This window comes from Anabrus simplex, chromosome 11 (assembly GCF_040414725.1).
Source record: "Anabrus simplex isolate iqAnaSimp1 chromosome 11, ASM4041472v1, whole genome shotgun sequence".
In the NCBI taxonomy this organism is placed as follows: Eukaryota; Metazoa; Arthropoda; class Insecta; order Orthoptera; family Tettigoniidae; genus Anabrus; species Anabrus simplex.
The window spans coordinates 111386438-111491374 of NC_090275.1; the positions used below are offsets into that span (position 1 = coordinate 111386438).

General features: G+C 39.4%; 1 protein-coding gene across 1 annotated transcript; it reads left to right on the forward strand.

Moving 5' to 3' along the window:
- The first annotated feature begins 527 nt into the window (after window positions 1-527).
- Window positions 528-65913, forward strand: LOC136883168 (uncharacterized). Its single transcript, XM_067155347.2, has 9 exons — window positions 528-651; window positions 10112-10339; window positions 17088-17155; window positions 23845-23934; window positions 24764-24859; window positions 28080-28169; window positions 29429-29518; window positions 47388-47440; window positions 65348-65913. The coding sequence occupies exons 1-9, from the start codon at window positions 528-530 to the stop codon at window positions 65481-65483; spliced, it is 975 nt and encodes a 324-aa protein (XP_067011448.2). The 3' UTR covers window positions 65484-65913.
- Window positions 65914-104937: the final 39024 nt, after the last annotated feature.

Consider the following 104937-nt stretch of genomic DNA (forward strand, 5'->3'; position numbering starts at 1 on the left):
AGACCTTGTGATCAGTGGCTGTGCATGTGACAGATGTAACATGGAACGTCGTCGTGAGCTGACACCGTTCGAACGGGGTATAGTGGTCTGTGTCCGACGGATGGGAAGTGCGATTTCGGAAGTGGTGAGGGAATTCGGCTTCACACGATCAACCGTGTCCTGGATGTATCGTGAATGACTGAATGCGGGTGTCTCCGTCCACAACAGACGGACGACCGGCCGTCCAGCCACCCTCGATGTCCGTGACCGGCGACATCGGAGACGGATTGTCACTAGTGACAGACGGGCAACCGTGCAACAAATCACGGCTCAATTCAACACAGGCCGTGGTAAACACGTCTCCCAGTGGACAATCTGTAGGAACATGGGTTCTATGGGGTTGGGGAGCCGGCGCCGCATACGGGTGCCACTGTTAACCCAACGTCATCGGGCACAACGACGCGCATTTATCGCCAGTCACCAGGAATGGACACTGGAACAATGGCGTAACGTGATATGGTCGGACGAATCACGATTTCAACTGCACCATGCCGATGGATCCCGCCTGCCTCGAAGGTGTGGTCCAGGACGCTGGTGCCTCTGTTATGGACTGGGGTGCATTTTCCTGGTATGGAATTGGCCCCCTAGTTGTTCTGGTAGAGACTTTGAATGGTACGCGGTATGTTGAACTGCTCGGAGACCATCTCCACCCATTTTTGTCCTTCCAGCACCCAGACGGTTCTGCGGTGTTTCAAGATGATAACGCGCCGATACATCGCTCCCACGTCGCCCGGGAATGGTTCCAGGAACATGCAGCGGTGGTCAAATGACTGCCATGGCCACCCAGGAGGCCCGACATGAACCCTATCGAGCATATCTATCCTGGGAAGCAGGCTCCGTGCCATGGATCCTGCACCCACGAACAGACCAGCATTGGCGGCCGCTCTGCAAAGGATTTGGTATCAGCTGCGTCCAGAGGACTACCAGGCACTTGTCGACTGACTTCCACGGCGTCTCACTGCAGTTCGCAGGGCCACAAGAGGCCCCACACGCTATTAGGTGACTATCCCATGACATTTGCTAAGTCAGTGTATAACACTCGTTTGGAGGTTTATGAAGGAGGTATTCCATATTTTTTAAATCTTAATTATTATGGTTGTTCAATTATCTTAACAAATATTTCCAATGTGTGTAGGCGTATTTCTCTCAACTTTAGCGTTGCCTCGAGATAAGTAAAGGTCTCTGCTTGCGTGGTTTTTCAAGTACTCAATTGATAGAGTAGCAGCAGTTCAAATAGCACCGCTGGAAGTCAGGTTGTCCCTCCATTCCTCAGCACGATTCCAATTGCCATTACGAGAATAACTTGCACATGAAAGCACGTTACGAAGATAAAACATTGCATTTTGAGTAGAAAATTGATATTTCTAAGACGTTTAATAAAGAAAAGAAGTAAAGAAAGAGGATCAACCGGTTATTAACATCACACTCAGTGTCTTCCTATGACTTTTGGCCACTCAGTGTATTTCATCAATGTACTTTTCGTGTGGCAAATGTATCATCTGCCTAGCATATTCTTAGATTTTGGCGATGCCCTCTGCCACAAGACAGATTTTTTTATAACATCTGCTCTATACTGTACCGTTTTCTTGCCAAATGCCTTAATTGCACGAGTAAAAATGCAGCATTCTAGTTCTACACTTCAGTAGAAACCTGCAGTGTATCATACAGTTCATCTGCATACGATCTTGTGACTATTCTTGCACCTCAAGTACGTTATGATAAGGTTTATACTTTCGAGAGTATGTGATGCAGTTATCTTGGTTGTGGGATTTGAGTTCACTTTATACTGGTTCATGTAAACTTGGACTGAACGTGAGATAGAATTTGTCTTCTCCTCGCTCTAATTGTACGTCGTCTGAAACATTTGTACGCAGTACCTTAGTTAAAATTTGAAATGAACAAGAGGTAGCAATTGTACGTCGTCTGAAACATTTGTACGCAGTACCTTAGTTTAAATTTGAAATGAACAAGAGGTAGCAAAAATAAAGAAAGGAGTTAGACAAGTTTATCCTTTGTCTCCATGTTTTAATGCCTATATCCAGGATGTATTGAATAAGGTTCGAGAGGATTTGAATATAGGAAATAAGGCTACTGGGTGAGCCAATAAATATGATTAGATTAGTAGTTGGCATTGCCATAGTTGCAGACAGTGAACAACATCTAAAACAGAAATAGTAAAAATGGAGGAAATCATAGGTAACTTATATTTATGAATTTAATTGGGTTCCGTATTGAAGTAGGATTACAGTAAATTAAATTAAAATTCTTCCAAGGTCCACCTATTCAATACAATGACGTTTTATTGTGATTCACTCACATGTCCAATAGTCAAATGGTACTAGTTTCGGCATCTATGTGCCATCATCAGCCTTAAGTATAAATTAAACAATTATATATATTCCTAAAACATCTAAAACACATTTTAACACATTATAACATACATTACTGAAATGATACATGAGATGAGATAAAATCAATTGATTGCTGTATTATAAAATTCTTAAAATTCCGGCTGTTCGTTGTATAGTTCAGTCTGTGTACATCCGGAATAAGTGAATTTGTGCTGTTGTATCCTGTCTATGTGTGTGACAGTTATTCACTTGATATTAGGTGGTTCCGGGGAAGTTTACTTTGATCATGTAAGATCGTGATATAAATAAAGATGCAATTCTACTTCAATTTAAACCTTGAGCAGCGTGTTGAATGTGTTGTAACACAGACGGAGCCGGTAAGTTAAGTTAACAACAGACAATATATGAATACATTTCCGGTCCCTCTCCCCTCCCTCTACTCAACACAGCTAAAATAAGATTAAACCAGTTTTCTTGTGACGAGAAGGCCAGCGCCGTCCAAGCCATTCGGCGTGACAGTGTAAGTACATACCATTCTGTGTGTAAATAATATCCTCTCCGCAGCGAGAGAACGCTGTTCATAGTTATTTTGATTGTCAGACAGAGACGTAAAACCTTTGTGATAACCTCATAGTACAAATCGATAGAAGAAGCGGTATGTGTTACTACCCTCTCCCGTATAACATCTCGCATTTAACATGTAAGTATTTCAGGTAATCAAAATTAAATACTAAAAATGTAATTGCTGTAACTATGAATGAAGTGTGCAGAGAAAGAAAACTCTTGTGTGTTTCCACGTTGCGATAAAATGTACGTGTGTAAGGACTATCTCACAGCACTTGCTTGTCCTTCAATCAATGCCGTAATTTTGCGTGTGTTCGGTTTTACGATAGAGAGTGTTGGGTGTGTATAACATCAAAGAAGAACAGCGTTTGTATGCCCGGTTTCTGGAATGGTGAGATATCTTTCCGATAGCTATTGCTTTGTTACAGCTGTCGACTCGATAAATCTTCGCTGCGTTGCACAGCGAAACAGCAGCTAACTTATCGAACTGTCAACTATTGGCTCGTTGATCAAGTTTCATAAATACACACTAGATGCCACCCCTCATACTGCTTTGTTTCAAGGTCTGTCTAGGGAGGTCTGGTCACGCTACCACAATCCTTTGCGGTGGCTGCCATATTGGGTCTTAAATATCGTATAACGGGATTATTAATGATGTAATGATGTGAGTTATTACTTGTATTTTGAAGGAAAATGGGATACTGTGCCGCACCAAACTGTCAAAATAAGACAACTGACGGAATTAGAGTGTTTTGTTTCCCGAGAGGTAAGCAAAGGAGAGCTCAGTGGGTACAAAACTGTAGGCGTGACAAATGGCAGTCTACAGATAATTCCGTCTTGTGCGCGGTTAGTGAAGTTATACATTCGTATCATTCCTGAATAATAATATGTTTATATGAACGATGTTTTATATTTATAGGTCTTATTATGTACTTTCTTCTAGCATAATTTTGAAGAACCGCAATTTGAACTAAAGGGGGCAGATGAACGTAAACTACTCAGGTGGAATTCCATTCCAAAAATTTTCAACGTCCCTAATCCACCCAAGTCTTTGACATATAATAGGAAACCTCCCAAAGAAAGAGAATTGTTTTTCAAAACAAGCAAGAAAAGTAACAGGAAAATAGTAGTACTGATGTTTATGAAAATTTCCTTTTCATGTGTCCGGCTCCAGGGCTAAATGGTTAGCGTGCTGGCCTTTGGTCACAGGGGTCCCGGGTTCGGTTCCCGGCAAGGTCAAGAATTTTAACCGTAATTGGTTAATTTCGCTGGCCTATCACTTCAAACCAACCATTTGTGTCCAGCTTGCCATCATTACAACAACAATTGTTAATAGCAGTCTTATACGGTACTGTAGTTATTATTTACAGCTATATTTCATTCATCTTAAATGCTCTATGGAGTACATTATATGGCTGGACAAATACTTAAAAGATTACAACACTCGCACTAACCAACTACTGTAATTTAACGTACCGTAGCCTAACATAATATCCTAATGTAATCCCTAAAATAGCCTAACCTAGGTTAACTCAACTTAATAGTGACTGAATTTCTATTTCTTATGGAATCTTGTCTACCAATGGCTTTAATTTTCTTAACTATTATTATTATTATTATTATTATTATTATTATTGTTTGCATGCATGTTAGGACTCAGTTAAGAGCCCCATGGTCGCCAACCCACGCTCCCTAGTTAGGAGCTCCTGACGCCCCTTTCAGTCATATCTTATGACAGGCAGGGGATACCGTGGGTGTTATTCTATTGCCCCCGCCCACAGGGGGAAATCAATTTGAGTTGTGACTACGAGGCCCTTAGCTGAGTCTTTACATTGCTTTCACTTACTTGTGTTAGGCTCTCACCTATTCTAGTCCACCGACCTCCCCTGGTCAACACTTGTTCTTTTCCGACCGCGACGGCATTAGCGCATTCGAGGCCTAGGAAGTTTTTCATTTCCACGCACTTTGTGGCCTTCATCTTTATTTTGCCGATACCTCCATTTTTCGAAGTGTTGGACCCCTTCCATTTGTTTTCTTCTGATTAGTGTTTATAGAGGATGGTTGCCCAGTTGTACTTCCTCTTAAAACAATAATCACCACCACCACTTTGTACTATATAGCTGCATGGGTTATCAATAAACTAGTTAAGAGTAGCTAAGAACATCACTCTTGTTGCATATGTGCAGAGTATTTTTGCCTTAGAACCCAAAGAAATACTACAAGAATGGATAACAACAGTTACCATACATAATTTAATGCACTCAACTCAAGAGGCATTCAGTGCTTGTCAACATACTGGAGTAACCTTTTAGAAACGCAGTATCGGTAATTACTTTCTTAATAAAGAAAACGCTGAAGGTAATTTATTACAACTGTCTTTTAGTACTTTAAGTACAGTAGGCCTACTTCAAGTTCAGTATTTCATGTACCGGCAATCAGATTTCTATGTTTATGTCAATAAGATTACGCATTTGACAGATGATATTAATAAGAAACACAGTAAGAGAAAGTTGTAAGGAAGTAAAAGAGTAGGACATGAGCTTTTCTGTTGATACTTGTTTCTCAAAAAAAAAAAAACAGGCTCTGTTAATTATCTGCCTATTCAAATAGCTGTGAATGTATTCATATCATTTGAGTGTTGTACAGTTATAGTTATATATACATGAACAATAGATGTCCAATTAAATTATTTATGAAAAATAGTTGGTATTTTGTTTTTATTTCAATGTACGGCACAGAAATCCTCTAAATTCGAATACACTTGCCTTTGGTTACTCTCGCTTAAAGACCCAATATGGCGGATCCATAAGAAGCATTCGTGACTTGACCTCCCTAGACAGACCTTGCTTTGTTTTGGTGCATTAGGTGTCTTCCCTAGATTGCCAGGCGCATGCGCACAAGTAATGCATCGCATTTGAGCTTTCTGTGCAGCTCCTGTTATCCCCTCTTTGCCACGCAGCAAGAAATGAGTATTATACTAGCTCTTGCAGACGTGGGTGTCAGTTTCGTGGTATTTAAGGGCTGTCAGGAGAATTTGACATTGTTTGAGGATTTCTAATGAAATATGCACACGAGTGGCACATGTCACGCACAATCCAGTTTGCACTGAGCCTTATAGGTATACCGTATTTCTTCCCTGCTATTACAAAATATGAACATTGTTTGATCACAGTATAACGATATATATCGGGTAATTAACATAATTGTGCGCGTAGAGGCACGCGGCTGTGAGCTTGCATCCGGGAGATAGTAGGTTCGAATCTCACTGTCGGCAGCCCTGAAGATAGTTTTCCGTGGTTTCCTATTTTCACTCCAGGCAAATGCTGGGGCTGTACCTTAATTAAGGTCACGGCCGCTTCCTTCCAACTCGTAGGCCTTTCCTATCCCATCGTCGCCATAGGACCTATCTGTGTCGGTGCGACGTAAAGCCCCTAGCAAAAAAATTAACATAGTTATATAACTTGTTAGTTCCATGTAATGTAATATCGTTAATTAAAAACAACTCCACGATAAAAGTATATGCTCACTGCCAATGCAAGTAGTCCTGCAGTAGGCCTACTACGATAATTGTGTAATTATCTGTTATTCTCAGTTAGTGGTACCAGTGCTTTTATGGGCACGAATGCAGTCACCGATACAAATATGATAAGACTCAGTAGTACCGAATCTTAAAGGGTATCCTAATTAATAATTGATCAACAGGGGACAATGGAAAATTATTAGTCACAGGACGCAAATTGTCGCCTGTAACCTCTACCAAACCTATGGCAGTATATTTGTTTAGCCTCAATCTGTCCTTGAATTCGTTTTCACTACTGTATACTTCATTAGAATATTAGGCCGTCGATGATATAATCGTGGTCGTTCTAGAATGTTGACCATTTCTACAATTTCTTTGTCGGAAGAAGATGAGAAAGCCATAGAAAATTTTATCAAACACAAGCTTAGCTGCCGATACTGAAGTACTGCGCACGCGCCCACCAAGTTAACAAATAGATATCTCCTGCTCAGGGCCCTCTAAGTTAGCAAGCGATTTGTCGAACCGATAGCTGTATCTTACGTTCGTGCAACGCCAAAACACAAGTTAACCATTCGATACCGCTATATGTTCGATATCTCACGTTCCAGAAACCGGGCATTTTATATAGTCTGTTATCTTACACATCAGAGAGTTTCAGTGCTCGATTCCATGCATGTAATTTTTTACGTTAACTGTGTTATGAATCATGTGTAGACAACATACGAAATAAGGAGTGAGGTATTTTTATTCTTGCATTAATCCAGTGAGAACTGGGTTGGATTGCATGTATTAGATATTTTTTTATTTTGACGGTGAACTGAGAGAACAGGGTTCGAAGCAATGATTTTCAGGGTTTGAAATCCAAGTAATGCATATATTAGGGATTTTTATTCTAATGCTGAACAGATAGAGATCTGAATTCAAAACCATGGTTTTTTATTCTGTTTACGGTAACTAATGTGTTTGCATCATAAAGTTGATGTTATATTCGCGAAATAAGGAGAGTGAGAGGGGTAGTTTATTCCATGCAATCATCATCTGCCTGCGTGTTAATTTCTTTTGCTTTTTTAAAAAATCAACAATACACCGCGCCCTACTTCTATCATATATTAATAATCAAGGTAATTTGTTCTCTGTTCAGAACACGATGGAGAATGTATGGTGACTATTCAAATTCTTACTGTGGGATAATAACAGACTATATATGTTTTAAAGACACACAAAATTTGATGCTCTTAGGCGAGGGCACAGCATGTCTGGTCCTCAGTTACAGGATTGATTAACAACATGCTTTATGTTGTTCAGGAGTGGAGGTCACGCGTCGGATACAGACATAAAGCCTTAGTGACGGTGTAGGTAATCTACCTCCAAAAAAGAGTAGAGGGGGAGGGCATCTGTCCGTAAAACTGAAAGAAGGAGGAGGAGGAGGGATTATTATGACCTCCGTAACGTTACGTCTCGGATACGCTCCAAGATGATGTCGGGGGGAAGGGGTATGTCGAGAAGAGCAACTAGCCTTAAAACTATAATCCTGTGAGGTTAGGCCCCTCTCTAGGATGGTGTTGGAAAGGGGTATGTCGGGAAGTGAATCTAACCATAAAACTATGGTCAAATCCACGTCAAAACAAGTGCATGCAGGTAGGACGTGACAAGATGACAGCTGTCTGATTAGCCACGTTCACTTCTTAAAATTCCGTGCCCCCCCCCCCACGAGCCCAAAATGTAATATTAGGACCTGTTAAGATGGTAGCAGTGAGGTTATCCGCGCCCACGCGCTTAAAAAAGTGTGGTTAGTGTCTGTGAAGAGCACATGGCTTTATATACAACCAATAGCACGTGGGCCGTCACGTGGACATGACGTCATGGGAAATGCTGACGAGGTGGTTTAGAACCCCTCTTGCTCTACTACTGATAGGGCATATTTGAGACACGAAAGCCTGTTGAAAACGGTATTGGTGTGAATGGTTGGAGGCAAAAGATGTCCAGAAGACCACGCCTACAATATCCACAGCAAATCATGTCTGATGTAGGATACAGAATCTAAGAAGGGGAAAGCTATGAATAGAGCCGACTGGAGAAATGCCTCAGACCAATCTATGTATTTAAGACTTAAGAAGAAGATATAGGCAATGACAAGATTATGCAGTGTTGTTCCTGAGCTTGTCACACCGAGATGTTAGATATCACTCATACTCGTTGGATATTCATGTCACTACCGTTCGTTGGTGTTCGCACTCCACTCAATGCTTTTGAGATAGAGCTGTCCGGGCAGGTTGGTTGACGGAGCAATAAGTAAAACAAAAAATGAGGTTGTGTTGTGTTGCTATGACAACAATTATCAGTTGTGACTAGTGGCAAGTTTTTTTTTTTTTTGTATTGTCATTTGTATACTGATTCTTTGGTAGCGAGGCTTAGAATGTTTGTTTTTTTTTTTTTTTTTTTTTTTTTTTTTTTTTGTGCCAGATAGTTTCAGGTGCAGAATGTGTTAATAATGATTTCGCATGTCATTAGGCTTGAACTAACACAATAATATGGCCCAAACATTCCCTTTTATGCCCCATTTTTCTAGATATGCCACAGAATATATCAGTGTTCGCATGTTCGCATTTACTTAAAAAATAGGTAGCTTAGTTATTTTGTTCTAAACTGTTTTAACAGTAGTAGAGTACTATGCTAGTATTATGATTCCCACCCAAAAATGAAAACTCATTCTTTACTTCCTTTCTTTTAAAACGGAACATTTGTTATGAATGAACATCATAAAATTACGACATCGATTCAATGTTTGACAGTCTGTGATAAGGCCACTGTTATTACCTGATTCATTTCTCCCTTTCTTTTGCTGTACAAGGATAGATGCATAATTCCAGGTTAGGCAATACTGCACCGAATTGCTGGCACCTGTTGTGGGTTTGTTGTCGGGATGAGTGAAGTGCGAATTATAGTGGCCTCGACATACTAATGTATAATATGTGGGTCGCCCATTCGGCGGTATAATCGCCCCCCCGGTGATTCATTCTGACAGTGAGCGATGTACAAGTTTCTTGTAAGTAAATTAATGAGTACGCGACTAACAAGATACAAGTGGAAAGATAATTATGTTGACATTTATTTACAATGCGAGCACTTCACGGAATTTAACATACCGGCATGACGAATATAAGTACCAAGTTTGAGGACTCGGACGTTATAGCATGGTAATTTGTGACCCCGCCACTGCAAGCACTGCAAGCGATTCTGTCCAACACGTGCTCCAGTAGTTCTCTTTCGCTATTCGCTCATTCTCTTTGAGTAGTTCCGACAAGTTCCGGAGACGTTACTGTGTGAGATATTTCAGTCAATAAGTTGAATTTTCTTTGCTTTAAGTTCCTAAACTCAGTTCATTGTGTGTTGTGTGTTGTGTACTCAAAGCATGCATCTTATGTGGCTTGATTAAATTAATAGTTCAACATGCCTTACTGTTTTGTGCCTGGCTGTAAGTCAGGCTATGGTAGAGTAGTTAATGGTATACGATTCTTTTCACCACCAAAGGATAGAAATAAATTTGATATATGGGCCAGAGCTATTTCACGAAAGGATACAGAGTTAACGCGTAATAGTAGAATTTGTCAAGTTCATTTCTCTGATGATTTGATAGTAAAATCAGATAATTTTATAGTGAATGGTGAGAAAGTGTCTCTCTCTCGTGCGAGATGGAAATTACATCCCGGAGCAGTGCCTCACATTTTCCCTAATTTACCAAAATACCTTTCAAGTGAGATTAAGTCCCGTAAATCTCCCAACAGGAGAAAGAACCTAGACACCACCAGGAAAAGAAGAAAGAACATTGAAGTCGGGAGTGCAGCAGCGAATGGAGAATTGAAAGGTCAGTCTAATGTTTATCATGTCGCCTGAAGATCTGCCCTATGAAACGTCACTCCCATAATTCAAGACAGCCAGGTATTGTTATTCTTATTTATTTCATATGCTTATTCTCTTACATTGCCTCATTCTCTTAGGTCTTTTCATCGCTTAAGTTTGTCATAACTTCTGGCTGTCTTGAATTATGGGAACGATGGTTCATTGGCGTAACCTTCAACCAATGGCAGAGTCCATTCACCACACATAAAGAGGGATATAGAAAAAAAAGGAATATTCATACCAACACTGAACGTACCTTAATGGAAGTCAGCAACTGCCAGAAAGAGACTTGTTGACTACCATATCAAGCAACGAAAAGAATAATTAAATATCACGTAACTTGTTGATTACCATAGCAATGAAAAGAATAAGTTAACATCACGCGCAATCAGTCCCCTCCCATTGAGGCATATGCTGACTGTTGGTCTAGTTCCTAAGTAGAGTGGTTGGTAGCATTGTGCTTCGCTCCATCACGTCGTCTGCAAGTTATCTGCGAGAAATAAACATACGACAGTCATACCACGCGTAGATATTGCCGATGCAAGCGGTAACCATGGTACAATTGTTGCATGACATGTACTGAACTTTTAATATCAAAATTAGGGTTAATCTAGTGTACTTTCTGATGCCGAAAAGACAATAATATCGCTCTAAAGGTGCCTAAAAGTGGTAATTGAAATTTAATTCGAGCTAGATCCAGTTTCAACTCAGCAAAATCGAGAATTAATTTTCTGGAGAAGCAGCTTAGCCCTTCAGTACTCGGGTTCTAGAACGTTGCGTAAGGACTCGGGTGGTGTGCCACACATCCCATGATGTAAATTAGTATTATCTTCATACAAAAATATGTTACTTTAAGGTTTTAACATTGTATAATGTTAATTCCACATATGGTTGTGTAATAAAGTTACAAAAATGCGATAGTGGCAGCGTGTATGTCGTGATTATCAAAGCTGTATTCCTTGAACTAGTTGTAGATGGTATATTGAGCTAAAGATACCCGTATATGTCACTGTTAAATCGCATCAGGCGGTAAGATTGAAATTACACAACTTGCATATTAAAATTGATACAAATAATGAAACTAAATCATGATTTCATTTTGTCCGAATTCTTCTTCTGCTCAGGTCGCGGGTTCGATTCCCGGTGGGATTGGAGATTTTAAGCGTTCTAATTAATTCTTCTGGTTCAGGGACTAGATGTTTATGTTTGTTTCAGCACATTCTCTTCATATTCAGACAACACATTATACTTCCAACAATCACAGAAATATGCAATAGTGATTACTGGACCTCTGATTTTAGGTGCTAAAATGTTATTTATGTGCCTAAAATAAGCTCTTAAATAGGTTCTAAAATACCGTATGTTTAGGCAGATTTAATTTTACCTGTTTTAATAGGCATCAGTTAAAATACCATGCTTATTTTGCTAAATTGATAATGACTCATTTAGGGGAAACATAAAACAGGTTTCACTCACCTTTTTGCTGCAAACGTCACAGAATATAATTTTATCATCTGAAGTGAAAAGGGGAATATCATGTAACTTTTTAACTAGAGGCGACTTGGAACCTGACACTTTCGGCATAATTCACACACTAAACAAATGGGAATACCGAAATGTTCTCACAGAATGAAATAAGAGTTTTTATTCCTGCAGGTCAGTGGGTACTGCCTCCAATCTCGTGACAGCCTATGAAAGCGTTAGCTGTGGAAGGTTTTTAAGGCTTTCTGGGGTGTGTAGTTTACAGCTTTCCGATTTGAATATTTTGTTTAAGATACTGAAATTGATTCGGCGAATATTGTATTTTCTCACAATATATATTAAAATAATTTAAACTGATTTAGGGATAAAAATAGGAATTGTTGTTTGTCCAACCCTTGTCCCTTTTCACTACGGGGTAGGGTATGAGGTGAGATGAATCTGTCGTGGGGGGTTTTTATGACTGGATGCCCTTCCTGACGTCAACCTCATCAGAGGAGTTAATGAGATGAAATGAATGACGTGATATAGGATAGTAGGGAGAGGGTGAAACCCGGTGCTGGCACATAGCCTACTCCTGTCGAAGAGCACCAAGGCGTCTGCTCAAGGCTTAACGTCTCCATCCGATGGACGAATCACCATCAACAGCGTCATATGCCCTCACTCCATATGAGCACTGTGGAGAGGTTTGGAATTTAATCCAGGCTTTTGGCACGCAATCTAGTGATTAGAAATTGTATACCACCACCTCCCCTACCCTGCTGGCCAACATTCTTAGGGTGAACATTTTGCGACCAACGGGACTCGAACCGGCTAACCTTGGTGTCAGACCGTTTAGACTTCAGCGCCTTAACGATCATGACCACCAGGAGGGCTGGATAAAAACCTTATAAGTACATGAAACATGTAAACACAACTTCATTTTAAGTTCTGTCGTCAAGAACAAAATAAGCTCTCCCCTAAAATCCGTGGTCTAGTAATTGCATCCCTCCATATAGGGTTGGTGTGAGGAAGGGCATCCAGCCATAAAATAGGGCCAAATCCACAGATCTGAGAAAAGCAGTAAAAAAAGAAGAATTTTTGTTTTATGTACTTTATTTTGTATTAATTTTCTTCTTGTAATTAATCTAACATAAGAATAATTGTTGACAACTAAATGTTAAACCTAATGTGATGTGTACACTATTATTTTACAATATTTGAATTTACTTAGTGTTTTATATCGAGGAAAGCAGAAGAAAGATTTCAATAGCTGAACAAGTTCAAAGCTACTGCAGCCAAAAACAGCACAAACTATACCAAACATGTTTCAGTGCTTGTAAGAATGTAATTCCAAAAACTTTTGTCACTGGATAATAAATTTTCACGAAAATATTCTTCTTAACGCAAATCCAAGATCAAAATTTCACACTGCATAAGCTTATAGCACCCTCTACTACATTCAGTTTTAAGGTCATCCCGCTCGGTGTGCTGGAGATCATGTCTTGTGATATCTCGTGAAGTGTCACATATTCTCTATAGTGCAATTTTAGAGCGTTTATTGTTGAGAATAAAATCACCGAAAGAATTCTGTCATTGTTGGCGACATAACCTCTTGCCTCTGCCCTCAGAAAGTCACTTGAGAAAACTTTGTAAAGGGGCTTAAGTGCCCTTATGGTGTTAATACACATAGCATAAATGCTATTTCAGATTTTCCCAAGGATGAAAAGAGTGATAATTCATGTTATGGTGGTGTTATTTTTGATGAAGTTAGGGCTGATGACCTCGATGTTAGGCCCCTATAACAACAAGCAAGCATGATGAAGTTAAGCTAAGAGAAGAAATTGAGTTCAATAGATTTTCCCATAAAGTAGATTAATTAGTTGATTTAGGTGAACACACACCAGACTTCCAGAAGAACTTGCTTGCAAATCACGCACTAGTGTTCATGTTAGTACCTTTTATGCATAATTGGTTGCAACCGGTTGCTGTTTATGCAAGCAGATTTGCTACTTCAGGAGACATCCTTGCAAAAATTCTAATAAAGGCGATTTTGCAGTTAGGAGAGACTGGGGCAATTGTGGTTGGATTTACTTGTGATGGTAGGCAGACAAATAAAAAGACCTGGAAATTGTTAGGAATCAGTGGCAAGACAAGTTCCCTACAAGCTCACATCATTAATCTTGCAGACGGTAAGAGAAAGATTTGGGCTTTCTCCGACTTCGTGCATGTATTGAAATGCATAAGAAACCTCTGTCATGATAAAGTAGAACTTCACTATAACAACAAAATGATTGATTTCAATTTTTATAGGGAACTGTTCAAAGAAGATCTGTCTGGGCAAGTTGGCCGTGCGGTCAGGGCGCGCTGCTCTGAGCTTGCATCTGGGAGATAGTGGGTTCGAATCTGATTGTCGGCAGCCCTGAATATGGTTTTCTGTGGTTTCCCATTTTGACACCAGGCAAATACTCGGGCTGTCCCTAAATTAAGGCCATGACCGCTTCCTTCCAACTCCTAGGCTTTTCCTATCCCCTCGTTGCCATAAGACCTATCTGTGTCGGTGCAACGTAAAACCACCAGAAAAAAAGAAAATCTGTTAGGATATGCTGGGCTTAGAGCCTGCCCCAAGCTGACAGTTGCTCATTTAGACCTTTTATCATTCCAGAGAATGAATACTAGCCTCGCCTTCCAACTTTTTAGTGATAGTATTGCCAAAGGTATGAAATTTTATCTAGAAAAGGAACTGGCAGGATTACAAGGTAGTGAGGACACTGAAACATTTTCCAGTGATATAAATATTGTTGCTGATACACTAAATGCATTCATCCCTTCTCAGGCTCTTCGTAGAGTTTCAAATTCTCATCCAGCTCTTGTTAATTTTCTTCAAACTGTGAGATCTACTAACACCTTTGGCTTCAACAGAACCTTGGAATCACTGATGGTAAGCCTACAGAGTACTTCAGAAATGTGTGAATGGCTTTGGGAAAGAGTTTATAAGTATATGTTAACAGGAAAACTCACCCAGGATCCCTTGGAACGACACTTAAGAATTATGCATTCTTTCAGTTCAGATGATCATCCATCGACAACAGATTTCCTTCATTTGCATCTACTTCAAAGTGTCTACATCCCCATAAAGCAGACTTTAAATGTAGGAGGAAATTGCAAACCTAAATTATCTGAAGTGCTGATTTTTCTTCAGAATGAAAGAAATCCACAATCACAAAGAATGGGTACTGTCCACCTAATCATTACTTTATGATGTCTTGATACCATGAAGTACCGGTTTCGACCTTCACAGAGGTCATCCTCAGCTGGTCATGAGATCTAAAGTTGGTATATAATTTTAAAACATTACTAAATCTAATGAAGAATGTCACATGATATGAGTGATAATATTAAAACATACATTGATATGATGTGTCTTCTGGTTTAAGAGACAAGCATCGATATTCTATCATATAATACCAATAGCTCTCATAGTGCATTGGCACTGCTGGTGGCTTCAAGTAGCCTATGCAGTGGCCTCCACGGTATGCACTAGCCTTGCGTCTTGGGAGGTGTGCTAAGTCCCAACTGACGAGCCCAACTTAGCACATGAGGGCGAAACGCAGGCGACCAAGAATGAGTTAGCTGGAAAATTTATAATGTCCAATAATGGACCATTATATTGGTATTATATACTCATTCACTATAAATATTTTAAGTTCCCGATGGGAATCAACATCTATATCATTCTATGACATGTTTATGTTACATAAAATTCTGGTGTACCGGTACTGTTCGTGAGTGATAGATAATTTGGTGAAATACAATTTCTACACTTAAAATGTTTATAGCATTCTTGAGGTACACTTTAAAGTTTAGTTCATATTGGTGAATCGTTGCATATGTTCATTGGTATGTTTGTACCAAGCATTCTAGAACATTCTAGGATATGGATGTGATAAAAACTAATAACATATAAAACATTAAAATGCGATAAAATGTACACTGTATTCTTGCGGTATGCTTTGAAGTTATATTAATGTTGGTAAAGCATTATGTACGTTCACAGGCATGTTTGTACCAAGCATTCTATAATGTTCAACGATGTGTATTGTTTATCTTGTAAGTTCATATAGTTAAGGATGTTGGATGATTTACATTTCCTTGATACTAATCTCGTTAAAAGATATTGAGTAGGTGCAGATGTTCCCTCTTTGTAGTTTTGTTGTTGGATATGCGATAATATAGTACTGTTAACTGGTCGAATGTGTACAGTTAGGGAGAAATCCAGCGGGATTTACAATCTCGAACATCTGCCAAATCTTGACGCAAGCTTTTGAAAGTCCAGTAACTGGCAAACTGAGTTGGTAAGTAGAATATTACCTTTAAATAGTTCATGGTTGTTTGTTTTAATATGCTGGTAGTTATGCATTATTTATCTGTATATGTAACTCGAGTAACCTGTGCTTTACACAACATGTGATCAAGGTCGTAGCTCTTATTTCCATGTATGATTTTTCCATTGTACCTTGCCATGGTATTGCAATTGTAATCTCTCATTGTTTTTAAAAGACAGTATATATACTTATCAGTTATGGAGTAATACGTTTCCTGTGGCACTGTTCCTAAGACGAGCTGATCGGTACTGTGGACATAGCCCATTCTAGCACTGCCTGGCGGGGCATGCTTGAACACGATGAGTCCTCACACTTATTCTTACATTCGTCATGATACCAGTGTAGGTTTGACATTTTAGCAGATCATTGACATTTTTGATTTTCCTTTTATATTTTTCCCCACAAAAAATTGCTTTTTTTGATCGCTACCTATATTTGCCTTTATGATATACTGTAAAACTGTGAACAATTTCAATCTTATTTGATAAGCCATTAGGAGGTGCATGAGTATTTTTTACCCATGGCAAAATTAATTATTAATAATTCAGTTTTGAATGGGTATTTTGACTTCTACCCCTTCCTAGGTTCCTAATGGACTTTAACACCCTATGACACCAGGAATGACATCATCATTACTCAGTTACCAAGTAAACAAGGTTGTCATGTGTTCTGCTAGTCATAATATAGTGTACTGTTCAATGTGCTATATGTCAGGTGTGCAAGTCTCTATAAGTTAACTATGCATCTGTACAGTCCTCTGTTTGCATCCAACACGATGGCCTCATTTAGTTGAAGACCAAGAGAGGTCTTCCTTAACTTCTTTTACCCTTCAGGTTGTCTACAGATAATATGTATTCCATTTTGTTTCAGTGGACTCGATGACGATGATGGAGCATGAATCTGAGCCTCTGTCCCAGGAGGATGATCATCTTGCTCAGGTGAGTACTGAACCAAGGAGAGCTATGTTCATTTGTTACAAACTCCTCTCCTTCCCTGCGATCCAACATTCTGATAGTGAATCTGGCTAACCACGGTGTCAACACCTTAACGGTCGTGGCCATCAGGTGGGCTAGTTAAAGCTGCCACTGTCCCATTACATTACAAGGTTCCAGCTAATGGTAAACATTCTTGGTAGAAACATTGTGCAATGTAACTTCAAAGCTTTTCAGGCTGTTGAACACTATAACATTCTTGTAAAAACAAAACTCACTACCATGCAAAGAATCAAGTGAGAGTGAAACAGGGAGGGGGTAAGAAAGGAACACGCAGGACAGGACGAACACAATGGCTTGTCGGTGTGGGAAGACAGAGCAACAGATGAGGACAAACATGGAAATACAACGGAACGAAGACAATATCTACATCATCGCACACTGCCGCCTTCTTCACATTCGTTCCAGTTCTTCTGCATCCATCTCTTCTCTCAGCCCCTAAAGAGCTTGTTTCTGCTTCCCATCTTCATCACGAGGTTGGGCTTCAACACTCACTGAGGGGCTATCTTGACAGATCTTCAGTCTTGATGTAAGATGTGGAAAAAGGCTGGACTGAGAAGACATAAATAGTGCCACTATTATGCACTACCAGTGGAAGTATACAACAAATTGGGACTTCAAAATTTATCAGGCACCTGTTTTTACTCCTGCTTCTTCCTTTGCATCTTCCACCTAAGTGTCTGAAAAGACCTGGAAGATCCTGCATTATTTGAAATTCATTGTGATACATTTTTGCAGAGAGTCATTATTCTTCCTTCGTTCTGCCCACTCAAAGAGCATATTTGAACTTGTTCATTGCCTTGATGGTTTTCGTCTTGTTATCCTCCCAAAATCTCTTTATGGATGCACTGTTTTGCATCTTGCATTCTTTGGACCACTTCCAGTTTTCTTTCCCAGTTTCTCAACTAATTTGTGCTTTCGTGTTGTTCCAAAGGCTCCACGATCTCCTATGATGTCGTCCCTAATATTCATCCCTTGGAGGTCCACCTTAGTCTCTTTTAGCCAGTTTTTCTTTGAGCTGATTACTTTAAATAATCTTTTGGCCAGTCTGTCGCTGTTCGTTCCATAGATATGGCCATAGGATTTCAGTCGTCTTTTGTACGCAGCTTCAGTAATTTTGTCTGTTATGTATAGAGGTCTGCTGTTCACCTCTCAATCCAAATTCCATTTTCTCTTGGGACCATATATTTTCTGGGGAATTCTCCTCTCTTACTTTTCAGTTTCTATAATTTGGAGTGACCTCCAAAGGAAATGGCTTCTGAGGCATATAAAGCTTCTGGCAAAATAACTGTCTTGAATTGTTGTAATTTTGCATTATGTAGCCGGTTTCCAGTGGTTACACAATGCACAGTTAAGAAAAGAGGAAAACAAATTGCATTACACATCACTTTAATACCTTAACACACCATAAACATCGGATGGACCATGCCAATACGCACAAATAAATATCAGGTTGGCCAAAGTTTCGACTATAATAAAGGCATGTGGAGCGGGGCTGGGAAACCTACCAGGGGCATTGGGATACGAAGCTTGTGGTTTTCCAGAAAAATCAACGGTGATCCCTTGATTTGAGATATTATTTTCCCAAAATAAACATTACAAGGTAGGTTTCGAACAATATTCATCTATCCAAACAATCCAGTTACAACATTTCCAAAATACAGGTTAGATATACTTTGCCAAGAGCTTTGCTATTAGGTCAAGAGGAACACTAGAGATATCTTCACATATTGCAACTTCTACAATACAGTTTGAGGGTAAGAGGAAACACAGGATATGTGTACAATATTAAATGAAAGTTAACACGCTTTCTAAGACATCTGAACCATATAATGGAAATAGGGGGAAATAAAAATATTTAAACTTGGAGCAGAGGCCATTTCAACTTGCTTCCACACCAAAATCACTTCTGATGCGGGGAGCTGAAAAACTGGCGTGCAGTAAGTGACACGGAGTTACCAGAGGCAAACCCTGAGGGAAATTAAGTTAATCTACAAATTACATGTTTAGGAAAACAAAGGAAAGGGGAATGCCTCAAAAGCAAACAGGCAGGACAAGCTGAAAAGCTAAAGCATATGAAGTAATTGAGTGGCGAGTCTTGGTGAGTAGGGTAAACTCCTATGTGAAAATACAAGCGAACATTAAATATAAATTAAAGTGGAACTGAGATCAACAGTGCTTACGCCAAGGTAGCCCATTCGCCGACGTGTGTCTAATCGCTGTACTGACGAGAGAACAAAAGACCATGAAATCTTGCCTCGCTCTCTTGAAAAGGCGAAGTTGGCCCCAGTGTGATTACTGAGTGACCAATCAGAACACAGGAGCCTCCCTATCGCCACCCAGATCCACCAATCAAAACTCTTTATCAAGTCGCAATATTTTCACAATATTCCAGAACATAGGCAGACATTAATCGCAAACTTTCCATCTTCCAGAATTAGTAAGGACATGCTTCTAGAATCGACAGGGGCCAACACACCCTGTTCCAAAAGTCTGTGTCACAACCTTTCTGGAATGTTACAGATGTCACCCAACAATAATAATTTACAATCTAGTGGTTACTTAACACATTGCTGTCCGGTCCATATGACATGTAACTGGTCTGTGGCTGGAAGGTTTTGGCAGAGACATTGAGTTGTTGCAGGGTATCATTCAAATTATTGCAGTTCCTAAATATGGAATGAGAATGCATTGAAACTTACAGTTTTTTGTGAGATTTTATATTTCGGTTCATTCTGGTAATAGTATCTGTTTGATTCCTCCACCATATACTCCAACAAATCATCACCAATGAACAACTTGACAACGTAACTTAGGCCTATATTTTCAGGTTCACTCGGCCAAAATTGTAATGCTAGGCTTCCCCGAGGAAGGCTCCAAAACCGGTATAATACACTGTTCAGACCACTCACTGCCAGAAATAGGGAGAATGTTATTAACTGTATTTTCATCTAGATCATCTTCACAATCTGAAGCAACAGATTGTTGCTCTGACTGCTTGCATGATGCAATAAACGTGTCATTAACCACATCACTTTCACATAAATGCACGGCACTAGCACTAGAATTATGATTAAACAACTCTCCTCACAATCACTGGGAACACCTGACAAATTATCAGCGTATAATTCACGTATAAAGTCACCGAGAGTCAATCCATTGTTTATCGCTGCTGCCATTTTTGTTTACTAGCATTAATGGATACATGGGAGATATTCAAAGGCGAAAACAAATGCCATTCACGCACTAAAATGGGGAAAACCAGTACTAAAAGAAGCATAGATTTTCTACCATTTAGGTACATCATCGATAATCTCCAAGCATTGAAATAATAACATTAAGTTATTTATTAGACCACCTAATCAATACAAAATCGTCTTGGATGATTTACATAAATTTGTTAGCTATGTAAATCATCCAAGACGATTTTGTATTGATTAGGTGGTCTAATAAATAACTTAATGTTATTATTTCAATCTAATATCATCAATACGGACCAAAAATGATATTTATTACATGTAATCTCCAAGCAGTTCATCAATAACCGTTAGATGGCATAAGAAGACAGAGCTGCACCAACATGTATTCGTACGTGATCGGCTGCAGCGCACCCTGCTCGGAAACACGTACTGCTACGTGAGCAGACAGCATTGTGTTAAGTAGATAAAGGGAATACAACAAAATATTCCAGAATAATATTCTACACCATACAGGGTAGGTAGGTAAAGGGAATACAACTGAAATATTCTACAACAACATTCCATACCATACAGTAAACAGTCCTTAAGAGATTCTGCACAGGTCTTACATTATTAGGTATGACTCTTTTGTTGTAGTACATCTGTACGCCTTATGCAGTTTGGTGGCTCTTTGTACTTTGACCCTACTGTCTAATCCCGATGGTGGTATGATTTCTCCGAGGTATTTGAAGGACACCTAATTTACAAAAAAAATTTACAATTTAAGAATTGGGTTTATTTTTTAATAGCGGCAACTATGCTGTAACAAAGCCATGAAACGTAGCCAGGCAATATAATGTATACCTGAGGTGGCTTACATACCCACCCTCCCTGAGCTTAAATGAACTTGCCCTCCACACGCCATGCACGGCGGCAGTGGCAACAACAAGAACGCAGTTTTGAACATGCGCTTGTGGAGTACACCTGTAATGATTTCGGAGCAAGATCAGAGGAGGTAGATGAATGTTGAATGCTCTAGAGTTCGGAATGCAAGTCAGTATTATGAAGGAAAGTGCATTACCGTACCCTACTGTAGCATGGATCACAAAATGTGACAGGCATGCCACAGCCTGATCATACTGAAGTAGGTGATGAAGATGTGCAGAATTTGAACGTATTAGTGCTGGCGGATCAGAACACCAGCATTTGTGAATTGACCAACGATACATGGCAGGCACCTTCGACTGTGGTGCAAATCCTAAAGAAGCAGCTGGGAATTGCAAAATTGCCTCCAAATAGACTCTACATGAATTGACTGAACATCAGGAATGGCTGAAATATGATGCAGCTCATACACACTTGGAGTGCTGTGAACGTGAAGGTGAGGCTTTCGTACGGCAGATATTCACTGTTGACGAGACCTGAGCTAGAGCTTATGAACCACAGCTGAAACGCCAATCAAATGTATGGCGGTATCACGGGTCACCGCAAAAAATAACGGTTTGGCCGACCGGAATGAGTGTGACGGTCATGCTGATTGCTGCCTACAACTGGGATGATGTTATCTTAAAGCATACTGTTCCCAGAGGACGTACTATTAATGAGGAGTATTACTGTGTATTTTTGCAAACAAATATGGTAGCAACTCTAAGAAGAACACGAAGATTCTTCCTGAATAACCCACACATCATTCTGCATGACAATGCAAGGCTGCATGCAGCAGGAGCTGTGAGTTAATTGTTCAGTCGCTGGGGCTGGGAAATCCTTTACCACCCCTCGTATTCTCCAGATCTCGACGACTGCGATCTCATCCCTAAAATGAAATCACCACTGCATTTACACAGTGGATGACATTGTCCAGGCCATTGACCACTCCGCCCGTGACCTCCAGAGATCAGGCACGCTCAACACCATCCAATGGCTTCCACGTCGCTGGTATCGACAGCTACACAATGGTGGTGATTACTTCGAAGGCCAGTAAAACATCTAACCTTGTAGGTATGCTATGTATGTAAATAAAAATTAGTTTGCCACAATTAAAAAATCAACCTGTGTTCAGTAATATTATTTAAAAAATTGATTATAGTGGTATACTTCTTATGTTAAAATGGTATTTTCATTATTCAACCATTTTTAGAGAGTTTGTGTGTGTGTGTGTGTGCGTGCATGCGTGCGTGTGCGCACATGCACCAATTGTGAATGGTGGTTGTTAGGTTGGCATTTATTGAGTTATAAGAGGGGCACCAGGGGTTCTCAGATTGAGAACATGGGTTGCTGCCCACAGTTTCCCTAGCCAAGTCTCGCGTCGCTTCTTCTTACTTGCACCGGGTTCCTCTGGTACATTTTTCTTCTCTGGGCTGCTCTTGTCCTCTTCCGACCTTTCAGACCGAGTTGGCTATGCGGTTACGATCGCGCAGCTATCAGCTCGCATTCTTGAGACAGTGGGTTAGAACTGCACTGTCGGCAGCCCTGAAGATTGTTTTCCACGCCAGGCAAATCCTGGGACTGTATATCAATTAAGTCCATGATGCTTCCTTTTCATATGGCCGCTGGCTTCTTCCCGACCCCTTAGTCACCATTAGGCCTATGTGTGTCCAGCAGTGTTAAGCAAATTGAAAACAAAAACAAAAATCTTCTGACTTCGGCATTATTATGGTAAGTTTGCAAGCTCAAGGGAGTCTTTCATTTTCACACTCTCTGTGGCTCTTCATTCTTTTTGGTTGCATCTTCCTTCTTTTGTCTCTGATTAGTGCTTATGACGGCATGTGGTCTTGGTAGAGGCATTGTGCAGGTCTTTCTAGCACATTGCCCTATGGGCGACCTGTGCGTATCTCAGAATGGAGATAAAATTAATTCTAATGATTAAGGAGGCACAAATACCCAGCCTCCGAGCCAGAGGAACCGTTGAAAGTTAAAATCCCCGACCTGGCCGAGAATCAAACATGGGATTTCCAAAACCAGTATGCTAACCATTTAGTCATTGAACCGGGCTGATTACTGTTGAGAGAGGATGTTTGCCCAGTCGTACTTCCTCGTATAGCAACAATGATCGCAACTTACTCCTCGTTATATTGGCCTGTTCTAGAATACGGATTTCGTTGTGCATTTCTAAGTATTCTTCTTTTGCCCAGACATCTTTAGTCCCGTTCATTGGTATTGCAAGTTTCAGATCCACTTTGAGATTGTAAACTTCTTGCTGTTAGACTGGGAGGGCTGCAAGTGTCCCCAACTGCTATGGTGTTGAAGCTTAGTGCATTGCCCGATTTTTCTTACTGGAAGGTCAGTTTCATCCTCAGTATTATCTGTGTGAAACTCTATTTGAACTGCTGATCGTGGTAAACACTCAGCTTGTTCAGTCCACTGAGGCTGAAGATCCTCTTCAAGATTGTATTACTGTATTTGAGTTCTTAGGGAGTAAATTTGTGGGATTGTTTGCAACTGATGGTGATGTTTCAGGAACTCTTGGACTCGGTTGGTGTGGAAGATACAGGCTTCATCAAATGTGAAGGCCCATGGCAGCCAGAGAATAGCGAACTGGCTTCGTTGGTGAGTGAGGAACTAGAATGTAATATTTAACTTTATTCATTAGACAGAGTGTAAATGCCAGATAAATTTCATATATAACATTTAAATTTGTAGCATTTCCAAACAAAACAAAACAAAAAAAAAAATCATTTGGAAGTTATGGAATGTTTTACTGAGACAGGAAATTGTACTGTATATCTAATGCCAAATTACACAAGTTTGTGTTTCTTCACAGGTGTGATTTTCTGATTCTGTTACAAAAGATAAATTATTAACTTTGGGTAGAAGGGTGGGTCTTTTTTTTTTGCTTGAGGCTCTTAACTCCAAGAGTGTCTGGGGTTATATTTGAATTGCTGGTTCTGTAGCTGCTTTTCCCTGTATACCCCTTGGGGTTGAGCTATGTGTGAGGGTGTTATCTTTGCATGTAGGTGTAATTATATGGGTTGGGATTGGAAAGGAAGTGACCGTGACCTTAAGATAGGTACAATCCTGGCATTTGCTTGGAGATGAAATGGTAAACTAATGAAAACCATTTTGAGGATGGCCAATGGGGAATTCAGATCCAACTTTCTACCAAGTCCAAAGCTAGCAACCATAACTGACTTTGCCTCAACAGGCTGAGCTAACTTGTTCACAGGTAGAAGAGATTATTTTGTGTTATAGTGTAAAGTTCCTTTTCCTTAACACAATTTATTTATTTAGAATCAGAAACAATGTAGTGCCAAATTACAAGGATCCATAATATTTACAATAGATATAGCAGTTAAGTCTTTCCTTTTAACATTATATTACTGTATTTGTGTTATTAGAGAGAATAAATTTGTGGGAATGTTTGCACAATGTGGTGAAGTTTCAGGAACTGCCGGACTCTGTTGGTGTGGAAGATACTGGCTTCATTAAGTGTGAAGCCGAATGGCTGTCAGAGAACAGCGAATCGGCCTCCCTGGTGAGTGAGGAACTAGAATATAATATTTTAGGTTATTCATTACACTGTGTTGTACAAACACCATATTATATTCATATATAAAGTTTTATATTAGTAACGTTTTCAAACAAAAAATAAAATCATTTTTAAGTTGTTACATGTTTTACTGCAACCAGAAATTGTACATCTAATGCCAAATTACACAAATGTGGACATCTTCACAGATATAATTTCCTGGAAAATTTCCAGTTATGGAAACTGGAATTATGATTTTACTCATTCAGGACAAATATTTGAAGTTTCTTATAGGAATCAAAATCTTTATTATCTGATGGCTTAGGAGGCATCATTCTTTTTTAAAGAGGTCAAGTCTTTCATGGTGCAGCTGCACTGTCTGAAGCTCCTGGTAGCATGTGCAGTGGCCTCCACTACGTGCACTAGCCATGTGTTTTGGTAGGTGTGCTATTTACCAACTGATAAGCCCAAATTAGCATGGTGGGGCAAGTTGCTGGCAACCAAGAATGAGTTAGCTGGAAAATTTATAATTTCCTGTAAGGGACCAATGGTATTGGAATTATAATTTCCTGGTTCAGTTACAAAAAAGAAATCATTAACTTTGGGTAAGTAGGGTTGGGTTTTCTTTAGCATAAGGCTTTTAATGCCAGAGTATCCTAGATTACCATATTTCACCGCATCATCGCCGCATCCATTATTTTCAATACAAAAATCTTTTTTAAAAATTTCATCATATAACCGTCGCATGTTCAAATTTTGTTCCTCAACCCACTTAAAAGGTAAATGGAACTGCAGTGTAAATTGCATATGAAAGCAAAGCAAAGCAATCTCCGTACAGGTCATGAAGGCCCTTGGAGGGGTGGAAGGTAAAGGTTTCCTGGTACTCATTTTGGGTGTAGGCTGAGTGAACCTCAGGACCATATGCACCTCCGGAAGTGGAAATCTTGTTTTTTAAATTTTTTTCGAGTTCCTGACGGGGAATCAAACCCATGTCCTTCTGGGTGAACCAAGTATACTTTTACTGCCTCGGCCAAGCATACTCTCTATGAAAGCACCATTTAAATACATGTGTGGCGTATGGGGAGTTTGGCAACAGAGTCAGTTTGTGGGATGTCGGTATAACTTTTGCCAAATACATCGTAATTGACAGTGCGGAGACTACTTCAGAGGAGTGGGATCCCGCCATCTCGAACAGCTATGATCAGATGACATCAGACAAAGCTGCTGCTCCAGCTGATGAACGCGTGTATGGAATAGTTTGTGTTTCTAAGCTCGTCATTTGGTTTCCGTCAGTCATACAGTTACACACCACCTTTTCACCCACAGAAAATTTTCTTTCCTCAGCTCTATTTCTGAACTTTTCAACGAAGACAGTTACATTTAGCTTGAAGTCCGCTGAATAGTTTCTGTAGTTACCCGTGATCACAAGTAAATGCTTCACAGCTTAGTGTGTTGCTATGTAAATTCCTGCTGGTAACTGTTCAGTATTATTGTATTAAAAAACAAAATACTTTCACAAACATGCCAAAAACAAAATAAAACTTACTTTCTCACACACACCTGTCTGTAGTGCAGTAATCACTTCACTCACAAAAAACACATGCATCTGTACAATCCAGATCAGTTGATACTTCCACAAGAGTAGGCCTAACTGATAAACAAGGAACGGGAAAAACCTACATCATACTGCCATGGCATGGAGAGGCCCAATTGTGAACTAAAGGAATTGCAAGCACCAATGTACCTGCTAATAAATTTCCCAACACCAGAATGTTCAATTATGTATTTTAGTAAACCACAACAATATGACCCAGGGCTGCTGATTACATGACAGTGTTAATGAAAAAAGGACAGATTCATTCGATGTTTACCAGTGACAAGAACAAGTGTTAACTTCTTTTTCGTGAAGTAGATTCTGAGTTCCTCTTTTTGTTGCCATTGGCCAGCACGTTATGATAGCAGTATACTCCTGTTTGCAAAGTATTGGAACCCGTATGGTTCTGGTATTTCCTGGCGACATTGCCGATAGGTGACAACTTACAGCATTTTACGTATTTCAAATGAGAAGTTGTGTCACTGGTGAATAAATTCTACATTGTCTCACAACCACGTTGTCCAACTACAAATTGTCCTGCTTTTCAATGTACTTTCTTCCAGTTCTCGAACCAAGTAATCCTAATGAGGGTCCCATACACTGTAACCATACTCTAATTGCCATGTGTTGTATGTATACTGGTATTATTTATATGTTTAATTTGGACTATTTTAATTATTTCAACATATGTATGCAAGTATTACGTGCACCCTAGACTTTTATCAAATGCAATTTAGTTATAATTTTTTTGAGCAATAAAAATATTGGTGCAAAAAATTCTTTGCTTAATGGTTACTTCGTACAATTTTTTGAAAATTTTGGTATAAAAAATGTGACAATTACGCAGTGAAATACAGTGTATTTGAATTGCCACTTCTGTTGCTGCTTTTCCCTATACACCCTGCAGGGGTGAGCTACTTGTAGCCCTGTATGAGGGTGTTTGTGGGTCTAATTATGGAAAGGGAGCATACAATACCTTGAGAAAAGTACCATCCCACCATTTGCCTGGAGTTTAAATGGAAAACTGTTTCCAGGATGGCTAATGGGGAATTTAAATCCAACTTTACCGAGCTCGATAGCTGCAGTCGCTTAAGTGCGGCCAGTATCCAGTATTCCGGAGATAGTAGGTTCGAACCCCACTGTCGCCAGCCCTGAAGATGGTTTTCTGTGGTATCCCATTTTCACACCAGGCAAATGTACCTTAATTAAGGCCCCGGCCGCTTCCTTCCCACTCCTAGGCCTTCCCTCTCCCATCGTCGGTATAAGACCTATCTGTGTCGGTGTGACGTAAAGCAAGTAGAAAAAAAACAAAAAAAAAAACTTTCTACCAAGTCCAGAGCTAATAAACTTTAACCGACCATGCCCCAACAGTTTGAGCTAACTTGTTCAGAGGTAGAAGAGGTTATTTTTGTTCTAGTGGTAATTTCCTTATAATTATTGATTATCTTTAAAGCACAAATTTAATTTCTTTTTGTAGAGTCAGAAAAGTTTAGCACTGTATTACAAAGAATTGTAATATATCTCTCGTGTAGACTGGTTACAACAATTAATCTGAAATATCCTCTTCATCATTATGTGTTGTTAGAGAGAATAAATTTATGGGAATGTTTGCACTGGATGGTGATGTTTCAGGAACCCTCTGTATCTGTTGGTGTGGAAGGTACAGACTTCATCAAGTGTGAAGCCCCGTGGCTGCCAGAGAATAGCGAACCGGCCTCCCTGGTGAGTGAGGAATTAGAATGTAGTATTTAAGTTTAATCTTTTGTCTGAGGGTGTGAACATTAGAGAAATTTCAAATATAATATTTAAAATTTATAACATTATTAAACAAAAAATTAAGTTATTTGAAAGTTAAGGATGTTTCTTTGCTACAGGAAATTGTACCTCTGATGCCAAATTAGGCAAGTTTAGACGTTTTCACAGATATCCTGGTTCATTTACAAAAGATAAATGATAAACTTTTTGTAGAAGAGGTGATTTTTTTAAAATTAGCATATGGCCCGGTATCATCTGGTAAGGGTTCCAGCTCAGGGTAATGAGTGAAGACCTCACCAGAGTGTACAGGGGAGGAGATGGAGTTCAGAATTTTGGAGTTTATGGAAGAGCAGCCCTCTGCTCAGGGATTAGTATTAGTATGCTATTCATGAGCAGCGTCTGTTTCCGATGTTAGGGGTGGCTGCAAGAGTGTTTGCTCCCCATGTAAGAGGCGGCTTGGATACTTGCAAGCAGTAACTCTAAAATGCCTTTGGGAATGCTGACCCCACTGAAACAATCGCTTAAAAACAAATGATGGTAAATATTACCCTTGGAAAAGGAGAGGCAACTGTGAAGTACCATCAATACCCCGACCTGGGAGGAGCTGGACATGGGGAAATGATAATGGTGATGATATGAAGGCTTTCAGTGCCGGGAGTGTATGAGGCTTGCCAGCTTGCCAGTTCTGTAGCTGCTTTTCCCAGAACACCTCATGGAATCAAAAGCAGCCTGTGTGGCTCAGGCAGTGGCATGCTGGCCTCTCACCATTGGGTTCTGTGGTTTAAATCCTGGTCAGGCCATGTGAGATTTGTGCTGGACAAAGCGGAAGTGGACAGGTTTTTCTCTGGGTACTCTGGTTTTGCCTGTCATCTTTTCATTCCAACAACGCTCTCCAATATCATTTCACCTTTCAGTCACTAATCTTTGCTCCAGAGGAGTGCGACGGGTTTCGGCAGCCAGCACAATTCTCATCCTCACCGCTAGATGTGGGCTTCATTCGTTTTATTCTTGACCCGGTTGAAACTGGATACAGGATGTGGATTTTCAATTTCTTTTAGAATCAGGAAAAGCATAGTGCCAAATTACAAAGAAATATAATATATCCCTCATGTAGAATGGTTACAGCAGTTAGTCTAAAAGATCCTCTTCAACATTATCTTACTGTATTTGCATTGTTAGAGAGAATAAATTTGTGGGAATGTTTGCAGTAGATGGTGATATTTCAGGAAGCCTTGGAGTCTGTAGGTGTGGAAGGTACAGGCTCTATCAAGTGTGAAGCCCCGTGGCTGCCAAGGAATAGCGAACCTGCCTCCCTGGTGAGTAAGGACCTAGACTGTAATATTTAAGATTATTCATTAGAGTGAGAGTGTAAACACCAGAGAGATTTCATATATAAAAATTTTGCATTTATAAAATTTAAAATAAATTAAAAACTAATTTAAAAGATATTGTATGTTTCACTGCAACAGGAGAAAGTACATTAATGAAAAATTACACAAGCTTGATTATGATGCTTGTTGTTTAAAGGAGCCTAACATCTATCAGCCTAAATTACACAAGTGTGGACATTTTCACAGATATAATTTCGTGGTATGCTTGCAGAAGATAAATGATTAACTTGGGGTAGAAGAGGTGTTTTTGATTTTTGTGGTACACCCCATCGTGGTGTGCTACATCCCGGAGTTGAAATAGTAAACCATGGAAAACCATTTTGAGGATGACGGATAAGTGATTTGAACCTACCTGTGTACCAAATGCAGAGGTAGCAGCCATATCTGATCATGCCTAGAGACTAGTACACTTCGAGGAGAGCTTTCCAAAGTATGCCGTATTAATTTTGGCCCTAGAACACAAGCATGTAACAAACTGTGCTTGTGTTTTAAGAAGTAGTACTTAAGAGAGGGTGTGTCTCTGTACAATGTTTGTTTTGACAACAGAAATCTTCACTTCCTGAGGAGGCTTGGAAAATACAATACTTAGTAGGTTTATGTAATATTCATTCACAACAATTATTTTAGTTTTATAGTAATAATAATGATATATAAATTGAAAAAAGTTAGTATAATTGTTTCACTTAGTACATTCAAAATTTATTCACAATTAAAAATTGTAAAAAGATAATATTAAAACAACAGAAATAACATTGGCTTAAATTTAATATATTGAAAATTGCAAAACATGAGTAAAATTTACATTCATATGATAAAGATGATATATATATGTGGACTTAGACATCATTAGATGAGAGAGTTGCTTGATGTGGTATGGTGAAGACAATGTTATTTCTAGACAGCTGAAGATTGTCTAATGAAGCTGAAACTTTTATTGTTGTTGTAATATGAGTTTTTACAATTTTAAATTGTGAATAAATTTTGAATGTATTGACTAGGTGGAACAATTAGACTAGCTTTTTCAACTTATGTAACATAATTGTCAGTATGGATCCAAAATGAAATTTATTTCATACTGATGATGATAACAGGTCTACCTACTTCTGAATTCATCGCCAGCTTAGCAATTTGGACTTTAAAAATGTTGTCATCCAGCAGTGATTGTTTCTAAGACTAAGTACTTATTTTTGTAGTGTGCACACCATGTGCAGTACAAAGGAGTTCAAGTGATATTCACTCAGTTACCATGTATAAAGAAAACAAGGAAAGTCACAGGAGGTAATCTCGTACTAAATAGGTGGCCAACAAGAAAAACTCAAAATGCAAGCATAAATTTAGAAAAGACTGAAGATCACAAGTTGCAAGGTAGGCCTATTCCAAAAACAGAAACCCCATAAAGATACATCAGATGTTGATATCCTATATCGGCAAAATGGTTCACTTAACGAAAGGCTAATCCCAACCTAAGTTGTGATTGATGGGAAGGGGAGCAAATTTCAGAAAAGGCAAATTTAGAAGACCCTAGGCACTGTGAATTAAAATATGAAGAGGATTCTAAGAGAAGCACGTTTGAAAATCCTTGCAACATAAGAGAAAAAATTATTCCTTTAAATAGAATCGAATAAGGAAGGAGAGGCTGCAGAAGACCACGATTGAAATGGAAGGACACAATCCAATGCAGTATTAGAGAAAGAAACCTGGACTGGGACACAGTGTTGGAGGAGGAGTGGTGGAAAAGCCGAAGAAAGTGGAGAGGAACCATATTTGCCCCTGCCTGGCTATAGGTGGATTATGGGAAATGGTGATGATGGGGATATATTTGCTACCATTCAGTACTTGGAAAAATATGAATACTACACTATATTTGAGAATGCCAGGAGAGAGAATACCAAAGAGAACATCCATGGATACAGTGACTGGAAAGAGGCCTAGGGGACGTCCTAGATTGAGATGGAGGAGCTTTGTTGTCGACTGTATTGAAAATAGAGGAGTCGACAGCAATAAAGTACTAATAGAGGAATGGTGGAAAGATCGATTAAGGTGGAGGGCTTTGGTACACTACCCTACCCAGAGAGAATCTGGAAAGGGAGTGGATGAAGAAGAAGAAACATATATTATTACCTCTTTATATGACCTTCATCTAATGACTTTATTATGTTTCATTAATAAACGTATTAACCCTATAACAGTACCCTTGTTATGATGGGGCTTATTACTTTCATTCGTGAATTTTATGAGCCGCTAGAGAATATTCCCTTACTCTCTTGTGTACAGAGCAATAACCTATTTTTTTAATTATCATGTTGAATTTCAGTTATACTTGGTTGTTTATAAAGCTTTACTATGTAACCAAGGCAGCTTTCTACTCATAGAATGAATATTTTGAAAAATGGAAAAACCTTTAAAAAGTTAGAATTTCTTCTTGTTTCAAAAATTAGTTTTCCTACTTCTCGTTTTGACTTTTCATGGGAGTTATTTCGGGCATGTGAGATATGGGCCCACAGTGCCTATAGGGCAGTGAGGGGGCTGTCCTCTTTTGGCCTCTGCCCCTGCCATGCTGCGAATTCAGGACTGATGGTGTTCTCATTCCAGATTTTCTTCCTTCAGGACCTAGAGCTGAAGGTCTGTCATTTAGTATGGCCCCTCATCCTCGACCTTACCGGCAAGGGTGACCCTGCCAGGAGCCGAAGCTCCCGCCGGCATCGCTCTCGGGATCACTGAGGCACGCAAGCCTCCGCACCACGTCAAGGTACCAGACCATGGGCAGGGCTGCAGTCTTAGCCCTCTTCTTTTCATCGTATACCTCGACCATATTATGAAGCTGTGTCATGAGAGAATCAAGAAATTGACGGTCGGAAATTATCTCATGTGACCAGTACTATTTTCTGACCTGGCATTTGCTGATGACCTGATTGTTGTTGCCTCCAGCGAACAAAACCTGCAGCACAACATCAATGTATGGGTGGAAGAGCTTAAGGAAAAAGGTATGGAGGTGAATGTGGACAAGACAAAAACTATGGTTATCAGCAGGAATGAGGAGAGACACTGTATCATGGTCAATAGTAAACCATTAGAGCAAGTCACCAAGTTCAAGTATCTTGGCTGAATCATCAGCTCAGATGGGAAGATGGAGGAGGAAATAACAGAAAGAATAGGAACAGCAGGGCGCTTGTTTAATGCCATCTGAACAAACTTCCTCAACAAGAAGGAGATCTCAAAGGGCACAAAATTAGCCGTTTACAAATCCACCTTTATTCCCACATTGACCTATGGCTGCGAATCCTGGGTGCTAACAGAAAGAACCAAGAGCAGAATCCAGGCGGCAGAGATGAGGTACCTCCGGAAAGTAGAGGACAAAACCAGGAGAGACAGGATCAGGAATACAGCCATCTGGAAAGTATTGAATATGAAGCCACTGGAGAAAACCATCCAAGAATATCAATTAAGATGGTTTGGCCATGTCCACCGAATGTCGACAGACCGCTTGCCGAGGTTAATGAGGGAGGTGAGAGTGGAAGGAAGGAAGGCTCGAGGAAGACCACGGAAGACATGGGAGGAGGGGATTAGAGAAGCACTGCAGGAGAGGGGACTCTCGGTACGAGAGGCCGTTGCCATTACCGGAGATAGGAGTAGATGGAGATCTCTCATATCCTCGACACCTCATGGTACAAGAGGACCGGATTAAGTAAGTAAGTAAGTTTTCCTACTTGAAAATTTTTTCAAAGGAAGTATTTAAAACATCATATCCTTTGCTAATGTTGTTAATTTACTATATTAACCATAGGTTGTAATAATAATTCATAATGGAAGATGTTGCAACACCACAAAAAAATAAATAAATATAGGTACTGTGTTACGTACTCACTTGTCTTGCAAGGTATTTTACTTTAAAAAATACAAATATAATGTTACTGTTACACTTGAAAACATCAGTTTGTTTCTATAAACAATCAATAATAATAATAATATGACAAAATAACGTTAACAATAACACTGAGGGAACATCATTCAAAATTGAATTTTAATTGAACATTCTAAGGATTTACAGAGTTATGATTACATACCACTTCATCCACGTGAATTTCCTGGGAAGAATGAACATCCTGGTCACAGCTAGCACAATCAAGGCAGGTCCTCCTGTGCTGCTCTCTGCAAATGACCTTCCCACATGCATAGTAAATAGTGGCCATCATTCTTTTATGCCTTCTGCAGTAGTGGCACATCTTCCTTGGTCCTTCTTGTTATTTAAGATCAACAGTGGCTTGTTCTTTTTCACCCAAGCTTGAAGATTAAGGTTTCCTGTTCAGCCTGTGAATTTGATGAGGCTGATGTTGCCATGGTTCAGTGAGTTGCTGTTGCAGCTTGAAATTTAATCTTGTCAATGCTTTTTGCTGCATTCTGTACATATTGTGAGCATAGACAATGAAGCAATTGATGCCCATAATATTTATCATGTTGTAGAAGTAGCATAGTGGACCTCTCTTGGTTTGCCTGGATGTATCTGTGTTGTTGATTCATATGATCTAGACCAGCGCTGTCCAACGCGGCGCCCGCGGGCACCTTGGCGCCCGAGGTGCCCTTTTATGGCGTCCTTCACAATTAATTTCCAAATTTTTAGTGTCATTATTTCTGTTATGAGAGTGGGATTAGAACTTTTGTTTATTTCCCTTACAAAAGCCGGGAGCTTCTTTTTAACTTCAAATCTGATGTCGTTTTGTATATCTGGTGTTAATTTATTCAAGTTTGATTCAACTTCTGCTACTACATTGATTACGTCTTCTACTTTTTGAGAGTTAGGCCAATTAAATTTTGAACCTTTATCTAATGACACTAAAAACAAAACTAAACAAAAATAATGTAGTTGTTACCAAAGCAGACAAAGGTGAAACCACAGTCCTCTTAAATAAAAATGACTACATTGAAAAAACAGAAGAATTCTTTTCAGACAAAACCTACACTGTCGTAAACCAGGATCCCATAAATAAGATTCAACGGAATCTAAAAATTATCCTCAAGAATTCTACTTTTTTATTTAATGAACAAGAACACCAAAAAATGATAAATATGAATCCAAAGTTACCAACAGCTAGGGCATTGCCCAAATTACATAAACCCAACGTACCCATACGTCCTATAATAAACAGTAGAAATAGTCCCACGTATAAAACATCCAAATTTTTACACTATTTCCTCAAAAGACATTACAAATTTAACAACGAATCAACAATCAAAAATTCAATAGAATTTTGTAATAAACTAGGAAGATTCAATTTACAACCACAACATAAAATGGTTTCATTCGACGTAACCAACATGTATCCAATTATACCGGTTAAAGAAACCATCAATATCATCAAACACAATCTCCTTACATACAGTAAATTAAGTAGATGTGAAATAGATGAATTCGTAAACCTACTGAAATTTGTATTAAACAATAATTACTTCACATTTAATAAAAAGATTTACCACCAAACATGCCTAGCAATGGGAGACCCCATGTCGGGCATACTGGCAGACATATATATGGATCATTTGGAGCAAAACAAAATAAACACAAAAATAAATGGACTTTGCGTTTGGATCAGGTATGTAGACGACACCTTTGTCATAATAGATAGCCAAAAAAATGATAGTGAAAAAATCCTAAGTTTCTTAAATAATATTGACCCAAATATAAAATTCACGAAAGATGAAACTAACAACTCAATAAACTTCCTGGATATTAATGTAACACGAATAAGAGATAGTTTTGAATTTCAAATATTTAGAAAACCATCATACACTCCTCTAACGATAAAAAATGATTCTCTTCACCCAAAATCACATAAACAGGCGGCTTTTTACAGTTTAGTTTATAGAGCTTTCAAAATCCCCCTTTCAGAGAGTAACTTAAAAAAGGAACTCAATTTTATAAATGATCTGGCCTCAATTAATGGATATAAAATAAATATAGTCAATCGGATCATCAATAAAGTAAAACAAAAGTTAGTAACTAATCTTACTCCCGAAAAAACTAAGCAGTCCAAATTCGCAACATTTACATTCACCAATCCAGCCATTTTTCAAATAACTAATCCTGTCAAAAAACGAGATGTGAATGTAGCATTCAAAACACAAAATACAAACAGAAACATTTTTTTCAACCACAATTGTATAAATTCCAACAAGAACCCTTATCTAAGTTCTGGCATCTATAGATTAACATGTGTAGAATGTAAATGTTCATACGTTGGCCAAACTGGCCGTAACTTTCTCACAAGATACTTAGAACTCGTTAATGCTACAAAGCACAACAAACATTCTGCGATGAGTGCTCACATGAGAGAGTCAGGCCACCAATTTACAACCATAGAGAAAGACCTAAAAATTATAAAGAAGATAGAAAAAGGTAAACTAATGACAGAATTAGAAAATATTTATATCCACTTAGACCAGTATTTCAAAAAGGAAAAAAATTTAAATGACGAAATTGAAATAAGAAATCCGTTACACGAACAATTATCAAAACTCTTAAAGACGCTTAATCTAGAAAAAAGTAATTTTGCCAAAGTTTTCATTCCCAAAATAATTAATAATCATCCAACATTAAAGAACTCAACCCCTCCCTGCGCTCCTACTAGACATTCCCCTTCCAAAACCACACCCACAAACATTTCTCCTCCTACCCCTACTCCCTCCCCTCAACCCCCACCACCTCACTCTTACAACACAAGAAGTAGACACAGAACAGACAGTCACCACATAACCTCGGACAACACCAAACCAACAAACAGCAATTGGAGGGGTAAGTGAAGTTTCTAGAAACACACTCTTAACTAGCAACACAAATTCCGATTACTTACAAGATTTCTTTACTTGTTACAGACATTCAACAAGATAAACCAAGCAGCAGCTTTCAATACAAACGTTGATTTACGTCCCTTTCAATCATCCGTATCAAATCCATTAGTTCAACGAACGGTCATTGACATCTATAAGAACATACCTTTTCAACAGCATTCGCCGAGGTCACATGACAAGCATTTAAATTTCTTGAAGACCAACATTTATCCTGTTATAAGTTCAATCATCAAATTGATGATAAATTTGAATCTTTATAGACTCTTATCCACAAGGGATAAATAACTTTTTTACCAGATCTCATTGCTAAGAAGATCCTCAAATTTGGCTCCTAAGATTGATCTTCACGTCTTTCTAGGATTTTGGACATGATATATATATTATTTATTTTATATTTTAGTACTCTCTCTTCCATAATTTTAATGTATGTTCCTATTAAGCACATGTAATTGAGCCATGTATACAAGGATTTTATATTTTATGATTTTCTAATAGAATAAGTTTTAAGTTTGTCAAAAGTGTTCTAATGGTTCTTAAGTCTTTGTTTACGTAAATAACAATTGTTTGAGATTCGGATTTGGCTGATGATGCTCTATAGGGGAGCGAAACATGTCCCATATATAACTTTTTAACTAATGAAGTTATTTTAATGTAACAACATTATTATGTATTGAACAGATGGATTCATAATAAAACTTCATTATTGTATATTAACAGATTTCAATACGGATTAAAACATGAGATTAGTCACTTGCAAGTTTATTACATCCTAGCTAAAAGGAAAAAAGCTTTCAGTGATGAGGAAGTAGTGAAAGGAGCTATGCTAAATGCCGCTGAATCTCTGTTCGAATCTCACAAAGATAAATCTGAATTGATATCTTCAATCAAAGGACTTCAGTTATCTCACCAAGCTGTTGCTAGGCGGGTTGAACAGATTTCTAATAATATGGAATCTTAATTACGTCAGGATTTGAAATCGTGTGAACATTTTTCACTCCAGTTTGATGAAAGTGCTGATATGTCTGACACTGCTGAGTTGTGTGTATTTGCTAGAATGGTTTTTAATGATTTTACAGTAAAAGAAAAATTTGTCAAGCTATTGCCACTTCATGGACGTACTAGGGAAGAAGACATTTAATGCTTTTGTTAAATTCACCAAAGAGAGTAACTTACCACTGTCAAAGCTTGTCGCTATAACAACAGATGGGGCACCGTCCATGACTGGTAGAAATAATGGATTTCTTTCTCTTTGCGCTAAGGACGAATCATTTCCGAAATTTCTTTCTTATTGTATTATTCACTAAGAAGTTTTATGCGCAAAGGTTTAAGTTCGATCATGTCATGAAAATTGTAACTCATGTCGTGAATTATATAAGATCGTCATCTACTCGTCATCGATTGTTCAGAAATATTTAAGTATGTCATATTCGGAGTGTGGTGACGTCATCCTTCATGCAGACGTAACGTGGCTTAGTAGGGGGAAAACACTCGAACGGTTTTGCTGCCTGTTGGATGAGATACGAGACCTTATGAAATCATCTCCTGGGAAATATTATCATAAACTTGATGATATATCTTGGCTAACTGAATTAGCATTCTTGGCAGACATCACCTCAAAATTAAATGAGTTAAATCTTGAATTGCAAGGAAAAGATCATAATATTTCAGGTATGATAAGTATTGTCAATGCATTTGAAAAGAAACTTAAGGTATGGATTGTCCATTTAAATAGAAATTCCCTTTCACACTTTCCAAATTTGAAATCTATGGCAGATACAGTAAATGGCAGCAAGCGTGATTTTTCATCTCTTGCTAAACATCTTGACACTCTTGGGTCTGAATTTGGTAGCAGATTTAGCCAGTTTTCAATGCTGATCATGTTTGTCAATAATCCCTTCGTTTCTGTTGACATTTGTGAGTTTGGAGGGAGGGTGTGTGAAATATTCGAAAATTATAATCCTTAAGAATTAGAAATGGAAATTTTAAGCCTTCAGTCAGACCTCTCCTTGAAATTCTCCTATGCAACATGTGGCAATTTCTGGACTCTGGTGGACGGTAAAAAATATCCCATTACCTGCAGTGTTGCTCTGAAGATGCAGTTTGGTTTTGGTTCAACCTATCTTTGTGAAGTCGCGTTTTCGACTATGAACATAATAAAAAACAAATACTGATCCTGCCTGCCAGGCTCACACCTGGATGACTCGTTACGAGCAGCCTGTTCCAATTACACACCAGACTTTCCCCAACTTGCAGCGAGCATGCAGTGCCAGATTTCACATTAATTATGTGAGTAAATATATTTTCTTATAATTTTTAATTCTAGATTTATTATTATTATTATATAGTCTTCGTAGTACCGATAACAGTTGTCGAATTAGTGGAATCGTACCTGGCGCCTGCATACCCTTAGTTATGTGAATGTGGTCGCGTAGAAACGAACGTTGGACAGCCCTGATCTAGACAGTTAACTCCACCTTTCATGTTGTTATATACTTCAACTATCTCTTGTTTCTTCATAGGGGGATCGATAGCAGTAGAATGGTACATTGAGGAAATGATGGTTACTATTTTATTATCCTTGTATAACTCCACTGTTTTATCTTCATTGAAGAGAAATAGGGATGATCATGTTTTTCAGCATTGAAACTTAAGTTCTGTTGCTTCTTTTGGCAGTTCTCTCTAATTTCCTTTCATGGTAGCTACTAAAGTCAGTTGCTTTTCCAATAGTATATTTTGAACTAAAGGAATACTGGCAAACCAGGTGTTCATTGTGATGTTCCTATACCTCCCCCTTACACAGTCAGTGAGTTCATTGACAAAACAATCATCAGCACTTCAATTTAATGGGATAGTTCCTTTTCCTATATCTGGTTGAGCATCCATCACGTACTTTGTTCCACTATCTTTTAATGTTACATTTGTTAGGTTTCGAAGGAATATACATTCTAAAAGGGCATTTTACCTGAATGCTTCCTAGGTGTTCATCTATTGTGAGGTACATGCCTGATTTGTAACTGCTTCTACAGTTTGTTATAAACATTTCCCAAAACTTAGAAATAGCTGCATGTTATTTGCTTGTATCTGTATGTCGTTATAATCAAATTTTAAATAGTTAATCAAGAAACAGAATCTTCTCTCAGACATTGTTGCGTTGTACCATTCACCAGAAAAGTTGTGCCAACATGCATTTTAGTTTCAGTTAGATGGTTATCCTGCAGAACTGCAGTTAATATCAGTAATCCGTGTAGAGCTCCAAGTTCTTTCACCTTGACATCTTGAAGATCAGCAAATTTCTTATACTTAACTTGCTGGCATGCAATTTCTACATTGGTACAAATCAAAATTTCTTCAAGCGGATCAAGTATGAAAAAAATTCTTGAAAATGTCCACTGGCTGTGTGAAACCACCTTAATTTGATGTGGGACCATGCCTCAAGTGAACATCATTTTAAAAAATAAATTTTTCATCTAATGGTTCGACTCACTTGTTTGCCACTTAACACAATGCTGTCCGCTCACGTATCAATACGTGTCTCCAAGCACGGTGCTCTGCAGCCGATCACGTATAAATACGTGTTTGTGCAAGTCTGTTTTCTGATGCCATCTAACGGTTATTGAGGAAATATTTGGAAATTATCGTTGATGTGCCTAAATGGTAGAAAAACTATGCTTCTTTTAGTACTGGTTTTGCCCGTTTTAGTGCGTCAGTTGCATTTGGTTTTGCCTTCGAATATCTTCCGTGTATCCATCAATGCTAGTAAACAAAAACAGTGGACTGACTCCTGGTGATATTATACATGAATTATACGCTGATAATTTGTCATATGTTTCCTGTGATTGTGAGGAGAGTGAAGATGAATTGTCTAATGATAATTCTAGTGCTAGTGTCATGCATTTATGTGGAAGTGATGCGTTGAATGACACGTTTATTGCACCATGTGAGCAATGACCTGATGCTTCAGATAGCAAAGATGGTCTAGATGTAAGTACTGTTGATAATATTCTCCCTATTTCTGGCAGTGAGTGGCCTAACAGGATATTATGCTGTTTTTGGAGTCTTTCTCGTCGACACCTGGCATTAAAATTTCGCCGAGTGAACCTCAAAATATAGGTTGTGATGTCAAGTTGTTCATTTGTAATGATTTGTTGGCATATATGGTGTAGGAATCAAACAGATGTCAATACCAGAATGACCCGAATTATAAAATCTCACCAAAAACTTTAAAGTGGACAGATATAACTGTGAATGAACCTGAAATTATTAAATTATGGTACCCTGCAATAACTCCACGTCTCTGCCAAAACCTTCCGGCCACAGGGGCCAGTTATACGTCAGATGGGCCGGACAGCAATGTGTTAAAACCATTTTTTCCAGCGATTTCTTTTGTATCATACATACATACATTATCATTATAAACCATTATGCCTTTCAGTGCTCAGTCTGTAAGCCTCTCTGAATTTACTACACGTTGCCACAGCCCTCTATTTGCAATTAGTGCACTATATTTTGTTCTGTATCTTTTATATTTAAATCGTTAGAAACTGAGTCTAGCCATCGTCGTCTTGGTCTCCCTCTACTCCTCTTACCCTCCGTAACAGAGTCCATTATTCTCCTAGGTAAACTATCCTCCATTCGTCTCACATGGCCCCACCACCGAAGCTGTTTTATGCATACAACTTCCTCCATTGAGTTCATTCGTAACTCATTCTTGCTACTTTCATGTCTGTTACTTCTAACTTATGAATAAGATATCCTGAGTCCACCCGGCTTTCGCTCCCGTAAAGCAAAGTTGGTCTGAAAACAGAGCGATCTAAAGATAGCATTGTCTGGGAGCTGACTTCCTTCTTACAGAATGCTGTTGATCGCAACTGCGAACGTACTGGATTGGCTTTACTATACCTTGATTCAGTCTCACAATATCCTGGGAGAATACACAATCTAAATACTTAAAATTATCTACCTGTTCCAGCTTTGTATCACCAATTTGACATTCAATTTTGTTGAATTTCTTACCTACTGACATCAATTTAGACTTCAAGAGGCTAATTTTCATACCATACTCATTGCACCTAATTTTAAGTTCCAAAATATTAGACTGCAGGCTTTTGCCACAATCTGCCATTATGACCAAGTCGTTAGCATAGGCCAGACTGCTTACTACATATCCACCTAACTGAATCCCTCTTTGCCACTTTATAACTTATCAGGAGATGATCCATGTAAACTACGAACAGCAAAGGTGAATGATCATAGTCTTGTCTAACCCCTGTAAGTACCCTGAAACAAGAACTCATTTTACCATCAATTCTCACTGCAGCCCAATTGTCAACATAAATGCCTTTGATTGATTTTAATAATCTACCTTTAATTCCATACTCCTCCAGTATGGCGAACATTTTTTCCCTCAGTACTCTGTCATATGCTTTCTCTAGATGTATGAAACATAAACACAGCTGTCTATTCCTTCCGTCACATTTTTCAGTTACCTGATGCATACTGAAAATCTTACCCTGACAGCCCCTGTGTGGTCTGAAACCACACTGGTTTTCATCCAATTTTCTCTCAACCATTGATTGCACAATCCCGTCCAAGATGCCAGTGAATACTTTGTCTGGTATACTAATCAGTGAGATACCTTGATAGTTGATACAATCCTTCCTGTTCCCTTGCTTTAGGTGCAATTACTGCTTTTGTCCAATATGAAGGTACCTTACCAACGCTCCATGCTAATCTTTCTATTCAATGAAGCCATTTCATCCCTGCCTTCCCACTATATTTCATTATTTCCGGTCCATTTTATCTATTCCTGCTGCTTTATGACAATGGATTTACTTACCATCCTTTCCACTTCCTCAGGCATAATTTCACCAACATAATTTCCTTTCTCCCCATGAGCTTGGTTGTTTGTGACACCACCAGGAAGATTTCTTTTTACGTTGAGAAGATTTTCAAAATCTTCCCTACACCTGTCCAGTGATTCCCTGGGATCTATCATGAGTTCACCTGAATTACCCAAAACACTGTTCATTTATTTCTTCCCTCCCTTCCGAAGATTCTTTATTACTGCCCAAAAAGGTTTCCCTGGTGCTTGGCCAAGCTTTCCCAGGTTATTACCAAAATCTTCCCATGACTTCTTTTTGGGTTCAACAACTATTTGTTTTGCTCAGTTTCTTTTATCTGCATACAATTCGCTGTCTGCATCAGCCCTTGTTTGCAGCCATTTCTGATAAGCCTTATTTTTACTTTTACAAACAGCTCTCGCTTCATCATTCCACCAAGATTTTTGCTTTTTCCCCATCTTTATACATAATTGTTCCTAGGCATTCCCTTGCTCTTTCTACTACAGCATCCCTGTATGCCACCCTTCTCTTTCTATATCCTAAACCTGCTTACTGTCCACTGTTCAAAACTTCTCACTAATCATATCCATGTACTTCTGTATAATTTCCTCTTCCTGGAGATTTTCTACCGTTATTCGTTTGCTGACAGATTTCACTTTCTCTACCCTAGGCCTAGAGATACTTAGTTCACTACAGATCAGATAGTGGTCTGCATAATCAAAAAATCCCCAAACAACCCGTACATTCTTAAGAGACTTCCTGAATTTGAAGTTGGTTAAGATATAGTCTGTTATGGATCTAGTACCCCAAGCCTCCCATATGTAGTGGTGAATAGCCTTATGCTTGAAGAATATATTTGTAACTGCTAAATCCATACTAGCACAGAAGTGTAGCAAATGCTTCCCATTCCCATTAGCATCCATATCTTCCCCACATTTACCAATCACCCTTTCGTATCCTTCAATTCTATTTCCAACTCTTGCATTGAAATCGCCCATTAGCACTACCCTATCCTTGCTGTTGACCCTGACTACAATGTCACTCAGTGCTTCCTAAAACTTGTCAACTTCATCCTCATCTGCACCCTCACATGTTGAATACACTGAGACAATTCACATCCTAATTCCTCCAACTGCCAAATCTACCCACACCATTCACTAATTTACGCACCTAACAAAAACTATGTTGCGTGCAATAGTATTCCTGATAAACAGTCCTACCCCATACTCTGCCCTTCCCTTTCTAACACCCGTCAAGTACAATTTATAATCTCCTATCTCTTCCTCGTTATCTCCCCTTACCCGAATATCACTTACTCCTAGTACATCCAGATGCATCCTCTTCGTTGACTCAGCCAGTCCTACTTTCTTTCTTCCATAAGCCCCATTAATATTGATAGCTCCCCATCGAATTCCATTTTGTTCGCCAAGTTGTTTCTAATGCCTATCAAATGAGAGTGGGACTCCGTTACTCCCATAGGTCCGAGGTTTGCTTAAAATGTTCTGAGCTCGGTAAATTCATGAAGCAGGATGCTACCCTACTTACACATAGTCCAAGTTAGGATCTCTCCTTTAACAGGTTATGGACCACCGGTGGCTTGTATAGTCCCACCCGCCTGAGCACAAGGAGGGCCACAACTCAGAATATGTCCGAGATGCCCACTCCCCTTCCATAGTAACTGGTATCCCGACTCTCAAGACCACTTACTTGGCCACTCAGCTGTTGCCCATGGTTCACGAACTAGGACGTGACTACAGTAACCCACACCATGAACCAATCTTTTGTATCTTGTAATTTACGTACATCCTTTATTATCTGCAGTTGGGCACACTTCTTCCATTCCAGTATCAGTCTTTCTTTCAGCTGAGAAATCGCCTCTGCTTTCTTGTGTGTTTCTTGTCTTATTTTCCCTATTTCTATGGAGAATTTGACTTGAAATAGAAAATCCATTTTGACTGTTTTCTTGATCACTTTCATTTTCATCTTGCTTTTTCCCTCTTTTCCTTTTAACTTCGTTCTCTTCACTGATCAGTGTCTCCTCTTTTTCATCACTGTCAGTGTCGGTTTTTGGACTTCCCATCATACATTTCAAGAGCTTTCTTGGCCTTCCTCTCTGTTTTTGCTTTTTCTTCCAATTCACAAAGACATACTAATATTCTCTCTTCCTCACAGTAACGATCAGGAATATGTTCTGTGTCATTATCGCTGTCATGTCCATCACTGCGACCAAAATCCGCATGGAGTACATAATTTTCTCCTTCGTCGTCAGGAGAAACATTTATTAATGTATGTATTTATATCTTTTTAAGTATTGTATGGTGGTTAATATGTCATATTCCATTTAAAGGAATACTTAATTTATTATCCAAAATATGATCCTCTGCAAGTGTCTGTTGGTTGATTGTTTTAATTTTTCACCTAAAAGAACAAAAGGAACAAAAAACTAAGTCCATGTAATGGTCTTGTTCAGTGAACTATAACCCAGTGTCAGTAAGATAGGCTTCGTGTAGAGAATGTGAAATAGCAGACAAAACCACTGACTGCATATCACTACTAATTTCTGCAAGAATTTATTGACCTTCCATAACTATTGTGGCAAACTTATCCAAGCAGCAGACTTCTCGTAATGGCTGCAGAACCACAACTGAACTGGAGCAGCATACCTGGAAGGAGATGTAGTCTAACGGCTCACAGGACGAAGGGGAGGGAAGTATCTGTCCGTGATTCCTATGATTTACAAATGCTACAAATGCTAGTGTTCTAAGGTTAAATTCATTAGCTGAAGGAAGTCACATAGATTGAAACATTTATTAATGTATGTATTTATATCTTTTTAAGTATTGTATGGTGGTTAATATGTCATATTCCATTTAAAGGAATACTTAATTTATTATTTCAAGTCAATACAGAACCAACGTTGTAACCGGTTGTACATATGAGAAATTCAAACAAGTTCAAGTGCCCCTGTTAATCTCACATGTTGATATAAGGAAAGGCAAAAATTCACAAAATTTTGGCTCAAAGAAAGACCATAAATTTCACCCACGTACTTGTTTAACAACAAAACAGAATAGAGTCAAATGTCCAAACTTAAAAGCTATATGCTGAGATATAACATTAAAATAACCATATCCCTCATCCAGAAGGATAACTAAAGTTAACTGAGGGCTGATGACCTTCGATGTTAGGCCCCTTAAAACAACAAGCATCTTCATCAAGTTAACTGATTTTAAAGGAGCATTTCACACTTTCCTCACCTACCGGCCTTGGAGCAGTCCTCCTGTCTCTCACAATCCAAATCACACACTGTGAATGACACATGTACAGTCACCAGCTGGCAACAAGGGAATCTGATCGGCAGCAGAGATACCTCACTAGATGTTTGGAGCCTAGCCAACTTTGTTCAAGTGAGCTACATTAGATGACAGAAGCAAAATGCAAAAGGTTTTGCCTAAGTTCAGGAGAGGCCAAAATTGCATTCCCCAAAAACAGTCTTCTACACTTGTAAATCACTGAAGGCAGACTATCAGAAATGAAATCAAAAAGGATCCAGAACTTAACAAAATTCTTGAGGACCAGAAAAACTGCAGTAACTGTTACCAATATTTGTTAAAGGATAAAAATGTCTTCCAGAATGATTATACTTTACTTCTTGGCAGTTTACGAGTTCTCGAGAGTTGTGGGAGAGGCTCGCGTTATGTGTAGTAGCAGAAAATTGACTGGCACATTGAAAGAATGGTAAAGAGACATGGCAGCTTTAGTATCTCGTAATGAGACCCTCCAAAAGTACCTGTGCAGACTTAGGACCCTCATTGGAAAAACTAAATTGACATAATAAATAATGGTTAATATCAACAGACAGTCAGAACCTTCTTCAAATGATCCTGAACCTCATTTACATCTGACATCCCCCAGTATGCTAAATTATTCCCTGCCTGATATGTTAACACTTTCAAACACTATGCCTGTACAGATTACGGGTGCACTGCTTTCCTGCTAGTGGATGGCGCCTGTATACTATACAGGCGTAATTTTCAGGCTAGTTTATAGGCAGCTGCTTTTATCCCATGCAGTTCCTGTCCCTTGCTTGGAGGTAGTATTCATCTAGTGTCCACTAGAATGCAGCAGTTATTGAGAAGTTCAAACCCAAATGATAAGAAGGGTAGTTTCTCCTTGCCATGACCTCTACCGAAGCACTCGATATGCCGGGTGCTGAGTGTGCCAAATATGTTGCGCTATCAGCTTTGTTACTGTACAAACATGTCCTCACGCCAGCTCAATGATAGTGATGTCTTGGATATTCCATCGGGAGAAGCAGGTTCAGGAATAGATGACTGTGATGAATACTCTGCTTATGAACCAGATAACATATTAAGTGATAGACTATTCCTAAATAGGTAAATTTTGTGTTTTGAATGCAGTTGTGTTTATTTGTGGCTTAAGTAGCCACAATAAATGATTCATTTTTATTGTTTGAGCAGGCTTCCATATTAAGGTATGGTACTGTTCAAAGTGTTATTATAATTTTCAATGTGAATATTCTATAGTACCATCATTAAGAACTTTTAATCGCACGCAAAAAAAAAAAGTCAAATTATTTAAAGAGCTTTCAAGTTGCAATGCACGAACAGCAAGATCTTATTATATAGCTAACTTCTCATTAAGACCAAGATCGAACTGCGTGCACTTGGAGCAACTTTTCTATAATAGCTCTGTTTATAAACTTTAGCTGCACAGGAGAAATTTTTGTACTGTCTAGATTGGTTCCATGATGATTATTATTATTATTATTATTATTATTATTATGCAATGAACAACATTATTGATTCAGTTAAAATAATGCAACTTTTGGGCATATTAATCGTTTCAGACCACAACATTAATTCGGCAGCATTTTTAGATCCAATGAATATCATATGTACAGTAAACTTATACAGTCCTTTACAATATGAGGAGGGAAGTATTGATCAGCATTCGTAGTAGATCACAAACAAGCCAAATAGAATATCCATATTAAAGAGATTTTTGCATGATCTTTCACATTTAAATTATATGTTCCCATAACATTTGTCACAGAATATAGTCACCATAAATGACTTTGTTTGTTCCAGCAAGAGACTGATGACAAGCTGGCTGCAGATGTGGTTGTCAGTGAAAATGAGAAGTAAGTAGACACTTGATTGTCCCTGTGTTGTCTATCACTACAAGGATAGTGACTGAATTACAAACTGAACCTTTTAGAGTGATGAAAAACATGTGAGTTTGGGTTGCCAGATTTCCATATGAAAGAAGGGACACTTTTTATTTCTTTACCTCATAGCATGAAAGTGAAAACACTGCAGTCATTTAATGAATGAAAAAAAGAGAATAAGGATATAATAACTAATACAATATACTGTATAAGTATAAAATATTTATTACAAAGAGAGAGTCCACTGCAGATATCTCCCCTAATTAGAGGGAAACCACACATTTTCAGCCTCTTGATGAATCTATGAACACGATCAAAATTAAAATACTTGTAATTAATTTTCATAGGACTTGAAAGAATGTTATTCATTACTTTTGGATGGCTATTACTGGATGGGATTCTGTTTATTTCAATAGTAATTATTTTAAATTAAACAGGGACACAGTTCTCAATGGATGTGACGTAAAGAGGACTGGCTTTGTTATTAGCAAAACTTGCTTACCTTTTGGACAAAGACACGATATGTGGTAAATAATAACTGGGAAAATACGTAGCCTTGTACAGTAAGTAGCAACATAGGAACAGTTACATGGGAAATGTGGAGAAAAATAGCCCATAAAATTTCCAAAAGGATAAAAAATAAGAAAGAGCAAGAAGATACAGGGTACTCAATAATTAGGAAAATTAAGGTCAATTTAAAGAATTAGCTGACCAACACTAATATTTAAGAATTCAGAAAGGGATTCAATCTTAACAATTTAAATATATATGCATGTGTGTGTCCAACCCTGGTTCTGTTTCTCTACAGGGTCAGGTATGAAGTGGGATGAATCTTTATAGTGAGTTTTTACAACCAAGTGCTGTTCGTGACATTAACCTCATCTTAGGAGGTAATGAGATAAAATGAATTACATGATATATGTTAGTAATAAGGGAGAGAGTGAAATAGTGAAATAATAAAAATAAATTTTATTAAAATAAATATGGAATCACAAAAAATAATAGAACCAGCTGTTGAAAACTACACAGAGGAACCTTCCATTACATGGGCAGAAACAGAATTAGCTCTTAACCCGCGAGTGGTTGCTAGCTGAATTGTAACATGTGTGTCGCACGTGAAACTTTTCTCTCACATTAAACTTGATTTAAAAGAAATATATCTTCTATAATTTTCCGAGGGGTAAGAGTGAAACGAATTATGAAAATGAGACGTAAAGACTGCATTATACAGTTTAGATAAAAAAATGATTATCTGAATATTACAGAAACAAATTACTCCTTAATGGAAATTAGTCAATAGTTCAGTTGCATGTAAGTATGTAATATTCACAAGAGTGACGGGCTGAATGGCTCAGACGGTTAAGGCGCTGGCTCTCTGAGCCCTAGTTGGCAGGTTCGATCCTGGCTCAGGGTGCTCAGATACGTCAGCTATAGCTTTACAGGCATATGAAAGAACTCTTGTCGGACAAAATTTTTGCATGTCGGCGTCTGCAAAATCGTAAAAGGTAGTTATTGGGACGTAAAACCAATAACATTGTTATTAATACAGAACTTTCTAACAGAGCAATACATAATCAAGAATAAAGTACAATAGGTCTTCTCTCTAACATATGAATTAGCTGGAGTTAGTAACAGAGTTTATTTTACAACATTCTTCCTCGACTCAATTTTTGAAGAGTTGTTTATCAGTAATTGCAAATTGAGAACATTACGTGCACAACTGAAGTCAAATACTAACGCGTACAACAGGAGAAAGTTTCCTCTCGACTTCAACATAACACCAAAGCCACTGGTTGCGTGATGAGAGAACCTTTCCCACACGGTGCATTAACTCGTACGAATCTTTGTTCCGACTAGCGGAGGGGATGCTTACCCTTCAATTTGAATTGCCTTTCTCATGACAGTTATAAACTCAGCTAGAAGAGGGAACAGTCACCTCCCTTGCATCGCTGAGAAGTAAACTCACAATACAAAATAATGTGAGAGAAAATCTCATATAGCGACCACTCGCGGGTTAAGGCAAGTCTTGTCATTGGATAAACCTCTTCCACTTTTTCCTGTCCATAGCCAAGTTTGTCATGTCTGAATATTTCCTTCCTTTGATGTTGTCCAGCATTTGATATTTTTTCCGTCCTCTTCTTCCTTTGCCGTTCACCACTCCTTCATTCAATAAACAGTCCCACCTCAGACAATGACCAATTCAGCTCTTTTTTTCCTTCTAATTATTTGCAACCTACATATTTAATTCTTCTCCAACTCTTAATTCCTTGCCTGGTCTTCCCATTTCACTTGTTCTATTATCCTCCATATCCATATCTCTAGTGCCTCCAATCTTCTTCCATACTGTCCAAGACTCTGCATCATACAGCGCAATGCTCCATATATAACATTTGTCAAGTTTTTTCCACAAATCTTTGTTTATTGTCCCACAAAGTAATTCTTTTCTCTTGAAACCTTCTTTTACCATTGCAGTTCTTTTCTTAATTTCTGTTGTGCAGAATCATACTTCCTAAATAATTAAAGTTATTGACTTGTTCTCTTACTTCACCCCTTATATTAATAAATTTTCTGCCTTCTTATGCACTTCAGTCTCTGACCCCAACACAAACTGCACCTTTTCTATTGAAATTTCCATTGATTATTTCCTCGAGATAGATGTTGAAAAAATATTGGAGATAAACAGCAGCCTTGTGTTATACCTCTTCCTAATTCAGTTTCTTCACTCATCTCCTATTCTTACTCTTGATCTCTGGTTTTATATCAATTTCTTTATTAGCCTCCCAGCTGGCTTTCTCAGTTTGATGCCACACTTTCCAGTGGATGGTTTCCTATGATGATGTTTGTTGGTCGTCCTTCTCTGTTTATTGCAATCATAACTGTTTTGGGTTCTCTTATCTTGAGATTGAATTCCTGGAACTTAACCTTCCATTCAATGAGTCTCAACTATACTTGTTCCTCAGTTTTTTTCCCAGATCATAACATCAGCAAAAGCATTGCATAGCAGTGGACTCTGATTAAACTCTTGATTTTCACTGTAATGAGATTAATATATATAAAGGAGTAGAAAAGGACGTTTTGATGTTGCAGCGTATTTGCTAACTGTGAAAGTAAGTACTGTAAAATTCAATTACAACTGCAAAAATATTTCCATTCAACGTGCTTTTTGTAGACAGATTATTTTGAGACCTGGATGGAACCTTCAGCTGTTCTAAATAGCCCAAGTATCACTGAATAGGCACTCTAGGGAAATGAGAAGCGAGTTTGTATCCTGTTCCTTTCTTCACTGAGCCAGAATTTTCTATTGCATATCAGTCTGCCAAGCCCACTGAAATCATAAACCAACTGACCATATGAGCAACATTTTCAAATGATTCTTAACATACTGGCTGCCTAAGGAATGCATTGCTAGCATTGCTCATACCTCGGTCACTTCTGTGTTGTCAAAGCCAAGGATGAGACTGAGACAGAGAAGTGAGAGTAACAAACTTAATCTAGCCCATACCAGAAACTGTATCTCACCAAAGATGGAGCTGGGCCATACTTAGATTATGTTCAGGTATTATTCTTAACGCTTGCTGCATTTTAAAAATTTATAGAGGTACAAGCAACATCAAAGACCGTATGCTACGAGGACGGCTTGAAAAGTTCTCGGAATCACCGTTAGATGTCAGTGCTAGAGGAACGAGGTTCCCGCGCAATAATCACACATCCTTTGTGAGTGAACACCTGGCGCGTCAGTGCTCTAGCTGCAGTAGTGTGGTAGTGATGACTCTTTGTTGTTGTTCCCGCGTAGTGATTTGTGACAATGGAAAAAACTGAGATTTGAGCAGTGATTAAATATTTTGTAAAGAGAGGTATGAAAGCAAAGGAAATTTATGCCGACTTTCAGAACACACTGGGGGAGTCTGCTCCTTCATTTTCAACTGTTGCCAAGTGGACCAGTGAGTTTAAATTTGGTCGGGAGAGCATGGATGATGATCCGCGTAGTGGATGGCCAAAAAGTGTTACAACCCCAGAATTTATCGCAAAAGTGCATAAAGGGTCATGGAGGATCGTCGACTGAAAGTGCGGGAGATTGCTGAAGCTGTAGGGATGTCTTCTAAACAGGTATATTATATTTTAACCGAAGAATTGGGTATGAAAAAATTATCCACAAGATGGGTGCCGCGCACCAGATTGGAAATGTCCGAACAAAGTCTGGCCTGTTTTCAGTGCAACCAACAAGATTTTTTTGCACCGGTTTGTGACTACAGATGAAACTTGGGTCCACTACTATACCCCAGAGACAAAACAGCAGTCAAAGCAGTGGAAACATGCTGATTCACCACCACCAAAGAAAGCAAAGGCAGTGCGTTCGGCCGGAAAGGTCATGGCCTCAGTTTTCTGGGATGCAAAAGGCATTCTGCTGATAGATTATCTTCCTACTGGCCAAACAATTACGGGGCAATACTATGCAAACCTCCTAGGCCAACTACAGGAAAAGATACATGAAACAAGTCCTGGTTTGGCAAGGAAAAAGGTCATCTTTCATCAGGACAACGCTCCGCCGCACACAAGTGTTATTGCCATGGCAAAACTTCATGAACTGGGGTACGAATTGTTACCACATCCACCTTGTTCACCTGCTTTGGCACCATCAGACTTTCATCTATTCCCCAAGCTGAAAATTTTCCTCGGTGGATGGAGATTTTCTACAAGGGAAGTACTGACAGCTGAATTGGAGAGGTATTTTGCAGGTCTGGAGGAATCTCATTTTCAAGATGGGATCAAGACATTGGAACATCGCTGGACCAAATGCATTAGTCTACAGGGAGACTATGTTGAAAAATAAAAGCAGTTCCACCAAGGTAAGATACTTAATTGTGGTACATGCCGAGAACTTTTCAAACCACCTACGTATATCTAATCACAAAGGATGTGAGCTGTGCTTAGACAACACAACTATTATATTGTAATTTTTAACAATGGAAGAGCAATAGAAAGTTTCACAGCAGAGGCAAAATGTCCACATTCCCTTCACGTTCACATTAGGAAAGTGTCAGCAAAAGTTATTTATTGGAATCATTATTGAACATTATCTCTGTCAAGACTGAGCAGTTTCTGTCGCCACAGGATATCACAACACCTTTACTGATGTAACTGTCTTTCCAGTATATTAAAATATGCCCAGTATAAATACCAGCTGGGCAGAATAAAACTGGCAGAAAATATTTACAATAGGACTAATGCAGGATTTACCCTTCTTAATTGACATTCATTGATATTGAAAAGGCATATGACAGTGTCCTTAGGACGAAAGTTTGGGACAGTCTGGTGCAAAAAGGAATTGGACAGGGATTAATAAAAATGATCATGGCATTGTATAAGGAATGTTGTAGTTGCGTGCAAACACAAGTTGGCAGGACAAGTTGGTTCAAAATAACTAGTGGGCTGAGACAGGGAAGTGTTCTATCACCAATCCTGTTTACAATAGTGGTGGATGACATCATGAGAACAGCAAAAGCAGCATATGGAGGAAGAGAAATGAACATGATGTTATTTGCAGATGATATTGTGATTTGGGGAGAAGACGACAGGAAGGTTCAAGAACAGTAGAATGTGGTGAATGGGAAGATTGAAGAATGTGGATTGAAAATAAGTGTAGAAAAGAGTAAAACTCTTGTTATGACTAGAGGGGAGAAAGAAGGGAAAGGTCAGATTAGACTTACAGACAAGCCCCTGGAAGTAGTGGAAACGTTTAAATACCTGGGGAGTGAATTAATGGAGAATGCTGGACTGGATGCTGAGATTAGTAAAAGGATTCAAGCTGGAAGTTGTTTCTGTCATAGTGTAAGAAATATGTTATGGGACAAAGATGTGCCAATGGAAGCAAAGGATACTATGTACAAGATGTATTACGTACCCATAACAACTTACGGAGCAGAAACTTGGACAATGACAAAGAAGGATGAGAGTCGAATACAGGCAGCCGAAATGAAATTCTTGAGGAGAATGATACAGAAGAGTAGAAGAGACAAAATAAGGAATGAGAAAATCCGGGAAGAAATTGGAGTGGAAAAAATGAATGATAGAATAGAGAAGAGCCGACTAGGATGGTTTGGGCACATACAGCGAATGAGCGACGAAAGAATGCCAAAAAAAGGTGATGGAAATGCAAATCCAAGGAAGGAGAGGCCGTGGACGACCACGATTGAGATGGAAGGATACCATCCAACGCGGCATTATAGAAAGAAACCTGGACTGGGACACAGTGTTGGAGGAGGAGTGGTGGAAAGACCGAAGAAAGTGGAGAGGAACCATATTTGCCCCTACCCGGCTACAGCTGGATAAAGGGAAATGATGATGATGATGATGATGATGATGATGATGATGATGATGATGATGATGATGATGATGATGATGATGAATGAATATCATAGGTAATGTTGTAAATGGCCTCATCTGAATAAATTAAAACTGAGGAACAAAAGTCGTGACTCCACTTCACTCCGATACCACCGGCAGAACTAAACACACCTGGATGCTTTAACGGGTGCAGAAATAAATTTTTAAGGAAACAGTTAGAGGTCCATTTTGAAAATGTTTTGACACAATGATCTCTTAATTCCCACTTACACAGTGTAGCGGTATAATTTAAGGACTACGTGATATCACCGCTACACTGGAAATTTGATTGTGTGGAATTCATAAAAAAGGGGGAATGGAAACTATCGTGTAATCTTGCCCTAAAAGAAGGGAACTCTGCGGTAGCTAATTGTTGTACTGTTGGGATTCTTATTGGTGCAAATTGTAATATAACTGTGGGCAATTGCTTCGCCATTGGACTTTTATTTGACGTTGTTGTCTATGAGTTTGTTACTGGGTAGTCCCGCTGCTCGATAGTCAACTGTTCTGCATGGCGCGCCCTAGCGGCCATTATTCCAGACGAGCACTTCTGTTCCAGCGGTCGGCTAGTGCAGGCGTCATGTCGCTTGGCTTGCTGCCAGTCGCTATAGCAGGCAAAAATGATTTGGAACCACCGTAAGATGATTGTGAAGGAAGGCGTAGACCTGTGTAATGACATTTATGTGGTGGTGGTGCAATTGTAACTTGTAAGTAAGTGTGGAATGCAACCTTTTCGCGACTACGAGTGCCTGCAGCTGAGTATAATATTTTTCTTGGGAATGTTTTGCACCAAACTGTATAAGTGAGTATTTAAGAATCCTCCTCAACACTCTGGTAAGTGATTGTCTGGTATCATATTTACCCCAACAGACTTTCCATGTAATCTTCAGGGAATTATTCTACAGTGAGTAAAACGCCAACATTGCTACCTTCATCGATGTTTTGAATTAATAATAATTCCTCCGGAAGACGTCTTGTGAGTCACAACCTCGACATACTACTTGCAGGAGAACAATGTACATTCTCCAAATTATGTTCTGAGAAGATTCCCATGTGAAACCCCTTTGATACGCTGATTTTAATATGTGGCACTAATAATAATAATAACTGCCTTACGTCGAGAGCTTATATAATCTAGTCGTGAGCAATGTGCTTGTTCCGTAAGCAGTCTTGTGGTCTCCTTCTCCCAAATCTGCTTGTGTTAATATTATATTGTACCACATCTTTGTGATGTGATAAAGCTGGGTTCCAGGCTGTAATAAATGTAATGTTTTCGAAACTACGTGGTAAAAATATTAGCTGCTGGACACTCTCGCAAATTTATATTTGTTAATTTGAGATTTTAGGTAGATTCATTATATTTTCTTCCTTCTGAGGTATACGGAAATTGCTAATGTGCATACTATTATTGTAATATTGATCTTGTGACCGTTAGATTGAGTTATCTTGATCTTATTTGTGATTCTCGGTCGCATCTTCCATTATTGAATTCCGTTAATCTAAATATGCCCTACCAATTATGTTATACTTAAACAAGTGAATAAGTTTTATTGATGCACATACTTATGCGTCACCGGAACAGTGTGGTTTAAAATGATCTGCTCTTTGAACTGGAGCTGTGACAAGTGAAGGTGTCTGTAGTCTCTTCTATCATTAGCCTCATAAAGGCAACTGGATATTTAAAATTAGTTTAAACCCTAGTGAATACTGAAGCGTGCTTTGGATCAAAGTGAATTTAATTGAATTTTCCCTTTCAAATTATTTTTATTATGATTATTTTAAAATCTTCTTTTCCCTGAATTTCGATTAATGTTACTGATCTGGAGCTTAACTCCATTTCTGTTCCATTGTTGTTGGTATGCTTTCATTTGTTTTTCTGATAACGGTGTGATAAGTTGGCATTGTAGCGGTGTGTATGTCCTAACAATACTCGTGACGTGCAGACGTTCGTTGTTGCTTGGCGTACCTGTGTTGATGTGATGAACTGGTCACAAGATGAGTTTTATTTGTTTCTACATTATTGTGCTACCTTATTATTATTATTGATTTCCTTCCGTAACTTTTCTTTTGATGTCGGCTCTTTATTAATTTTAACTTTTTGCCTTCCTTAATGTTTCTTGAGGACATTGTTAGTGTGTTAGGGGATGCGGTTGTAAGTTTAAATTTGAAACGCTTCCGTGTTCACTGAGGAATTTCGAAAATGTAATAAGTTATCATTTTGGGGAATTTTATTGGGACGTGCGTACCCACAACTTGGTGCACCTGAGTTACTTATGACTTCCCTTGAGGAAGGATGGGTTCAAGCTCGAACAATCGAATTGTAATTAACAAGTAAATTATAGTAAACAAGTAAATTGTCACAAAGTAGCTAATTGTAATGAAACTTTTAAATCTACTGAAGTTAATTGTGTCTGGGAAATATTGTTAAATTTCTTCACCCAAATAAGAATTAGTTGTAACTATTGGCACGGTGACTACGATTGGTTTCTTTCTATATATGAGCCTTGTCATCAGTTTTCCCTTTTCTTAAAGGATAATGTTTGTTTTAATTTTCTTATATTTCAAATTGCACCACCCACCCTTATTATTATTTTAAATCAAATTATATTTTGGTCTTTTTAAGTGTAACTGAGTGTGTCATTATTGTGAATTGCTCTACCTCATATTCCTTCCACCCTCTGTTATGGTTGTTAACCTATTGGCTTCGCCCAGATTCCCATCGCTTCCCATTTCCTGTGTTTGTGTTCTATCGAGGCCCTTCTCTAAGTAGCTGGCGTGATCTCGCTGGGAATAGCCTCTTATCTCTTTGGTGGTTGTGCTAGCAATCGTGGACTTGGGCTGCAGTGTTGTGCCGCCTGTTGATTTGTTGCCCTCCTCTGCGATTGTTGGTGTGCCACAACAGACACACGGCATTGGGATTTTATTGAATTTCATTCCAGGCTTTCCTTCCCTCAAACAGTGTTTTACGGTATTCAAACTCTTTTGTGATAGTGAAGGTTTTCATTCACTAAAGACCCCATTTCATCCCATTTTGCTACTAAATTTTGCATTGCAGACTTAGCTGGAGGTTTTGCCAGAACACTTCCAGTCGTAACCTCTTGGGCAAACAGTTCCACACAGGTTTTCCATGAATCATGCTTTGCATAACACTCGACAATGAACACCTGCTGTTTTATTGTGAGCACCATTTTGTGTTGCATTCAACTAGTCACTAAACATGTTTGTTCCTTGCACTTGCTCGCACATAATGACCCAACAATGTACTCAGAACATGCGCGAGATGCGCACTTGCAGACATATGACACCACCTAATTGGTGCATCGAAATCACATTTTCTGGCATTTCCTGTGATGGACAATTCTCCTGTTCATTACCAAGTGCCAGTTCTGCATCAGTTTTAAAAGTATTTTCTGGGACAATTTTATTTTGCCCACCCCGTATATTATCTGTACCTCAAGAGGTAGTTCTTGCCAAATTCCATTAATGAAACTCTTAACACATCAGTCACCTGCTCTGAACACTGAGTACTGCCCCCTGTTGACCGAATAGTTCAAGCCCACAGAAACAAGATTACACTGACACACTCAAACTACTATAACACACGAAAGTATTGAAGCTCTACCTCAAATTTGGAGCATGTAATTTCCAGGTTGCTTAATATTCCTTAACAGTGGAATACCTTTCCCTGGAGTGCCCACTGCCTTACATTCCTACTACATAACTTGTTTACATCTTCATCTGCTGTTTCTGAGTCACTGCTGTATTCCAACAGATAAGATTGTTGCCCACGATTTGATGAAGAAGGTCCAAGATCACTTTCCATATAATTCACATTATTATTGTTGCGGCCACCAAATTAGGCGGGTGAGGAAAACTGCGCTGTCGTCAGATATGGAAACGGTGAAGTGACAGATGGTCGATATTGGACATTATAAATTTTCCAGCTAACTCATTCTTGGTTGCCTGCGTTTCGCCTTCGTGTGCTAAGTTGGGCTCGTTAGTTGGGACTTAGCACACCTCCCAAGACGCAAGGCTAGTGCAAACAGTGGAGGCCACTGCATAGGCTACTTGAAGCCACCAACAGTGCCAATGCACTATGAGAGCTATATCTCATTTCCAAAAATTGATGCCTGCCTGGCCATCAGATGATATAGATGTTGATTTCCATAGGGAACTTAAAATATTTGTCCTGAATGAGTAAATTTATAATACCAATATAATGGTCCGTTATTGGACATTATAAATTTTCCAGCTAACTCATTCTTGGTTGCCTGCGTTTCGCCCTCGTGTGCTAAGTTGGGCTCGTCATTTGGGACTTAGCACACCTCCCAAGATGCAAGGCTAGTGCATACCATGGAGGCCACTGCATAGGCTACTTGAAGCCACCAGCAGTGCCAATGCACTATGAGAGCTATGTCTCATTTCCAAAAATTGATGCCTGCCTGGCCATGAGATGATATAGATGTTGATTCCCACAGGGAACTTAAAATATTTGTCCTGAATGTATAAATTTATAATACCAATATAATGGTCTGTCATTGGACATTATAAATTTTCCAGCTAACTCATTCTTGGTTGCCCAACTGACGAGCCCAACTTAGCACACGAGGGCAAAACGCAGGAAACCAAGAATGAGTTAGCTGGAAAATTTATAACATCCAATAACGGACCATTATATTGGTATTATAAATTTACTCATTGAGGACAAATATTTTAAGTTCCCTATGGGAATCAAATGCCTTTGCTGGGAGGACCTAGTGTTTACAGTGCACTATGTCTTCTGGTATGGGTTAGAGCAATTTTGTTACTTTCATAGATCTGTCTCTGTCTTATCCATGGCTTTGACAATGTGAAAGTGACTGAGGTATGAGCGATGCTAGTAATGCCAATTTCTTATGCAGCCAGTCCCTGGTATGAATAGTGTGAAAATGTTGCTCATAGGATCAGTTGATGCATTTCAGTGGGCTTGGCAGACTGATATATAATAGCAACTCTGGCTCGGTGAGGAAAGGAACTGGAAACAACCTCGCTCCTCATTTCCCTAGTACGCTTCTTCAGTGATGCCTAGGCCATATATGACTGTTGATGGCAGAGCTGTTGAGGATCCCACCAGCGGAAGCGCTGACGGACTGAACATACATATGTGGGAATCAACATGTATATCATCAGATGGTCGAGAGTCGCTTACCTCTGAGCACGGATTGGCAGCGCTGATTGTGCAGTGCTGTCTAGCTGAAGCCCATCCACTCCAGGCCACCATACCCAAGTCATTCCCTGTCTTGCGGCTTTTGAGCTCGCACCATAAGTGCAGTTAAAGATGGATAGTTAATGTGTTCAGCCTGGTGTTTCTTCGTCTGTTATCTGAAGAGGATGAAGTAAGTGCAAGAAACAAACAAGAAACTCCTCTGAAGTGTACTCAGTTGGAAGGGCTTAAGAAGAAGGATTTATCCAGCCAGGCAAAATCCGCAATTATGAATCTATTGCAATACGCGCAGAAGTTGGCCAACTCAAATATTTTGCAGACTGTGACCTCCAAGAAAAGCCAAGAATTGACAGCAACAATGTGTAATGTTAGCCTTCGTTCACTCCAGAGATGTGTTATTGAAGTAAAATACTCACCCAACCAAAAAATACTTTCATTTCCAAGGAAAAATTACGTAAGGGAGAAAAATGAATGGAAACCTATTCTTTAAAGTAGTTCTTTTTCTATATTACTCAGTACAATATACAGTATTCAAATACTTAAATTTATAATGTAATAAAATTGATAGAGATGAATATGTAATCCAAAAGTATTTAAGGCGTCCCGCAGCCTGTGCTGGCTCGCAAGCCCCGAACTGTCTCAAATAGCAACATTTACGTGATCGCTTTCTGGGCCACTTTCCAGGAAAGGTACAAGACTCAAGGAAGTGCGTTTCAGATAAAAAATATAAATCTGACGATTTTTTACATTTTTCCCGCAGACAAAATTTTATTGGCCGAAGAAATAAAAACTTAGCCGCTTGCTTAAATTTTGTATACAGGATGCTACAGATTTAAATTTACTCATTCAAGGTTTTATTTTTAATAATTATTTAAAGTGGTTTTTATGGAAAATAGTTATACCACTGAAATCAGCAGTCTTTTCTGAAGCTTGTATAATTTGTTTTGAAACATTGTATGAAGTAACATCAGGAGCTTGAGAGAGATTAACTTGCCTTGCACTCTGAAATGATGTGTTCAGTTAGACATTTCTTCGCCAGTTGTTACATAACCTTGGCAACAGTGTAATTTTCCGCCTAATTTGGGTGCCGTGACAATATAAATATTCAGTTCACTGTCACTTGGTGCCTCTGATAACCGGTCTGCACATCATTTATCACTAACATTGGTATCTGTTAGCAACTACATGTACGTTGCTGTGTTGACATCTGCATGCTGCATTGACGATCTACAGTTCTGATATTAATTTGTTCATTACATGAAGGATTAAAGAAGAAAATGTGCTGCAATTCCTTATAATCTATATTCACTGACTATACTGTTTGAAACTTACCATGCCACCAGATTGTGCCAGCGATCAAGGAAACATGAGATGCATAAAAATGAGAATTATCATAACGTGACTGCTACTGTCATCAGAGGAGCTACGAGAATTCTTGGCACCCGTCACCGCTATGATAATGATTGTCTTGGCCTGATGTATGAAGTTACTAATTTCAAAGCATGGGTTGGTAAACATAAAATATGATGTCTGGTGTCGTATCTACTTCCTCTTTAACTCTTTCCGCTCGCGTGTCGACAACAGGTCAACAGCCGCCATTCAGGGTTAACACTCGTGTGTCAACCAGAGCTTGACACTCGACACACGGTTTTGCGTCACTTGACTACTCTGTGAAGTATATTACAACTTCAATTTATTATTCAATGAGTGATGCTATCTTTTGGGCACTGTGAGAATGAATTTCAGGGAACTTCTTTTAGAATGCAGATACAATATTACTTTGTTTTCTTGGTGATGTATGTGCTCATTGGAAAACGATCCTAGTAAAATGGCAGCACACGGCTTGACAGAGGATGAAATATTGGCAAAAACTTTGACTGAATTTACGGATGGTGATCATGAAACTGATGAACTCTTCGAGCCAAGTGATGAAAGTGATGTTTCAGAAGTGATATGAGTGATAATAATAATAATAATGACAGCAGTGCGTGTGATGTTGGGGAGGTGATAATATGTTAGTGGGACCCGGACTGCACCAGCGTGTACATAATTGCAACACTGTTTGTAGATCATGGACTACAGCTGATCTAGGCCTGACTAAATTCCCTTTTAGGTCAGTAAGTGGATTTGTAAGCCATGGCAATAGGCTGTTACAGAATTACAGTACTGGGAATTTTTTACTTGATCATGCTTGTTGTTTAAAGGGGCCTAACATCTAGGTCATCAGCCCCATTATTTTTTTACTGACCTGCTGCTAACCTCCATTACAAATAAGACTAACGAATACGTGAAATTAAAAATTCAGAGAAACACTCCACTTCAGAAGTGGTCTATATGGTGTTCATGGAAGGAAGTCAAAGTAGAACTGAAGACATATTCGGTGTAGTGATTAATGTTGGAATGAAGAGTAAGGCAGAAATGCAGGACTATTTTAGTGAGGACTGGTTAGATAAGCAGTTATTTTACAAAGATGTGTTTTCTAGGGATATATTTCTACAAATATTTTGGAATCTTCATCTCTCCTCTGCTCAGACTACCAGGTAGGACCACAATCAAGGGGTTCTAAAGTGAAAAACATAGTGTCATTCTTGGGTACGAAATTCAGGGAACTTTTCATCCCAGGGCAAAACTCGAGTGTTGAAGAAAGCACTGTAGATTATGAGGGCCATATTTTTCAAGTGCTACTACAAGCAAAAGCCAACCAAGTGGGAACTTTGTATACTTAAGTACTTTCTTACTCTGTTAGTGGGTATGTGTGTGCTTATAAGCATTTATTTTACAAAGATGTGTTTTCTAGGGATATATTTCTAAAAATATTTTGGAATCTTCATCTCTCTTCACCTTAGACTGACAATCATGGGGCTCTAAAGTGAAAAACGTAGTGTCATACTTGGATATGAAATTTAGGGAATTTTTCGTCCCACAACAAGCAAATGCCAAGTAGGGACTTCGTATTTATATACTTTCTGACTCTCTTACTGAGTATGTGTGTGCAGTGGAACCTTACTATGGTGCAGTGACAACTCAAGCACTTATTAGGCGTAATTTACCTTTTACTCCCAGGATTGTCATCCATTTAGTGACAAATATATTGCAGGCTACCAATGAAACAGGTTTTCACGTCTTTACTGACCGGTTTTATACTAGTTATAAGAGTTAGCAGCTGAAGTATTGAAACTGGAAGGCCCTTCTCTTTCTTTTTTCTAATACCTTCATTTTCCAAACACTGAATCCCTTTCCTTCTGAGTTGTGTTTAGAGGGAATCATTGCTTATTTGTACTTTCTCTTAAAGCAGTGATCATCACCATCATAGATGACTTAAGGGCATCAACTGGGTATTACGAGGTACTTAATTCCTATTTGCCATTGCTTTTGTCTTTCAGCTTATCGTGCTGATGAACACACTAGCCAGTGCTTTTGGCATTTGCAGTGCAGTATCATCTTTTTGTCTATGACCTACTTCAAGGGAGTTGCCTTTGCCATTCTCTTTGGCCCTCTTTCATTCTTCTCGCTTATTTCATGAGTCATCACATCTGATATGCACGCATGCTGTACAGTGATACTACATGGTTATTCTCCAAGTTAAATTTCCTCCCTTGCCCATTCAGTCGTACAGGACATTCTCCATAACCATCCCTGAATGCAAAACATAATCCCAGATGTCCAGATTACACAGTTATAAATACAAGTTTCTGAGCTGGTGGTTTGGCAAAAATTGGCTGCTACTTCAAATAATATGTCTTGCTTATTGTATTGCCTGTGCTTTCTTTGTTGTAGTGCCCAGCTTCTCATTCTCCCTAAACCACTTTCAAATCGGGGAAGACTCATGTGCGAAATTTGTGCAAAGGTGTTTTCTCGTCGTGGAGACCTTAACGTCCACTTGCGGTCGCACTCAGGGGAAAAGAAATTTAAATGCGACATTTGTTCGAAACATTTTGTTAGCAAAGGTACACTGACCACTCACATTCTTAAACATGATGGTGAACGACGATTTAAATGTAATGTCTGCAATGCAATGTTCTTTGATAATGGAGCGTTGTCGAAGCATCATCTGATACATACAGGTGAGAGACGATATACGTGTTCACTGTGTCATAAGACATTTGTTCGCAAATATCACCTAGACGGTCACATTCTTACGCATACTGGTGAAAGGAGACACCAATGTAAATACTGCAACAAGATGTTTATCCAAGTTAGTACACTTAACACCCACTTAAATACTCACACTCGAGTTAGGAAATACAGGTGCAATTTATGTTCGAAATCCTTTATGGAGAGTTCTGCCCTCAAAAAACATTTGTTCCTTCACTCAGGAGTCAAGAAATATTGTTGTGGTATCTGTTCTAAACGTTTTGCAGAGAATAATACATTAAAACAACATCTTCTCACTCATTCTGGCATTAAGGAGCACAAGTGTCCACAGTGTGAGCAAGAGTTCGCCAGACGTAGTGGACTTCTTAGACATTTACGTAGACGACACAAGTAATCACGGAAGGTGACTAACCAGAGTATGATTTGGGAAGTGATGGTGGTTCTTACATGTTTTTCTGATGCTACCAATATTGTATGTTGCATGGAAATATGTGTAAAAGACTACCAGCCTCTCCCTGAACCAGAGGAGTTAACTGCGTACTTGCTGGGAATTGAATCAAGGAACTTTTCAACTAAAGACCACTAGACGGACCCTTTAGCCAAGGAGTAGACAGTAAATTTCTATTAACCCCTTAACTAGGTGAATAGTTTCCCAATGCCAACCAGCCATTGGGTAATTATTCAGCTTAACTGACATCTGTGCTGCTGAGTACAGTAGACAGATGGGTTAGTCAGACTGAATTAATTTATTTTAAATATGTGTTTAATATGTACTTGAAATAGAGGTGGCACTGCAATGATTTCATCATAATATGGATAATTTGAATACATTTTACTATTATTATCATTGTTAAAAAATACAAAGGAAGAAAGGTTACCTAAACTGGGAAGCAGTTATCCATAAACATGTATTTTTATGTAGGTTTTTTCACATCTCCAGTTGTATCACTTCTAACAAATGTTTTGCTATTTCATATTCAGCCATGTTTAGGGTACTCTTAATATTTCCTCAGCACCTTCTGATATAAAGCAGAAGTCATTTATACATGTTACATTTAACATTGAAAACTAGGCAAAGATTAAACTTTGGTAATGACTGTCGACCTTTGCTGCTCCTTGCAGTGTAATTTGTTTATATCAACCTCAAAGAATTTCTACTGAATAACAGCGCTTCTGACTAAGGTTTGGGCAATATTGAAGACTAATAAATTTACATTTAGTAAAAAAATATATTTCCATCCTGTTAATATTCTTTTCCGGTTTAGAAAGCCAAGAATAACGGCCGAGAGGATTCGTCGTGCTGACCACACGACACCTCGTAATCTTCAGGCCTACGGGCTGAGCAGCGGTCGCTTGGTAGGCGAAGGTCCTTCAAGGGCTGTAGAGCCATGGGGTTTGGTTTGGTTTTTTAATATTCTTTTATTATTAATCCTTGTATTTTGAAAGTACAGTACCATCATTTCAGAAATGTTCTTGAAATGTTGTACTCCAGATTGAGTAGCTCAGATGGTAAAGCACTGGCCTTCTGAGCTCGAGTTAGTACGTTCTCTCATGGCTTAGTCTGGTGGTATTTTGAGATGATCAAAGTCAGGTTCATGTCAGTAGATTTACTGACACTTAAAAGAACTCTTCAAAGACAAAATTCCGGCACCTTGATATCTAAATTAAAGCGAAAATTACTGTAGTTTACCTTCTTAGTAACTGAGTCACTGTTAGCAATCCTCAAAAAATGAATGGAGCTTACCAGCTTCGCTCTGAGATACGTATCATTTCTTTATTCTTTGAGAGGCTTCTAGACCAAATATGGTGCCTAATCTTGGCACAACCGGTAAAGGGAGTTCATGCTGCCATGTTCTGACATCCTCTTGATTTCTGCCTATCGATAATCTCAAGTGATGTTTAAATTTCCATGATTTATTTATGTGAGACTCGTAAAAGCATGGCATTGAAGTGTAAGAAGAGATGTAAGAGAGGAGGACATTAAAGAACTAATGAGGAAATATTGTGGAGCCTGTGCAGTATTGTGCTGGTCAATATTCCTTTCTTCCCAGTCACTATGAGCATCATCACTATTACTTCCTTGGTTACGTACGGGCACACTATAATGACAAAATCATTAATTTCCATCGTGACTATTACTTCCTTGGTTATGTACAGTTACACTATACTGACAAAATCATTAATTTCCATTTTTATAGTGATCTGTTCAAAGAAGACCTCTCAGGATATGCTGGTTTTAGAGCCTTCCCCAAGCTGACAGTTGCTCATTTAGACCCATCATCGTTCCAGAAGATGCTTTCCAACTTCTTAGCGGCAGTGTTGCCAAAGGTATGAAATTTTATTGAGAAATGGGACCGGCAAGATTATAGGGTAGTGAGGACACTTAACCCCTTAAGCGGGGAGCTTGGTACACAAGGGCTCACTCCGAGGTGGGGAACAATTTCCCTGCTTGAAAGAATATTTATTTACTTGATTAAAAACAATCATAGATTAAAATGAACTATTGAAGGGCCCCAGCAGAAATATTTACTTGAATATAATGTATTTAATTGTTGAAAAATTCTATTATTTTGATTTTTCAATACTTTGTGCAAGAACGTACTGTGTGTTTTTATACTGCAATATCAAGGTTGCTTCTATCTAATAGCAAAGCTCTGGTTTTCGTTTATACAGTAACTTTTACCTGAATATTTTAGGCAGTTTACTAACAATCTCTGCTTGGAAATACATGTTTCTGTATATGTAAATTGTACATTTACAAAGTTTTCACGTACTTAAAAGATTTGCAATGAAATAAATTATAATGCTCATGAAATTTTCTGTTAATGTGGTTAGCGTTTTTGAGGGATGAAGTTTATATAGCCTACCTACAATTTATAATTGACACACGTGGACTATATTACACTACACTACAGGTAGTATTTAGTCTTCACAGCGTTATGTCTCTTAGAGTTGTTCACTATGATACACACGGAAGCAGATCATGTTATATAACCTGTCTTGGCTTTGCATAATTTATATGATTCCATTCTAAAAAGGCGATCTTATTTTTGGTATGTAAAAAAAGGGAATAAGCCAGTGCATTTATCAACAAGAAGCTGACTATTTGAGCACCTTCAAATACCACCGGTCTGCCAAGTTGGGGTCAGAAGGCTGGCCAGTGCCTCTACTGGTACAGAAGCTTTATTTCGTCCTAATTACCACTATAGCCACCCTTTCCATACCAAGAGTTTCTCATCAATTGGCACTTTGCCATCAGGGTTATAAGCTTCCAAGAATTTTACTAACAGGTGGTCAAACACTGGATTTATCTTAGAAATTTTGGGATGAATTTGTCCATTATTCACCTCAACGTCAGACATATGTAAAAAGCTGTGGAGAAAAATCTAATAAAATGATAATAATAGTAATAATAATAATAATAATAATAATGTTATTGGCTTTGCGCCCCACTAACTACTTTTACGGTTTTCGGAGCTGCTAAGGTGCCGGAATTTAGTCCCGCAGGAGTTCTTTAGAATGCCAGTGCATTTATCAACAAGAAGCTGACTTATTTGAGCACCTTCAAATACCACTGGTCTGCTAAGTTGGGGTCAGAAGGCCGGCCAGCGCCTCTACTGGTACAGAAGCTTTATTTCGTCCTAATTTGTTCGGACCCGGTCTTGATCTTGACTCCTTCGTTTCATCTTACTAAAGTGGGTTTTATGCGTGATTGCCTGCTTGGCATCTTTTGTCTTTTCAACTATGTTCTGGCATATCTCGTCAAAAAAAAAGTTATTGAAATATTTCGCTCAGTTTGGTTTTCCTAAAAACTCTCCTGTTACATCTCGATGGAATTTGGGATCAAATCAAACTTTCTTTGTCCATTTTCAGTATAAGTTGACGGAGAACTTGCACTAGTTGGATTGTAATCAGTATTATCATCATCACTGTCATAATCGCTACTTGAACTGGAATCGAACACGTGCTGTCTCTTTTGCGACTGGTGAACATTCACATCAGCTGGGCCCAAACCCTGTACATTCGAGCCTGATGTACATATTCCAGGTAAGGTACTGTCACTTACGAATTCCCCTTCGGCAGAACTTACATCACTAAGATCACTATTCTCCCCACTAAATTCCATCATTTCGTTTATCATGACCCGTAAATCTTCTTCCTCTAACAGTGGGGGCCGGTAAAATTTTTTAAGACAGTTTAGCGGAAAAATGGTAAGAAAAGGGATCTAAGAGAACTTTGGTCTCTGCACGGAAATAATGAAATGTGCCTGTATTACGTATGTGTACGATAATAAATGTTTTGCAACTCGCGGTAAACACATACTCCAGTCGTGAAGGAAAAAGTCGAGACTGGGGATAATAAATCAGGTCACAGTTCTAAAATGTCATCAGAGAGGTCTGTTCAGTATCATAATCTCTTGAAATACCTTCTACAGCAATATTATTACATCCAAGAGACGATTAGGCGATGAGCTACAGCTTCAGCGCGAAGCTATTAGGCCTTAGGTCGTTCTTGCCCGGACGTAAGCTGTGTTCTTGATATTGCAACTCGTGGATGACGCATTGGCATTGGGAGAACATAGTTGAAAAAATTCACATCAGAGGGCAGACTCATCCAGAATACGCTGCTGAAAAAGAAATAAACTTCTGCAAGCAGGCAACTGAGAAAAAAATATAACTTGAATCAGTTGATATATCCGCGTTCCCTGCCGAGCAAGCGAATTGTAGCCGCGGATCTTGCCGCATCGCCAACCGAATGGGTTAAGACTAGTGATGGGCAACGCTCTCGCTCAAGACTCTCGAGACTGACGTCGCCGATCTCGAGACCGATCAAGACCAACTACAATTACATCAGACCCTAATGCAGAAAAAACATGGTGGACATCGGCGTGCGATATGAGAGGTTAAGGGAAAGGTTATGCATGTTTATTCCGAGTCACCTAAAGAAAATATCACAAGTCTAACCTCATGAAATGCAACTCACTAACTCAAAATATGAATAATTTAACACCATAAGTAGCGTCATCGCGTATTGTAAGTCTAAATGAAATTTCAGTGGAGAAAAAACGAAGGGAGAATTATTGTATCAACGTCAGGTTGAAACACAGAGTATAAAAATATTTCACATATGAATCTCCGGTCAGCAAATACGATATATAGATGTCAACAAAGTACATTATTAACCTTACATGAAATACTATGTAACACCACCATTAACCACAGCCAATTATGTAAAACACGCAAACAAATTTCCCCAACAAAATTTCAACCCTCCAAAATGCACCTGTATTGTTGAGTAGCTACAAGCGATATTTGTATGATAAAGTTGACCGTCTAAAGCACTCGTCACCTTAAAACTCATCAGAATTGATGGCATAATTGTATTTTATATAAAAAAGAACATAATCCTCACGTTAACTCACGGGAAATGGGTTTAGGTTTAGTTTACGCATGTTCACTGTAAAACGTTGAAAATTAATTAAGTTACATCATTCTTGCATCACCGTTTAAGATTAATTTAGTCTCTAAATCATAAATCTTGGTCATAATTTTCCTGATCTTTCTGGGACTGATTTAATTTTCTTTTTAGTAAGGTACGTTGGCTGATAGGGTAAATATTTGGTAAAAACACGGCTTACACAAATCAAAACAAACGCATGCTAGCACTCCAGCTGCCGCCATTATGGACAGTTTCGATAGGTCGGTTAAGGTCTGAGATATTGTAGTTGGTCTTGAACCGATCCTCCTGTAGCGCAAGCTGTGCGACGTACCAGTAACTACGACTGTAAACTTGATAGTATATCATTGGTAGTTATTGCGTGAAATAACGTTATCTTATGAAAATGTGTGAGCCAATACATTTTGTCAAAAGCCTGGAAAAGTACTGCATGTTCGACTATGAACCCCTTAATATCGTTAACTAAAGTGGAAACAGAATGTCAGTATCTTAAACTGTTCACGACTTATTTGGGATGGCCATCTTAGGTGAATAACAATGCATAATTTGTGAATAACTGTAGATAGGATGTACACCTACTTGGATACTAGAAGGCTTGCATTATTCGAACCTGAGACGGGGAAGATGTGCTTTGCTACATACGCAACCCCCATTACACATGAGTGGAACGTGTAACAGTAGTGATGGGCAACGCTCTCGAGGCCGATTCTCGTGTGCTGCGAGCTGTGCGACGTCCCAGTAACTACGAGTGTAAGCTTGATAGTTATCAGCAGTTCACACATGGAAACGTGTGTGACGGGAAATTTTGTTAAAATCCTATGAAAGCACTGCATGTTGAACTACGAGCTCCTTACCATTAACGAAAGTGAATACAGAATGCCAGTATCTTAAACTGTTCACGAGTTATGTCAGGTGGACTTCTTAGCTGAATAACCCGTTTAATTTGTTAATAACTGTTATTAGGATGTAATCCTACCTGGATGCCTCACAATCGTTGTCGACAAGATAGTTTCTTGTGATTCAGACCGAGCCGGAGGTGTTCTGTGACGATTCCTCTTCATTGATATTATGCGTTTGTTTGTGCCGTATCATACCAGAAGTATTCCTGACGATGAATTTTACTTCTTTTGAATAAGCAACACAGTGGGCGGTGCTATGTGACATCTCTTAAAAATAACCGACATCCACGACTTACGTTGCGTTTCGGACATCGTCTTCAAGTTGTCGCGTACAGTTCGACACAGTGCACATTGCACCGTCATATATGGAAGTACCTACCTAATTATGACGTGAATACTCTATAGCAATTTAGATTGCACATTCCACTCATGTGTAATGGTGATTGTACATACAGCAAGGCGCATCTTGCCTCGTCTCGAATTCGAATAATGCACGCCTCTAGTATCCCGTTACGTGTACCTACATTAGCCGTCAGGTTCTGTACTTAAACCACTCATTCGTGTACCTACCAGTGCATACAATGCACGAATGCGTATCCTTTATAATTATGTTATACTTCGTTAAAACAGACCTCGGTATAAATGAACGTCCTAGTCGCTTGTTGACACGTATTTACGAAAATGAGAAGGTCCGTGGTTGGCTATTCGCATATTGGGAATACATAACATTCAGCTCCGACTATCTGCAGGCCTACGACACGCTGCTCGCCGCACATTGTGGGGACAACGCTCTCGAGATTTCTCGCGAGAAATAATGCCTGCGCTAGTCTCGAGAAATCTCGAGATCTCGTCTCAGACTGCCCATCACTAGTTAAGACATTTACCAGTAATAAAAATATTGTTGCTGATGCACTAAATGCATTCATCCATTCTCAGGCTCTTCACAGAGGTTCACCTTCTCATACAGGTCTTGTTAATGTTCTTCAAGCTGTGAGATCTACTAACAATAACTTTGCCTCCAACAGAACCTTGGAATCACTTATAGTAACTCTACAGAGTACTTTGGAAATGTGTGAATGGCCTTGACAAAGGGGTTATAAGCATGTATTAACAGGAAAGCTCACCCAGGATCCCTTTTTTTGCTAGTTGCTTTACGTCGCACTGACACAGATAGGTCTTAGGGCGACGATGAGAGAGGAAAGGGCTTGGAGTGGGAAGGAAGCGGCCGTGGCCTTAAATTATGTAATTTAGTTGCCTGGTGTGAAAATGGGAAACCACGGAAAACCATTTTCAGGGCTGCCGACAGTGGGGTTCGAACCTACTATCTCCCGAATACTGGATACTGGCCGCACTTAAGCGACTGCAGCTACCGAGCTCGGTCCAGGATCCCTTGTAATGGCACTTCGGAACTAAGCGTTCTTTCAGTTTAGATGATTATCCTTCGACAGTAATTTTTCTTTCATTTGCATCTAATTCAATGTGTCTACGTCTCTATAAAGGAGGCTTTAAATATTGGAGGAAATTGCAAACCTAAATGGGGGCTGATCTTGACCTTGTATGTCAATCAGATGCATACCTGAATGTGGAAATGCATAACAAGACAGTGAAACAATCACTGGAAACTTCCATTAAGCAAAAAATTGGGGTTCAAGATTCAGTAAATATTGAAGACTGGGAAAGCTCTATACCTTAATTTGATAGCACATTTCTAAACTTTTCGATTGAAAAGGGTTTAGTGTACCATTTGGGTGGGTATGTTGTTAATCACTCTTCTAAATTTATTAAGCGTTCGTCCTGTGACCATTCTCTCCATGAGAATAATCGAAGTAAATTCTTAGTTCTCACTGAAATAAAAGACTATGGTGTGGGTGACATTCTTTTGGCTGGGTTCTCACACTTGTTCTTACATTTGTTATGTCGTCACTATGATCATCCTAATGAAGATCATTCCTTATAATAACACCTAGATACTTACACCGTTCCCCGTAAGGTACTATCACCCCATCAAAGCAATGATTAAAACTGAGAGAACTTTTCCTCTTGGTGAAACTTACAACTTGACTTTTCATCCCACTTACATTCATACTACTGTGTGATGACCATCTCACTAAATTGTTTACATCCCCCAGCAGTTGCTCATAATCCTGTAACTCATTTACTCTACTATACAACACAACTTTGTCCCCAAATATCCTTATTTGTGATTCCAGATCTTTTACTTGTATCATTTATAATTATTACATAAGAAAACAAAGGTCCAATAATACTGCCCTGTGGGATCCTCCTCATAATCATTACAGGGTCAGATAACACATCACCACTTCTAATTCTCTGAGTTTTTTCTAGAAATGTAGCAACCCATTCAACCACCCTTTTGTCTAGTCCAATTGCCCTTATTTTCATCAGTAATCTCCTATGATTTACCCTATCTAAAGTCTTGGATAGGTCAGTAGCAATATAGTCCATTTGACCCGAATCTAGAATATCTGCTATGTCTTACTGGAATCCTATAAGTTGAGCTTCAATGGAATATTGATGGTTATGAATTTCATGTTTTTGGTCCGTATTGAACAATATATAAGTAATAATAATAATAACGTAAATGTTTCCACCTTTTCAATACAATATTATCATAGGTAAATTTTAGCATTTCGCCATTATTAGTCGCCTCCTCTATCAGAACATTTTCTTTATATCCACCTACCTTTATATATTGCATGACTGAATACTTCTGCCTTCTTGAAGTCCTCACATTGTACATTAATGATTCCAGCAATGTCTTTCCTGAACATGTTTCCACCTTGAAATATGTGTACATGTCCTTCTATTGCTCCCTAAAATTCATATGGTTCCCAATTATGTTTGTTATCATGTTAACCTTAGCTGATTTTTTCACTGAATTCAGTTTTCTAGCGAGCTCTTTCAATCTCTCCTTACTCCTGCAACCATTCCTAACTCTGTTTATTTCTAATCTGCACTTCCCTCTTAATCTCTTTATTTCCCAGTTATAATATAATGCTGATGTTGAGATAAGGAGGGTAATCAAAAGGTAATAGTTTTTCATGTTGGTACCAATAATGTACTAAACTATATTTTTTACTGGTCTGCTTTCAGACCACTTCGCTTTATGGGAGTGAAAACCAGGCGAACTTAGGAAAACTTATTTATAAGTTAGAAGTAATGGACATGAATGTAGTGACAATGTTCACTGATACAAACAGGTTAGAACAATGGCAGGAGGGTACTCAGAATGAGGAGATAAATGATAAACTAATTTAATATAATTAATCTAATCGCCTCTCATGGTATTGTGGACTTGGACTTACAATTCTTTGTTCCAATATTGTTTAATATACTGTTCCCATCAAATTTTGTAATCATAAGCTAAAAGTTACAGGCCAGCATTAAGAAGTTTTTATTGTTTGTTAAGGGCTAGATTCTGTCGCCAGCAAGCTGTTTTCCATGTGCATAAGCTGGATTTTACCAGTTCTCAACATAGCAAGTATTGATCTACCCTTCGATCAAGCAAAATGGGGAAGACACGCGACCAGTAGGTTTCCCGAGGCTAGCAGCGCGCGTGCCTGGTAAGCGAGTACAGTCTACAGTATTCCAAAACAGTCATAGCCAATAAAAGGAGATACTGGTGAACCAATAATCGTCATGTAAAACAACACACCCCCAAGCCAGAAAGTATAAAACTTTGTGTGCACATTAAATCATCGTCTACTTGCTGCTGTTGCTTGCTGATTTACCTACTGACTTACTTGTTGAACTATGTCGAGCTTGTCTTAATTCTACAGACGGCAGCCTACTCTGCTGCTTGAGACTTTAGTTATTTAATTATTGAAAATAGAACTTCACCATGTGGTAATGCATGTTTAAAGATACAAGTTAAGTATAATACTCCACACATTATTGAAATTTCAACTGGTTCGTGCACATTTTAATGCCTGTTGTGTTAGTTACAGCTAAACTCAATTTGCACGTGGCAAAGACCCAGCTCAACGGATGTCGTTGACAACTGCAAGATGGATCCTGTGTTTTCAAGAAATACATCATTATCATCGAGGGACGTTAACTGCTGTGTCTCCATGATTTGCTAAATATGTAAGGCGATTCTGGTATGGAGAAGGTGAACGAAAGGGCACTACTGGAATGGTGAAGACATCAACCAGGAGTAGAACATCATCTAACATTTAAGTACCCATTTATTGTACAACATCTTTCTCATCTATGTAATAACTAGATGTTGTTCTCTAGATTGTAGTTCTGTTAGTATTTGCTGTAGTTAGTTACCTGTGTGATTGAAGTTTGTGAACCCTATTAGAGTAGTTTGCTGTAGTTGTTCTTTTGAATGGATTCTCAATTGCAGGGTTTACATATAAAATTAATTGACCTCACTAGAGTAGTTTGCTGTAGTTGTTCTTTTGAATGGATTCTCAATTGCAGGGTTTACATATAAAATTAATTGACCTCACGTTAAAACTTAATTTACATGTGATATTTGAAATACTGTGAGATGGAACTGTTTGTGATTTCGATGAGCAGAGTTGAATTGAATGTCATCCATGCATTACCTACAATTCTTTAGGATCATATCTTCCATTTTCAAGATAATTTCGAGAAGGCTGATAGATTTAATAATCATTGATAATAATAATTGTGCCATGAGAAACTTTTACTGTCCTCTGCCATCGTTTGTTTGTTCTTATGTGCCTTATAATGCTTGCAAGCTGTCTTGTGTATTGTGTATATGTTGCATGTATTTTGAATGTATTCTTTATTCTGCTATGGGTTTACCCTTAAAATAATAAACCTTGCTCTTGTTCCCCCGCATGGCTTCAGAGAAATCGAGAAGGTTCTTGCTCTGAAGCACCGCCTTTTGAATCGAGGTCCCCCTCTCTTCGCTTCACGGCCTTTCCCCTCTCTCCTCACCCCTTTGAGGAGTTGCGTCAGACTTGACCTTGGCCGTGACTTGCGGTGGATGATCTTGCCACCACAGGTAATCAAGCGAGGGAGGATTGAGATCAGAAATACATCATGACAAAGGCATAATAATGGACGACCCAATCCACCCCCGCCCCCTGCCAGCGACAAGGGAGTGGACATATAACTCACCCCTGATAATATCATTTAATTATATGATGTACTTGTTTTACAGGACACGAGAGCGGAAGAGAGCGGCCCGCACTGTAAAGTTTTAAATGTATATATGTACAAATTGTTGCAGAGACAAGTGTGTTTCAACAACACCGCATAGAGGGACATCGACAGGCGGAAGAAGATAGCCCCTTGCATTATGTAAGGCTTGGCTTTAATTCTCCCCTCTCCAAAAGGAGACTTGGCACCAGGGACTGCTGGGCAATGGGACGAACCTGTGGCCCAGAGCCCAGACGCTAGCAGACCTGAGCCGCACCAGGCAGTGACAAGAAGGACTGATCCCCTTAATAACAGAAAATGGCAAGGAAATTGTTATGTTTGCATGACACATATCCCTAACTAACACAACCTCTGGTCTATCTCCAGCCCACATCCTTGCATGTGCTATCAAAATAAGTCAGGTTTTACATGTAGGCTCTTTCTTCTTTCTCCCTATGTGGTTTTTCCCTGACCCTTCAATACCATACTTCAACACCATATACCTAACACAATCTCGCCTGGTAACGTGTCTGACATGGAAACAGGCAGATACTCCTTGTATTACTTCCCACTCTACCCAGCTATCTCTTTTCTGCTTAGAAATTAATAGCATGTCGGAGGCCATGTAGATTGAGTTGATGGTCACGGCAGGGGAGCGGACTACGGGGGCCCCCCGTAAAAGAAATTGCGGTGGAGGCTCTGCCTCGTGCAATTGTCTGCTGGCACTTGAGTTGTGAGCTCCCTTGTCGGGCTCTTTTCTCTGGCCCTTCGTCCCCGGTCACGTAGCGTGAAGGTAAGAGAGTGGGACTTTGTTTCCTTCTTTGGAATATCTACGTATGGAATAGGCCTGAGGTATTAGAAAACGCCTTTTAACAAGATGGCGGGCAATAAGCAACTAGCTGTGTGTGGTTCGTGCATAAAATCAATTACTGCCGAGGACGACTACATCATCTGTGACGGTAAGTGTCATAGAAAACATCACAGAGCGTGTGTTAAATTAAATAAACGGGAATTCAAGACACTACTTGAGGACAAATCAAAGAAGTGGTACCGGTACTGTGGCAAGTGTGATAGTGTGAATGGTGATCTGGCTGCAGGGCCGAGTGACCATAAGCTTGGGGATATGGAATCCGTAGTTAGGGACATCCACATAAGGCTATGTAAACTAGAAGGAATCGAAGCTGAACAAGCGGAAATTAGAAAGTTGGTAACCTTCTGTGCTGAGAGTTTCGACGATATTAAGCGTCAGTTGCACAAAATAACTGATGACTTTAAAAACGCTATGGCAGAAGTAGCAGCATTGAAGTCTAAGGTTGCTGTCCTCGAAAGGGAAAAGACAATAGCAGACGAAGAAGTCTCTAAGCTTAAGAGGAAAATCAGGACCTCCAACAGTACGTCCGGAGGAACAACGTAGAAATTCATGGACTGCCTCAGCTTGGCGACGAGAATCCAGTCGCAGTTGTGAAAGCACTTGGCAATGCGCTCGGTGTCGAAGTGACCGACAGTGATATTGATGCGTGTCATCGTCTACCCCAAAAGAAGCAGGAACTCCCTCCTCCTCTCCTTGTAAAATTTTGCAGCCGGTTAAAAAAGGATCAGCTGCTCGCAGCAAGGAAGAATAAATCAACACTAAGCTCAAAAGATTTAGGTATCCAAGCAGCTAACCGAGCTGTATATATCAACGAACATCTGACATTGGGGAATAAATATCTCCACAAGATGGCCAGGGATCTACGGCAACATGGATATAAATATATTTGGACAAGGGACTGCAAAATCTACGTAAGAAGGACTGAAAACCATCGATCAGTGCGAATTAGGAGCATTGATGATATTAGAAAGTTGCAGAGCGAAGACACAAGTGTAACGGCACAGCCAAGATATCATACCAACACTCGTTAATGGCAGTACCTAAGTGTTACAACAAATATTCCATTTTTCCATTAGGCTGTTATGAAATTCAATACGATTCCATAAATAATTTTGTTTTACAGAACATCAGTTCATATACAGTTGCTTCTCACCTGGACGGAAACAGCTCTACTGGCCCGTCAAAATCTTACAGTGCGGTTAGGTGCTTGTACCTAAACAGCAGGAGTATCCGAAACAAACTTGAGGAAATAGAAATTCTGTTGCACATTATAGGCCAGGTAGATATATTGATTGTGACAGAAACTTGGGTAAAAAGTGAGGAGGCGAAATACTATAATATACCAAATTCTAGAAGCATCTTTTCACACAGAGACGGCAAAGCTGGAGGTGGCTTAGGTATTTACATTTCGCACTGTTGGAAAGCAAATGTGAAAATGAATTTTGAACTTGATCATAGCTTGATATGGGTTGATATTTATAGGGATAAATTTAGTAGTAGTAAATATAAAAATATTGATTTAATTGCAGGATATAACCCAAAGAGGAATAATGCCATACCATTTCTTGCATCCCTCGAAAATTTTCTAATTAAAACTATTAACAATTTATGCCTATTTTTGGGTGACACGAATATTGATATCTTAACTAGTGACCAACTAGAAAGAAAATACATGAACCTGCTTTCTTGCTATGATTTCAAGCAATGCAATAATGTATATCCAACACGAATATGTGATACCACAAGCACTTTAATAGATCATGTGTCTATAAATAATTCTGGAATATATTATTACTTATCAAATGTTGGTAGCTATATAAGTGACCATAATATATTAATATTTGATATTCTTTTGCCAAATTCTCAATCTCCATCACAATCGCTTGAACTGAAAAGGCTGAAAGCAACTAATGTAGACCGAAATGATGATATCCTATCTCTACGATACACACTCCAGTGCCGTGAGAAAATTTCTGCATCCATTATATCATTTCTCAGCCATGATTCAACTCCTAGAGATAGGATAGGAAAGGTGGGAGGGGGAGTTTTCATTCTGGTGAAAGAAGAATTTGTAAGCTACGAAAAAGTTAAAGATGAGACACATGAAATTCTAGGTGTAAGGGTCATTTCTAAAGATAATAGGCAACTTGATATATTTGGAGTGTACAGATCGGGAAAGGGTAGCACTGATGCGGATTCGGAATTATTTGATAGGATAGTAAGCAATGTGGGAAAGGACATGGAAAGAAATGTGATTGTAGCGGGAGATCTGAATTTGCCAGATATAATTGGGAGGGAAATGCGAACGACAGGAAGCATGACCAACAAATGGCAAATAAGTTAATATGGGAAGGACAGCTGATTCAGAAAGTGATGGAACCAACCAGAGGGAAAAATATCCTGGATGTCGTGCTGATAAAACCAGATGAGCTCTATAGGGAAACTGAAGTAATAGATGGTATTAGTGATCATGAAGCTGTTTTTGTGGTAGTTAAAAATAAATGCGATAGAAAGGAAGGTCTTAAAAGTAGGACTGTTAGGCAGTACCATATGGCTGATAAAGCAGGTATGAGGCAGTTTCTAAAAAGTAACTATGATCGGTGGAAAACGGTAAATAAAAATGTAAACAGACTCTGGGATGGGTTTAAAGAAATTGTTGAGGAATGCGAAAACAGGTTTGTACCTTTAAGGGTGGTAAGGAATGGTAAAGACCCACCTTATTATAATAGAGAAATAAAGAGACTAAGAAGGAGGTGCAGACTGGAAAGAAATAGAGTTAGAAATGGCTGTGGAAGTAAGGAGAAATTGAAGGAACTTACTAGAAAATTGAATCTAGCAAAGAAGGCAGCTAAGGATAACATGATGGCAAGCATAATTGGCAGTCATACAAATTTTAGTGAAAAATGGAAGGGTATGTATAGGTATTTTAAGGCAGAAACAGGTTCCAAGAAGGACATTCCAGGAATAATTAATGAACAAGGGGAGTGTGTATGTGAGGATCTTCAAAAGGCAGAAGTATTCAGTCAGCAGTATGTAAAGATTGTTGGTTACAAGGATAATGTCGAGATAGAGGAAGAGACTAAGGCCAAAGAAGTAATAAAATTTACATATGATAACAATGACATTTACAATAAGATACAAAAGTTGAAAACTAGAAAAGCGGCTGGAATTGATCAGATTTCTGGGGATATACTAAAGACAATGGGTTGGAATGTAGTACCATATCTGAAGTACTTATTTGATTATTGTTTGGTCGAAGGAGCTATACCAGATGAATGGAGAGTTGCTATAGTAGCCCCTGTGTATAAAGGAAAGGGTGATAGACATAAAGCTGAAAATTACAGGCCAGTAAGTTTGACATGCATTGTATGTAAGCTTTGGGAAGGCATTCTTTCTGATTATATTAGACATGTTTGTGAAATTAATAACTGGTTCGATAGAAGGCAATTCGGTTTTAGGAAAGGTTATTCCACTGAAGCTCAACTTGTAGGATTCCAGCAAGATATAGCAGATATCTTGGATTCTGGAGGTCAAATGGACTGTATCGCGATTGACATGTCTAAAGCATTTGATAGGGTGGATCATGGGAGACTACTGGCAAAAATGAGTGCAATTGGACTAGACAAAAGAGTGACTGAATGGGTTGCTATATTTCTAGAAAATAGGTCTCAGAGAGTTAGAGTAGGTGAAGCCTTGTCTGACCCTGTAATAGTTGAGAGGGGAGTTCCTCAGGGCAGTGTTATCGGACCTTTATGTTTTCTTATATATATAAATGATATGAGTAAAGGAGTGGAATCGGAGGTAAGGCTTTTTGCGGATGATGTTATTCTCTATAGAGTGATAAATAAGTTACAAGATTGTGAGAAATTGCAACGTGACCTCGAAAATGTTGTGAGATGGACAGCAGGCAATGGTATGTTGATAAACGGGGCTAAAAGTCAGGTTGTGAGTTTCACAAATAGGAAAAGTCCTCTCAGTTTTAATTACTGTGTTGATGGGGTGAAAGTTCCCTTTGGGGATCATTGTAAGTATCTAGGTGTTAATATAAAGAAAGATCTTCACTGGGGTAATCACATAAATGGGATTGTAAATAAAGGGTACCGATCTCTACACATGGTTATGAGGGTGTTTAGGGGTTGTAGTAAGGATGTAAAGGAGAGGGCATATAAGTCTCTGGTAAGACCCCAACTAGAGTATGGTTCCAGTGTATGGGACCCTCACCAGGATTACCTGATTCAAGAACTGGAAAAAATCCAAAGAAAAGCAGCTCGATTTGTTCTGGGTGATTTCCGACAAAAGAGTAGCGTTACAAAAATGTTGCAATGTTTGGGTTGGGAAGAATTGAGCGAAAGAAGAAGAGCTGCTAGACTAAGTGGTATGTTCCGAGCTGTCAGCGGAGAGATGGCGTGGAATGACATTAGTAGACGAATAGGTTTGAATGGCGTTTATAAAAGTAGGAAAGATCACGATATGAAGATAAAGTTGGAATTCAAGAGGACAAACTGGGGCAAATATTCATTTATAGGAAGGGGAGTTAGGGATTGGAATAACTAACCAAGGGAGACGTTCAATAAATTTCCAATTTCTTTGAAATCATTTAGGAAAAGGCTAGGAAAGCAACAGATAGGGAATCTGCCACCTGGGCGACTGCCCTAAATGCAGATCAGTATTGATTGATTGATTGATTGATTGATTGATTGATTGATTGATTGATTGATTGATTGATTGATTGATAGACCTGAAAGTAGTAATATCACTGAACATAACACAAAAGTCATAAACAAAACTACTAGTAGAATTGACATAATGTATAATTCTTTTATTGACCAGCTACCGCTTAGTACACAAAAACAGAAAGCACAAAGAACTGGTAGCTTGCCATGGATATCTTCTGAACTTCTCAGCCTTATTAACCCGCGAGGACTGGCGCATGGGTGTTTTTGACCCGAGGCTTAAATATTAGCCTATAATTCCGATTTGGTCATCCTTTGTTTCCCGTCGCCTTCAGTACCTTCCTTCCTGACCTTGAAGTAAATCCTGAGAAAGTTGACATGTTATAGCTTTGTCATCACCCGAGTTATTAGTGTGTTACTCCCCGGCGGGTCAGATTTACCCAAGGCGCCAGTCCTCATGTGACTGTTCTTCGTTGAGCAAGCATTCCTTGCTCCCGCCACCTCCTGCTCGGTCAAGTCAGTGCTTATCTTGATAGCTGTGGCGATGGATTGGAATAAGGAACAAGAACGTTTAAAACTACTAATTGATGAAGTATTTCAAGAAGATGAAGAGGAGGAAGGAATCGGAGGACAGGCAAGTGAAAGTGAAGAAGACTGTGTGTCAGAAAGTGAGCATAACACTGATAGTGAGGCAAGTGCTGAGTCGTGTCATAGTGAGAGTGAAATTACTAATGAATTCAGTGGTAACATAATTTTAGGCAAGGATAAAACTACTAAATGGAAAGATACACCATGTCAACCACCAAATGTACGTACAAGGGCGGTGAATATTGTGATTCACTTGCCTGGAGTGAAAGGTAAGGCAAAACATATGAATTCGCCATCTGATATATTTTACTGTTTCTTCACTGAGGACATGATTAGATCTATAAAGAAATATACAAATTTATATATAACTAAAATACAGCCTAATTTTGAAAGACAAAGGAATGCCTCCCTCACAAACCCTATTGAAATAAAGGCTTTGCTCGGATTGTTGTTTCTTGCCGGAGTACTGCGATCGTCCCACTTGAACTGCAGGGATCTGTGGAATACTGACAGTACAGGAGTGGATAGATTCCCCGCAACAATGTCCATGTACAGATTCCAGTTCTTCTTGAGATGTCTCCGGTGTGATGACACTGAAACTAGGAGCGAAAGGAAATGTATTGATAACCTTGCACCAATTCGAGATTTATTTGAAGAATTTGTTGTGAACTGTAAGACGAATTATTGTGTTGGTGAATATGTAACGATAGAAACTTGAACCTTTCCGTGGAAAGTGCAAATTTAAGCAATTCTTGTCATCAAAACCTACAAAATACGGAATCAAGATTTTTGCACTTGTTGATGCAAAAACTTTTTACACGTCAAATCTTGAAATTTATGCCGGAAAGCAACCAGAAGGCCCTTATCAAGTTGATAACTCCGCCATGGCTGTAGTGAAAAGGTTAATTGTTCCAATTAGTGGCACCGGTCGCAATATAACATGCGACAATTGGTTCACGAGCGTACCTTTAGCAAAAGACCTGCTGAACAATCATCGGCTTACTTTAGTCGGAACGATACGTAAGAATAAAAAAGAAATTCCTCCTAGTTTTGTACAGCACAGAAACAGACCACAGTATTCAAGTAAATTTGCATTTGATAATCAAGTGACTCTGGTATCACACGTTCCGAGGAAAGGAAAGACCGTGGTGCTCCTATCAACAATGCACCATGACGCAGCCATTGATGGAGAAACCGGTGATAAACAAAAGCCAGAGATGAACACATTTTCCAACTGCACAAAGTCTGGCGTTGATGTTGTTGACGAGCTTTGTGCAACATACAACATTGGACGTGTGAGTAACCGCTGGCCATTAACTGTATTTTATGCCATGCTGAATGTAGCTGGCATAAATAGTCTCATTATCTACCAATCAAAGAGACCTGATAATGTAGTTAGACAAGCTTTCCTCAAGCAACTGTCTCAGGAAATGGTCCACGAACACATGAAAAGCCGAGCCGTAATGGAGAACCTTCCAGTGCTGACAGGAAGACGAAAACTGAGTGCAGCAATTGTGAAATAATGATCTGTGGTCAACGCACCGCTCCCATGTGTCTCCAGTGTGCGAGTATCGCTACCAGCCAGTGTGAATAAAAGGACACATTTTGGCCAGTCATGAATTCTTGAGAAATACTGGTAACGATTTGTGAGTGACTGGAAACACTTATTGAGACTTGTGCTATATATTAATGTGAATATTTCTTTAAATTGTTCATCCTAAGTGACTGAAATTTAAGATAAATACTTTCCTGTCGTTATTAAGGTCCATTTTACTCTTCATGAAATAATTGTATTTATTTTCCATATTATATTGAATAAATTTTTTAAAATCACATTAAACGATTTACAATAGTTTATCAGAACAGTCTAGGCACAATTCATTTTATACGTAGTGAACAATGGCTAAAAATAAAATTTAAAATTCCGGATCAAATACACCCATACGCCAGTCTTCACGTTACATTTTTTCGCGCCAGTCCTCAAGGGTTAAACAAGGAGCCCAAAAACAGTTCATGAAGAAGAAGAAGAAGAAGAAGAAGAATCGTGCAATTTGTCTCACTTCTGCAGGAGTTATGAATGAAAAATATAACTGTTCTCCTCCATTGTTAGTATTGCCATAGTGTAGAATTTTGTTAATCGTCTGTTCTTTTGTTGTCTCGTCAATGTTAACGGGTCTTGTAGTAAAGAATTGGTTTAAATCATGCGGTGGTAGTTTAATGTCAGCAGTATGTATTTTATTTCCACCTATGCCCATTTTTTAAAATGGTTTTCCAGATTGTTGTGTTTCTGGTTAGCAAAATGTTCTGTGAGTGTCTTATTTTAGCATTCCTTACGGCCTGTGTGGTCCTGTTACGAAGGGTCTTGTACAGGTCAAAATCGTTTGATACTTGGCTAGTTTTAAATTTTCTGAAAGTATTGTCTCTCTCTGTCATTAAGTCTCGTATTTCCTGAGTCATCCATGGAGCCGCAGGGCGCATTATGCGAGCAGTGCATTTTGGCGCATGTTCATTGAGAAGAGCTAGCAGTTGTGTGTTTAAGAACTCCACTTTATCATCTATATTATCTAAAAGTATGGACATTATGCCAAGGTATGCATGCAGCGTCTTCTAATTTACTCATTCAGGACAAATATTTCATGTTCCCTATGGGAATCAATATCTACATCATCTGATGGCCAGGCAGGCATCAATTTTTGGAAGTGAGACATTGTCTCTCATAGTGCATTGGCACTGCTGGTGTCTTCAAGTAGCCTATGAAGTGGCCTACATGGTATGCACTAGCCTTGCGTCTTGGTAGGTGTGCTAAGTACCAACTGATGAGCCCAACTTAGCACATGAGGGTGAAACGCAGGCAACCAAGAATGAGTTAGCTGGAAAATTTATAATATCCAGTAACGGACCATTATATTGGTATTATAAATTTACTCATTCAGGACAAATATTTCATGTTCCCTATGGGAATCAATATCTACATCTTCTAATAGGGCTTCGTTATTTATACTTTTTAGGTTTTGGAATGTAATTAATTTAGGTCTATACTTGGGGCATTTAAGTGAATAAGCGAAATAAATTAAGTCGTGATTGGATAGTCCGCAAGCAGACATTTGCCTGTGGGTCAGTACCCTGTCAGGGTTATTTGTCACAATCAAGTCCAGTAATGTATGTGACGTGGCTGTGTGATGTGTTGCGTTAAGTGGCAAAATCGTCATGTTACAAGATTTAAATATGTTGATTAGTTGTTTAGTCTCTGTCATTTTGTCATTAAGGATGTCAGTATTGAGGTCACCTAGTAATAAAACATGCTCATACCAGGGTAAGAGGTCTAGTAGGATGTCCTCAAGGTCGGGTATCTAATCTTTGGTGGGCGATACACTACACTCAGTAAGCACTTTTCACCTAAAGGTTCAATTTCTATGAACATGAACTCAGGCCTTGAACAGTATTCACTAATTGTTTTGTAGATTATTTTATATTTTAGGTCATTCCTAATATAGCTACTCCGCCGCTGGCTTTACCTGTGTGATCATTTTGGATCAAAGTATAATTTTCGAGGTGGACAAGAGAATCTGACAACCAATGTTTCATCCAGGTTTCCCCATTCATGACGACATGAGGGTTGACATCAGCAATTATATTACGGAGTTCGTGAAAGTGAGGAATTAGACTTTGAACGTTAGCATGTACTACCTATAAGAAATTTGGGAAGTTGTTAAAAGCATTTGTAAGAGGATTAGTATTAGGTGGCTGGGTAGGTATGGGAGTGGAGATTCCGCTCAGCTGACCACCAGTAACCTTGCCGAAAATAAACGCATGTGCAGCACTCTCACTTTGAGTTGCCAACCTGTACGCTATCTTGCCTAGTTATTATATGTAAACCTAATGAAGATATAATCTAAAAGTAATAGTTGGAATAGTAATTATAGTCTAGTAATTAAAGTCTAGTGTCTAAGTTAGTTAAAACTGTAAAATGTGTAACGCCATGTTAGTTTCAGTCTGTCGGTTTATTTAATCCTGTCCAATTACGCTCGGCTCGACACACGATATTTCACACTATTGTATTTCACAATAATTGTACCATCTATTGTCCAACAGTTGGATACAGAAAATCTAGTGATCGCTTCTTGAAACAGTTTCATCCTGATCATCCTTTCAGTTTCTTTTTAGATTTGAATAGTTTGTTCTGTTTGTGGTACGACACGAACTTCACTATTATAGAATGCGACTTATCTGTACTCATCTTGCCTCCCTGTGACTTCCGTCTATGTTTTCATGCGTTAAATGTACTCCAATATTGTCCGCTAGCTCAATGACAATTTTGTCCGTGTCCTCGCCACTCGATTCCCGCACCCCGAACACGCAGTGATTGTCGCTGCTGATACTGCTCGATAGCATCAGTCTTAGTTTCGAGCTGTTCCCTGAGGTCTGATGTTGTCTTGTCACTGGCCTCGAGCGCTTCCCTCGTCTCCTCGATTACTTTACCTTTACTCTAACCACTAAAGTTGCTATCTAAATGTGATCACTGTGCAGCCAGCCAATCAGGAATGAGCTACACATGGGCAAGGCTAGCCTCTTTCTGCCCCCACTATTTGTCATCTCACTTAGGCCTTCCGATGGTGCGAGAATGACCTGGAAGATGAACCCAGATCATTCCAAATTGAGAAGACTTTACAGACTTCTTCTTCAGGGGCTGGTCTCTCTATTTAAGGCAGGCCATATGAGTTCACAGGTTCAGTGCTGTGGAGTGCTGAGAGGAGTTCAAGTGTTATCACTCTCTTCTGTCTGTCATTGAGAAGTTGAGTCTCTCATGTCCATCTTCTTTGAAATGAACATTGTTGTGCAGTGTGAGAGTTTGATAAGGGATTGCCAAGGGATAGTGAACAAAGACTATTGTCAATGGATGAACAGTGTATGATGTACAAAGTAGTGAGGCTGTTCTATGTGCAAGCTGTGAACCATGTGGTGCTGTGATAGTGTATAACCAGAATAATTGTGGAACTGCCTTAGATTATAATAGTATAATATGACTTTTTTTTTGGGTGCAATTTGCTATATGTCAGACTGAGGATGGGACAAGAAGGCTAGGAGTGCGAAGGAAGCAACCATGGCCTTGATTTAGATACAGCCCAGCATTTTCCTGGTGTCAAAATGGGAAACCATGGGAAAACCATCTTGAAAGCTTCCGTCAGTGGGATTTGAACCCACTACCTCCAGAATGCGGGCTGATAGCTACATGACCCAAACTGTGCAGCCACTCACTTGACCCTTTGTGTATGTGGCAAGAGTGGTGTACTTGTGTGTCTGTGTGATGTGTAAGGAATTAGCAGTAAATAAATCTTGGAATTTAGTGCTACCAGTTATGAGTTTTTATTTACCAAATTTTTCTGTATTTGGTATCTATATTGTTACTCATTTTGAGGTTACACCTAAATTATTATAACCGCTCAATCCTCCTCCAGTTTTACTCACACGTCCCAAATATATGCAGTATAATGTATATCTCCCCATGTTATTATTATTAATCTTGGGATAAGGTGGCAGTCTACGTAGAAAATATTCTGCATCAGAAGAAGAATGATCTGGATGATTACGACAGACAGTAAAGCAGAAGAAGGAAGAAGAAGTACAAGATGCATTAAGCACGACACCTTCCTGCAGTAATGCGAGAGCGGTTCCGGGGTGGGGAAAGGCTGTGTGGTTTTCAGTGGATGATAAATCGCAGGTTAGAACTCACAGATCACAAAACGGAAATTGTCCTCCTGACGAGGAAAAAGATTAATACTGTTATACCGATGCAGATCGGACAGATAGTCATCGAAACAACTAGGAGCACAAAACATTTTAGTTTAACGCGTGACACTAAGCTTACATTTTGGGACCACATTCAATGGGTGACAGATTATGCAGCGAAAACCATGACTGCACCGAGTAGACTAATGGGAAATATCAAGGGGCTGAAATCTAGTAAAAGGCTGAATCGTTAAAAATTATGAAGTATCGGACAAGAATTGCGGCTGTACAACAGAGAGCAGCTTTATGAATTGCATGCACATATCGTACAGTATCAGAACCTGTGATTCTAGTAGTAGCAGCAGTAGCTTCTATTGACTTGTTGGCTTTTGAAAGACAAGAAATTTGGCTCACACAAGGAGAGCTAGGAAGTAGACAGGCAAAGCCCTTGGCTCTTAGTCGCAGAATGCAATGATGGCAAACGAGATGGGAAGACGATTCTAGAGGGAAATGGATGAAAAGACTGATACCTTCTCTGGGTGTGTGGGTTAGCCAAAATCATGGTGAACTGAACTAGTATCTCACACAGTTCTTGACAGGTCATGCTTTCAGAAATTTCTCCATAGACTAGGGCTAGCAACTAGCCCGGTGTGCATATACTGCGGTGATATAGATGATACATTACATACTTTCTTTGTGTGTGTTCACTGGCTGCCACAAAGACAATGCTTAGAAGTTATGCAGGGAGAATTGACACCAGAAGGCATCGTGTCAGTAATGCTGCGAAGTAATGCTTGGGATAAGGTGGCAGTCTACGTAGAAAATATTCCGCGCCAGAAGAAGAAGGATCTGGATTATTACGACAGACAGTAAAGCAGAAGAAGGAAGAAGAAGCTCAAGATGCATTAAGCACGACACCGTTGAGTGCACACCCTCACAAGCGTCTTATGAAAGATTTTCCACACTCCCTCAAAAAAATTATTATTATTATTATTATTATTATTATTGTTACGGAGGTTTCCGTGGTAGTTATGCGTGAAAGAAGGTGCGGGCGTGAACGGGTCTCAAACTACGGAATCAAAATTAATGTAAAATTTAACAAGGTTATATTTTCTTTTCAAAAACAAAGAAATAACAAGCATGGCAGGTACAAAGTAGCAAATCAAAAGGGTAGTTACAATATTTACAGGATTTGGGCTTCGCGCCCTGACTTTACACTGCTTGGGCAATCAGCTCAGTTTTACCCCAAACACAAGTTTCAACAGAGGGGCAGAAAACCCCATTCATGCCTAGGAGCCCTTGCCCCAAATTACACTGAAAAGCCTCCACGAGGCGTACAACACTCAATTTTTAAAAGAGCCACTCGCTCTCAAATTTAAGCCTCTCCCAGGCCACACCAAACTCCACCTTCAAGTTGTCCTCAACGGACATAAACACAGGGGTAAAATACCCAATCTACTGAGGTCTATAAAATGAAAAGAAGGTTAATTAAATGACCTCTAAGGTAACAATTTGAAAGGAGGCGAACTTGCACTCCTAATACACTTTGATTAAGACCTACTTGGCACTAGGCCGTTAATACAAGGGCTAATCCCATACTAAAGAGGTGACTTAAGAAAAGAACAATTTGTTTACGTTAACGAAGAATAGGTAGAGAAAAATAAGTTCACCTCAAAACAATATGAGTGGGAGCTCGAGAGGGTTAGCACTCTCTATCCCAGTATGTAGCTTTAAAAGAGAATATATGAAAAGAATAGTTACATTTAGGAAACGGTTACATGGTGGAAAGCTTAGAACCCGCCCCGAGAGTTAAACTGCTGAGCTAGCAAAGAAAGAAGTTATTAATCGGCCATTACCTTGTTGTTGACCGCTGCCGAGGAAAGAGGCGCTTCCCGCCTCCTGCTATGTACTTAATACACTGAAAGATGGAACAGAAGTGGCCCGGAGACCCTAAAATCAGCAGTTTATATACTCTCGCGGAAGTTTCTAGGCGTTAGGGGAATGAAAACACCCTCCCGCACATTCTTTATTGGCTAGGGTACAGAAACATATCCAAGTTGGGGGAAGATACATCGGATTGGTCGGAAATAACTCAAAGAAATTCGGGATTGGATAAATCTAAAACAAGGGGAAAAAGAGGGGTATACAGCCAACTTAAACAATAACAGAAAGAACTTTAGCAAAGAACAAACATTTGAAATAAAAATTTCTCCAACAAAATAGTTCTTTGACTTCGCACTAGGTTGCACTATTGTTGATCTTCAGTAGTGTCCTCTAGAAGAGAAAGTTCACACTTCTTACTTCAAGCGAAACAAAAACACATCACAAATGACACAGTTCAAAAACTCAAAGTTTTCCATGTGGTGACATCTTCAGAGAAGGTTGAGAATTAATAGCGTAGATAAAGTTCAGACTTCCTCCAACAGAGGAGTTTCAACTGGCGCACATTTTGAATTAGCGGTGTGGAGGTGTACCGCCCGGTACAGACCTCCCCCCCCCAAAAGTTCCTCCCGGGGTGACACATGAAATTGTTTGAAAACAAGGTCCAAGTTTTGATGTAGATATGGAGATTAATTGCCCAAAAAAAATTTATAAGATTTTCTTAATTTGGTTTGATTCAGTTTCAAAATTTTGTTGTTGCAGATGAAGTATAGTTTTTAAGTTTGTAGAAGTAGAATTCTGAAGATAAACTTTTAATACTTAAAAGTGGTGAAAAATTTTGCAATGTCCACCAAATATTGCTGTTGAATTCCCAAGTGTAGTCATTGCTTATCGTAACTGTCCATGTAGTTGATGTTGATTAAGTTGAATGGCCAGACCGGCCGTTGCAGCTTGCGTCCGAAGGGAGGCCGCTCGGACCCCTCAAGTACCCTGAGATACCGCTCGCCCGCACTATGAGGGGAGCAGAGGTGTTGAAACACGCCGCGCCCGCGGTGAAGATATACAGGCTGCGGGCAAGTAGCAGGTCGTGTGCCGCACATCAGCCTTGGCCGGGAGGAGAGCTCCGGCTCGCCGTGCACATGTCGTCCTCGCTGGGGTCGAGGGGGCCCATCCTCAAGCCCAGTCGCGGCACGGCGCCGCGCGGCTGCGGGGGCACTGAAACATTAAAGCTAGGCGGCAGAATTGTGTTGGACCATCATCTTTTTGAGGGCACAGGCTTGGTGAAGAGGTTGAGGGGTCAGCGGCGTGCAGTTGTCCATGGCATTTAATGCAATCAAGCCACAGTGTATATTGGAGCAGGAGACGGGAGCGTGGTAATGGCCGAGGCAAGGACAGGGTGGCAGTTTAACAAATCGGGGGAGGTTTCACACAAATGCTTACATATAAAACAAATATTATAGAAGGGGCAGAAAGCCTTAAAGGTGAAACTAAAAAAAAATATAACCTTCATATTCCTTTCAAAATAATATGAAGCAAGTTAACACAGAAATTACACCGGTTTCACCTGGGACAGGTGAACTCTAAATATCCTCTCGGTGGCTGGATTACTTAACAATAAGGTAACCGGCGTAAGGAAATCCAGAATAATGCATGGCCCATGGAATCTGGGGGCAAGCTTGCCCGCGGGAACAAAGTTCTTGACCATCACCTGGTCACCTACCTTCAAAGTGGTGGGTCTCCGTCCACGATCATACCTTTCCCTAACCTTTTCATGAGATACCTTAAGATTGGCTTTAGCCTTCTTCCAAAGATCTTTAATGTTATCCGGATCTATTGTCTCGGGTAGAATGTCACTCAGAGACCAGAGGTTAGAGAGCGGCGTGTTGGGAACAAACTTGAACATCAAGGAAGCTGGAGTGAACTTATGAGATTCATGAACCGCCGAATTCAAAGCAAAAGCTAACCAATGCAGGGACGTGTCCCACCTGGAATGATCTTCATGATGATAGGCAATAAGTGCGGACCTGAGATTACGATTAACCCGTTCAGCCAGAGATGGTTGAGGGTAATAAGCAGAAGTAGTTACATGAGAGATGGATAAGTCAAAACAGAATTTACGAAATAAATTAGATGTAAAAGCCTTAGCATTATCAGACACAATATATTGGCACGGACCAAAAGAAGCAAAAATAGAATTTAGGCAATTAATGGTGGACTGAGCGGTAGCCAGCTTAGTCGGAAATAACCAAGAAAATCTGGTAAAACCATCTACGCATACAAAGATGAACTTGTTAGCATTACCCTTTGACTGGGGGAAGGGTCCTACATAATCAATATACAGGCGTTCCATGGGGCGCGACGCTTGCTGAGAAGACAAGAGGCCTACCTTGGTGGACATGGTCGGTTTACTAAGCCAACAGGATTTACAAGCCTTTACTAGTTCACGGATTTCACCGTCCATACCTTTCCAGATGAACATTTCACGAATCTTTTCACGAGTTTTAAAGATACCAAGATGCCCTCCTAATGGGGTCTCATGATAATACTTGAAGATCATAGGTACAAGAACCGCTGGAACAACAACTTTCATCATCTTATCATGCCTCGAAGGGCAACATAAAACACCATTCCTCAGAACATAAGGGACAACATGTTCCCCAGAAGAAAGGGTTTCCATTATCGGAGCCAGCGTCGGATCTTCACGTTGGTATTTCTCGATATCCCTAAAGAGCATGGGGGCATCCGTTAAGATGGTATTAACATCAGATAGTGTGGACTCGGAAGGTGATGAACTGTCGACCGGTTCGTGGGTCTCGACGTCGTTAGAAAACATACGACTGAGTCCATCAGCAACAACATTTTCGGTACCTCTGATATGCCTAACATCAAACTGGAAGGCAGAAATACGAATGGCCCAACGGGCTATACGACCAGTACGACGCGGCCTACCTAAGACCCAGCTTAAGGCTTGATTATCTGTCTCCAGGTCGAATTTGACATGTTCTAGATAGAGACGGAACTTCTCTAAGGCGAATAAGACTGCCAAACCTTCGAGCTCATAGATGGAATACTTGGCTTCTTGAGCCGACAATGTCCTAGACGCATAGGCGATGGGTCGCCTCCCTAGTTCAGTCTCTTGAAGAAGGACTGCCGCTACTGCTGACGACGACGCGTCGGTTTGGACGATGAATTTCTTCGAGAAATCAGGCATAGCAAGTACAGGGGCATTACAAAGAGCTAATTTAAGATCTTCAAAAGCGGCTTGTTGAGAAGGTCCCCACTCGAATTTGATGCCTTTCCTACGAAGAAGGTTTAAGGGCGCCGCTCTATTAGCGAAGTTAGGAATAAACTTCCTGAAGAAATTCACCATACCAATGAACCTGGCGATACCTTTAATGTCCTTGGGAGGTTTAAAATCACGGATGGCCTGTGTTCTAGAATGATCGATGGCTACACCATCAGGTGACACAATATGCCCTAGGAAAGACATAGAGGGCTTAGCGAAGGCAACCTTGGACAACTTAACAGTTAACCCAGCCTTACGAAGGCGATCGAGAACTTCTCGCAGATGATCTAGATGCTCTTCAAAAGTCTCTGAAAATACGACGACATCATCCAAGTAGTGATATAAGTACTCAAACTTGATGTCGGAGAAGACCCTATCTAGTAGCCTAGTGAGTACAGCTGCTCCCGTGGGGAGCCCGAAAGGCACGCGGTTGTATTCGTATAAATTCCAGTCCGTGGCAAACGCTGTAAGATGTTTAGACTCTTCGGCAAGGGGAATTTGATTATAGGCCTGATTCAAGTCCAAGATAGTAAAGAACTTGGCCTTACGAAACCATGAAAAACAAGAATGAAGGTCAGGAAGGGGCACAGATTGCAACACCACCTTCCGATTGAGAGCCCTATAATCAATTACAGGCCTGAAGCCTCCTTGGGGTTTCGGGACTAAAAAAATAGGCGAAGAATACGCTGACTTAGAGGGCCTAATAATACCGTCCTTCAACATCTGATCGATGATTTCTTTTAGAGCCTTCATTTTAGGTGGAGATAGCCTATATGGAGGAAAACGGACAGGAATCGAATCCGTGACCTCGATTTTGTATTCAATAAGGTCAGTAACACCAAGAGTATCAGAGAACACCTCGGGAAATGACTGACACAATTTGCGAATACTATCAGCCTGCTCCTCAGGTAGATGTCTAAGGTCTAACAACACAACTCATCCTGGGTAGGCGAAATAGAAGAACATGATGCAGAATTACACTTTAATAAAGGGATGTTACAATTAGAGGCAAATTTGAAAGTGCAAGACCTACTCTGAAGATCAAGCACAAGACCAGTGTGAGAAATAAAGTCCGCTCCCAATATAATGGGGCAAGACAAGTGCTTGGCCACAAACAATTTAACTTTCCATGTGAATTTAAAAATACGAATTTTGACATATAAGGAACCGAGAATTTCTAATGGAGAGGAATTAGCCGAAACGTATTGGATCGCCGACAAACAATAGTTAGGAAGCTTACAAACAGATTTCAATTTTGAATACCAATCAGCCGAAATAATAGAACAAACACTACCTGAATCTAAGAGAGCTGTTATAGGCTCGTTATTTAACTCAATTTTGAGAAAGGGGACCGGTGCGGGGGTATCCGCTGCAATCCTAAGACACTCTTTGGGACCTTCAAAAGATGAATTTGAAAATTGCTCGTTCCCTGAATTTACAACCTGTTTACCAGGGGCTGAGTCTCGGGAAGATGGATTAGTCGACTCAGCCAAAGCCACTAGTCACTTTTTATTATTGGCATAGGTGGAATTTGCACCAGAAGTTGAGCAGGAGGGGGTGCTATTCGAATTGGGACAATTCTTGGCAATATGTGAGAAAGCCCCACATTTAAAACAGCCTTGTGCTGAACCAGCTCCATTATTTGCCCTACTAGTTTTGACCAATGGACATTTATTGCGAAGATGGTCAGGCGACCCGCAAGCATAACATTTACGGGGTGTGACTGGTCGGCGAGGTGGAGGCCGAGTATTACTAAACGAAGGAGGGGGTTCTTTTGCCACACGCAAAGAATCAGCGTACCTAACTCCTTCCGCTGAGACGGCCAACGCTTCAAGTTCAGAGAAAGTTTGCGGGCACGCCGCGAAACACAAATATGACCTATAAGATGGTGAAATGCCTTCTACAATAGCCTGTACAATCTGGTCCTCAGGGAAGTGCAGAGCAAACACCCTAGTATAAAACTTAATGTCCTGTATGAAATCAGCCAAGTTCTCATCCAAGCGCTGTACACGATAATAGTACTTCTGAATAAGGGAGGACCTGGCCCTAGCCGGGATGAAGTTAGCTAGCAAGTGGGCATGGAAATCCTCAATAGATGATTGCTCGGCAATGGCTCTTACTATTTTATCAGAAAGAATACCAATTGCATAAGGATAGATGATTTGCAAAATTTGACATGGAGAAAGAGAAAACACAAGTGCATGATCCTGAAATTCAACTAGAAATCTTAAAAATGAAATTACATCACTGGTGGTATTAACGGAAAACTTAGAGATACCTCTGAGCAACATTGCCAATGGATGAGGCAAGCTGCTAAACCTGGGTGACATAGTAGGTAAAGGTTTCAATGGCAAGGAAGTTAATTCCGAACGGATGTTACTCAACGATGCACGGCGTTCAGATTCGTTGTCCAATGGGGCAGAGATAGTTTGAGCAGCAACGGTTATCCTATTGACTTCTCCCTTATGAGGCTCTTCCTCGCTACCTACATTCACTGTGGTGGGTAGATCGCTTTTGGGAGGAACCTCCCCTGTTAACAATTGAGTGACCTTGCTAGATAATTCAGACATATTTTCAAGCAGCGTACTAGCTTCCTTCTTCTGAACGTCATTCAACTTTAAAGACAATAGATCGTTAACTCTATTCGAAAAATGATATAGCCTAGCTTGCACACGCTTAATTTGATTAGGAGAAGGATCATTTTCATCAAAAAAACTAACTACAGAAGCTAGCCCAGTAATATTCTCCGTGATCGTGGAAAGAGAGTCGTCAATTTCTTTCTCTCCCAAATTGGGGATGGAAATGGGCAAATCTAGGGACTCTCTAAGCTTGTTTGTGTCTACTGCAACCGTGCCTCCAGATTGTACATTTCTAATAGTCAATTCATAAATCAACTCCTCCTTGCGCAAATAGTTAAGATGGAGAACATCGCGAGGGCCGGGCATGATGACAGAACAATTTTGAAAAAGTCAAAAAATTCCAGCAACTGAGAAAATTGTTAGAGTTCGGAACAAAACAATGTTTAGCCGTCAAAAGGGGCTAAATTGAGACCCATTCAACCACGCTCTGCTACCACTTGTTACGGAGGTTTCCGTGGTAGTTATGCGTGAAAGAAGGTGCGGGCGTGAACGGGTCTCAAACTACGGAATCAAAATTAATGTAAAATTTAACAAGGTTATATTTTCTTTTCAAAAACAAAGAAATAACAAGCATGGCAGGTACAAAGTAGCAAATCAAAAGGGTAGTTACAATATTTACAGGATTTGGGCTTCGCGCCCTGACTTTACACTGCTTGGGCAATCAGCTCAGTTTTACCCCAAACACAAGTTTCAACAGAGGGGCAGAAAACCCCATTCATGCCTAGGAGCCCTTGCCCCAAATTACACTGAAAAGCCTCCACGAGGCGTACAACACTCAATTTTTAAAAGAGCCACTCGCTCTCAAATTTAAGCCTCTCCCAGGCCACACCAAACTCCACCTTCAAGTTGTCCTCAACGGACATAAACACAGGGGTAAAATACCCAATCTACTGAGGTCTATAAAATGAAAAGAAGGTTAATTAAATGACCTCTAAGGTAACAATTTGAAAGGAGGCGAACTTGCACTCCTAATACACTTTGATTAAGACCTACTTGGCACTAGGCCGTTAATACAAGGGCTAATCCCATACTAAAGAGGTGACTTAAGAAAAGAACAATTTGTTTACGTTAACGAAGAATAGGTAGAGAAAAATAAGTTCACCTCAAAACAATATGAGTGGGAGCTCGAGAGGGTTAGCACTCTCTATCCCAGTATGTAGCTTTAAAAGAGAATATATGAAAAGAATAGTTACATTTAGGAAACGGTTACATGGTGGAAAGCTTAGAACCCGCCCCGAGAGTTAAACTGCTGAGCTAGCAAAGAAAGAAGTTATTAATCGGCCATTACCTTGTTGTTGACCGCTGCCGAGGAAAGAGGCGCTTCCCGCCTCCTGCTATGTACTTAATACACTGAAAGATGGAACAGAAGTGGCCCGGAGACCCTAAAATCAGCAGTTTATATACTCTCGCGGAAGTTTCTAGGCGTTAGGGGAATGAAAACACCCTCCCGCACATTCTTTATTGGCTAGGGTACAGAAACATATCCAAGTTGGGGGAAGATACATCGGATTGGTCGGAAATAACTCAAAGAAATTCGGGATTGGATAAATCTAAAACAAGGGGAAAAAGAGGGGTATACAGCCAACTTAAACAATAACAGAAAGAACTTTAGCAAAGAACAAACATTTGAAATAAAAATTTCTCCAACAAAATAGTTCTTTGACTTCGCACTAGGTTGCACTATTGTTGATCTTCAGTAGTGTCCTCTAGAAGAGAAAGTTCACACTTCTTACTTCAAGCGAAACAAAAACACATCACAAATGACACAGTTCAAAAACTCAAAGTTTTCCATGTGGTGACATCTTCAGAGAAGGTTGAGAATTAATAGCGTAGATAAAGTTCAGACTTCCTCCAACAGAGGAGTTTCAACTGGCGCACATTTTGAATTAGCGGTGTGGAGGTGTACCGCCCGGTACAATTATTATTATTATTATTATTATTATTATTATTATTATTATTATTATTATTATTGATTGAATAGCCTTCCATCAAGTTTGTAATTAAGTTCCACACCTGTGTTGTTCTCAGATGATGTCTTGTAGAGCATGGTCACTAGGTACAGGGCAAAGAGTGTTGGCCTTGCTTCAGTCCAGTGGTGATAAAAAATTATTCTGAAATTTAATTTTAGTACATCTGTCCAAGCATATTATCATGGAGTGGCTGTTTCAATCCAACAAAGTGTTCTGGCAGCTGAATCATCTTAAAACCGTCTATATTACTTTTCTAGGTGCTGTATTGAAGGGCCCTTTCCTAATCATAGAACACAAAAAGCAAAGGCTTGTGTTGTTCTCTGCACTTTTCCTAGAGTTGTCTTGCACAGAAGATCATATGAGTAGTACCTCTTGAAGGGCGGAATTCGTATTGGGATTCAGGAAGTACCATCTCAGAGACTAGTCTTACTGGTTTGACGCATGTAACTCAAGTGCAATATGTGGATGACAACACTTCTCCAGCTCAAATACCTCATAGGCCATCAATATCCCTAGATCAAAGGTACATGATTATAAAAATTGAAGGAAGGTCACCTATTCAATACAAACTAATATTTGATGTGAGTTATATTTACGTTAAACATATCATGGGACTGGTTTCAACCCTTTAAGGCGGAATGTGCAGAAGTGACGCTGAGTGTTATGCACAGTATTATTATATTTTTGGTGGTAAAGTGCAGTGCAATACTCCAAAAGTGCTACAATCACTTCAGATAACCCTCCTGGATGCCTGGAAAACATAATTCTATTGGGAAAACTGTTGGTGAGTGAAAAATGTACTCTTAACGATTCGACGTGGTGCAGTGCTGAAAGTCTGGGGATGGCACCCATAGGTCGGTCTCGGCGAAGGGACGGGAGCGGTGTTGTCAGACTGCCTGTAGATAATCAACCACTGCTGTGCTTGGCACTTGCCCTAAGTGGGGACATCGAACTAAACCCGGGTCCACAACAGTGCACAATTTGCGGAAATAGTGGTAGGAGGAACCAATTATTTGTCCACTGTAATAATTGCTCACTAAAAGGCCATACAACCTGCGCAAAACTCTCAGTGTCTGCATTCAGAAAAATAAAGAATGGTTACCGTACATGGTTATGCTGGAAGTGTGAAATGACGCTGTTAACAGACTCGTTCTTTACAGTTACCAGTGATACGCCCAGTGACTTAGTAAATAATTCTAAATGTACATATGTAAATAAAAATACATCACTTTTTGCCTTCAATGCGCGCAGTATTATGCGACCTGGACGGTAACAAAATATCCACGCATCACTTGAAGGCCTTGACCCGACCATCGTATGTGTCAATGAGACGTGGTTGTCCAGCAAAATTAATGACTCAGAAGTGTTCCCTGACTCGCTGATATTGTTCCGTAAAGACTGATCCCACTGCTCTGCAGGGGGAGTGCTAATTGCAGCCAAGCCAGAATGTCATCCAACTCGAGTTAATCACCTGGAGACAGCAGCCGAAGCACTGGGGTGGAAGTGATGTGCAACAAACACAAATTCTTTATTGGATCAATTTATCGTGCCCCTAAGTCGCCGCCAGAAATGAACGATGAACTAATCCTCTCTCTCGATCGTGTGCAGCGTGTACAACAAAATTACGATGCCATTTATATTGTCGGTGATTTCAACCTAGAAAATGTGTGGTCCAGAAATGCTGCACCTGTTCCAAATAACCCCCTTGCCAATAAATTCCTTTCCACTTTCTATGATTTATTCCTTCATCAGTTAATGTTCAAAGCCATGTGTATTACACAAACAACACGCTCAACCCTTGATCTTTTCCTAAGTAACATACTTCAGTCCGTCCAGTCTCTTAATACTATTCCTGGATTCTGTGACCATCAGGCAATTCTCGCAACACTGACCCATATAAAACCATCTCCCAAACTCCATACAGCAGATATGAGTTGACAATACTTGTTTCAAGGAGCCAGAACATTTTTCTGTACCACTTTATTGTCCTACGTATGAAGTGATAAGGGGCTATATAGTGATCACTACAATCTCCACCACCCATGTGTTTTGTGTAGTCTACCAGCATATTGGGGTTATCTATCGGGAGCTTGTTTGGGAATTTGGAGGTGACTGATATAACATCTGCCTTTGACCCTTTGTGGCTACTGCTCAACATGAAAACTGTCCTTTTATCTTTCCATGCCCGAGCAAGTTTAGAATCTTTTCAAAAATAAGTTATGCCCTCTTATGTCATTTTGCTTAGATTTTTCTCATATACGTTATAGCCAAAAGGAGGGTCCTGGGGATCTTTGGTTAGAGAAGAAGCAAGAGCAGTAACAATTTGAGTAGTTTTTAGAAGGTCTGAACTTGTTTCGTCTTTACCAGTCTAAGGCTTTGAAATAGTAACATACCCATTACTAATTGTGGCGGTATAATTTAAACGGGACTGGTATAACTACTGCCATCTTTAACTGGTAGTATATGTAGAATTTAAAATGTATCATTTAAAAAAGCGCCATGAACGGCTAGACAGCATTTGGCTGCAATTTGTAAATTGTGGTACATCTAATATCTTGATTGGACGACATGGAGTAATTTCTACGGCTTTTATTCCTCGACTTTGCTGTGAGTTTGTCAACTGTCAACGTGTGTTGACTTGAGGTCCTACTCTGTGAACAGGGAGTCGGCATCTGATCGTCCTAGGACCTAGGGGGATGTTTTCATTCCCCTTCCCATAGGGAAGAGGCGGGCCACCTAGAAGGTTACGCCTTCTCTCTGGCCAGGAGATTTGGCGGGGTTCAGGGATTTGTATTGGTTTGAAGTTAAAAGGAAGGAGCGTTAGGTTTGGTGAAGTGGGGGTGTTTGAACTCTTGGCTAAGGGTGCAGCATCTGCTCCTGTGTTTTGTATTGAGATTTTACATACAAATTGGTTACATGAGGTTCACAATACTGGTTTAGAATACATATAGGTTATACAGTTATACACTGGTTGCGTACATGTTACATACTAGTGAGTAGGAGGGGAAGGATTTGGTGGTAGAATGATGTGATGTTGGCAAAGGATGTAAGTAGAAGGTGGAGGAGATTGGTATTATGATGTGGATTCGGGAGATGGTGTTGAGGACGGGACTGGTTGCGAGGTGGGTTTGGACGATTTTGGGTTTTGGGAGGGGAGCGAGAAGGTTCAACTCAGTGTTGCTTCCCGAAGAGCTGGATTCCGTGTTCGATGAGGCGCTGGGTCTCTTCGGGAAGCTGGAGTTGGAGCCGCACCATATAGGTCGGCCCGGCTGTGTTCTGGATCCTAGTTGCTTTCTTGGGTTGGAGTCCTGTTCTTCGGATTTCCTGTAGTATGAGCTCTGGTGGGATGGTTGGGTTGATGCCTCGGATGATGCAGCTGGTGGTGGTTTCTTGTGTTGATGGCGGCTGAGTTGTTTTGTGAGGCTCGGACTCGGGAGCTGGTGGCAGTGGTCTGTCGGTGGCCGGGTTGGACTGGGGAGGGTTGGTGTAGTGGGAGACATCATGATGGGAGTGGAATGGGCCAGGGTGGTAGTAGTTATAGGGGTATAGGGAGCGGTTCGGGCGGGGGTAGTAGCAAGGGTAGTGGTGATGGTAGTTACTGGGGTGGTGAAAGGATGGGTTGACGGCTGGGGTGGTGGGGTGTATGGTGGTGGGGTATATGGTGGTGGAGGTATCCTTGTTGGTGTTCGTGGTGACTGGGGTGGCTTGGTTCCCGGGTCCGGTCTGAGATCATTTGCCATGTGGGGTGGGCATTGCTCTGCGAAGTGTGGTTTGCCATTGATGTATATTCCCTATCTTATGGCCGCATGCACTGCATGTTCTGTAGCTAGCTGGATTAGAACTCTGTCAGTGGGTATGAAGTCTGTCTGGATTCTGCATAAATTTACTACTGGTACTCCTTCGTTCTTCAGGTATGCGAGTAGAGCTGCATCGGTGAAGGAGAAATCTACACCTGATAGTATGATGTTGGGCATTGTAGGGGAGGCCGGCTTCCTGTTTGGTGCCTGGCCTGATTTTGTTTTATTGGGACGGCTAGGGCACGAAGGTAGAGATGTGGTGTCCCCTAGCCATAATAAAAACGATGTAGATCGTTTCTCGGGTGATGGAGGTGATCGTCTCCAAGATGACTGTGTTTGAAGAGACACTCCATCTAGCCATTATGGCTAGGGGAAATGATTACCATCCACCCTAGTTAAGAGAATGAAGTGGCTTTGGAGCCTTTACTTATCAGAACCTACCATGATAAGTCATCTGGTTGTTTTAATTTATTAATTTACTCTTAAGGTGGATGATTAGTGTTGTGTAATATCAATTCCTTCTGTAAACTAACAGTGTGTGACAATACTATTTTATAAAATGTGCCAAAAAGGATTATTTATGGACCTCTTTTTCGGTAAGTTCTGTAAACTTCATACTTTGGACAAGGTAGCTTGTCTACCATGACTGTGTTAGTACCAGGAGTTTCCACGAATTTGAACATGTCTGACTGAAATACATTTGCTATATAGCACAAAGGCAATGCATTGATAATTTCTGTGGTATTGTGTGAAAATGACTTAAATTTGGTATTCATCGGCTGAAATAATATAGGAAGCAGTTTAAGTGTTCCCCTCTAAATTTCAAGGTGATATCCGGTATGTACTTTGATGGCCTTAAAACTAAAACAACTGTGGTCTCTGTAATTAAGTTTTCTTTCAGTATTATATTTAAAGATTATTCTAGACTCTGCCAAGGCCTAGTAGCAAAGTATTATCATTGTTAATATTTAAATTTGTTGTTTCCAGATGTATTCTAAATAATTTTCTTGGGTTATTATTATGATTAATAGGTTTTCTTGGAACTCATTTGTTTTCTATATAATACTGAAGGTGCTATTATCCTTTAGGAGCTTAATTTGCTTTAATGTTAAGGATTTATTCTATTTCTTGTAACCTCTATTCTTGCTATTGTCGTTGTTGCTCCATCTGACAATGGGTATGTCATTGTTATGTCAAGATAGTGGTTATTGATAAGATATGCATAATTTGATAAGCATTACATCACTGTTATGAATTGATTGTTTCGAGAAGCATTGTGGATCAGACGCTTGTGTGGTGTAGTGGTCAAGCAAGACCTGATTGAGGATGACTGTGGTTTATTGTACCTTATATTAAATACCATTGGCGATGTGATTTAAGGAATGTGAACGCTACAATATTTCTTTGGTTTAATGTGCGGTGTGATTTTGTGGAATTAATTATTTTTGGTTGAATACATTATGTTTCGATATGTCGCCGATTTGTAAATTCTCTAGTTTCCTACTTCGCCTTCTACCACTTGTGGTATTTGAATTAGTTGGTTTTGATGTGTCTTCTTCCTTTCTGATTTTTTTCTTTCTTTTTTTTCTTGTGTGACCTTTAAATGGTGTTGTTTCTTCAATATTGTAGTAGAAAAATTTTGTCTACTAAAAGGGACTAAAAAATAAGGTTAACTGAGAGCTCTCAAACTAATAGTCATATGACCATTGATTTAAAGGTTTCCTTTTAAAGAAGGAACTGCAGTTTGTGAGTAAAATATATATATTTGTAAGGTATTACACGATATGTGATTTAATATGGTTCCCGTGAATGAATTCATTTCTTCTTATTGTTATTTAATTTATTTTTGTTGTTTCTTTTAAATCTTATGGATTATTTGTGGGTGTTAGTCTCCTTTTAAAACATTCTTATTTATTAAATTTTCATGTGGTTAAAACGATTTAGTGTTTTAGGGTATTTCACATGAATTGCTCTATCATATTTCCCTGGATCTACTCTCTGTTGAAGTTCCTTTTTGACCTTTGGTTCTGCCCAGATTCCATTGCTTCCCAGTCCTGTCTCTGTGTTTTTCATCGAGGCCTACCCTAAGAAGTTGGCGTGATTTTGCACTGGGATGGCCTGTTGTCTCTTTTGTGGTAGTGCTGGCAATCGAAGACCTGGGCCGCAGTCTTGTGCCGCCAGTTGTTCGATTGTCCTTTCCTTTGGTTGTTAGTATGTCATATAATGACAGACAGAAGAAACATTTTGAGTCCAAATTTTGTGGGCAGTAAGTTGTAAACCTTAAATGAAACTCTCCCCTTGAAGGATATCATACCCTCATCAATAGAAATATTTTCACCGGGGGTATAATGACGCATAAACTTTTACAAGTAATGAAATTCATACACTTTTCTCCAATTTTATTGATGACAGGCTCTACATTTTGAATGTTTCTGACACAACCTTGATTTTGGGAGGGTATGAAAAATGTAAGATTCCAATACAGGAGTAAAAGTTCATCATGGGAGGAAGAACATCCGTAAAGAATGGCACCTTACTAACCCACGTCTTACAGAAATACTCAGTAATATCCATGAGGGGGTGAAGCCCCATCTTTATCACAATTCCTAATGGAGCTTTTATACCTGAGTTTAGAGGATGTTTCCATTCATTTAGCCTTGACTTCTGTGTGAAAGGATAGTTCTTTTTTCTTGTTAGTGTAGAGACAGGTTTTTCATATGATTTATAAAGTCATAATCGAAAAATAGTTCAAAATACTCTATAGGCTCTGTATTACTATCAAAACTAGAAGGAAGAACTGAAACAGGATTAACACATTGGTGACCGGGTCAGACCGGAGTCTCCTACCCCCTGCTCACCGGATCGTTTTAGCCTGCGAGAAAAAAATTACACTGCTGTACTCAAACTAATGTAACTTGAAAGGTATTCTAGATATCGACCTCATACTTGAGGTGTACTTATCAGGTTGTTTAGTAGTTCTGCACAGTCTAATACCTTTCAAAGCATTACCACCACCACTTGCAGGAACTGTGGACATATCTTGTCTCCTTCCTCTTCTGGTGGGCACTGCACACTTTGCATGGCTTTATTGGGTATCTCTTTGTTCCAGATCCCACAATAGACTCTAATTCATGTTTTGCGAGCTGCCCTGAGAGTCGTTGGGGATCCTGGTGGGGTGTTCTGGGGGTTGGTGTTTGTGGGCTTCAAGCAACTGCTCTTCCACTCCATTTTCTTCTTGCGTCTTATACCCTGCCCAGTAGCATTCTATTACCATTAGAAAGTTCTTGTATGTCACATTCCCTGGATTCTGATACCTATAGTCTAAATGCATTTAACAGACCACAATTTATTAGCCAAATCACCACTTTTTTGCTCTATTTGACAGTCTTACTTAGCAGTGTATAGTAGGAAAGGTACTGATCTGCCCTGTCTACGCTTTTCATGTACTTATTGTATTCAAGTATGCACATAGATTTCTTTACTGTTACTCCCAGTTTAGTGTGAGCTGTTATGATATCTGCTGCATGAATGGTAGAAATCATTCGAACCTCTCGTTTATCTTTCCAAGTCTGAAGAAGAAACTTATCTTTACTACAGAATATGCTTTCTCCTTTTTTCACTTTCTTTCCAGCATCTGAAAAAGGGTGAGGAAGATCTCTGTTGGAAATGATAATACCACATACCCTTATTTCTCATTCTAATAACTTTTCTGCTACTGAGAAGACACTGTTATAGTAGTTGTCTTGATACATATGGTGCCACAAATTCAGGTTTGTTTCTAAAAGTGAAAGAATTGTGTCTTGTATCACCTGCAGTGTATATTTACAAGTTGAAAATGTAATCTGTGCTTGCTGCACACACGATACAGATCAGTAATCCATACTTTGTCAATTTACCCAGATTATATATCCAAAATCTGAGGCGAGCTCTCCAGGGAATCATTGCTTCATCCAGAGACCGCTCCTAGTCAGGTTTGTACAATGATCTGAAGTGGCCTACAAAATGTTCTAAAACCAGTGTTACTTTATAAAGTCTGTCATCACTATCTCCAATAGCCTCATATAATTGAAATACCAGCCGTTCCAAATTTTCTCCCATCTGTTTTGGCTCATAATCTTCCTAAAAACTGGAGTTTCAGTAAGAGGGTTAATACTCCAGTAATCTCTGTGTCTCTCTTTCCTTTCTTGCCCTTTTAGAATAATAACAGCAAGGAATTCCTTCATATCTTCAACAGTTATAACAACCCATAGCAATTTAGGATTTAATTTGAAGCGATCACAAGTTTGCGTTTGGTAAATGTTTGACTGATCTACAAGTAGGGTACAAAATATGCAATCAATAACTTCACTGACACTGGCAGGATTTTGTGCAGTGTATGTCAGACCTACTATACCCTTAAAGGGTTCTAAATTACAAACAGGATTAACTTTTATGAAGCCGCCAACTGTATCTATGCCTACTACATTACCTACGTTTATTTCTTCATCAGCAGTATCTGAGTCACTGCTGCATTCTTTTTTTTCTATAACTTATTTTACGTCACACTGACACTGATAGGTCTTATAGCGATGATGGGAAAGGAAAGGGCTAGAAGCAGGAATGAAGCAGCCATGGCCTTATTAAGGTACAGCCCCATCATTTGCCTGGTGTGAAAACGGGAAACCATGGAAAACCATCTTCAGGGCTGCCAACAGTGGGGTTCGAACCCACTATTTCCCGAATACTGGATACTGGCCGCACTTAAGTGACTGCAGCTATCAAACTCGGTCTGTTGCATTCTAACACATGAGATTGTTGTCCACGATTTGATGTAGAAGGGCCATAATTACTGTCAGAACGACTCACATACTTAGAAATATGT

What these genes read in the sequence shown, in the direction of transcription:
- LOC136883168 (XM_067155347.2), top strand. Translation starts at nt 528, where the DNA reads ATGCCGATGGATCCCGCCTGCCTCGAAGGTGTGGTCCAGGACGCTGGT. An exon ending in AGCGAATGGAGAATTGAAAG is followed by an intron (nt 10,340 to 17,087) that starts GTCAGTCTAATG and finishes ATTTTGTTTCAG; the next exon opens with TGGACTCGATGACGATGATG. An exon ending in AGGATGATCATCTTGCTCAG is followed by an intron (nt 17,156 to 23,844) that starts GTGAGTACTGAA and finishes GTGATGTTTCAG; the next exon opens with GAACTCTTGGACTCGGTTGG.